The sequence below is a fragment of the Aquarana catesbeiana genome, linkage group LG08 (assembly GCF_042186555.1).
Source record: "Aquarana catesbeiana isolate 2022-GZ linkage group LG08, ASM4218655v1, whole genome shotgun sequence".
NCBI classification, from domain to species: domain Eukaryota; kingdom Metazoa; phylum Chordata; class Amphibia; order Anura; family Ranidae; genus Aquarana; species Aquarana catesbeiana.
The window spans coordinates 265,427,847-265,550,932 of NC_133331.1; the positions used below are offsets into that span (position 1 = coordinate 265,427,847).

Sequence of the window (123,086 nt, forward strand, 5' to 3'; positions counted from 1 at the left end):
CATGTGTATGCAAGACAAGTTTGAGCCAACATCCGTCGGAAAAAAAATCCACGGTTTTGTTGTCAGAATGTCCGATCATACACGGCATAACTGTACATATCACCTCACCACTGGGAGAGGGTTACAATCCTCTCTGCGGTGACAGAAGAAATACATTTTCCTTCCCAATTTACAAAATGTGGCATGTTTTTTTCCTGTCTGCTGTCATTCACCCAGGAGGGGTCTAAGGGAACCTCCTGAGGAGCACAGCCAGACATTCATGCTGATGGCAATGAAAACCTTTTCTTTCGCTCCTGGGTGGAGGGGCCCCTCCTGAAGGGTAGGTAGCAAAAAAAGTTTAAGTGGGACAGTACACCCTAGTGTCCATGATACTCTTCATCAGGCACCCTGGGTGGCAGGCAATCACTGTCCTCTGCATAAGTTTTGTCTTTGGAGAAGAACCACCCAAGCCCTGCCCTGGTCTTGCAGTCCTGGTGGCCGCTCCCACTTGTGGGCTACACAACTCAGCAGTTCCTCTTACAAATAGAAGCGCAGATCCGGCAACCTCCTCCGGCTATCCCCCTCTCCTCTGACAGACACGGTGTGGCTCCTAGTAGGCCGACCCGCCTTCACAACTAGGACCCTGTCTCGTAAAATTGCACTGCCAAGCTTCCACTCTTCCCGAATGTCCTTAAACCGGGCCCAGACCTCACTCTCTAGCACCTGCAGCGGCTTGGGCACGTGCAAGTAGTCCCAAACCAGGTCATCCTCCCACTCTCTCCGGGAGTCCTCAATGACGTCCATGGTTTGGGATGGGACATACAGGTAGTCTAAGCCCCACTCTAAGGCAACCCTCCGTTGTATCTCCCGCTGTAGACGGTAGAGAGCCTGGGCATTTCCTTGGGTTTCCCCCTGCCAGGCAGGACACATAGACAGTGGGTCATCAAGACCCAGGATGCCTATGTGGGTGCCCTGGCCTTGGTAGTGGATGGCTGACTGATAAAAAGTCTGCTGATCTGCACTGGGGTCCATACTGGCGACTGTGGTTCCTCCATCACCTCAGACGGGGGTCCCTGTGGATGGGGAATCTCCTGTCTCCCATTCCTCCTCACTGGAGCCTTCTTCCGTGGATGACCAGGAGAATAATTTCTCCACAGATCCAAATCTGTCCAGTTCCCTGGGCGAACCCCAGTAAATGACCCGGCCCTCGCCCACCTCATCCAGCTCACCTGATGGTTATCCCCCCTCCAGCAGCATGGGCTCCTTCCGGATGAGCACAGCAAGGGACTTATTTGAGGCCGGCTCTTCAGGGAGATGAACCGGGTCTTCCAAACAACCTTCTCTTCCTGTATGTCCAGGACCTCTGGGGTGGACACACCTGATGGCAGCTCTCCTCCATCTCTGGCGGGTGATACATGGCCCTCTCTGGCTCTCGAGCCACCTGCGGCCGTGGCATGCATAGTCCTGTGAGCAGGTTGGCAGAGTAATACCTTGATTCCCGCTGCACCGGCCCTAAGCAGGTTAGTGACTCTCCACAGTGGCTGCACTGGGCCCAGGCATTGTCTCCAACTGTCGGGATATGGCACCTGGGACACAGCATGCACAACCGCTCCACTCCTCCTATCACCCACAAGGCGAGTCCTCCCAAGAGGTCCAGCTGGATGCCGGTATCGACCAGCACCCGATCCTGCATATCAAGCAACCACTGCATAGCGGGCATCCTCCGCCATCTTCAGCAGCCTTGTGCAGCATGCGGTACACTGGTCCCCTTCACTGTCCTCCGCTGGGGCATAACTCCGCGCACACACTCATTGGTCCAGCGTGCGAGGAACTGTAAGCAGGCTTCAGGCAGTGTGCGCTGTAGTGACACCTGGTGGCAGGCGCTGATGAATTGCAGGCACTGTCCAGGCATGTAGTTTTAGAAACTGCATCACGGAAGCTGGAAACTAAAGGCAGGCAAACTATACAGCGATCATCATTGGCACAGTAAAATCTCTCCTGTAACATCCTACTGTATGGGACTGACCGTGCAACATCCCGTCATAGACACCCCCTCATTGCATACCGTTACTAGGGGCAACAGCATACATTCACAAACTCCTTTTACTATGTTAAGCAGGATTATTAAAGTCACTTGAGATTCCTGCAATGCAGTGTGTAATGTCCGCGCCATGCAGAGCGCTGGACATATTTGTAATCCAGAGTGTGATCGCTCGCCGTGGTTGCCATGGGTGATAGCACATGGTTACAGTCACTGGTTTCAGGGCTTATTACTGATGTGAGTGTCCATTGAGGCAACTGGGTGCAGGGGCGTGATGGCAGCACTGGTCCTGGACGGTTGCTATAGACAAAGGCACTTGGTAACAAGCTTGGATTTGGTTGCTATGGGCAACAGCATGTGGCAAAAGTCATTTTTTAAAAACAAACACACAGTCCTTTCCTTGTTATACCGCACACTTGGCAAAACAGGCAAAGTCTCCCCTGGCTTTTAACGGTTGCTAGGGGCGACGGCCAGCATGTTAACTGTGAAGGCGGATCTCGTGGGACCTCCAAATGTAGCGCTTGGTTGCTACTAATAACTAACATCCACCATGTCACCCTGCTGCCAGACCTCCATCACTTCTGAGACAGTGAACAGTCATTTGCATTGTTTTGTTTATTGGGGGATACAACTTGGTTGGGGAAAAGGGAATATTGGCAAAGCAATTGTTCTATGGGCATCCATCATATTTAGGAATTAGATTGAAAGGTTGAGCCGTGAAGTACTGATGTACACATAATATCTACAGGCGCTTCCCCTGCATAACACCATGCAGACTATTTCTCCTCCTCTGTGTATCTCCAGAAGACTGTGCAGGAGGGTGTAAGCCTGGGAGCAACAAACTTCCACTGTAGATCATTACTCTTCCTGTCACATCATCCTCTTTTGAAGAAAGAAACCACTCTGAACAGTCTCAGTTGCTGGCTAGAATTGGTTGCACTGTTACTAGGCCAGAGGTCTGCAGTACCTCTCCCCGGCGGCCTAGTAATTTAGAAGCATGTGCTGATTGGTGGACTACTGCTCCCAGCTAGTCTGGCCTGCATATCCTGCGCCCTTAGACCGCAGCGATTTGACACTCTCCCCACAGCCTCTCCTCCCCTGCCAATTCCAGTTGGGGATTGGCCAGAACTCCTCACATGAGCTGCCTGCCACTCCAGTCCTAGGCCCTGCCCCTATTCCAGATCATTCTTCCTGGAAGCAGGGGAGGCACCTCAGAACTAAAGCACAGGTGGTCACGCCCACTGCTGCACTGACCACGCCCTGCCCCACAGATCAAAACAAGCAAGCCTAGCCGGAAGCTTAGGCCTGCCCAAATTTACCTATGGTAGAGGGTGCTACACCTAGACAGCTGCCTAGTTTGTCTAGCAGTAGTGCTGGCCCTGCCTGCAATGTAATTTAATAGAAAAATATAACTTCCTTCCATTTACCTATACAATTACAATCATTACGTACAGAATGTAGGTGTCACACAGCTATCCTTGCTGCAACAGTCATCTCCCTCCTCTTCCCTGCCATGAATGTGCAGAGAGGCCATGCAGAAAAAAGGAAGACAGCAAGAAGGACCCTGGGGTTACGTGACTTTAGCCATGTCTGGAGGAGAGCCTCAGCCACTGTCCAGGACAGTCATGACTAAGGACTAACGTCCAAAACGCATTGGCTGTTTTACAGCTCTGTGCATGTATTTAATAAAGGAATACTATTTTGGATGTCATCCTGAGTGCCGACCATCTCTTTCCTTATTCAGAATACAGGGATTGGCTGCAGGAAAACTGGGAAAGCCGGCCAATTAACCCAATGAGATTTATGAGGAATGTAGTCTCCACCTAAAGGCTAAGCACTGAGAACTGTGTGAGATTACAAGTCCCAAAGGAAAAATGTACCAGGATAGAGGAAAAAAGACTAGAAACCTTTGCTACCAAGTCAGTCTTTTTACTTGGAGAGACAGGGTAAAACTGTTGGCATGTCAGTGCTGCCTGTAACTGAACTGTTGTACCTGCCAGAGACCACCATGCCGAAGTGACCAGAGGATCGTGTTCTAGAGACGGGGAACCCAGCAAGCTGTGGGAGAGAACATTTGCACCTGAAATGCCGATAGCTTTGTTTGGGATAGTTTCGACAGTATAACTCTGAGACCGTAGGGAGGCAGCCTGATCGTGCATCCAGTGTTCAAGATGCCAACAAGAGGGAGGAGACTCCATGGTAAACGTCTGAGTGGTGAGAAACTGTTAGAGAGCACTCCAACACAGTTTTGGGCCCCAACCCTGGCCACTGACAGGATAAGAAGGAACTGTGAAGTTTAGCCCCACAGAGTGTGTAATATATATATATATATATATATATATATATATATATATATATATATTTTGAATATTTAGGGCTTCCCCATGAGTCACGGCCTAGGTGGTGCGGACTTTGCCCCTTGAGCCAGGTTTTGGGTACCCTGTGAAATTAGGTTTGATAATATCTTGTTTGTGAATTGTTTATATTGTAATTGCTATTTGCTCTTATGTACAGTTATTGTCACTGTTATTTACTCTGCTGACCATGCCACCCAAATAAAAAAAAAATGTCCTCCAGCCTTGGTGTGTTAGATGGTACAGTTTTGTCTGAAGGCTTATGAAATAGGGAACCCAATAATCCAGCATCTCCTTTGGGGGTAGAACTATCAAGGTTTTCCCATACATTTTTCACACATTAGGTTAGTAAGATTATTTGTGCTAGGCTCGTCACTTTCAAATGTTTATCCAGAAGACAGTAACAAGACATTACAGTGCCTTGAAAAAGTATTTATACCCCTTGACATTTTTCAAATTTTTTCATGTTGCAACCAAAAATGTAAATGTATTTTATTGGGATTTTATGTGATAGTCCAACACAAAGTGGCACATAATTGTGAAGTGAAAGGAAGATGATAAATGGTTTTAACAATTTTTTACAAATAAATATGTGAAAAGTTTGGCTTGCATTTGTATTCAGCCCCCTTTACTCTGATACCCCTAACTAAAATCTAGTGGAACTAATTGCCTTCAGAAGTCACCTAATTAGCAAATAGAGTCCACCTGTGTGTAATTTAATCTCAGTATAAATACAGCTGTTCTGTGACACCCTCAGGTTTGTTAGAGAACCGTAGTAAACAAACAGCATAATGAATGGCCAAGGAACACACCAGACAGGTCAGGGATAAAGTACATTGAGAAGTTTAAAGCAGGGTTAGGTTATAAAAAAAAAATCAAAGTTACTTACCGGTAACATTTTTTCCAAGAGTCTTTCAGGACAGCACACTTGAGAGACCTCGGCTCCTCCCCTCTTAGGAAACACCGCCTCCACCAGACTTTTAAGTCGCCCCTTCCCTTCAGCCCGTCAGTTTTTGCACGGGAACCTCCGGCCAGTCTAGGGAGACATAAGAACACATCATAACAACCTTCATATTCCTGATGTTCTCACGTCCTAGTGGCAAGACAACATTTTTGGATGGGTATCGGTGCTGTCCTGAAAGACTCTTGGAAAAAACGTTATCGGTAAGTAACTTTGATTTTCCCTATTTCGTCTTTCAGGATAGCACACTTGAGAGGATAAGCGAGCACTTACCCTAGGGTGGGACTACTGCCTGCAGAACTTTACGCCCAAAAGCCTGGTCCTGGGCAGACAACAAGTCCAGTCTGTAGTGCTTAACGAAAGTCTTAAAAAACTTGACCATGTTGCTGCTCTGCAGATCTGATCGGGTGTAGCACCAGCCCACTCTGCTTGTGACATTGCCATAGCCCTAGTGGAATGAGCCCTAATACCTTCCGGAACTTCCACCCCTTTTGCTATATAGGCCTGACTGATAGCCAATCTTAGCCATCTGGCTATAGTGTGTCTAGAGGCTTTGGAACCCATCCTTGCCACTGAAAAAGAAACAAAAAAGGAGTCGGATTTCTTAAACTGCTCCGTAACCTCCAGGTACTTTAATGCACATCTTCTGACATCTAACTTGTGGAAGACCTGCTCCTGTTCCTTCACAGGATTTGAGCAAAAAGTGGGTAAACAAATTTCCTGGCTTCTATGAAATTCTGAAACCACCTTTGGAAAAAAGAGCTTGTAACTCACTAACCCTCCTTGCAGTAGTGATGGCTACTAAGAAAACCGTCTTGAGGGTTAAAAACTTTACCGAACAAGACTCAATAGGTTCGAAAGGACCCTCTGTAAGGGCCTGCAATACTAACGATAGATCCCATACCGGAAAGGGGCGAGAGCTGACTGGTCTCTGCCTTCTTAAAGCTCTAAAAAACCTGGATATCCAGGGATTTACTGCTAGCTGTTGTTCAAGGAATACACTTAAAGCCGACACCTGACTTTTAAGGGTGCTAAGTGCCAACCCCTTATCTACCCCACTCTGTAGGAACTCTAGCACTGCTACTGGACTGTGAACATTAAAGGAGCTCTCTGCGCACCAAGAATTTAATTTCTTCCAGACCTTCAAATAGATCTTGCGCGTTTATTCTTTCCTAGAATTTAGAAGAGTTGTTACCAATCCTTTGGAAAACCCCTTACTTCTCAGCATGTCCTCTTCAGTAGCCAGGCAGCCAGATTCCACCTCTCCACCTGAGGGCAGCAGATTGGGCCATGATAGAGTAGATCTTCCCTGACCGGCAATATCCAGGGTGGCTCTACAGCCAGCTTCTTTAGGACCGAGAACCATGGCCTCCTGGGCCAGTGTGGCGCTATCAAGATTAGGGTCGTGTCCTCTAACTGGAATTTTCTCAAGACTGCAGGTAACAGAACCGGAAGGGGGAAGGCATAGCACTTGGAAAAATGCCAGCTCTGAGACAGAGCGTCCACCCCTATCGCCCTGTCCCATCGGTTCAGGGAGAAAAAGAGGGGGGCCTTCGTGTTCTCTCCTGAAGTGAAAAGATCCACACATGGGATCCCCCATTTCTCGATAATCATCTTGTAGATGACTTGACTAAGGACCCAATCGCTTTCCCTCAACTTCCTTCGGCTGAGGAAGTCTGCTCTCTGGTTTTATTCCCCCTTTAGGTGAACAGCTGATAGTGAGAGTACCGTGCCCTCGGCCCAACTGAAAATTATTTCCGTCAGACCCCAAAGGGAACCGCTTCTGGTGCCCCCCTGTCAGTTTACATAAGCGACTGCTGAGGAATTGTCTAAGCGGATCTGTACATGATGTCCCCTGGGGTTCCTGTTGGAAAGCTCTGAGAGCCAGAAAAATGTCTCTCAGTTCTCTCCAGTTTGAGGACTGTACTGCGTCCTCGACTCCCCAGGAACCTTGCGCCAGACTCGCCCCCAGGTGTGCGCCCCAACCTGTGCCACTTGCGTCTGTTGTCACAATTTTGGACACAGGCAGAACCCACTCCAGACCCTGCGATAGGTTTGCTGCCTTTCTCCACCACCACAGGGATCTCTTCACCCGTACAGGAATGAAGACCACCGAGTCCAAGGACTACTGAGTGCGGTCCCAAACTTTCAGAATGAACCACTGTAAAGGGCGGAAGTGCAATCCTGCCCACCTTACTGCTGGGAGGGCAGCTGTCAGCAATCCCAAGGCTGACATGGCCCTTCTTATGGTGATTTGGTGATTGCCCTGCAGAACTGCCAAGGCTCTGTCTATTTTGCCAATTTTCTCTTCGGGAAGGAAAACTCTCCTTTGGGTTGAGCCCAGGATGTAACCTAGGAATGTAATCCTCTGGGATGGAACCAGGCTGGATTTCTCCAAATTTAGGAGCCATCCCAGATGTTCCAGTATACCCCTTGCTACCTGCAAATCCTGGACCAGCTGCTCCGGGGAGGGAGCAAAAAGGAGCAGGTCGTCCAGGTATGCGATTACCGAAATTCCCCGAAGGCACATAAAAGCCAGAACCTCCACCATAACTTTGGTGAATATCCTGGGCAAATAGGAGATCCCAAAGGGGAGGGCTTGGAACTGAAGATGCACTATTTCCTCCCCGGACCTTACTGCCAGCCTGAGGAATTTCTGACTGTCCTCTGCGATCGGATTGTGCAGATAGGCATCCCTTAGATCTATGGACGCCATGTAGCAATTCGGAGGAAGTAATGTTTTTACGGAACAAATGCAATACATCCGAAACTTCTTGTAGGAGATTGATAGGTTCAGGGGTTTCAAGTTCAGGATGAGCCTGAACTTCCCTGAAGGCTTCCGAACCACAAAGATGTGGGAATAGCAACCCCTGCCTATTTCTCCGGATGGGACACATGATATTACATCCTGCTGTTCTAGATCCTCCAATGAGGCTAGTAATGCCGCCACCTTCCCCGCACACTTTGGCAAGTCCGTAACCAGCAGCCTGTGTGGGGGGGGACTTGAGAATTCTAATCTGTTCCCCCTCCTTACGATCCCTAGAATAAACTGATTGGAGGTAACTGACTCCCACTGTGGGATGAAGGCCCCCAGTCTTCCTCCCACTGGGGTTAACCTGTCATTGGGGCTTTCGGGGCTGTTCAAGAGGGCGAAAAATCGCTCCCCCGCGTCCTCTGCCCTTGTTGGTCCAGACTTTTTTCTGAGACTCTGCTCTTGGAGAATTAAACTTCCTTTGTGAACGAGTCTTCTTTTTAGGCTGTTCCCCCAACTTTTTCTTCAAGGGGAAGGCCTTCTTTTTATCAGCCGTTCGATCAAGAAATGCCTCCAGATCCGGACCGAACAGCAAGTCCCCCGTAAAAGGGACTTCGCAAAGCTTGATTTTTGAAACATTGTCCCCCTGCCAGGTCTTTAACCAAAGAGCTCTCCTGGCTGAGTTGGCCAAGGCAGAAGATCTAGCAGACATGCGGACCGACTCCGCTGAGGAGCAATGTATGCGATCCCCTTCAAGAGCATTGGGAAGGTGGAGAGAATCGTCTCCTTAGCGGTCCCAGCTTCAATATGAACTTTTATATGTGTTAGCCAGTGCTCCATGTTACGTGCCACCACTGTGACGGCCATGGCAGGCTTAAGGTTGCCCAGAGAGGAATCCCAGGATTTTCTAAGTAGAGAATCCATCCATTTGTCAATGGGGTCTGTTAGCACCCCCATATCTTCAAACGCCAAGTCTGTTTTTCTGGATACCTAAGAGAAGGCTGCATCCAGTCTAGGTGACTTGTTCCATACAGCTGCTTCATCCTCTGAAAAAGGGAATCTGCGCTTTAATGCTCTAGAAAAGAAAGGTTTCCTTTCTGGGTCCCGCCATTCCTTTTTAATGGGGTCTACTAGGACCTCATGTACCGGAAAGACCTTTTTCTTCTGCTCTCCAAGACCCACGTACATTCGGTCATGAAGAGACAGAGATTTCTTCTCCTCTTGGATACCTAGGGTGGTGTGGATTGCTCCCAAGAGCTCTTCCACTTCCTCCAAGGATAGTTTATATCGGGAGGTTCTGGAGGACCCGCCGTCCACCTTCTCTCCGTCTGATTCCCCTGACGAATGTGAGGATGCACTATCTGGTTCATCCTCCAAAACCTCTCTGGAGCCCCCCGGTAACTCTTCACTGACTGAGGGACCTGAAGGACCCGGTGCGACATCTTGCTGTGCTGGCAGAGGACCGGCTGGGGGCTGTATAAGCTGAAAATTTTCAAACAATGCTTTGAAAAATTGAAAAGTGCTGGAAAGCTCCTTAACAGAAGCTGCCAGGTCAGAGCTCTGTTCCATAGAGTGTTCCTTAACTAAGCCTTCAATGCATTTACTGCACAAAACCTCCCCCCAGGACTCCCCTAAAGTACTCCTACATGATGGGCACTTTCTTTTGGACACATGTAAGGGCTTGGTTTTTTCCGCAGATTTGTTCTGAAATGACAAAACAAGCCCCGCCAGCATCAGCAACAGTCTTTCAAAAAATAAAAACCATGTGACCAACACCAGGAGTGCACCCCCCAGGACCAACCACCACCAGGGTCCCAAACGTGCCTCTCCTCCCCTCTGACCACTAAGAGGGGGGTTTACCCGTGGAGCTAAGTGGGAACATAGTAAGGGAACACGACCCCAGGGTTCCACTTACCTTAGTGTGGCTGGTGCTGGCATCACCCAGCACAGAACGGGAACCATCAGTCTCTGACATCCCTCTGGCCAGGGGAGTGGTCCGCCTCAGGATGCTCCTCTGGCTGAAACTACAGCCTTAATGGAGCCCGCACCAGCCCTCGCGCCGTTCGTTTTACGTCCTGCAGGCCGGAACCGGAAGCCTCGGGTCAAACGGAAGTGCCCTCCCTGCCGGAAATGACGTAGCCCGTCATCCGACTCAGCGCTGAGCTCCATGCTGACTCCCAGAGTCAGGGGGATCTGGACACTTCCGCATCGCCCTCCCCAGGCAGCGGATTCCCCAAGGCAGGACAGGGAGCGCAGGGACTCCCCATCCGTGCTGCTGTGTATGAGAGACCTCTGTCTCTCCCTTCCAGGATCATACTGGCCTCAGCCTCCCCAGATGAAATAGCCCATGTTCCTAGCGATGTCTCCTTGCTGGAGGAAACACCAAAACTGACGGGCTGAAGGGAAGGGGCTACTTAAAAGTCTGGTGGAGGCGGTGTTTCCTTAGAGGGGAGGAGCCGACGTCTCTCAAATGTGCTGTCCTGAAAGACGAAAGAGGGAAAATATCCCAAGCTTCGAACATCTCACGGAGCACTGTTCAATCCACAATCTGTAATGCAAAGATTATGGCACAACTGAAAACCTACCAAGACATGGCCGTCCACCTAAACTGACAGGAGAGCATTAATCATACAAGCAGCCAACAGGCTCTTTGTAACTCTGGAGGAGCTGCAGAGATCCACAGCTCAGGTGGGAGAATCTGTCTACAGGACAACTATTAGTTGTCCTGTAGACAGAAGGTCCGTAAAGTCATGAATGAGTGAGTTTTGGGGTGGAGGAACTTGACTAGCCTGCACAGAGTCCTGACCTCAACCGGACAGATCATCTTTGGGATGAATTAGAGCACAGACTACGGGCCAGGCCTTCTCTTCTACATCAGTGCCTAACCCCACAAATGCTCTTCTGGAAGAATGGTCAAACATGCAAATAGACACACTGCTAAACCTTTGTTGAAGCTGTTATAGCTGCAAAAGGGTGGGTCAACTCAATATTGAACCCTACGGACTAAGACTGGGATGCCATTAAAGTTCATGTGCGTGTAAAGGTAGGCGTCTCAATACATTTGGTAATATAATGTAAAAAGACTTGCAGCTGTAATTGCAGTCAAACGTGGTTTTAAAGGTGGTTCTACAAAGTATTGGCTCAGTGGGGCTGAATACAAATGCACGCCACACTTTTCAGATATTTATTTGTAAAAACTTTGAAAAACCATTTATCATTTTCCTTCCACTTCATAATTATGTGCCACTTTGTGTTGGTCTATCACATAAAGACACAAAAAAAGAGAGGAAAGTGCACCAAAAATGAGCCACGTCCATAAATCATTGAGGATACAAAATAAGGTAGTACTGAGTATTACCAGGGAGGCGGACTTTTTAGGCTAAGAAACAGTGGAGACGATATAGCAGTATAAAAAATATAAATTTATTGAAAAATACAAATATCTAAAAAACAATGACAATTGTAACATATAGCATCTATGATTATTGTGCAGTGAGCCCTTGTATGTCTACGCATTTTGCTGTTAGGCTTCCTCAGGACACGGCCAAGGTTCACAGATGAGACAGAGAAGGGAATATGTCTCTCTATCTTAAATTGGAATGCAAAATCATGCAAGTCACGGTAGAATAAGAAAGTTCAGTCAGCAGTAAGAAAGTATATTAGATATAGCTAAATATCTCAGCAGGGGCATGTAAACAATATTCCTAATTATGGGAGCAGCCATTAGAGGGAGGAGTGCCAACACCGGATGCACCACTTAGACCTGGATTTAGTATCAGCAATGCTGAAGGCTCAATACAATCCCATCGCTGCATATTCAGGATACAAATAATGCAGCGTGCCCCTGGGAGACAGCAATACACTGCACTATCACATAAAATCCCAATAAAATACATTTACGTTTTTGGTTGTAACATGAAAAAGCGTGGAAAATTTTAAGGAGTATGAATACTTTTTTAAGACAGTCGTTTTAAGCAAAGAGCAAAAGGCAGCCTGCCAACACAGGTAAGATTTGTATTAATGTTAAAACGACATAAGATTTCAAATGGCATGTTTTGACATGTACATTAGCTGCATTGCATACTTTACAAACTCTATACAAAGTTATGAATTCTTCCGGAAACCATTGTCACTAATATAGGAGACCTAAAGGTAATATGAGAAGCTGGTATAGCTGCATGCTCAGGACTCTGAAGAAAAAACACTTCCTGATACTTACATTTGGATCTAGACTTAGAACACACCAAGCAACAAAGGCGTGAGTATAAATGTTTATTTATATGACACTGTTGTCTATGGACAGCAATTGGCAACGTTTTTATACTTCCTCCAATGCACATGGACACTTAGAATTGATGAATACTACTGACCCACTCTAGTTATATGCTTGATTCAAAGGCGGGCACTATATGACTATCGCTCCTGACCCTACAGGCGGGCACTATATGACTATCGCTCCTGACCTTAAAGGCGGGCACTATATGACTATCGCTCCTGACCTTAAAGGCGGGCACTATATGACTATCGCTCCTGACCTTAAAGGCGGGCACTATATGACTATCGCTCCTGACCTTAAAGGCGGGCACTATATGACTATCGCTCCTGACCCTAAAGGAAATCATAAGAGAATCAGGGAGGCTATTATTGCTGATCATTACTTCTGAAAATTCTAGTTCTCTGGCTGTCATACTTGCACATTGTATGTGTGAACCTGTAGATTGGAGATGTTGGATTCAAGCACTGTGTTGTTTTTTTCTTAGATGAAGAGAACATGGGGTGTACTATACCCAAATTAATGAAGCACCACACTATGTGTTATGAATCGAATATAATTTGTTTCCTCATATCACATGTCACTACACATTTAATAGTAATAAAGACACACAAGGACTTGTATCTCAAAATAACTTAATAGAAGGAATTTTACTGAGATCTCTCTATAATACTGGACTAGTACAGGAATAAAAAAGCAGTGTGTGTCGGTGTTGGTGAGGGAAAAATTGTACATTGTAGCATTCTTGGTCAGTGTTCATAGTTGCATTGTGTGCGGTGTAAGGGAGTCGGTGACCATTGTCAATGCAAAATGGTTTGTCTCAACCCACTAACTGCCATAGAAAATAAAGGAAAAATGTTTAAAAGAAAACAAATGCAGCCATCACATCTAGGAATATGTAAAAGCAATATAATACATTTTTTTTTTTTTTGGATTTAATGCACTTTACCAGCTACTGGGTAATAATCTACTGGTCTATGTAAAAGCAACTACAGGGCGCTGCAATCTTACTACTGGACAATGTCATTAACAGCTGGGCTCTGTGAAAACCCTGTTAGGCACTATAATACCATTGCTGGCACAGGAATAACGACTACTGGGTACAGAGCTACTGGGCACTGTGATAACAATACTGGGCATTGTAATATCAAGTGCTGGGCACTGTGAGAACACTTGTGGGCACTGCAATAACACTGCTGGACACTGTGATAATCTACTGGGCACTGCGAAAACGGCTTGGTTCATCTTGTAACTGTTGGGTACTGTTGTAGCTGCTGGGCACTGAGAGAAGCCCTGTGTACTGTGAGAATAGCAGGGCGTGGCCAGAACCGATAGGCTCTGTAAAAAGGATGGTCTATGGTCTCATGTATAGAACAGCAAAAATAAAAAGGTTTGCAATATGACAGTATACCAACATTTTGAGTATCCTCATTAGGTTAGTGGTAAACATGCCCTCCATGAAGACATGCGACACATTGAACATCCCGCTCCATGTATATGTTCCTCGAGCAGCTATTTTAGGGTGAGCAAGTTGGTTATTTAGATCTAGAATGTGGGCTTCTAAATGAACAACTTGCAACATTGTGGAGCATTAACAACTTGGAGAGGAGTCTGGGCCTTACCCATCAGCTGCAGTTTGAGGACAGTATAGAGGAGGGTATATACAGTGGGGACGGAAAGTATTCAGACCCCCTTAAATTTTTCACTCTTTGTTATATTGCAGCCATTTGCTAAAATCATTTAAGTTCATTTTTTTTCCCTCATTAATGTACACACAGCACCCCATATTGACAGAAAAACACAGACTTGTTGAAATTTTTGCAGATTTATTAAAAAAGAAAAACTGAAATATCAAATACTATCGGATGAACTGTCCTGATTGTCTCTCGAAATCTCTGTGCTAACGATCAGATAATCGTGCGATCGCTCTGAAATCTTTATTTTTCGTACAATTTTCTGATCGTGTGTACCAGGCATAAGGCTCAACATTTCTTGAATGTATTCCAGCTAATTTTTTATGGGTCAAAAGGTAGAAGCCACAACTGGAAAACATGCTCTCTTGAACCTACTAATTTCAAATAACACATAGCTGCTTGCAGATGGGAAAATTAGGGACAACTTCCGGCAACAGTGATCATAGAGTAGTCTATAAGGTTAATTAGAGGAAAGACAGACATGTTGGTATAACAAGAACCTTGAATTTCAAAAAGGTTAACTTTAAACTTCACCTTTGTTGAGAAAAAAAACATTCCCCTCTGGCTGATCTATGTACATTGCAGGCGTTTTAACAAACTTTGTTGCAGATTCCTATCTTTTGTTATTCTGAAGAAATCACTGTCTGTTCCTCTGTGCCCCTGTGCTCACTGAGTCTAATGAGAGTGGTTTCATAATTATCAATCAGTTGCAGCAGCTGTAAGGCACTAATGAGGAAAGCTGCTAGGCCTTCATCCCTTTAGATGTGATTTTTCTTTGGGAGCATTGTACAAAAAATTACATTTTTGTTGCAGGGGATGCCTGAAATCAAACTTGTATCTTAGTGCGGACTTCTGGGAAAATCAGTGAGCCAATCGCACAAGCACTAAATGATGTTTCCAGCGGGGCGTTCTGTACACATTCTGTGTAGAGAACACCTCCAGGTAGCCATTATGTATTGCATTTTCAGAAAATTACAGAACTGTAGTTTGAAAGAAGGGTCATTTTTGTTAACATTCAATTACAATATGATTTGTGAAGTAATTGTATACACTATATTATTTTTTTTTTTTTTTTGCTAGTTTCTTCCTCACAAAAGTGCAGTTATGCCGTGTACACACGAGCGGACTTTCTGGCATACTTGGTCTGACGTTCTTCCCGCCGGACTGTCCGGCGGACTACCGCCGGACTTTCTGAACGGACGGACTTGCCTACACACGACCAGACTTTCCGGCAGGCTAGGTCCGCCCGTCTTTCCGACGGACTTTCGCCGGAGTTGCGGCAGACTTTCAGAATTAACGGACTTGCCCACACACGGACAAGTCTGTTCATTTTGAACGTGACTCAGGCACGACGGGACTAGAAAAGGAAGTCAATCTCGCCGCTTTTATTGGCGAGATTGACACCTTGCAAGCCCCGTCGTGGGGCATACCAGGCCCTTAGGTCTGGCATGGATTTTAAGGGGTACCCCCTACGCTGAAAAATCGGCGTGGGGTCTCCCCCAAAATCCATACCAGACCCCGATCCGAGCACGTAGCCCGGCCGGTCAGGAAAGGGGGTGGGGACGAGCGAGCGCCCCCCCTCCTGAAGCGTACCAGGCCGCATGCCCTCAACATGGGGGGGTGGGTGGTTTGGGGGAGGGGGGGCGCCCTGCGGGGCCCCCCAACCCCAAAGCACCTTGTCCCCATGTTGATGAGGACAAGGGCCTCTTCCTGACAACCCTGGCCGTTGGTTGTCAGGGTCTGTGGGCGGGGGGCTTATCGGAATCCGGGAGCCCCCTATACTAAGAGGGCCCCCAGTTCCCGGCCCCCCACCCTATGTGAATGAGTATGGGGTACATGGTACCCCTACCCATTCACCTAGGGAAAAAGTGTCAATTATAAAGCACACTACACAGGTTTTTGAAGTAATTTATTAGACAGCTCCGGGGGGGTCTTCTTCCGGGTTCGGGGGTCCCTCCGGTTCCTCTTCTCCCGGTGTTCCAGTTCCTCGGCACCGGGTGATGTTGACCACGCCCCCTAAAACATCACAGTCCCAGCATGCCCAGGGACTGTGACGGCATAATGGGGCAGGGTCTCCAGCTATATAAGTCACATCGGAGCGCTCAGAGACCAGTCCAGCTGGAGAGACCGTCGTGTCAACATCTGGAGAAGAGGGAAGAAGACAAGAGGCCAGAAGTCCGGACCTCCGCTGGCAAGAGAGCGGCATGAAGATAGCGGAGGAGCTGGCTGAAGAACTGGAACACCGGGAGAAGAGGAACCGGAGGGACCCCCGAAGCTGGAAGAAGACCCCCCGGAGCTGTCTAATAAATTACTTAAAAAACCTGTGTAGTGTGTTTTATTATTGACACTTTTTCCCTAGGTGAATGGGTAGGGGTACCATATACTCCATACTCATTCACATAGGATGGGGGGCCGGGAGCTGGGGGCCCTCTTACTATAGGGGGCTCCTGGATTCCGATAAGCCCCCCGCCTGCAGACCCCGACAACCAACGGCCAGGGTTGTCGGGAAGAAGCCTTTGTCCTCATCAACATGGGGACAAGGTCCTTTCCTGACCGGCCGGGCTGCGTGCTCGGATCAGGGTCTGGTATGGATTTTGGGGGGGACCCCACGCTGATTTTTCGGCGTAGGGGGGTTCCCCTTAAGATCCATACCAGACCTAAGGGCCTGGGATGCCCCGCACTCGCCGCAATAGGAAATTTTTTTTTTCCTATTGCAGCGAGCACGAGATGCAGTACTCTGCCCTTGCGTCGTATCTGGTCCGTCGGACCAGCATACAGACGCATGCAGACAAACGAGCTTTCCGTCAGGAACTGAGTCCAGCGGACTAAGATTTAAAGCATGCTTTAAATCTAGGTACGGCAGACTTTTGGGAAAAAAAAAGTCAGCCGGAGCCTACACACGGTCGGATTGTGTGGCGGACTCTGGTCCGCCGGACCAAGTATGCCGGAAAGTCCAACCCTGTGTACGCGCCATTACCCTTTAATAAGCTGTGTCACTGCGATTACTGGGAGACTGGGTTCACACTGCAGCACGGAGCGGCTCACAGCAGGAGTCCGATGCGTCCCCGTTCACAGTTTCAGGTCCAATTTTAGCCCATATTTTTGGCTGAATTCAGAACTGAAACGGACCAAAAAATGCACAGGACTCCTGAGCCATTCGCACCGAAGCCGCTCCTGACATTTGAATTGGATGTGGGGAAACCTGCATCCAATTCACAATAGTGTGAACCCAGCCTGATACTAAACAGGTAATAATGAAAAAAAGGGGAGGTGGTGGCGCTCCCTAGTTTGGGTTAGAGTGCCAGTTAGTGATTAACTTAAGTGTGATATACTGAAAATAAATATAATTAATCATATATTATAGAGATCCGTGAACTGCAAATCCGTGAATAGTGTGTATAGCTGTTAATCATTTAAGCAAGGTAATCCACCATATGACTTGGATATCCTCACTCAATTGACATTTTTCCACTAGTGAATTTCACCCAATATATATTCCAAGGTGAATATTGGGTACATAAAACTCCACATAATTATCGTGCTTAACAATCATAAATAATATGTGTTGATAACAGCTTTAGTGAGTACAATACAATTATACATACTTATTAGAAAACATTGTTATGAGATTATTCTTATTGTTTTATATAAGGTTTTAGGAATAAAAATAGTGTAGGTATACAGATGCAAACTAATAGTCCATATAATATATTAAGTCCCCACTTAGGGTTAATAGCACAAATTGGTGAATATACGTGTTTTCAAAAAATCTTGGTACACCTGTGCATGACTAATAGTCCATCTGATAGATTAGATCTTCATTCATAGTGATTTAACACAAAAACAGTGACTGTGGGTGTTTTCAGGGATTCCACTTGTGACTTTGTGCTCCCCCTCCAGAGTCCCCACTCACCAGATCCCCTCACCCCCACAGTGGTAATGAGCTTTTATTCGAACCCACTACGGTTGCTCCACCATCCTTATCCAAAGCCCTGGGATGTCCCACCTTCTTGCAAACGTTTTTCTGATGTACTCTATGGTAGACGCCTCATAGAGGAAAAAAGATATGGGCTCCCATAGTGTAGTAAAAACGCTGGGTTTATTGAGAATACAGCAACTTGGTACAAAAAATAGCAACTTAATAAAAATATATATTTAAAAATTTCTGGAAAGCCTGGTCATACCCCACAAGCCACACACAAAGCTATGGTTAATAGTAGGCAGCTATTGTTAGGATATACCGGCCTGCAGAAACAGCGAACGCTAGGTGTCACAGATTAATCAGCAGCAGCGTGCTGCGTTCCACCTGCGCTCCAGCTGTCTGTACCAGGAAGTGACGTAGCGTGCGTGGCACCGTCGCACGCGTTTTGTCATAGACGTCCTCAGCGACCGTCGCTTGCAGCCATGGAGGTTTTTAATTTTCTTACCAACAGACAAATGAATCCAGATAGTATTTTTTCAGCTAACCAAGAGATGGCTGAAAATGATGAGGATGTATCCGGCATGCTCAAAAGTTTAGAAAGTCTACTGAAAAAACAGATTAAGACTTGGTGGGATGTGTTTACGTTCACACACTATCAAAAAGAAAGGCTAATTTTTAGAAGCCTGAGGTGGGATGTTCCCCCTCAGGATGGTCTTGAGGACCAGTGTTTTATGCAAGAATGGTTGGAATTTTTTAACAGAGTGGGGAGGGAGTTACAAGACTTGGTGCTCACTAGAAAACAAGTAAAATTGGGGAAACTCAATGAACAAATTATTACCATTCATAGTAAATTGGAACCAATGAATGAGTCAAACCAGATGAAGGAATTTAACAACAACATGAAGAAAAAACTTGAAAAAGTTGACCGGGACACACAAATGAAAAAGGTCAGAAAGTATAATAGGGATGCAGCTGATTTTAAGAATAATAAGATCTACGCATGGCAGACCCCCATTCCAGGCACTAATGAGGCCCCAGCACAAACCAAAGGAAACAGTAAATCAATTAACACCCCTAAAATTGATCAAAATAAAAAAACTGGTAGTAAGAGAGGTGAAGATAGGAATGAACAGGGTGCATCGGGGCACACTAATTATTATCCCCCCACACAGTATAGAGGGAACCAACAGAGTGATTATTACTGTTCACCTAAACCGCCTCAGCCAGTGAGAGGTGGCCAGTATTCAAATTATAATCAGGATGAATGGAGTGGCCCCCATATGGAGAGGATTAATCATGGAGGAGATCAGTATAGACCACAGAACCATGGTATGTACCATCAGTATCCACCATTTAATAACGGTGATAGGAGAAGTCCTATACCGGTTCACAATAGGTATCTCCCCTTGGATGGGGACTATAATGTACCCCAATACCAACAACAGGGCCCCCCACCTTTTTTAAGCCAGCGAGGGAGGAGGGGGAGGGGAGGGGGGACACCGAGAGGAAAGAGCCATCTAGTGAACAACAGGGAAGGGATGAAAGAGCCACAACAATATGGAAACAAGGGAATGGGACCATTCCCAAGAGGTGAAGGGGCTGCCAGGCAGGACGACGGCAACAACCCAAAAAAGAGAATGAGGGACATGTAAATACTGGCATTTACAACCTGAGTGAAGTGACATTGAATGCTAAAGAGATGAATATATTAAACCTGGGTCTTAAATGTGCTCCCAGGAAAGTGCTGAATAAATTTGAAGTATTCATTGACACACACAAATTCATTAGGACCCTTAACATCAAAAAATACTTTTTAAGTCACCCAGTAGTCTCTGCCAACAATGCCACGTCATCTTTAAATAAAGTTGACAGTGGCTTGAGGAACAAATCGGTATTTAATCCCCAAAACTCTAATAATCATTATGTGGAGGTATTTAAAAATCTGGTTTTGAAAGATCTAGATGCCATTAGTTTGAAAGAGGAGGTGAATCCGAAGTACATTAATGAGGGAATTAGGTCATTAGAAAAACGGAATAATATCATTGTGCGCCCAGATGACAAGGGAGGAGGGGTGGTTATCTTGGATAAGTCCTTTTATCATGGGCAACTTTCAAATATGTTAAATGACCGCTCTACATATGTGAGGTTAACCACTGACCCTACAGAGAAATATAGGGAACAATTAAACTCACTGGTTGAGTGGGGTTATGCGATTAATGCCCTGAATCTCAAAGAAAAAAGGTACCTGGTTCCTAGTGCTTGTAGGATTCCAGTGATATATACACTCCCTAAAATCCACAAGGATGCCAAACTACCCCCAGCACGCCCGATTGTGAACGGGATAGGGTCTGTCACGGCAAGGTTGGGAGAGTACCTAGATAGGTTTCTCCAGCCAAGTGTGAAAACCACTAGGGCTTATTTGAGAGACACTACCGACCTGCTTCAAAGATTGGGGGAGGTTTGTTTGAATCCTACTGCTGATATTTTTTTTGGTGACAGCAGACGTGTCTTCATTATACACGATTATTCAACATGAGGATGCATCTCTGTCGCTGAATTGGGCCCTTAGCAAGAGGGAGGACATCCCTGACATGCAGAAGAGATTTGTGGGGCAGGCCCTAAACTTCTGCATGTCGCATAATTATTTTTGGTGGAATGGGCACTTCTTCTCCCAGCAGGTTGGCGTGGCTATGGGAGCCAAATATGCCCCTAGCCTCGCCAACCTGTTTATGGCAGAGTGGGAGGACAGGTATATTTTTAGTGGGCCTTTCCCCCAACTCAAATTTTACCGAAGGTTCATAGACGACCTCCTGCTCATTTGGGAGGGGTCGAGGGAGTCTGTTGATTAATTTTTAAAGTACCTCAACACTAACAACAACAATATTAAATTGGAGGCCCAGATTAGTGACACGTGCGTCAATTTTTTGGACGTGACCATTGAAAGGAGGGATCATTCTCTGGTAACTTGTGTGTACTTTAAACCGACGGACCGAAATAGTTTTTTGTCCATCAGGAGTGGTCACCACCCTGTATGGATAAAGAACATTCCAAAGGGACAACTGTTGAGGGTCCGTCGGAATTGTACTGAACAAGGAAAGTACTATGCACAGGCAAATGTGCTGAAGGAGAGATTCCTTCAGAAGGGGTATTCAGAAAAGTCTGTGGATGAGGTTATAGAGCAGGTGGCCAATATACCAAGGGAGGATTGTTTAAAAAACAAAGAAAGGACCAGATCTGACGAGAAACACCAGTGGGGATTTATATCGAACTACCATAGCCAATACAGAGAGATTGAGATGATTTTTAAAAAATATTGGTATATTCTCCGTAGGGATCGACATCTTGGAGAGATGTTACCTGAAACTCCCAAATTTATTTACAGAAGGGCCCCTAGTTTGGTGATAAAGTGGTGAAAAAAATCCTTGACCCACCAGGCCGACCAGCAATTAAAATAAATCTTAATGGCTTCTTCCCATGCAGAAAGTGTGTGTGTTGTAGGACAGTGAGAATAAGGAACAGGAGCATGAAGAGCATCACTAATCAAGTAAATGAAACTTTTGAAATAAAGGAGTTCATCACATGTAATTCATCATATGTGGTGTACTTGATGTGGTGCCCATGCAGCCTGTTCTATGTAGGACGCACAAAAAGGTTATCGAGGGTCCGTATTTCTGAGCATCTAACAAATATCAAAAATGGTTTCAAATATCACAGTGTGTCCCTCCATTTTAAGGAAAAACATAATCAGGACCCGAGTTTACTCCAGTTTTGTGGGATAGACATAGTATATCCATTGTGGAGGGGCTCAAATAGAATAAGAGATCTATCCCAACGAGAAACTCGATGGATATACCTCTTGAGATGTCTTTTTCCCGGGGGTTTGAATATAGAACTGGACCTCAACTGTTTTATTAATAACTATTGAGTGAACAGTTGAGGTCCTTTTCTCATGTCACCCTGACCCTGAAATGTTGATAGGTTGAGAATCTGTAACACCAACGCAAGTATGAGATCACCTATGGGTGGGGGAGACAAGTAGGGGAGACCGTCGGTATATGATAACCTATTGTCTCTGAGGAGTCAAGGAGGGGTCACCTGAGACAGGAAGTGCGTTTCATGTGGTATATCTTGGGTGCCCATGAGATGGATTATTCGGGTGTGGATCATAATGAGTTAAGCTTTTTTACATGTATTTCCAACCATTCAATTCTAATTTTAATCTTAATTTTAATTTTTGTTCCTTTTTTATTCATTTTATAAAATGTCATATATTTTATCTCTATAAGTGTCACTTCATATTTGCAACATAATAGCGTTAGCAAGTAGGATTGGTGGTGTGCGCTCTCTATGGGTGGATTGCGCGACTACTAATCAGCTATTGTCGCTCTATAGTGATATATTGTAGTATTTGCAGTATTAATGGATTTTAAATGTATGTTGACTTTTTTGCACAAAACAATGTACACGTATGGTGTGAGCGGAGACACAGGGAGCGCGCAAGCGCAGTGTCTTCAATACCCTCCCATCGTATGACGAGCGGCATATAAGAAAGATTGCCAGACCGTTTAGCCAATCCCATGAATAAGTCCTTCGTGACGAAACATGTCGGGGCGTGGCTATACGGCAATCTAACGAGCTTGATGTAGGACGCTGTGACAGGAAGCGCCATACGAGTAAGCGGGGAAGCGGCTCCAGGAGACTCCAGGGAACGGGTGAGAGTGTCACCGAATATTGAGCTACCTGGGTCCGCCGTGACCACCATACGTCCATATTTTTTTATTTGGAGAGTTCTTTTGGTGATGACCATGATTGCTGTGCCTCTTTGCCTGATTGAAGTTTGTGAAATGTAAGTTCAATGGTGGAGGAGAGTGTTGTTCTTATTAAAGGTTATTGCGTTACTGCACTATTGGATCGCTTTCCTTTCTTTCATGTGGAGAGAGCGTTTGCATATATACTCTGGATACTAAACGGGGATTGTTGGAGGTTTTCACTTTGCCCCTTACTGTGTGGGAAAAAGCCTGTGAGCCGAACACGAGAGTGTAAGGCAAAAGGAGCTGGTGAGTTTGCTCGCTGAAGGGGAGTGGAAGTCACAAATCACAGCGGTGTGGTGGAAGATTTTGTCACTGAAGATCTATACCATATTATGTTATAAAACATCACATTTATCACTATGTCTCACTGATTATTGGACTTTATATGTTTATTAGTTTTTTGATATAAGTTTATTAACATAGATGTTTCACACATTGTATGTTTAGCAACACAATGTGACCTTGTGTTTATAATAGAGAGTGGTGTCAATTAGGTTGTCACATTTAATTTTTCACACACATGTTTAGGTTAATTTGAGTTTAGCGCTGCTATTTGATTTCACTGTTTGTGAGGGCGGGTTTATAGTGAATCATTTATTATTTTGCACAGTTTTGAGTATCTAAGCGGCGGCTGAGAGTGAGGCTTTAGTTCCATGAGCGCAGCGTTTGGCACATAGGAAGGGGCGGATATCCTGTGTACCATATTGGTGATCCAAGACTGATTCATTTTTATGAAGGTCAGTCGATCGACCGAGTCGGTGGACAGAGGCACCTTGTGATCAGTTACAAAGCCTCCAGCAGCACTGAATGTGCGTTCCGAAAGAACGCTGGATGCAGGACAGGCCAGTAGCTCAATTGCATACTGTGCAAGCTCTGGCCAGTGATCCATCCTAACGACCAGGTAACCCAGAGGATTTTCGGTGGGAAAGGTGTCCAAGTCAGATCTTGCCCCTAGGTATTCCTGCACCATGTAAAACAGACGCTGGCGATGGTTGCTGGAACCGATCATATCTTGGGGCTGCTGACTAAAAAAGTGTCTGAACGCATCGGTCAGACGGCCACCTTCTCCGCCGCTAATTCTTTGACTGATCGAAGCCTCAGCAACACGTTGTCCAGAAACAGGAGTTTGTAACCTCCCAGTCTCTGGGAACGCATTGCACAGACCTTTCTGCAAGGCCTCCCGAAGATGTTTCATCTTCTGCTCCCTCTGCGACGGCAAGATAAGGTCCGCAACCTTCCCTGTAACGTGGATCAAGGAGGGTTGCCAGCCAGTATTGATCCTTCTCCTTGATACCACGAATACGAGAATCCTTCTGCAGGCTTTGCAGGATCAGGGAGGCCATGCAGCGCAGGTTTGCTGAGGCATTCGGTCCGGAGTCCTCTGGGTCACTAAGGACGACATGATCCGCAACCACCTCCTCCCAGCCACGTACAAGTCCATGTGTTTCTTGGGACTCTAAATGATCCCTTAAAGACTGCTGCTGATGCTGAGTGCCAGGCTCCACCTCCATACTGACACAATCCTCCTCCTCCTCCCCCTCCTCCTCCCCCTCCTCCTCGTCCTCTTCCTGTGTGATCGGCGGGCACGCAGGAACACTGTCTGGATAAAGGGGGCCTTGAGAGCTAAGGAAGTCCTCCTCTTCCTCCCTCTGTTCTGCCTCAAGTGCCCTGTCCATTATTCCACGCAGCGTGTGCTCCAACAGGTGGACAAGGGGGACAGTGTCACTGATGCATGCACTGTCACTGCTCACATCCTCGTGGCCTCCTCAAATGGTGACATGACAGTGCATGCATCCCTGATCATGGCCCACTGGCGTGGGGAAAAAAAAAACAAGCTCCCCTGACCCTGTCCTGGTGCCATAGTCACACAGGTACTCATTTGCCCTCTGCTGCGTGTGCAGCCGCTGCAGCATGGCCAACATTGAGTTCCACCTAGTGGGCATGTCACAGATTAGGCGGTTCTTGGGCAGGTTAAATTGCTTTTGGAGGTCTGCCAGCCAAGCACTGGCATTATATGACCAGCGGAAATGCACACAGACTTTCCTAGCCTTCCTCAGGACATCCTGTAAGCCCGGGTACCTGCCCAGGAACCGCTGTACCACCAAGTTAAGGACGTGAGCCAAACAGGGCACATGGGTCAGTTGTCCCTGTCGGAGGCGGAGAGGAGGTTGGTGCCATTGTCGCAAACCACCATTCCTGCCTTAAGTTGGCATGGTGTCAACCACCTCTGAACCTGCCCCTGCAGAGCTGACAGAACCTCTGCCCCAGTGTGGCTCCTGTCCCCCAAGCACACCAGCTCAAGCACTGCATGGCATCTTTTGGCCTGCGTACTTGCGTAGCCCCTTGAACGGCTACGGACCACCGCTGGTTCCGAGGACAAAGCACAGAAAGAGGCCATGGAGGAAGAGGAAGAGGAGGGGGTGGAGGAGAGAGGTGTGTCACAATCATTAGTGGTGGCATTTTGGAGGCGTGGTGGCAGAACAACCTCCAACACTACTGCACCTTGTCCTGCATCCTTCCCAGCTGCCAGCAGTGTGACCCAATGCGCCATGAAACTTAGGTATTGTCCCTGTCCATGCCTGCTGGACCACGAGTCAGCGGTAATATGCACCTTACCACTGACCGCCATGTCCAGCGAGGCCAAGACATTGCCTTCCACATGCCGGTAGAGAGCCGGAATCGCCTTCCGTGAGAAAAAGTGGCGTTTGGGTACCTGCCACTGAGGAAACGCACATTCCACAAACTCACGGTAGGGGGCAGAGTCTACCAACTGAAAAGGTAGCAGTTGAAGTGCTAGCAATTTTGCCAAGCTAGCATTCAACCGCTGGGCATGTGGATGGCTGGGAGCGAACTTCTTTCGGCGGTGCAGCAGCTGGGGCAGGGAAATTTGCCTGGTACAATCTGACGTCGGTGTACCCAAAGCAGATTGCCCACAAGTACTTGGCTGTGACACACCTAATTCTACACCTTTATTCCTCTCAGTGCAAGTCTCAGAGAGGACTGAAGGTATAGTGGGGTTGGAGATCTCAGCTGATGAGGATCAAGGAGAGGTCCTCTTTGTTCTTTGGTGTGGGTATTTTAGATACGCTTGCCAACGAACTGCATGGCAGGTCAACATATGTCTGGTCAAGCATGTGGTGCCCAAGCGGGAGATGTTTTGGCCACGCGAGATACGTTTGAGACATATGTTGCAAATAACAGCGGTGCAATCTGATGCACTCATCTTAAAAAAGGCCCACACTAAAAAACTTTTGGAATAACACGCAGAGACAGCAGTGCCCTGCACATGCGGAGCTTTGCGGTGTGATGCAGTCAGTGTGCTGCCCTTAGGCTGGCCCCTGGAGGGCATCCTGCCTCGTTGGTGATGCGCCTCCTCCTCCTCTCTCCTATCAGGCACCCACGTTGAGTCAGTGACCTCATCATCCCCTCCCTCCTCATCACTGGAGCAAACCTGGCAGTATGCTGCAGCAGGGGGAGCATGACTGCCAGATTGCTGTCCTTCTTGGGCACCCCCTCTGTCCGTGCTCACGTTACTGCCTTCATCTAGCTCAGTATCATCATCAGAGCCTTCTAAACGCTGGGCATTCTCCTGGAGCATGTACCCAACACTGTGGTCAAACAGTTCGAGGGACTCCTCAGGAGGACATGGTGGGGCTAGGGAAGGAGTCACTGATGCCATTGAGCCGAGGAAAGAGGCCGTGTTGGAAGCTGCTTTGCCAGACAAAGTACCCTGAGCATGGGTGAGGGAGGATGAGGAGGATGAGGACGGCTTGGTCATCCACTCAACCAAGTCTTCCGCATGTTGCGGCTCAACACGGCCAGCTGCCGAAATAAAGGCCAAGCGTGTCCCACGGCCACGTGCTGATGAGGATGCACCGTCTCCACGACCAGCACCGTTGCCTCTAGACACAGAGCCTGCTTGCCCTCTTTTATTGGCTTGTGACTGTCTGCCTCTCCTTGTTGGCCTTCCAGACATACTAATGGCCTGTAGCTGCACTAAGCTGGGATATATATATATATATACTGATACTGCAGCTAGCAAAATCTACTGCCTGCCTACAGTATGAGAACACCACCAACCTTCTACAGGTAGGTTTAGCTGAACAGTGCAGAGGTCGCACTACACTAACGTGTAAATACTTTAGCTGCCTGTGGTAGTGATAGGATCAGGAAAACACCACCAACCTTCTACAGGTAGCTTTAGCTGAACACTGTGCAGAGGTCGCACTAAACTAACTTGTAGCTTTAGCTGAACACTTTTCAGAGGACGCACTACACTAACTTGTAGCTTTAGCTGAACACTGTTCAGAGGTCGCACTACACTAACTTGTAGCTTTAGCTGAACACTGTGAAGAGGACGCACTACACTAACTTGTAGCTTTAGATGAACACTGTTCAGAGGACGCACTACACTAACTTGTAGCTTTAGATTAACACTGTTCAGAGGACGCACTACACTAATTTGTAGCTTTAGCTGAACACTGTGCAGTTGTTGCACTACACTAACTTGTAGTTTTAGCTGAACACTGTGAGGAGGATGCACTACACTAACTTGTAGCTTTAGCTGAACACTGTGTAGAGGTCACGCTAAACTAACCAGCAGCTTTAGCTGAACACTGTGAGGAGGGCGCACTACACTAACTTGTAGCTTTAGCTGAACACTGTGAGGAGCAAGCACTACACTAACTTGTAGCTTTAGCTGAACACTGTGCAGAGGTCGCACTACACTAACTTGTAGCTTTAGCTGAACACTGTGCAGAGGTCGCACTACACTAACTTGTAGCTTTAGCTGAACACTGTGCAGAGGTCACACTAAACTAACCTGTAGCTTTAGCTGAACACTGTGAGGAGGACGCACTACACTAACTTGTAGCTTTAGCTGAACACTGTGAGGAGCAAGCACTACACTAACTTGTAGCTTTAGCTGAACACTGTTCAGAGGACGCACTACACTAACTTGTAGCTTTAGCTGAACACTGTGCAGAGGTCGCACTACACTAACTTGTAGCTTTAGCTGAACACTTTTCAGAGGTCGCACTACACTAACTTGTAGCTTTAGCTGAACACTGTGCAGAGGTCACACTACACTAACTTGTAGTTTTAGCTGAACACTGTGAGCAGGACGCACTACACTAACTTGTAGCTTTAGCTGAACACTGTGCAGAGGTCACACTAAACTAACCTGCAGCTTTAGCTGAACACTGTGCAGAGGTCGCACTAAACTAACTTGCAGCTTTAGCTGAACACTGTGCAGAGGTCGCACTACACTAACATGTAAATAATGTAGCTGCCTGCGGTAGTGATAGGATCAGGAAAACACCACCAACCTTCTACAGGTAGCTTTAGCTGAACACTGTGCAGAGGTCGCACTACACTAACTTGTAGCTTTAGCTGAACACTGTGAGGAGGGTGCACTACACTAACTTGTAGCTTTAGATGAACACTGTTCAGAGGACGCACTACACTAACTTGTAGCTTTAGCTGAACACTGTGCAGAGGTCGCACTACACTAACTTGTAGCTTTAGCTGAACACTGTGCAGAGGTCACACTAAACTAACCTGTAGCTTTATCTGAACACTGTGAGGAGGACGCACTACACTAACTTGTAGCTTTAGCTAAACACTGTGAGGAGGATGCACTACACTAACTTGTAGCTTTAGCTGAACACTGTGTAGAGGTCACGCTAAACTAACCTGTAGCTTTAGCTGAACACTGTGAGGAGCAAGTACTACACTAACTTGTAGCTTTAGCTGAACACTGTTCACAGGACGCACTACACTAACTTGTAGCTTTAGCTGAACACTGTGCAGAGGTCGCACTACACTAACTTGTAGCTTTAGCTGAACACTGTGCAGAGGTCGCACTACACTAACTTGCAGTTTTTGCTGAACACTGTGAGGAGGACGCACTACACAAACTTGTAGCTTTAGCTGAACGCTGTGCAGAGGTCACACTAAACTAACCTGTAGCTTTAGCTGAACACTGTGAGGAGGACGCACTACACTAACTTTTAGCTTTAGCTGAACACTGTGCAGAGGTCACACTAAACTAAACTAACCTGTAGCTTTAGCTGAACACTGTGAGGAGGACGCACTACACTAACTTGTAGCTTTAGCTGAACACTGTGAGGTGGACGCACTACACTAACTGTAAATAGTCTAGCTGCCTGACTGTGGTACTAATAGGATCAAAAGAACACCAGCAATTTTCTTCAGGTAGTTGTAAATACTGTAACAAGACAAGCCTGCCTGTCAGTAGGAAGATAACAGGAACGGATCTAGCTAAACTGAATACAGGGTATATATATATATACACACACAACACCTGGGATGCATACAGTATGTATACACAATACACTGTAAGTGACTGCCATGCCTAATCTATCTAACTCAAATGAAATGACACTGTCTCTCTCTCTCTATCTCTCAGCACACCGGATCACACTACACAGGGCCGCTGTGCATGCGGCCTTATATAGTGTGGGGCGTGTTTTAAACCCCCTGAGCCATAATTGGCCAAAGTCACCCTGGCTTTGGCCAATTACAGCTCTCTCTACTGACGGCGCTGTGATTGGCCAAGCATGCGGGTCAGCAATGCACTGCGATGCCGCAGGAATTTCACGCGAACGGCCCATATCGTTCGCAATTCGACGAACGGTCTAACAGACGATGTTTGAGTCGAACATGGGTTCGACTCGAACACGAAGCTCATCCCTACTCCTCATATGCCACTCAGGAGTTTTCCCAGCCAGTCAGAACTTGCTTTACAAAGGAAGTTGATGCCATACTCTCAAGTCAAAAACAAATATAATGTCTTCTTCTTTAGCACACATGGGACTTTACTCCCTAATTTCTTAAAATCTAAAGGGTATTTAATGGATCCTTCTCAGGTCCTCCTGGACTTGCCCCAGCCTATAATTGGAAAATGAAAAGAGAAGGAGCACAGTGATCAGCTCATCGCATTCTCGCCTGTTGGCGAACTGCTCACTGATCTCAGCTTTGGCACTGCAAACGTGATTCAGTCATCAGCATATGACTCCACCCCCTTGTGTGTTAAGTCCAGCCAATCAGAACTTCCTCAGTAGAAACTACTACCTTCTATAAGAGCAGTTTGTCAATAGGCAAGTATGCTTTATGATAAGCGATATTGATTTATCTATCTTAGAATATGGAGGTGGAGTAAGAGAGACCAGCTTCTACCATTATTATCAGCCCAGTTGGGGTATAGCACTGTTTGGCCTCCCTATATTACTGAAATCACAACTTTGAGGTGGGCAGATTTGGTTTGTCACTGGGTGGAGTACACTTTTCTTTGCACAGTTGGAAATGCAAGAAGAAGATTTTTTAATATTCAAGCTACTTTTGGTTTGGTGTTCAGTGGCTTCACTTACACTTTGGTCTTTATTTCCATGCTTTTTTGGGAAACTTATTTGATCATTTGAATATTATTGTTACATGTATATGGGGGATTTATATTTCACATATATGTAGCACTCTGATGTTTAGGCAGGCGGGCTGCTATCAAATGTAGTTGCCAGGCGATAGTTGCCTTGGCCAATTGTTAGGAGATCAATTGATTTGAATTCTGTAATTGCTGCACTTCTCTCTTCTGTCACTAGGTGGCATTATATCTGGTGACATTGGATAAGAGAAGGGCATAGCAAGGACAGATTATGAATGAATGGGGTGTCTTAGCCAATGGGCAGGGATTTTCTTTGGTCCCTTGGCCTGCTGGGAGCGCCTATTTATTTGGGGTGGAGCCAGATGTTCGGGGTTCTGTGCCACCTGGATGGCTGTCTGGGTGGATGTGTGTTATGTTGCCCCAGGCTGCTAGGTCGGAAGCCTGAGGCCTATCCCAGGGACTAGTGGCTGCTAGGCTATCTGTGGGCCTATCCATAAGCAGGAGAAGCAGAGCAAGGTTGAGACTGCGGGCTTGTAGTCCAACCAGAAGTAGCAGTTCCGCCGGCAGGGGGAACTTGCTGTGGTTGGAGGTAGAGGGGAAGCTGTCGCCACTAAGGGACCATCACTTCCACTTTGAGTAAGCTAAGGACAGTACCAGAGCAGACTTCTCACCAGCCGGGGACGGTGAACTAGTGGGAAAACTTCAGCAAGTGCCAAGTCAGGGACCCAGTGGGACAGCAGAGGTGACGGTTGTGGAGCATCAGTGAGTGCCAACCCAGGGACCTAGAATGTCAGCGGGGGTGACGCTTGACGACTATCTGTGAGTGCCAAGCCAGGGACCCAGCAGGAAAGCAGGGGTGATGCTTGAGGAAGATACTGAAAAGAAATAGACGAGCATAAGTTCGGGCGGAACTTTGGTCGTTCGGATGTTCTGCGAACACCGAACAATATGCGTTGTTCGGGGCAAATTTGAAAGCCACCGAAACACCGTTAAAGTCTATGGGACAATAACATGAAAAATCAAAGTGTTCATTTTAAAGGCTTACAGTATATGCAAGTTATTGTCATAAAACATGTTTGGGGACCTGGGTCCTGCCCCAGGGAACATGTATCAATTAAATTTTTTTTTAACCACTTCACTACCCGGCCATAGTAAAATGACGTCCACAGATGGGATCTCCCATCCTGGGTGGACGTCATATGACGGCCTAGGCTTCCCGGCCGTCTAGGGGGCGCGCGAGCGCCGCGTTGCTCGGGACCCGGTGCGTGTACCCGGCGGGCATCTGCGATTGCCCAGTAACCGGGCCGGACCGTGGATCTGTGTGTGTAAACACACAGATCCACGTCCTGTTAGTTGAGAGGAGACCCATCTGTGTTCCCAGTACAGAGGAACACCGATCGGTCTCCTCCCCCTACAGTTATAATATATAATATAATCACTCCCCTAGGAAACATTTAAGCCCTCGTCTCCCCCTAGTGGTTAACCCCTTCCCTGCCTGTCACATTTATACAGTAATCAATGCAATTTTATAGCATTGATCGCTGTATAAATGTGAATGGTCCCAAAAATGTGTCAAAAGTGTCCGATGTGTCCGCTATAATGTTGCAGTCACGAAAAAAAATCGCGTTTGCCGCTATTACTAGTAAAAAAATAATAAAATAAATAATAATTTTTTTATAAAAAAATGCTATAAATCTATCCCGTATTTTGTAGACGCTATAACTTTTGCGCAAACCAATCAATATATGCTTATTGCGATTTTTTTTACCAAAAATATGTAGAAGAATACGTATCGGCCGAAACTGAGGAAAAATTTGTTTTTTTTTTTAAAAATTGGGATATTTATTATAGCCAAAAGTAAATAATATTGTGTTTTTTTCAAAATTGTTGCTCTTCTTTTGTTTATAGCGCAAAAAATAAAAACCGCAGAGGTGATCAAATACCACCAAAAGAAAGCTCTATTTGTGGGAAAAAAAGGACGTTAATTTTGTTTGGGTACAACTTTGCACGACTGCGCAATTCTCGTTTAAAGTGCGACAGTGCTGAAAACTAAAAATTGGTCTGGGAAAGAAGTGGTGAAAATGCCCTGTATTGTACAGAAAAAATAAATACATTTCTAAAGGAAAAATTTGCATTTAAAACTGATCTCGGCTGTAAGGAATTGTTGGGTCTCGGCAATATAGATAAAACTCATTGAAAAAAAAGAGCATGGGATCCCCCCAGTCCATTACCAGGCCCTTTTGGTCTGGTATGAATATTAAGGGGAACCCCGAACCAAAATTTAAAAAAAAATTGCGTGGGGGTCCCCCTAAAATCCATACCAGGCCCTTCGGTGTGATATGGAAATTAAGGGGAACCCTGCGCCAAATTTTTAAAAAATGGCGTAGGCGCCCCCCCAAAATCCATACCTGACCCTTTAGGTCTGGTATGTATTTTAAGGGGAACCCTGCGCCAAAATTTTCAAAAAATAGTGTAGGGGTCCCCCCCAAAATCCATACCAGACCCTTATCCAAGCAGGCAACCTGGCAGGCCACAGGAACCATACCAGGCCACATGCCCTCAACATGTGGAGGGTGCTTTGGGGTAGACCCCCAAAGCACCTTGTCCCCATGTTGATGGGGACAAGGGCCTCATCCCCACAACCCTTGCCCAGTGGTTGTGGGGGTCTGCGGGCGGGGGCTTATCAGAATCTGGAAGCCCCCTTTAACAAGGGGACCCTCAGATCCCGGCCTCCCCCCTGTGTGAAATGGTAAAGGCCTACCATTTCACAGAAAAAGTGTCAAAATGTTAAAAACGACAAGACACAGCTTGGGGAAAATTCCATTATTAAAAAAAAAAAAAATGTCCCACGATGTCCAGTCATCTTCTTCTTTACGCCGCGATGGACCAAAAAAGAAAAAGAAATCCGCAACCGATCCACCCCTATGGGAGGCTCCCGCCGTATGATGCTTCTTCGCTTATGACAGTTCTTATATAACTCAGGGCGGGGCCACCCGGTGACGTACCTGGCTGACCCCGCCCCCTCTTACACCACGGGGGTTTCCCTATGGCTTCCCCGTGGCGCCAGAGGGGGCAGGGTTACCCATTTACGTCACCAAATGGCCCCGCCCCCTCTGACACCACGGGGACTTCCCTATGGCTTCCCCGTGGGCTACTTGTACCCATTACCATTTCACACAGGGAGGAGGCCAGGATCTGGGGGTCTGGTATGGATTTTGGAGGGACCCCTACACCATTTTTTTTTTAAGTTTGGCTCAGGGTTCCCCTTAATTTCCATATCAGACCTGAAGGGCCTGGTATGGATTTTAGAGGGACCCCCACACAATTTTTTTTTTAATTTTGGTTTGCGGTTCCCCTTAATATTCATACCAGACCCAAAGGGCCTGGTAATAGACTGGGGGAACCCCATGCTCTTTTTTTCAATGAGTTTTATCTATATTGTCGAGACCTGACAATTCATTACAGCCGCGATCAGTTTTAAATGACAATTTTTCCTTTAGAAATCTAATTTTTCTGTGGTACTGTTCTAAACACGGGAAAAATGCGCCACTTTACAGGTATACTATAGACACCCCCAGGCATGATATTTAAAGGAATATTTCATTTTTATTGTTTCACTTTAAGCATTAAAAAAAATCACTGCTCCCAAAAATGTCAGTTTTTAAAAAAAATGTTTGCATTGATACTATCCCCTGGGGCAGGACCCGGGTCCCCAAAAACGTTTTATGACAATAACTTGCATATAATCCTTTAAAATGAGCACTTTTGACTATTCATGTTCCATAGACTTTAACAGTGTGCGTGTGTTCTGCCGAATTTTTTGCCTGTTCGGTATGTTCTAGTGCAAACTGAACCGGGGGATGTTCGGCTCATCCGTAATACTGAATACTAATGCCCCGTACACACGGTCGGACTTTGTTCGGACATTCCGACAACAAAATCCTAGGATTTTTTCCGACGGATGTTGGCTCAAACTTGTCTTGCATACACACGGTCACACAAAGTTGTCAGAAAATCCAATCGTTCTGAACGCGGTGACGTAAAACACGTACGTCGGTACTATAAACGGGGCAGTGGCCAATAGCTTTCATCTCTTTACTTTTTTTCTGAGCATGCGTGGCACTTTGTCCGTCGGATTTGTGTACACACGATCGGAATTTCCGACAACGGATTTTGTTGTTGGAAAATTTTATATCCTGCTCTCAAACTTTGTGTGTCGGAAAATCCGATGGAAAATGTGTGATGGAGCCCACACACGGTCGGAATTTCCGACAACAAGGTCCTATCACACATTTTCCGTCGGAAAATCCGACCGTGTGTACGGGGCATAAAAGTGGAAGAGCTCAAGGGATTCAGTGGCTATTGGGTCCAAGGTCTAGTGAAAGACTGGGAGTTCATTGAGTAAAGATCCATAGTGAGTGACTGTCGAGTTAGGAGAACTGTTTGTGTTGCCAATAGTTGAGTATAACTACGGTTAGTAACTGCTACAAGATTGTTCCCATAGGAGACAGCGGTCCTACCTATACAGAAACGGTGTCTGGCTGGAGGCCTTCACCTGTATAGCTGTCTGCCTATAGAAGTCTCGGAGTCTGACAATTACCGTTGCATGTTCCTAAGGGTGTCCTGGCACTAACCCTCTCTCCCGCATTTCTGTTCGAGAGACAATAAATCTCTTTGCATTGAAAAAGTAGAAAAAATGGCTGCACTTTGGTGTACAAACATACACCAGGCCATTCCTGGTGTATGTTTTCAAATACACTTTCAGGCAGGCGATTCAGTGATCTGCAGTGCATAAAATATATATACAGTCTCCTACATATATATCCACTGCATTCCAGTCTAGCCAAGTCTATATCTGACTGCAGGCAATTCCTGGTGTACATTTTCAAATACACTTTCCGGCAGACAGGCAGGTGATTCAGTGATCTGCAGTGCATTAAATATATATACAGTTTCCTACATATATATACCCACTGCATTCTAGTCTAGACAAGCCTATATCTGACTGCAGGTCATTCCTGGTGTACTTTTTCTAGTAAACTTCAGGCGGTGTTTTGCTAATAACATTTTACAGCATGTCTGGAAGGCAGGGCCGATCCTAGGGTCACCGGCGCCTGGGTGCAGAAATATTTCTGGCGCCCCCACATGGGCGTGGTCATCTTACCAACTCCTCCCCTTTACAAATGTTTCTATGGCAATGACTCAAACACAGAGATGCTCTCCTAATAACTCTTTGTTACCCTAGGATCCTCCCATGATCTTTTAACAATAAAAAAAAAATACAGGAAGAGCGTACACTAATGAGACCTGGAGGGGAGTCTCTCTGATGCACACAAAGAGGGCTTCTGTTAGAGAGTCTGTTAGAAAGAACCCCCAGACATAGTATAGGAGATGATCAGAGACTGCAGATATAGTACAGGAGATGATCAGAGACTGCAGACATAGTACAGGAGATGGTCAGAGACTGCAGACATAGTACAGGAGATGGTCAGAGACTGCAGACATTGTACAGGAGATGATCAGAGACTGCAGACATAGTACAGGAGATGGTCAGAGACTGCAGACATAGTACAGGAGATGATCAGAGACTGTAGACATGATACAGGAGATGATCAGGGACTGCAGACATGATACAGGAGATGATCAGAGACTGCAGACATGATACAAGAGATGGTCAGAGACTGCAGACATGATACAGGAGATGATCAGAGATTGCAGACATAGTACAGGAGATGGTCAGAGACTGCAGACATGATACAGGAGATGATCAGAGACTGCAGACATGATACAAGAGATGGTCAGAGACTGCAGACATGATACAGGAGATGATCAGAGACTGCAGACATGATACAAGAGATGGTCAGAGACTGCAGACATGATACAGGAGATGATCAGAGACTGCAGATATTGTACAGGAGATGATCAGAGACTGCAGACATAGTACAGGAGATGATCAGAGATTGCAGACATAATACAGGAGATGATCAGAGACTGCAGACATAGTACAGGAGATGATCAGAGACTGCAGACATGATACAGGAGATGATCAGAGATTGCAGACATAATACAGGAGATGATCAGAGACTGCAGACATAGTACAGGAGATGATCAGAGACTGCAGACATAGTACAGGAGATGATCAGAGATTGCAGACATAATACAGGAGATGGTCAGAGACTGCAGACATGATACAGGAGATGATCAGAGACTGCAGACATAGTACAGGAGATGGTCAGAGACTGCAGACATGATACAGGAGATGATCAGAGACTGCAGACATGATACAGGAGATGATCAGAGACTGCAGACATGATACAAGAGATGGTCAGAGACTGCAGACATGATACAGGAGATGATCAGAGACTGCAGACATAGTACAGGAGATGATCAGAGACTGCAGACATAGTACAGGAGATGGTCAGAGACTGCAGACATGATACAGGAGATGATCAGAGACTGCAGATATTGTACAGGAGATGATCAGAGACTGCAGACATAGTACAGGAGATGATCAGAGATTGCAGACATAATACAGGAGATGATCAGAGACTGCAGACATAGTACAGGAGATGATCAGAGACTGCAGACATAGTACAGAAGATGATCAGAGACTGCAGACATAGTACAAGAGATGATCAGAGATTGCAGACATAATACAGGAGATGGTCAGAGACTGCAGACATGATACAGGAGATGATCAGAGACTGCAGACATGATACAAGAGATGGTCAGAGACTGCAGACATGATACAGGAGATGATCAGAGACTGCAGACATGATACAAGAGATGGTCAGAGACTGCAGACATGATACAAGAGATGGTCAGAGACTGCAGACATGATACAGGAGATGATCAGAGACTGCAGACATGATACAGGAGATGATCAGAGTCTGCAGACATGATACAGGAGATGGTCAGAGACTGCAGACATGATAATGGTCAGAGACTGCAGACATGATACAGGAGATGGTCAGAGACTGCAGACATGATACAGGAGATGATCAGAGACTGCAGATATTGTACAGGAGATGATCAGAGACTGCAGACATAGTACAGGAGATGATCAGAGATTGCAGACATAATACAGGAGATGATCAGAGACTGCAGACATAGTACAGGAGATGATCAGAGACTGCAGACATAGTACAGGAGATGATCAGAGATTGCAGACATAATACAGGAGATGATCAGAGACTGCAGACATAGTACAGGAGATGATCAGAGACTGCAGACATAGTACAGGAGATGATCAGAGACTGCAGACATAGTACAGGAGATGGTCAGAGACTGCAGACATGATACAGGAGATGATCAGAGACTGCAGATATTGTACAGGAGATGATCAGAGACTGCAGACATAGTACAGGAGATGATCAGAGATTGCAGACATAATACAGGAGATGATCAGAGACTGCAGACATAGTACAGGAGATGATCAGAGACTGCAGACATAGTACAGAAGATGATCAGAGACTGTAGACATAGTACAAGAGATGATCAGAGATTGCAGACATAATACAGGAGATGGTCAGAGACTGCAGACATGATACAGGAGATGATCAGAGACTGCAGACATGATACAAGAGATGGTCAGAGACTGCAGACATGATACAGGAGATGATCAGAGACTGCAGACATGATACAAGAGATGGTCAGAGACTGCAGACATGATACAGGAGATGATCAGAGACTGCAGACATGATACAGGAGATGATCAGAGTCTGCAGACATGATACAGGAGATGGTCAGAGACTGCAGACATGATAATGGTCAGAGACTGCAGACATGATACAGGAGATGATCAGAGACTGCAGACATAGTACAGGAGATGGTCAGAGACTGCAGACATGATACAGGAGATGGTCAGAGACTGCAGACATGATACAGGAGATGATCAGAGACTGCAGATATTGTACAGGAGATGATCAGAGACTGCAGACATAGTACAGGAGATGATCAGAGATTGCAGACATAATACAGAAGATGATCAGAGACTGCAGACATAGTACAGGAGATGATCAGAGACTGCAGACATAGTACAGGAGATGATCAGAGATTGCAGACATAATACAGGAGATGATCAGAGACTGCAGACATAGTACAGGAGATGATCAGAGACTGCAGACATAGTACAGGAGATGATCAGAGATTGCAGACATAATACAGGAGATGGTCAGAGACTGCAGACATGATACAGGAGATGATCAGAGACTGCAGACATAGTACAGGAGATGGTCAGAGACTGCAGACATGATACAGGAGATGATCAGAGACTGCAGACATGATACAGGAGATGGTCAGAGACTGCAGACATGATACAGGAGATGATCAGAGACTGCAGACATAGCACAGGAGATGGTCAGAGATTGCAGACATGATACAGGAGATGGTCAGAGACTGTAGACATGATACAGGAGATGATCAGAGACTGCAGATATTGTACAGGAGATGATCAGAGACTGCAGACATAGTACAGGAGATGATCAGAGATTGCAGACATAATACAGGAGATGATCAGAGACTGCAGACATAGTACAGGAGATGATCAGAGACTGCAGACATAGTACAGGAGATGATCAGAGACTGCAGACATAGTACAGGAGATGATCAGAGATTGCAGACATAGTACAGGAGATGATCAGAGACTGCAGACATAGTACAGGAGATGATCAGAGACTGCAGACATAGTACAGGAGATGATCAGAGACTGCAGACATAGTACAGGAGATGGTCAGAGACTGCAGACATGATACAGGAGATGATCAGAGACTGCAGACATGATACAAGAGATGGTCAGAGACTGCAGACATGATACAGGAGATGATCAGAGACTGCAGATATGATACAGGAGATGATCAGAGACTGCAGACATAGTACAGGAGATGATCAGAGATTGCAGACATAGTACAGGACATGATCAGAGACTGCAGACATAGTACAGGACATGATCAGAGACTGCAGACATAGTACAGGACATGATCAGAGACTGCAGACATAGTACAGGAGATGATCAGAGATTGCAGACATAATACAGGAGATGGTCAGAGACTGCAGACATAATACAGGAGATGATCAGAGACTGCAGACATAGTATATATTGGCCGATCGGCCCTCTCACCTGACCCAGCGATACAGCAACGGTTCCTCTGATCAGGAGTCAGCTCACTCTGAATTGCCCATGGTGACTCCGCTGTATTCCTGCAATGACTCCATTCCTTTCAATGCCAGCGATGGCGCTAGGCTGTGTGGCTTTCCCTCTGGTGGTGCAGGGCAGCAGGGTTCTCTCTCTGATGGTGTTCTCTCAGCACTGTCCTCTCCCTCTGGAGTCCTGGGTGTACTTCCCTGAAAACTTTCCCAGGCTCCTGTCTCTCTCTCTCTCTCTCTTTCCCATTCAGCTGAGCATGTTGTGTGGGCTGCAGTTTCCATGTTACAGTGGGGCTGCCAGTTCTCGGGACTATATGTCCCACAATCCTCTTCTCTGCTCCTTTTTTCTTTTCCATTAGTACAGACCCCCCCATTAGTACAGACCCCCCTCCATTAGTACAGACCCCACCATTAGTACAGACCCCACCATTAGTACAGACCCCCCCTCCATTAGTACAGACCCCATTAGTACAGACCCCCCTCCATTAGTACAGACCCCACCTCCATTAGTACAGACCCCCTCATTAGTACAGACCCCCCCATTAGTACAGACCCCCCAGGACAGACCCCCCTCCATTAGTAAAGACCCCCATATTAGTAAAGACCCCCCCTCCATTAGTACAGACCCCATTAGTACAGACCCCCCTCCATTAGTACAGACCCCATTAGTACAGACCCCCCCTCCATTAGTACAGACCCCCCTCCATTAGTACAGACCCCCCCTCCATTAGTACAGACCCCATTAGTACAGACCCCCTCTCCATTAGTACAGACCCCCCAGGACAGACCCCCTCTCCATTAGTACAGACCCCCTCTCCATTAGTACAGACCCCCCTCCATTAGTACACACCCCCCAGGACAGACCCCCCTCCATTAGTACAGACCCCCCAGGACAGACCCCCCTCCATTAGTACAGACCCCCCAGGACAGACTCCCTCTCCATTAGTACAGACCCCCCAGGACAGACCCCCCTCCATTAGTAGAGACCCCCATATTAGTACAGACCCCTCCATTAGTACAGACCCCCCCTCCATTAGTACAGACCCCATTAGTAAAGACCCCCTCTCCATTAGTACAGACCCCATTAGTACAGACCCCCTCTCCATTAGTACAGACCCCATTAGTACAGACCCTCCCATTATTAGTACAGCCCCCTCCATTAGTACAGCGCCCCCTCCATTAGTAGAGACCCCCATATTAGTAAAGACCCCCCCTCCGTTAGTACAGACCCCATTAGTACAGACCCCCCCTCCATTAGTACAGACCCCATTAGTACAGACCCCCCCTCCATTAGTACAGATCCCCCTCCATTAGTACAGACCCCCCCTCCATTAGTACAGACCCCATTAGTACAGACCCCCTCTCCATTAGTACAGACCCCCCAGGACAGACCCCCTCTCCATTAGTACAGACCCCCTCTCCATTAGTACAGACCCCCTCTCCATTAGTACAGACCTCCCTCCATTAGTACAGACCCCCAGGACAGACCCCCCTCCATTAATACAGACCCCCCAGGACAGACCCCCTCTCCATTAGTACAGACCCCCAAGGACAGACCCCCCTCCATTAGTAGAGACCCCCATATTAGTACAGACCCCACCATTAGTACAGACCTGCCCCTACATTAGTACAGATCCCATTAGTACAGACCCCCTCTCCATTAGTACAGACCCCATTAGTACAGACCCCCCCATTATTAGTACAGCCCCCTCCATTAGTACAGCGCCCCCTCCATTAGTACAGCCCCCCTCCATTAGTACAGCCCCCCCTGCACTAGTACAGCCCCCCTCCATTAGTACAGCCCCCTCCACTGGTACAGCCCCCCCTCCATTAGTACAGCCCCCCCTGCACTAGTACAGCGCCCCCTCCATTAGTACAGCGCCCCCTCCATTAGTACAGCCCCCCCTCCATTAGTACAGCCCCCCCTCCATTAGTACAGCCCCCCCTCCATTAGTACAGCCCCCCCCCTCCATTAGTACAGCGTCCCCTCCATTAGTACAGCCCCCCCCCCCCCCTCCATTAGGGTACATATATACACCCGGGCGGCAGCTGAAGAGGAGAGAACAGTGTGCAGCCAGCCGCGCCGCCCGGGTGAAGAGCAGAGGAGTTTAAAGTAGGCAGGAGTGGGAGACACAGAGCAGAATGTGTCGGGCACATACCGCTCCTCCGCTCCTCCGCTCCTCCGCTCCCTCCCCCCCGCGCGACATCACTGTGCGGCTGGTCTCTCTCCACGCAGAGACCAGCCGCTCAGGAGGGAAGGGCTTGAGCAGCACACACAGCGGCGGCGGCGCCTTTCTTCTTTTAACACCGGCGGAGAGCGCCGCCGCCGGACGCAATCAAGAGGAGGAGGAGGAGGGAAGGGAGCACTCCGGCGCTTCAGCGCCCCCACCTCTCTGGCGCCTGGGTGCACTGCACCCCGTGCACCCCGTCTAGGACCGGCCCTGCTGGAAGGCCACCAAGGAGAGGCAGATGCTCACAGGACACTAAAAGAGGGCAAGCAGGCTCTGTGTCTACAGCCAACAGTGCTGGTCTTGGACACCGTGCATCCTCAGCACGTGGCCGTGGGGCATGCTTGTCCTTTTTCCGGCAGCTGGTCGTGTTGATCCACAACATGCAGAAGAGTTGGTAGAGTGGATAACTAAGCTGTCCTCATCCTCCTCATCCTCTGTCACCCAGGCTCAGAGTAGTTTGCCTGCCAATGCAGCTACCAAAGCGGCCTATTCTATCGGCTCAATGTCATCAATCTCTCTTTCCCTAGCCCCACCATCATGAATGGAGGAGTCCCCCGAACTGTTCGACCACAGTGTTGGGTACATGCTGCAGGTACCCAGGTTGAGGAAGGCAGTAACGTGAGCCCAGAGAGAGGGGGTGCCCAAGAAGGACAAGAAACTGGCAGTCATGTTCCCTCAGCTGCAGCATAGGTTTGCTCCAGTGACGAGCAGGGAGGGGATGATGAGGTCACTGACTCTACGTGGGTGCCTGATAGAAGAGAGGAAAAGGAGAAGGAGGCACATCTCCAATGAGGCAGGATGCCCTTCAGGGGCCAGCTTAAGGGCAGCCACCCGACTGCATCACACCACAGAGCTCCGCATGTGCAGGGCGCTGCTGACTCCCCACGTACTTTGAAAAGTTCTTTGATGTGGGCCTTTTTTGATATGTGTGCAGCAGATCGCACCGTTGCTGTTTGCAACATATGTCTGAAGCGTATCAAGCGTGGCCAAAAGAACAGCCGCTTGGGCACCACATGCTTGACCAGACATATGTCGACCTTACATGCAGTTCGTTGGCAACAGTACTTAAAAGACCCACACCAAAGAACAAGGCGGACCTCTCTTTGCTCCTCATCTGCTGGTATCTCCAACCCCACTATACCTTCATTCCTCTCAGTGCAGGTTTCTGAGAGGACTGAAGGTGTAGAATTAAGTGTGCCAAGTACTTGCGGACAATCTGCTATCGCTACACCAACATCCGATTGTAGCAGGCAAATTTCCCTACCCCAGTTGCTAAACCGTAGAAAGAAATTTGGGCCCAGCCATCCACATGTTCAGCGGCTGAATGCTAGCTTGGCTAAATTGCTAGCACTCCAACTGCTGCCTTTTCAGCTGGTAGACTCTGCCCCCTTTCGTGGAATGTGCGGTACCTCAGTGGCAGGTTCCCAAACACCATTTCTTTTCACGGAAGGCCATTCAGGCTCTCTACCGGCATGTGGAAGGCAATGTCTTGGCCTCGTTGGACAGGGCGGTCACCGGTAAGGTGAATATTACCGCTGACTCATGGTCCAGCAGGCATGGATAGATGCCATGCGGTGCTTGAGTTGGTCTGCTTAGGGGACAAAAGCCACATTGAGGCAGAGATTCTGTCAGCTCTACAGGGGCAGACTCAGAGGTGGTTGACGCCAAGCCAGCTTCAGCCAAGAATGGTGGTTTGTGACAATGGCACCAACCTCCTCTCCGCCCTCTGACAGGGACACTTGACTCATGTTCCCTGTTTGGCTCATGTCCTTAATTTGGTGGTGCAGCAGTTCTTGTGCAGGTACCCGGGCTTACAGGATCTCCTGAGGCAGGCCAGGAAAGTCTGTAGGCATTTCCGCCGGTCATATAATGCCGTTGCTCGGCTGACTGACCTTCAAAAGAAATGCAACCTGCCCAAGAACTGCTTTATTTGTGACATGCCCACAAGGTGTAACTCAATGTTGGCAATGCTGCAGCAGCTGCACACGCAGCAGAGGGCCATCAATGAGTACCTGTGTGAGTATGGCACCAGGACAGGGTCAGGGGAGCTTGGCTTTTTTCACCACGCCAGTGGCTACTGATCAAGGATCAAAAAATATTACTCTGCGCTTGCTCAATAATTAGCAGCTAACACAACAAACAGAAATTTTTCTCAAAACAAGTGTATCAAAGTGTAGCGCTGTGGTGCCAAATTAAACAACCATAATTAATAGTGAATTGTACATATAACACATGTAGTGAAAAAATTATATAACAAAGTAATATAAAATAAAGTCTCTAGTAATCTCCAAGTGTCAATCATGTGCGGTGATTAATCACAGTCCATATTGGAATGGGACGGTCCTGGTCCCCGTGTAGATAGCCAATAAGGTAGATGAAAGGTGAAAATACCAATGTGATAGTACCACCACCAGAATGAATGCAGGCTTACCAGAAAATTTGAACTCAAAAGAACATACGTTCTATGAGTCAAACGAGCTTGTATTGCCAACCGGCAATGGAGGAGGAACCTTAGAAATCAACGGTGATTGGAATCTGGAGTCCCCAAAGCCTTCATGGAAGGGTCTACACTGACACATAGGTTATTACATGGATCCCGCTTAACCCTTCTCTCTTCTCTCCTCCCGTCCCTGTAGCCCCTGCGGTAAAAATCTTTAGGGACCTTGTCCTTGAGGATCTTGCAAAATTACCAGAGAAACACATTCACCACCCACCGCTGTCAAAAGATGGACTGCAATCTTTGTGTGCACAGAAAAACTTGGTTGTCCGTGCAGCGGATAAGGGGGGTGGTATTGTGGTTCTAGATAAGAGTCAATACAAAGAGGAGATGTATCGTATTTTGAGCGAACCTGACACATACAGGAAACTCCCTAATAATCCCACTAATGTATATAAAAAACAGCTTCAGAAACTTATCTCTAAAGGTTATGATTCAAGGATTTTGAGGCGGGATCCATGTGATAACCTATGTGTCAGTGTAGACCCTTCCATGAAGGCTTTGGGGACTCCAGATTCCAATCACCGTTGATTTCTAAGGTTCCTCCTCCATTGCCGGTTGTCAATACAAGCTCGTTTGACTCATAGAACGTATGTTCTTTTGAGTTCAAACTTTCTGGTAAGCCTGCATTCATTCTGGTGGTGGTACTATCACATTGGTATTTTCACCTTTCATCTACCTTATTGGCTATCTACACGGGGATCAGGACCGTCCCATTCCAATATGGACTACGATTAATCACCGCACATGATTGACACTTGGAGATTACTAGAGACTTTATTTTATATTACTTTGTCATATAATTTTTTCACCATATGTGCTATATGTACAATTCACTATTACTTATAGCTATTTAATTTGGCACCACAGCGCTACACTTTGATACACTTACTGATCAAGGATGCATGCACTGTCCTGTCACCATTTGAGGAGGCCATGAGGATGGTGAGCAGTGACAGTGCATGCATCAGTGATACTGTCCCTCTTGTCTTCCTGTTGGAGCACACGCTTCATTGAATAATGGACAGGGCACTTGAGGCAGAACAGAGGGAGAAAGAGGAGGACATCCTTACCTCTCAAGGCCCCCTTTATCCAGACAGTATTCCTGTGGGCCCACCGATCACACAGTAAGAGGAGGAGGAGGAGGATGAGTATTGTGTCAGCATGGAGGTGGAGCCTGGCACTCAGCATCAGCAGCAGTCTTCAAGGGATCGTTTTCAGTCCCCAGAAACCCATGGACTTATACGTGACTGGGAGGGGTTGGCTGTGGATCATGTCATCCTTAGTGACCCAGAGGACTCCAGATCGAATGCCTCAGCAAACCTTTGCCGCATGGCCTCCCTGATCCTGCAAAGCCTGCGAAAGGACCCTCGGATTCGTGGTATCAAGGAGAGGGATCATTACTGGCTGGCAACCCTTCTTGATCCACGTTACAAGGGTAAGGTTGCGGAATTTATCCAGCCTTCGCAGAAGGTGCAGAGGATGAAACATCTTCAGGAGGCCTTGCAGAAAGGTTTGTGCAATGCGTTTCCAGAGCCTGGGAGGTTACAATTTCCTGGCCCTCCCGGACAACGTGTTGCTGAGGCTTCGGTCAGTCACTGAAGGAGCAGTGGAGAAGGTGGCCGTCTGACCGATGCGTTCAGACAATTCTTTAGTCTGCAGCCCCAAGGTCTGATCGGCTCCAGCAACCATTGTCAGTGTCTGATTTACATGGTGCAGGAATACCTAGGGGCAAGATCAGACTTGGAGACCTTTCCAACCGAAAACCCACTGGGTTACTAGGTCTTGAGGATGGATCACTGGCCAGAGCTTGCACAATATGCAATTGAGCTACTGGCCTGTCCTGCATCCAGCGTTCTTTCTGAACGCACATTCAGTGCTGCTGGAGGCTTTGTAACCGATCACAGAGTGCGCCTGTCCACAGACTCAGTTGATCAGCTCACCTTCATAAAAATGAATCAGTCTTGGATCACCAGCTACCAAGCACCTGATGCTGATGAAACCGAATAGTTTTTCTATGAATGTGAGAGCCCTTGAAGACTGCCTATGCTGAGTGACTATCCTGTTATGCTGAGTGACTATCCTATTCCTCCTCAATGTTCATGTTGATAGCTTCTAAGAACATTTTTGTTTCAGGGCACCACCACGAGTGCCTGTTTAACAGGGGCGTGTAAATACAATTTTTGCTGTAATATTTTGCAGCTGGGCTCTTTCCTGAGCTCAACTAGAGTATCAGTGAGGGGTTGCAGTGTTGTGCAACCACCACCAGTGCCTAAGGCCCAATTTTTCTGCCCCTGTTTAACAGGGGCATGTAATTACAATATTTGCTCTAATATTTCACAGCAGGGCCCGTTCCTGCGCTCAACATCAGAATCTGTGAGGGGTTACAGTGTTGTGGCACCACCACTGCCTAAGACCCAATTTTTCTGCCCCTGCTTAACAGGGGCGTGTAATTACCAATTTTTGATCTAATATTCCACAGCAGGGCCCATTCCTGCGCCCACCAAGAGTAACGGTGGTGCCACAACACTGTAAGCCCTCACAAACACCTAAGGCCCAAATTTCTGCAGAGTATATAGGGCAGGCCGTATAGTATATATCCCCTACTTTCAAACATCCAACTTACAAACGACTCCTACTTACAAACGGAGGGAGACAACAGGAAGTGAGAGGAAATCTACCCATAGGAAGGGAAATTCTCTCCTGTAAGAGTTAATATGGTAAAAAGGTGTCTCCACTGATGCTTTATCACCAGTCCTTGTTTCCCGAATAACCCCAAATTTTCAAAATCCAATTGTCATTGGGACAGAAAGTGAGGTGAAATCTTCTGAACAGGGGCGCAGACAGCAAAACAAATGTTACAGGGGTGATAACCCTTCCCTATGTTATCCAAAAAGCTGAAAAATTGTAATTTGGAACAGGTACATTTTGTAAGTGTAGCTCCAGCCAAAAATCAAACAGATTCAACTTAAGAATAAACCTACAATCCCTGTCTTGTTTGGACCACCTGTATACTGCTGTTCAGAGTATATAGGGCCTGGGGCCCCTACGCCTTTTCTTTTTTTAATTTGGGTGCGGGGTTCCCCTTAATATCTATACAACACCCAAAGGGCCTGGTAATGGGCTGGGGGGGGGTACCCATGCCATTTTTCTCAATAATTTTCATCCATATTACCGGGACCCGACATTACATTACAGGCCGCAAGCAGTTTTAAATGACTTTTATTCCTTTAGAAATGTCATTTTGTGCAGGGACTGTTCTAAGCGCGGGAAACACGCGCCACTTTACAGGCATACTAACAGACACCCCCCAGGTACGATATTTAAAGGAATATTTCACTTTTATTTTTTCACTTTAAGCATTATTAAAATCACTGCTAAAACTTTTTTTTGCATTGATACATGCCCCCTGGGGCAGGACCCGGGCCCCCAAACACTTTTTGGGTCAATAACTTGCATATTAGCCTTTAAAATTCACACTTTTGATTTTTCACGTTTGGGTCCCATAGACTTTAGCGCTGTCCGATTGTTAGCGCAAACTTTCGGTCCGTTCACACGTTCTGCCACAAACCGAACCGGGGGGTGTTCGGCTCATCCCTATACACAATCCTATACCCACAGTTGATCCAGAGGAAGGCGAAAAACCCCAGGAAAGCATGATCCAATTTGCTATAGCAGGGGAAGAAATTCCTTCCTGATCCCAGAGAGGCAATCGGGTTTTCCCTGGATCAACTTTACCTATAAATGTTGGTATCCAGTTATATTATGTACATTTAGGAAAGAATCCAGGCCTTTCTTAAAGCATTCTACTGAGCTGGCCAGAACCACCTCAAGAGGGAGCCTATTCCTCATTTTCACAGCACTTACTGTGAAGAAACCTTTCCATATTTGGAGATGAAATCTCTTTTCCTCTAGATGTACAGAATGCCCCCTTCTCCTCTGTGTTGACTGTAAAGTGAATAACTCAACACCAAGTTCACATATTTGTACATGTTGATCATATCCCCCTTAATCCCTTAATCTCCTCTTCTCAAGAGAGAATAAATTTAGTTCCTCTAATCTTTCCTCATAGCTGAGCTACTCCATGCCTCTTATCGGTTTGGTTGCCTTTCTCTGCACTTTCTCCAGTTCCCTTTTTTGAGAACTGGTGCCCAAAACTGAACTGCATATTCCAGAAGAGGTCTTACTAAAGATTTGTACAGGGGTAAAATAATATCTTTATCTCTGGAGTCCATATCTCTCTTAATACAAGAAAGGACTTTGCTTGCTGTGGAAACCGAAGCTTGCTTGCTGTGGAAACCGAAGCTTGGCATTGCATGTTATTATTGAGCTTATGATCTACCAAAACCCCCAGATCCTTCTCCACTATGGATTCCCCCAGTTGTATTCCCCCTAGAATGTATGATGCATGCATATTCTTACCCCCCAAGTGCATAACTTTACATTTATCAACATTAAACCTCATCTGCCACATAGTTGCCCAATTAGACAGTGCATTGAGGTCAGCTTGTAAATTGGAGACATCCTGTAGGGACGTTATTCCACTGCATAGCTTAGTGTCATCGGCAAAGACTGAAATTATACTTTTTTCTTTTTTTTTTTTTTTTGAAAATTGACAATTTTTATTAAATTTTTCATAATAGAACACAAATAGAGAATTAAAGTACAAGGTGATACATAATAAAGTGCAGTAGTCATTTCCAGAAAAAAGCCCAGCTCTAATAACAGTCGTAACATGAAGTTAGAGTCACTGTACATATCTGTCTGAATGTTAGAAAAAAGGGAAAAAATTATAACAGGTGGATAAACTTTAGATTTATACCACTGGTTGTATACCTTGTACAACATAACAGAAAAATAAATTAATAGAAAAAAGTGTAGGAATAGAAATTATAGAGAAGAATTGAGAAGAAGGGGGGTTAGTAGAAAGTCCAGGGTGGGATGAGTAGAATTGGGTAGGGAAAATAGGGAAAAAGAATGAAGGCAGTGGGATCGTACCCCACCCCAGGATCCCAGTACCCCCTCACCAAAGGGAAAGACCAACCCTCCCGAGGCCATCGCATGGCGAATTAGGTTATGGGGTTTTCAAAAAGGACCCATAGTTCCCATACTTGATTATGTTTTTCAAGTTTGTCAGTTAAGGAGGCCGTGAGATATTCCATCCTTTTGACCTCCCTGATCCTGGAGTGCAGTTCCGACATCGAAGGTGGTTCCCTCTGTTTCCATTTTAATGCCACCAAACAACGTGCGGCTGTTAGTATATGTGATAGAAGTTTTTTGGATCTTTTAGGGAGAGAGATTGGTGAGAGACCTAGCACAAAAATCTTCGTATCGAAAGGCACCCCCGGACCAAGGATGGCCCTCAGGAGGGAGTGAGCCAACTCCCAATATGGCACAATCAGGGGGCATGTCCAATAAATGTGGTATAGCGTTCCCCTATCCTTATGGCACCGCCAGCAGCGAGAGTCAGTCAGTGGATACATGGAGTGGAGCAAGTCAGGGGTCTGATACCAATGGAACAAAATCTTGTATTGGTTCTCTTTATATAGCGTACACATAGAGCTTTTAGTGGCTTGAGACCAGATGAGCTGCCATATGTGGAGAGGAAGGTCTGCACCCAAGGCTCGCTCCCACTTACCCATGTATACATGCCGGGGACCCTCTGATGAGAAATCATGCGTTAGGAGCTGATAGGTTTGTGAGATCATGCCTTTAGGGGATGAGCTCTCCAAGCACAGCTTTTCAAAATCAGTTAGCGGGGAGAAATGGAGGTCAGGGACTAAGGATTGTGCATAGTGTCGTATTTGTAAGTAGCTGAAGAAGGCCTGTTTGGGAATGTCAAATTCTCTTTGCAGATCTTGAAATGTCCTTAAAATGCGGGTCCTAGGGTCTATCAGTTGGCCATAGCGGAATAGGTTCCTTTCCATCCAGAAATGGGACATCTGAGAGGTCAGACTGTCCGGGATGTTGGGGGTAAATAAGAAGGACGTGACCGGTGAGGAAGAGGTGGTAAGGGGATGTGCCGATTTTGCACGCCTCCACAGCTGGCGTAGGAGGGACATTGGTCCCAACAACTGCAAGTTTTCGGAAGCCACATCAGAACTCCACAATAGTGAGTTCGGATGTATAGGGGCTAACCATAGCTTTTCATTTTGTGTCCAACGATTGAAGGCGTGCAGGGTACACCAAGAGGCTACAGGGCGTAGTTGAGCTGCCAAGTAATATTTGGTTATGTTAGGAAACGCTAGGCCTCCTTGGTTGCGGGGAGCGTAGAGAACCGATTTAGCAATCTGGTGTCTCTTGTAGTTCCAGAAAAAATTAATCAGGTCGCCCTGCAGTCTCTTTAGGTGTGTGGCTGGGATAGGTATCGGAAGTGTCTCAAATAGGTATAGCAGTTGGGGTAGGATCATCATTTTAAGGGTAGCTAATCGTCCAAAAAGGGACAATTTTAGGGGTTTCCATTTAGTCAGTGAGGCTCTAATAGTGGTATATATGTGGGGGAAGTTAGCTTTATATAAGGAATCGTATGTGGTCGTGAGATGGACTCCTAGGTATTTTAGGGAGGAAGTTTTCTAGGAGTAAGTAAATGCTTGCGCAAGGGCCGCTTGTGTTTGAGGAGGCATATTAATAGGGAGAGCCTCTGTTTTAGAGTTGTTTATCTTATAACCCGATAGGTCATTGTATCTATCCAGTTCTATATGTAGATTCGGCAAGGAGATGTGGGGTTGCGTGATTGTAAGGAGAACGTCATCGGCATATAGGGAGATCTTAAAGTCTCTGGTTCAAACTGGGATGCCATGTATATTTGAGTTTTCCCTAATATGGGCAGCTAAGGGTTCTATGCAAAGGGCATAAAGGAGTGGTGAGAGCGGGCATCCCTGTCGCGTCCCATTTGAAATCGAGAAGGTGTTAGAAGTTGCGTGCTGGGTACGCACCATGGCTGATGGGGATGAATATAAATGATAAATGGCTCGCAAAAAGGGGCCCGCAATTCCGGCTCGCCGTAGGGTAGCAAACAGGAAAGGCCAACTTAGCCTGTCAAAAGCTTTTTCTGCATCAAGGCTGAGCAGTAGTGCCTCTACTTTGGTCCTATTTGCTACCTCTACCAGGTCAATAACCTTACGGGTATTGTCCCCTGCTTGCCTCATGGGTATAAAGCCTACCTGGTCTTTATGGATCAGTGATGGCATGAAATTGTTTAATCTGTTAGCTAGTAATTTCGTAAAGATTTTAAGATCAGCATTAAGTAGCGCAATAGGTCTATAATTTGAAGGCAAGCTATGATCTTTGCCAAGCTTGGGAATCAGCGTAAGGTAGGAGTTTTGCATATCTCGTGGTATGGGTGTCTCAGACAGAAATGAATTAAACAGTGTTGTCATATGGGGGAGTAGATGCAGTAAGAAAGTTTTGTAGTACTGATATGGAAGCCCATCAGGGCCTGGGGCTTTGTTGTTTGGGAGCGATTTAATTGTGTCCGTGATCTCTTCATCTGTAATGGGGGAGTTTAGGGTGGTCAAGGCGGAGGGGGTGAGTCTCGGTGTGTCGCACTCTTCTAAATAGGAATGGATTCTTTGGGATAGGTCTTGTGGGGGAGGGTTGTGTGGAACGTCCGGATTATTATACAGGGTCGAATAGTAGTCATGAAAAATCTGAGCAATCTTAGTGGGATGTGTTTGGGGAGTGCCCGTTCGATCATTAAGATGGGCAATGGAGGCAGTCGCGAACTTGTCCCGCAGTTGTTTAGCTAATAGTGTATGTGGTTTGTTTGCTTTGTCATAGTAGGTTTGCCGTAATCGTATTAGCGCCTTCTCGATTTTACCCACGTCTATATCACTAAGACCAGCCCGCACCTGTACAATCTCTCTAAGGGTTTTTAAGGACGGAGAGGAGAGCAACCTTGCTTCCAGTTGTTTAAGCTTAGCCAATAGGGCTATGCGAGCCGTATTAGCTTTCCTCTTGAGCGCCGTGGATAACGAGATACATTGGCCCCTGAGGACAGCTTTATGACCCTCCCAGAGAGTAGCAATGGAAATCTCTGGTGAGCTGTTTTCTGCAAAATATAATTTTTTTCCAGGTCCTCCCTGGAGGGGTCATGCTTAAGCAGAAAATCATTCAATCGCCAATGACACGTACGAAGGGTTCCCGGGGACAATGCCAGGGACAGGGTTATTGGGGCATGATCCGACCATGAGATAGCTTGAATGTCTGAACTCTCATGAGCTCTCAGGGTTGGGGCATTCACAAAAAAAAATCTATGCGCGAGTGGGACTTATGCGGGTGGGAGTAAAAAGTGAATTGTTTAGCTGAGGGGTTTGCAGTTCTCCAACAGTCGAACAGGGCGTATTTCCTGGTCAATTGGCGGAAGTGAGAGCACCTTCTCTCGAGGGCTTTGGGGACCTGCCTCTGTCCGAGAGAGTGTCTGTCTAGGCAGGAGGAGAAGGTCAGGTTAAAGTCTCCGCCAATAACCAGGTACTGATGGGGAAATGCAAATAGTCGTTTATACACTTTAGATAGGAAGGTGGTTTGGTTAGTGTTAGGGGCGTATATATTACAGAGTGTAAGGTCAGCATTTTTCCACGTGCCTCTCAGGATGATATAGTGCCCTAGGGGATCCGAAATTAGTGATTGTAACTTGAAAGGGGAGTCTTTTTTGAACAAAATAGCCACGCCTGCTCGTTTACGAGGATTAGAAGCTAGGTATATCTGGGAATAATACTTAGTGGCGAATGCCATATTATCAGTCTTAGTAAGATGCGTTTCCTGGGTGAAAATAATGTCAGCTTTAGATCTTCTAAATTCCCTTAGGGCTAAGCTTCATTTAGTATTGGAATTGAGACCTTTCACATTTAATGATAATATGTCAATCATTGGGTGGTAAAGATATAAGAAGTATTAGCTTACCAAGATGAGTGGAACATGCTTGGATACAGGGGATGATAATCGACTGGACTTTCAAATAAGGTACATACCCAACCAGGAACATGCTCCTACGGGCTAGGTCTGGGCTCCAGAGGCGGGGGGCACCCACAGTACACCAAATTACAAAAAAACAGAGAAGAGAGAAGCCAGGGGCGAGAGAATAGAAGGAGAAGTGGACGACAAAGAAAAAGAAAACAAAGGTTAGTACAAAATCAAGTAGTAACCAAATGAAGTTTAACCCACTTGAACAGAGTGGTGGGTTGGAAACCCTCGGAGGGCCCCCCCCACGTGGGGAATGAAAACATTACTCTCCACAGGGGTTATAGGGGAAGCCATTCGAAGGTCTCCCGGGGAAGGATAGGACAGTCCCAAAACGGCCGCTATCCCCTCCCAGATCCGCCTGCAGTTAAGTGATTATGCAGCACACCGTGATGGAGCAGCAAAATAAAGAAGAACTTTCCTTTAACAGCTAGTAACCAGATAACCATGTGATTTAGACCAAGGCAGCAGATAAACTCAACTAATGCTGATTATGCTCAGTGATGGACCAACCGCCCCAATATTGGAAGTGTTGGCAGGGTACAGACCCATCAACTCTGCCCAGTAGTTCTTTAGAAACCCGGGATGGGCGAGGGCCATTAGGTACCTATGTTAGCACATTCTACTGGGGTAGAGGATGGGAGGACAGGGAAGGGAAGGAGGGGGTGGGGAACGGTAAGTGTGGGGTGGGGGGGGGGAGGGCCAGGATAGCGGGATGGAGGGGAAGGGGGAATAAGGGAGGGGGGGACCCCATTGATAGTTTGTGAGAGGTAGAACATAACCGTAGTATATCAGCAATAATATTGTACCTTAAAGTTTCATAAGTGCTAAATCTTTAACCCGTATTCCCACCTAGTGGAATTGAAAAAGTAAAACTTAGGGTCTAACCCTCTGTGGAAGAAACAAGAAAAACAGATTATTTCCTGAGCTCTCAGCATGCTAAGCAATATTCGTGACATCTCTGCTAATAACTTATCCTGATCTGGAGCCTTTTGGTCAGCAAAAAGAAAAAGCAAAAAAAAGAAAAAAAGGAAAGTCATCTCTGGTGGGTGTTTGCCGAGGGACTATTGGGATGTGGCCTCTGTCGCTTTCTCCCGTTCACCTGAACCCAGGGCTCCGGACGAGGTGGTGGAGTGGGTAGGGGGTCCCACCCGGGTGTGGGGGGAACCGGAATGTCCAAGTCCTTACAGAACGAGTGGAGGTCTTCCGGGTATCGCAGTGTGGTGGATCTCCCATCTTTCTTTGCTGTGAGGCTAAAGGGGAAACCCCAGTGGTAGCGGAAGTCATGTTCCTTTAGTGTTGTGAGGAGTGGCTGTAGGGAGCGCCTTTGCTGGAGGGTGATCCAGGACAAGTCCGGGTACAGCTGTATAGGAGCTCCATCAAAATCAATGGTACGCATGTTGCGAGCTTTTCTCATTATATCTTCCTTCAGGGCGTAGTTATGGACCCTGCAGATTACATCTCTTGGTCTTGGGCCTGGCCCTCGGGGGCGAAGAGCGCGATGGGCTCTGTCCAGCTTGACTCTTTGATTTTCCGGGCGACCCAAAACGTTGTTGAAGATGGCTTGCAGTGTGACTTGTAAGTCCTCGTCATGGGTCGCTTCTGGGAGGCCACGGACTCTAATGTTGTTACGTCTGCCTCTATTGTCAAGATCCTCGAGATGGCGTTGAAACTCTCTAAGGGCCGAAGCTTGCGCGGATAATCGATCGTGTATATGAGAGACTTCCATCCTTGTATCGTATGCTGCTTCTTCTATAGAATGGACCTTAGCAGACAGGTGGTGTAAATCAGTGCGGAGCATGTTAATTTCAGATCTACATGTGTCACGTACCTCTTGGATGAGCATACGAAAGTCCTGTTTCGTGGGCATGCAACGGACATAATCCCTCCAGGAAGTACATGCATCAGGTTCAGGGTCAGGGTCCATTGTGATATGGGCATGTCGATCCCTCATAGTAATGGAGGAAGTGTCCAGTGGGGAAGGCCCCCTCTGTAGTGCATGTGGAGGGGTCTTGAGATTAGACTGTCTTGCCAGATCACTGGCGTGTACTTGTGCTGCGTGAGCTACATGTGAATAAGCCCCCTGCAGCTCTTCAGGCCGCTGCGGTGAGGAAGGCCTTGCCGCTATATTAGACTCCTTGTGCTGCAGGGATGAGGATGGTGACTTGTCCCTTGTAGCCTGGGGTCTCTGTGGCAGGGAATTTGGGTCCCATTCCTGGGCTGAGGATTCCCACAAAGGAGAGGCTTGGCCTGCACTCGGTGTTGGTGTAGGCCCCAGTAGGCAGGGAGGAAACGGCTGAGACAGGCTGCCAAGTGTGTCACCCATGTGGGATAGCATAGGGCTGGCCTGGGTGCTAATAGGTGGGATCGGTGGGCGATCGGGTAGCAAATCCCCCTCAGAGGCATACCTGTCCGTTCGCTTTCCCGGGGAGAGCCGCGGAGGAGAGGAGGAGAGGGCCGCTACATATGACAGTGGAGCCGGCGCCATCTTGGCCTCGTGGTGTCTCACCGGAGCTCCGAGGCCAAAGTACTCCATAATGAGGGGCGGGGGAGCCGAAGAGGATCTTGTGGCATGTCCCCTGGGTTCCGGGTCTTTAGCCTTGCGAGGTTTGCCCATGTTATTGGTGCTTTTTAGCTGCTTTTAGCTGTTTGCAGGCGGATCTGGTCAGGAGCTCTAAGGAGACACGTCCGCTCCGGAAGCCACGCCCCCAAAATTATACTTTTAATCCCAGACCCTATATCATTTATAAAGATATTAAAAAGTAGGGGGCCCAGCACTGAACCTTGGGGTACACTACTGATAACCTTAGACCATTCAGAGTAAGAATCATTAACCACTACTCTCTGAATTTGGTCTTTTAGCTAGTTTTCTATCCATTTACAAACTGATATTTCCAAGCCTGTAGACTTTACCTTACACATTAGTCGTGTGTGTGGGGAACTGTATCGAACGCTTTTGCAAAATCCAAGTATACCACGTCCACAGCCACCCCTCTGTCCAAGGTTTTACTTACCTCCTCATAAAAAGAAATCAGATTTATTTGACAACTTCTGTCTTTCATGAATCTATATTGTCTGTTGCTTAAAATATTATTTTCCAGCAAGAACTCTTCTATGTGGTCTTTTATTAAACTCTCCAGTAACTTCCCGACTATAGAAGTTAAACTAACAGGTCTATAGTTACTTGGTAAAGACTTTGTTCACTTTTTAAATATAGGCACCACATTGGCCCTACGCCAATCCAGTGGTACTATTCCTGTCATTAATGAGTCCCTAAAAATTAGATACAAGGCTTTGAAATGACAGAGCTCAATTCTTTTACGAGCCGTGGGTGGATGCCATCTGTTCCAGGTGGTTTATCAACCTTTAATCTGTCTAAATATTTCTGGACCATATCACTTTTGAGCCATTGTGAATCATTTGGGGCTGTGTCACTACCACCCCCATTATGAACATGAGCCCCCCCATGCTCCTTTTGTATACACAGAGCTGAAGAAAGTATTTAATAAATTAGCCTTCTCTTTGTCCCCAGTCACCCACTCCAGAATATTTTGTAAAGGGCCTACATGCTGAGACTTGACCTTTTTACTAATTATATATTTGAAGAATTTTTGGGGGTTTGTCCTACTATCTTTTGCAATCTGTCGTTCGTTTTGAGCTTTGCATCCTTGATTTCCTTTTTACATATTCTGTTATATCCTTTGTAACATTTAAATGACACTAGTGTTCCTTCATTTTTATATTTTTTAAAAGCTCTTTTCTTATAGTTTATAGCTTTTTTAACTTTGCCCGTGAGCCACATTAGCCTTTTAAACTTATTGCCCATGGGAATAAACTTTGCAGTGAGTTCACAAACAGTCTTTTTGAAGAATTCCTATTTCTGTTCTGTGTCTATTGATGCCAATATTCCCTCCCAGTCTAAGACCTGGAGAGCAGCCCTCATCCTTGGAAAATTTGCTCTCTTAACGTTAAGTGTTTTTATCTTTCCCGTATGTGTTTTTTGCTTACAACTAACATCAAATGAAATCATGTTATGGTTACTGCTACCCAGATGTTCCTTTATATGAACATTAGTAATAAGCTCTGCATGGTTTGAGATTACCAGGTCCAACAGAGCATCATTCCTAGTTGGGGCCTCAATAAACTGGACCATAAAGTTGTCCTGTAATAGGTTTAAATGTTTGCCTTTTAACAGTTTCAGCAGTGCCATTACTCCAGTCAATTTCCAGGTAGTTAAAATCCCTCAATTATTATCACTGTCCCAGCCCTTGCAGCCCTTCCATCTGTGCAAGGAGTCTCCATCTCCTCATTAAAATTGGGTGGTCTATAACAATCTCCAATGATTAACTTTGAACTACGCACATCTATATGCAGTTCCACCCATAATGCTTCAGCCACATCACATTCTCCATCAATTAGGTCCTCATTCACACTTGTTATTGGAGACCTGAAGACAGCCTTTGTCCAACCAGCCTGGAACATAGCTTCTCACGTGCAGAAATTGTGGCGTGGCACTGGGAATCAGAATCAGCCTATCAACTCTTTACTTTTGTCCCTAGTAGTTTCAAATCTGTAATGCAACCCAACGTTTAACAACCAGAAGTGGCCTTCAGATGCCCAACCTGGCTCTAGCCTATACTGGTTATTGAGCCCTGAAAAAAAATAGCTATAAAATCCAAGGACAAAGTGGACAGGGTTAATTAGACCAACGTGAGCTGTTTATAAACTCTAACTCCATAATAAACAGGTTCAACTTCTAATACATTGGAAGGTGACCGCTACACACATACAGTAGCACAGACCTAACTATCTGGCACTGTGCATGTGAGATAATAACAATAAGACAAAGATTAGGCACCCAAAAAGCTATGGGCAGCTTTGGTTAAACTATTAGAACATAGCAATACTTGCCTAATAGTCACTACTTCCAGTCTGGGTAAAAATACAGCAGCAGTAGCAGCCCATCGTGACTCAATTCTCGCTCTGTTTCTCTCTCCACTTCCTCCATATGGGGTTTTTAAAGTCAGCCCCCAGAGACAGGAACTGTACGTAAATAATCTCTGTGAACATTAGGCAGCAGAGCCACTTACAGACAGTACAGGGCAGCACATCCCTGGAAAATTTTTACAGAACTGCATTAATTTGTGTATTTAATATCAGCTTGGAGTTCAACTTTAAAACATATCTAAACTCGTAAATTGCAACATATCAGTTTTTATTTTTAAATCCTTAGATGTGGTGGTGCATTAGGTTCCCTTTTTAAAGGCTTTTTTAACTTTTTGTTTAGCTGGTGATCCCATAGCTTGGAAATCTGATAACACTGTTTGAGATTTAACTTACAGAGGTTCTAAACATTCTTAAACATGTATTTTTTATTTTAGGAATCTTCTCCTAATACAGTGGTTAAGTAAAATATTGTCTCAATGTTGTTTTTTTTTGTTTGTTTTTTTTTGGAAAAGCATACAAAATCCTGGTTTTAACTTTTTAAACATTTTTTTTCTTTCTATTTTAGATTTCATGATGTCAGATCTTGCGAGTGAATGTGAGACTCTAATAAACGGCACTCCATCTGCAGTCCCATCTGCGGTCCCAGCGTCAAATGTGCCTGTGGCATCTTTCTTTCAGAATATCAGTCCTCCGCCCCCCACATTCTACATCCCTCCTTCAACCCAGGCCTTGAGTGTCCCCACTGTGGCACCACAATGGTGGCTGTCCGCCATCATACCACAAAAGATTGACCCATCTTTACCATTTTTCCAAACATTTCTTAAGGGTAAACCAAAGGCTTTGGGAGTAAGTATTAAAGGTTACTATACAGCACACAGTTTATACAGGGAGCCCAGGAAATTATGGGAACCACATCTAAAGTGTACCTGTCTTTTTGCAATAGACAATATGATGCATGAGGGGGAGTAGAGATGGAGATACAGGTATGTAGCGTAGACCCCTAATAGGTCCCGCAGATTTGTCTCAGGATCCATGCTCAATCAGGTGCTACGCAGCCAGGCACACAGCACCTCCCACAGTCTCACATTGCAATGACCAGGCAGTGTGTATCTTTTTAGGGTTTTAAGCTGGTTGAACTTGGTTCAACCAGACAGACCGGCTAAAGCACTACATGGCATCTTTTAGTCTGACTCGTTGAATGGCCCCTTGAGTGCCTAGGGGCTACTGGTGGTTCATACAACAATCCAGCAGAGGAGGGCATAGAGGAGGAGGAGGGGGTGGTGCTGACAGATCTCACATCATCACCACCAGCTGTATGGAGATGTGGTGGAAAAACAAGCTCCAGCACTGAGCCCTTTTCTGCATCCTTTTCTATTTGCAAGCACAGTTACCCAGTGTGCTGTGAACAAAATATATTGTCCCTGACCATACTTGCTGGACCATATGTCAGCAGTAATGTGGACAACGTGGCTGACTGCCTTGCCCAACAATGCCAAAACATTGCCTTCTACGTGATGATACAGAGATAGAACGGGCTTACGTGCAAATAGATTGCAGAAAGTGCTGTACCACAATGGCAGGTTCCCAGTAGCTAATTCGCGGAAGGGGGCAGAATCCACCAGATAGAAAGACAGGAGTTGTAAAGCCAGCAATTTGAACAAGCTGGAATTTAGATGCTGGGCATGTGGGTGTCAGGGAGTGTATTTTTTTTTCTTTCGATGCAGCAGCTGGGGCAGAGAAATTTGCCTGCTATACTCTACAGATGGTGGTATGCTGTGACACCCTTTGCTACACCATCATCCCTGTCAGTGGAGGCTGCTGAGAAGTCATGAGATATAGCGGGTGTAATGTAGCGGGGGTAGGCATGAAAGGTGAGGAGAAGAATTGTGTCCCTTTTGTGTGGCTTTCGGGTGCTCTTGCCAAGGGGTTGAGTGGTGGGGTTAATTAGCTTTTGAAGCATGTGGTACCCAAATGGCTGGTGTTTTTGCTGAGCTTGATCTGCTTGCGGCAGAGATTGCAAATTGCAACAGTGCGATCGGCTGCACATATGTTAAAAAAGGCCCACACAGCTGAGCTGCGGGAAGTGGGCCGGGAGATAACAGTTCCACAATCTTATGGAATGGGGTGGCTGCTGTTTACTCTTCCATGATGGCTACCTCTGGAGGACATCCTGCTTCATCGGGTGTTTCTCCCCCTCACTTACCTCCTTTGCTCTATCTGGCACTCAAGTCGTGTCATTGACCTCATCATCATCATTCCCTCTATCCTCATCATCACTAGAGCCAACTTAATGGCATAAGGCTTTTTTACCTTCATCCATTCAAGTACTTCCCTTTTGTTCTGTCTTCTAAAGGGGAAGTCAGGCCTGGCACCAGTGGATTGGGGGGTGTCATCCTGAGGGATCCTGTGTCTGATTGGACACAGAGTTCTGTTGAGATTGGGGTGGATTTTGGTATCTTCCTCTGTCCTCCCCTCCTGTTAAGTACTGGTTGGTTTAGTTCTACCTAGAGCCTCCCCACTTCTTCTATGTTCTTCTATCTTCTGTATTGCAATTAGAATTCTGTACTGCAAAAGAATGAGAAAATGTTCTTTGGGGAACTTGAATTTGCCTTGAAAGAATCCCCATCTGGGTTCAATCATTAGTTGGGCAAATATATTCATTTATTTCTAGCGGACCATTAGGTATCAATTGCACTTAGCAGAGTATTGTTTAAAGCTGCATCAAACTAATTACACCTTGTTCTTTCTCTGCTCAGACTCTGGTCATTTTGGCAGCCATATTGGAGATTGGCCTCGGCATTGCATCGGTCTTCACCAGTTTTACTATCACGTTTCTAAGTGGCATTCCTTTTTGGGGCCCAGTGCTTGTAAGTACCTTTACAATTTGCTGTTTGTGATTGTAATAACTGGGTGCAGAAAAGCATCGGCCTGCAGTACCACCTATTGGCTAATCATAGATTAACTTTCACCAATGTAAAAGGGGAGGGTTTGAATCAATGTGAGATGTTATTGCCTGTGTCAGCATTGGAGAGTTTCCCCACACTTCCTGTCCTGGTGACCACTCTCATTTGATCACTGGGACAGGAAATGGGGTTTAATCTTCCCCATTAAGAACAAAGACAAAAAGAGTAACTGGAAAAAGTTCTATCTCTTTCTTATGACCATCCAATCATATTTCTCTTTGGATAGCATAAGTGAAAAATTGCCATTTAAATATGCACAAGTGTTTCAACAGGTTAAGCCCCTGTTGTGTGATTAAGGCCGATAGAGAGGCTAAGCCATCTAACATGGATTGGTAGCTTTTTGTCACTTACAGCTGGATATCGCTGTGTTTCAGGACAGAGCTGTTGAAAAAATGTTGAGCAGGTGGTGAATCATCTGCTGGTACAAAATGACTGCAGTATAGAGGAAAGTATAGTGCAGCATTTCTCAACATTTTAACCCCTGAGGTATCCTTTAAATAATTTTCAGGTCTTGTGGAGCCCTTACTAAAACCATTGGGGCACGATGCAAATACCCCTTACATTGGTGGCCAATGAGAAGAATGCCTCCCTTACAGATACAGATAGCTAAAAAAAAATATTGGTGTCATACCACTGATTCTGCTCGGAACTAAGCACACATCATCGGATGGGAGGTCAATCAGCTTAAGGGACCTCAAGCAATCTCTGAAAGGAACCCTAGGGTTCCAAGGAACTCTGATTGAGAATGGCTGGTCTAGTGAGTTTATGTCAAGGGTTAGTTTAGGTTAGTTTCCATTTAAAAGGGTTTAAATTCAGTTACAGGGTTACAGTAAGTCTACAGTTTCACTAATTGAGGGAAAAGTGATGAATCCTTTTAAATGCCCATCTCTTCTACTACCAATGCTTACCTTTCCTGCTAAATCCCTAGGTACAGTTGTGCTCAAAAGTTTGCATACCCTTGGAGAATTGATAATATGCACAATGTAACATTTTTAAAGTAAACATGAGGGAGCAGGCAAACACATTTCTTTTATTTCCCATGGGATTATTATTCTGGTACAGTAATTTTTATTGAAAAAATATAACATCTTGACAAACGTTCACCCACGCAGGGGCGTAGTTCAATGAACATAACGATCTTATAACATGAATAGGAAATAACTATTATAACATGAATAGGAATTTACTAACTATCAACTGGGGGACATATGGGGCACCCCATAGGTCCCTATACATCACCAGGGCATAAGGGCCAACCAATTAGGGTCCAAGTGCACTAGATCACAGCGGAGGGACATGCGTATATTAGTCCAATGAAAATCCCTGTCACAGACCGGGATGAACATTTGGCAGAAAGATACAAAACTAAAAAAGATTGAAAATATAGCGATGGTGGCCGCTAACCATCATGAGGTGGGCCTCAGCTTTGAGGATCCAGGGTGACCCAAGGGCACAAAAGACCAAGAGCGGCCCTAGGAATAGTCTTGATTTCAAAAAGAAAAAGGAGGGAGAGGAGTGCAAAAACCAGGAAAGGCAGACCAGAATATAGAGAAAAGAAGGGGAGAAGGAGAGGAGGGGAGGAGTCCTGCAGGAGGTGAGAGTGACAAGACCATTCTCAGGAGAGGCCCAGACTGCTCAGGTGTAAAGTGGGACGAGCATAGGTCCACCAAGGAGACCATACTTTAAGAAATTTATAGTGAAAGTCATTTAAAATACTCAACATTTTCTCATTGATCATGAGATCAGTTAGAGTGCTCTTCACCATAGCAAATGGAACAGAGGGCCTCTTCCAAGCTCTGGCTATAACCCGTTTGGCCGCAATAAACAAATACGTTGCCAGTTTCTGTTGGTAAGAATACAAGCCCTGGATCGGGCAGTGCAACAAAGAAAATTTAGCATCTCTGTGAATGGGTATATGAAATAAGGAATGCAGGTGGCCAAACACCCTGGGCCAAAACCCTATGAGGCGAGAACAGGACCACCAAGTGTGTATTGCATCACCCCGCTGACCACATCCTCTAAAGCACCAGTCTTTATAGGATGGGTTCGCACTCACTATCTGGGCTGGGACCTAGTACCACCGTAAGAGGACTTTGTATGCAGCTAAAGTAGCCATGTTGAAGGAGCATTTGGCCACAGAGAACCAAGCCTTGTTCCAGTCATCCGGTTCGATAGAGGTCTCCAAGCCCTGTTCCCAACGCAACTTATAAGACACGGCCCCAGGCAAGTCCATAGCGTTTAAAGAAGAGTAGATTTTGGCAATAGCTCCTGGGGCCCCATGGAAATGAAAGCAAAGGAGTTTAAAAAACATTTTTTGGAAAGGATAAACGGAATTGTGTCTCAACGAAGAGACCCAGTGGCTTGGTTTAGTATGGTGATAGAATTGCAAAGAGGGTGCCTCATGGGTGTCCTGGAAGCAAGACCAGGAGGGAAGAAAATGCGTTGAGATAAAATGTCGGACCTCCCTGAAGTCATGGAAGGACCACCAAGAGAAAAAGCTTAGTTGATCAAGGCCCCGCGGGAACAGGGGGTTACTAAAGAGAGGGAGGAGTGGTAGAAAGGGGAACATGAGGTTACCCGAGTAGCGAACAGAGTCCCAGAGTTTAGGGCTATAACCCATAAGCGGGCTGAGCGAGGGGAGGGGGGGGCGAAGCTTGTAAGGAAGCCAAAGTAGGGCCAAAAGCCATGGGATTCATATTCAGTTGTAGGCTATAACAGAACGGTACAATGATAAAACAAATTATGGCAACAAGTAAACAAATTAAATTACCCCTTTTTTTAAAGTGTGCATCTATGAGGCCCCAAATTCTTGAAGGCGGTTCCCATTCATCTTTGGCAAAATACCTCCAGGTCAGGCTGCAAGTTTGAGATCTCCACAGATCTCGGTGACATTAGGGTTATGAGACTGTGATGGCCACTCCAGAACCTTCACCTTTTTCTGCTGTAAACTCTGGAGGGTCAACTTGGCCTTGTGCTTAGGGTCATTGTCGTGCTGGATATTCCAAGTGTCCCATGCTCAGCTTTCATGCAGGAGAATTGTCTGCCAGTAATTTCTGATAACATGCTGCATTCATCTTGCCATCAATTTTCACAACAATCCCCATGCCTTTAGAGCTCACACACCCCCAAAACATCAGTGAGCCACCACCATGTTTCACAGTTCGGATTGTATTCTTGTCGCTATAGGCCTTGTTGACCCCTTTCCACACATAGTGCTTATGGTTGAGACAATAAAGCTCTATTTTGGTCTCGGCACTCCAGATTACAATGTGCCAGAAGCTGTGAGGCATGTCAAGGTGTTGTTGGGCATATTGTACCCAGGCTTTTTTGGGGCATTGGTACAGTAAAGGCTTTTTCCTGTCAACTCGACCACGCAGCTCATTTTTGTTCAAGTAATGTCATATTGTGCACCTTGAAACAACCACACTATCGTTTTCCAGAGCAGCCTGTATTTCTCCTGAGGTTACCTGTCGGATTTTCTTTGTATCCCGAACAATTTTTCTGGTAATTGTGGCTGCAATCTTTCTTGGTCTGCCTAATCTTGGCTTGGTATCAAGAGATCCCCAAGTTTTCCACTTCTTAAAAAGTGATTGAACAGTACTGACTGGTATATTCAAAGCTTTGGATATCTTTTTATATATTTTTCCATCTTTATAAAGTTATATTACCTTGTTAGGCAGATCTTTTCACAGTTCTTTCCTGCTCCCCATGGCTCTGTGCATCAATGTGAGTGCTAACAAACTGAATGACTATTTATACACTATTTGCAATTTAAAAAGCCACAAGATGTGAGAAATTCACCTTTAATTGTCATTTTAACCTGTGTGTGTCACCTTGTGTGTCTGTACCAAGGCCAAACATTCCAGGGTATGGAAACAATTTGATCAGGACCATTTGGGGGCTTTTTGTTATCATTATGATTTAAAAAAACTATGTGATTAATGGCTTCATATGATCACCATCCTTAAATAAAATAATTTTTTTGCATGATCAGTCATGTCGATATCAATGCCAAAATGTCATGATTTCTGCCAGGGTATGCAAACTTTTGAGCACAACTGTAGGTAGTACTATGTAAGCTCATTGTCAGCCTGTGTTGGAATTGGCATCAGGTTTGGACATTCTCCCATTACCATGTAACAAAGGAGACTGGCATTTGGCAGGTGAGGTGCCAGGAACTATATCACAGTAGGAATGAGAGAGGTTTGCATGCTAACCTATATTTCTGGAGACTGAGGCAATGGAGGACTGACTGTATGGAAGACACACATCTACAAAGGCCTAAATGTGCAAAGTGTCAGGGTTACTTTAAGGTTGGGGTCTGCTTTACCAGGGTTAGTTCAATATGAAAGTTTTTTGTTTTTTTTCCTTGTCAAAAGAAGTTTATTGAGTATACAATGTTATAAAGATACATAAAGTTAGTTTACAAGGATCTATAAAGTAAGCTCATTGTTTTACAGTAGGGTTTATATAGGTAAATATCATGAAATTTCAAATATTAAACATTGGGTTCACGTAAACCTAAATTAAAGATATATATCATTTCCTTAGTTACTTTTGTAGGTATTTAAATGATTTATACCTACTATACATATTGTTTACAAGTAGAGTGTATATAGGTCAAATAAATTCTGATAATGAGCTTTAATCGTAAGCTGGAGAAAAGGAAAGAGAAAGAAGAAAAAGGGTTGAAAGGTAGAGGTATGGTCCACAAGGTTGTCCCGCTCGTCAGTTTATTATTCTTTTTAGTTCTCTTTGAAGCCTTAGAATGGGTGTCTCTGTAAGTCATTTAATCTGTTACCATGGCAACAGGACAGAGTCATTGAAGTTTGACAGGAACTGTTGTTTTATCCAAGGATGCCAAAGTTTTTAAAATTTTGGAATTTGATTTTGATCGATGGCTACCATCTTAGCATGGGACATTGTATTATTCATTCTGTGAATTGTTTCTGCTAGTACCAATGTAGGAGATTTCCATGCCTTGGCCACTGTTTGTTTTGCAGCCGTTATTAGTTGGATCATAAGTTTGAATTGAGAGAGTGTTAACCATTCCGGTTTTAGATTAAGTAAAGTTAAATATGGATCTGGTTGTATTATTTTTTTAAATATTTTAGATGCAATCACGAAGACTTCCTTCCAGAAGGTTTGGATTACTGGGCACGTCCACCATATGTGTAAATATGTGCCTATTTCTGGGCATCCTCGAAAACAAAGAATTGAGGTATTAGGTGAATATTTTGCCACTCTAGCGGGTACAAGGTACCAGCGAGTTAGGACTTTATAATTTGTCTCCAGTGCTAACATGTTGGGTGAAGATGACTTAGATGTGAGCCATATGTTAGACCAGTCCGTGTCTTCTAAAGTTCGTCCCAGGTCCTCCTCCCACCTCTGAACATAAGAGGGTCTATTAAGATTTGCTACTCCATATAATTGATTATAAAGTGATGAAATTGTACCTTTAGCAAATGGATCTTTTGTACAGATTGATTCAAAAATGGATAATTGGGATAATGGTGTATCCCCCTTTAGGAATGGTGTATAGAAATTTTTGATTTGGAGATATCTAAATATCTCAGAGTTTGGTAGATCATATTTTTCTCTAAGCGATGGGAATGAAAGGAATGATTTAGATGCTATGAAGTCATTTAGTGTCTGAATGCCTGATGTTGTCCAAGCTTTAAAAGAATTTGGGTAGATCCATGCCGGATAAAAGGCCGGATTTCTGATAAAAGAAAGGAGAGGATTGTGTGGAGATTGTAACTGATATTTGGTTTTAAGTTTATCCCAGAGAGATAAGAAGTGTTTAGTTATGGGATTATGAATTTTAAAGCGGTCTTTAGGATCAAGCCATAATAAATTTGATATTAATAGAGGGTCATTTTCTGAAGCCTCTATAAATACCCATAATGGGATTTCCTGTTTTGCATGGTATTTGGACAGACTGGCCAAATGTGCTGCTCTGTAGTAGTTAGTAAAATTAGGGTATCCCAGGCCTCCTTTATTTTTGGGAAGATGTAGTGTGTGTATAGGTATACGTGGTTTAGAAGAGCCCCATATAAACGAAGTTGCTCTTTTTTGTACTATTCTCAAAAAATAGGAAGGAATTGGAATAGGGAGGACTCTGAATAGATAAAGCAATTTGGGCAGAATAGTCATTTTGATTGCATTAATCTTCCCTATCCAGGATAAAGGAAGTTGCGACCATTGTTTTATTAGATTTGTGATCTGTCTTAATACAGGAGGATAATTGGTTGAGAATAAGTCAGAATGAGATGCTGTTAAATGAATTCCAAGATATGGGATTGATTTTTCTGCCCATGTGAATGGGTGTGCAGCCCTAGCCGGGATCAATTCCATGTTTGTGAGTGAAATATTAAGCACTAGGCATTTCTTAGGATTAATCATAAGGCCGGATAGGGCTGCAAATCCATCAAGAGCTGGTATTAAGTTAGGACCAGAGACCTGTGGTGATGATAGAAAAAGTAATATATCGTCTGCAAATATACATAATTTGTGTGTAATACCTCCTACTTCAATGCCAGTTATAGTTTGGTTTGTTCTGATGTATTGGGCCATGGGTTCGAGTATAAGGGCAAATAATAAGGGAGATAATGGGCAACCCTGTCGGGTACCTCTTTCGATATTAAAGGCTTCAGATTTGTATCCAGCATATTTTATATAGGCTTTGGGTTTATTATATAATGCTTTGATCCATGTTAAAAAGTGGGGTCCAAAACCCCATTTTTGTAATGAATATTGCATATGTTGCCAGGATACTGTGTCAAATGCCCTCTTAATATCGAGAGATAGAAAACATAAAAGGGATTTTCCGTTTTTTAGCAATATGTGCCAATAACACTGCCCTGCGTATATTATCGCCTGCCTGTCTATTTGGCATGAAGCCTACTTGATCTCTATGTATTAATTTTCCTATAATGCTATTGAGGCGTTTTGCTATTATTTTTGCTAATAATTTAATATCGAGGTTTAACAGAGAGATAGGCCGATAATTCACACAGGAAGTATCATCAGAAAGGGGTTTTGAGATCATACAAACAATTGCCATTAGTGTTTCTTGCCGAAAAGAATGTCCATCTAGAAGTTTGTTAAAAGTTTCAGTGAGAATGGGAGAGAGTATTTCTGAGAATGTTTTATAGTATAAAGCCGAGTAGCCGTCTGGGCCTGGTCTTTTGTTAAGTTTTAGGTCTTTTATGGCGTTAGCAACTTCATCTATAGTTATAGACTCATCCAAACTGCTTTTTTGATTCTGAGATTATTCAGGTAAGGTTATTTTTGAGAAGAAGGATTCAGCTTCTGTAGGATTAAATTCATTGTTTGTCTTGTATAAAGTTGCGAGATGTGAGTGAAATTTATGGACTATTTTAACTGGATTACAAGTGTAAACATTTTTTGATAATTTCAAACGTATTGGTTTGAAAGATTTGTTAGTTGAATTTAATGCCCGAGCCAAATATGTACCTGGTTTGTTTGTATTCATGTAGAAATTGTGTTTGGAGCGTTTGAGGGATTTATCAACTGACTCAGTGAGAAATAGATCGTATTCCAATCTAGATTTTTCCAGATGAGATTTTGTACTCTGAGATGGATTATCTTGAAATGATATGTAGGCTGCATTAAAATTGAGTTCTAGTTTTTTTGCTAGATTTTTGCGTTCCCGTTTAAATAGTGCCATTTGTCTTTGTATTGTACCACGCAAGACAGGCTTATGAGCTTCCCACAGTGTTATTGGGGAGATGTCTGTTGTATTATTAATTGATATGTATTCCTTTAAAGCTTGTTCAATGGCCATCTGATGTAGTGGGTGTTTGAGCATTATGTCCGGTAAGTACCACGTTGGGTCATGCGCTTTTGGTATGGCTGAGGCTATAGTAGTGTATACTGCATTATGGTCAGACCACGGAATCGGAATTATATCTGATGCAATAATTTCTGGTATCATTCCTATTGTTAGAAAAATATGATCTATTCTGGTGAAGGTTTGATGAGGGTGCGAGAAATAAGTGAATTTCTTTTTCATTGGGTTACTTTCTCTCCGTGAATCTACCAGATTGTATTTGGAAAGAAGTTGAGAAAAAGGTAATCTAGAGGTTATTTTGGATGGTGTAAAAGGTGATTTATCTAGAAATGGGAGGAGGACCTGGTTCGAATCCGTACACATTATCACTGTTTCTATTTTGTGTGTATTAATCACTTGTAATATATGTGAGAGGAATGGTGTAGGTTGTTTGTTAGGAGCGTAGTAGGAAATCACCGTGATTGCTGTATCCATTATATAACCCATGAGTATCAGATATCTACCTTCTGGGTCTTTAATTTCTGATGATAAGGTGAATGGTGTGGATCGGTGAAATGCAATTAGAGTTCCCCTTTGCTTGGTACAGGCAGAAGCCGTGTAAATTTGTTGATAAAAAGGAGAAATATATTTTGGAGTAGAATCTTTGGTGAAGTGTGTTTCTTGGAGGCATACTATGTGAGCCTTCTTGTTATGGAAAGTACGGAAGGCTTTGGTCCTTTTTTGAGGGACATTTATTCCCTGAACATTCAGGGAAAGTATATTCAGTGGTGCCATGGCAATAGATCAAATAGTTTTGACTTACTTTTTGTTATGCAGAGCTGACTGCGCAGATCAACCTGTGTGGACTGAAGAGATGAATAGATAGAAAAGAAACCAGTGAATTCTGGAGTAAAGAGTAAACAAAAAACATATGAGATTAGATGATACATTGTATAAATTATTTTTTGCAAGTAATCACAATTTACCCGTGAAAAAGAATAAATATCTCTCTCAGGGGAATAAGTGCCTTCGTCACACTCCCACATAATATGGTTGGGAGAATGAGGAGGGTTAATGGGGGTACACGGATCTTCCGCTTACAGGAGAGAAGTGCTATGTCAAAAGACATCAAAATGATGTTTCATTAATTGGAGTGCAGAATATAGTTTTTGTTGAAATTATTTATTCCAGGGTGGTTGTATATGGTTAGTCTTGCCCTAGGCTAAATAATTCAGTTAGAAAGGTACTGTTAATCACTTTGGTATTGATGAAGATAGTTTGAATTATTTTGGGATTTTAACCCTTTTAGAGTAAACAATTACATATTTTATTCATATGTAACTGTTTAGATATGTTAACTCATAAAATTGAGGTTGTATTGCTTCAGATTAGAATAAACAAAAACATAATTCTAGGAACTAGTTAGGTAATAATATATTTGTTTTAAGAAAAGAAAGAAAAAGCTTCCATTACTTCTGGATTATTGAACATATTTGTCCTAAAAAGTAATAAATCTATTGTTATTACCTGATAATATATAACTGAACAAGAATTTCCTTATTTCACTTATATATTCTAAGGCTATATGAATCAGAAGTAAGAAATATAACTGGAATGTAACATGATCCCACACAGTGTGTGACTATCAGAATGCAGTTACATTCAGTTATAAATATAGGTTTTTTTTAGAGAACCGTCTCTTAGTATAATAAATGAAGAGATATCAGGAATTAGGATGTCAGTCCGTTGAATCTTCTTGGTCCATGGATGATGTGGCATAATGGCCTCTTTTGTGAGAATGATGATTCCCATTTTGTTCTGAAATTTTCTGGGTGCTGCCTGAAGGTGAAGATGATGCCATTCTTCTGCGTGTGGGAGTGTTGCTGCTTGTGGGTTCTGTCAGATTTAATTTTAAAAGGGTTTGTTGTAGTTCATCTGCTGATCTGCTTCTGTAAATTGTACCTTGGTAGTTAAATCTGACTGAAAAGGGGAAGCCCCATTGATACATAATGTTGTGGCGTTGCAGTTCCATTAGTTGGGGTTTCATGGATCGTCTTTTAGTAATAGTAAGTTGGGATAGGTCAGCAAAAATGTGATAATTGTGTCCTTGAAAATTAAGTTCCTTTTTTTCTCTTGCAGCAATTAGTATTTGTTCTTTCGTTCTGTAATAATGAAATTTTGTGATTATATCACGTGGGGGTCCATCTTTCTTTTTGGCTGTGAGGGCTCTGTGTACTCTGTCCAGTTCTAAACGTTCAATAGGGATATCTGGCTTTAGTTCTTGTAATAGAGTAGTAATAGTAGATTGCAGGTCTGTCATAGTTTCAGGTATTCCCCTTATGCGCAAGTTTGAACGTCTGGCTCTATTTTCGTAATCTTCGAGCTTAGTTTGAAGTATTAAATTCTCTTTTTTTAATTGTTCCAATTCTGTTATATTTTCTTGGGTTGTAATTTCAATTTCATCCATTTTTATTTCTAAGGCTGCGGTGCGGTTTCCCAGCTCTCTTATTTCTTTAATTAGGCTTTTTGTTATTTGGTCTGAGGTTTGTTTTAAAGCCTTATGAAGCATCTTTTCAAATTGTAATAATATCACTGGGGATACTGAGGAGGCTTGTGGAGAAGTTTGTGAGAGGATTTGTTCTGTATCTGACTCAAATGGAGAGTCTTGCTGTGACATTTTCTGTATGTGAGAGCGCCCTGATGCTGTATCTTGTGAGGTGACTGCAGCTGCTTTAGTTGCAGTGAGTGCCTGTGAGCTCTTTGTGAGGTGATTTTTATTTCTGCCACGGTTTCCTCCCAGTACCATATTTCCTGCCCAAACTTTCACAGTTTGTTCCCTGGGGCAAAAAGGTTCAAATGGATACCTTTTGAGCCTGCAGGCTCCGCTTTGTCCTTCTCTTCTCTCAGCGGTGTGGAGCTCTAACAATGCATGTCTGCTCCACTAGGCTCCGCCTCCTGCCCCCGTTTCGTTTTTTGTTTTTTTTTAAGCTTTTGATAGAGTGGAGAGGTATTAGAACACCTGTCAGATCCAACATGTTATATAATGCTAAATAGTATACAAATGACTTTCATAGTCAACTATATTGCAAATGTGCACATCTGACTTAGATATTAGGCTGGTAAGCAGGAGATGGTGACTCTGGCCTAAAATTAGGCACTAGACATGACGGCTATGTACCATGATGGACTGTGGATTGTGAGGTTTTTTTTTGTTTTTTTTTTCAAGAACTTTATTGGAAATTAATAATAAAGTAACAGCAAATAAATCGCCATGACAAAGATATAATAGAATTTTCTGGGGAGACAAGTCCCTAGGTAAAGGAAGATGAGGAAAACATACATTGTATATAAACATAAGAGCATTTTATCTAAGGCCTCTTTCACACGGCCGATCCCTCCTGGTCCGCCTGTCAGTTTTTTAGGCGGACCTGAACGGACACTCCATGGAGGTCTATGGAGCATCGGATGTCAGCGGTGACATGTCCGCTGACATCCGACCCGCTCCGATCCGAAAAAGTGTAACGGAGGAAAAACCTACTTTTCCATCCGTTTTCGGATCGGATCGGGTGACGACGGACTCTACGGTCCGTCATCACCCGATCCCCCATAGGGGAGAGCGGCGCTCTGACAGGTCCATCGCTGCACAGTGTGCAGCGACGGACCTGTCAACTTCCTGCTCAGCGGGGATCGGCGGAGCGATCCCAGCTGAGAAAGCGAATGTTCGCGGGGCGGATCATCATGGATCCGGCCCATGTGAAAGAGCCCTTAGGTAGTAAACATAAATAATCACCATGCAGAATCTGTTAGTATCAAAGCAGAGTGGTGCTGCTGATACGTATAAAGTAATCTGTGCCACGTCCTATGATTAAGTAGATTAGGAGAAATATGTGTAGGCTTGGACTTTTTAGGCACAATGACAGGTATTATTCAGTAAAAACTAAAATCTATTGAACATAGATAACATATATTTAAAAGAGGAAAACAGATCCAAAAATCTGTAAAACATCAGTCCATGAGAATGGTTACATCAAAACAAACCATACACAGCTCAATGAAATATCATAAACATTTCAAGGATAGGATAACCATCATTCCATCATAGAAGTATTGAATTCAGAGGAGAGCTGTAAATCTTAAGATTTACAGCTCAACATGTTGCGCGCCTAGCGCTTCTTCAGGAGCATGGAAATGAAATATAGGACATTGAATAAATATGATATAACAGATAATACGTCAATGTAAAACATAAAACATAAACCAAAGATATTAGTGAAAAAAAATAATAAATAAACACTGCAAATTGGATAGGCTAAGATGGAAACCTATACAGGCCAGTCCTAGTCAGGAAAGACCCAGGAAGTATTCGTACACTATGGGAACGTATGCAACATAATAACAAAGGTATATTTATATATGCTAGTAGTATGGTTAGCAAAATCAGTATGTAAAGATAACCAAAAAACGGATAAATCCGGAAATAGATATATGGCAGCTGGCAACAAGGGAAGGGAGGGGGGGGGGAAGGGTGGGGGAGGGAGGGAAGAAAGAAGGGAGGGGCAGGAGGGAAAGGGGAGGGGGAAGAGGGAAGAGAAAAAAGGGGGGGGAGAAGGGAGGAAAGGGGGGGGGAGGAGGGAGAGGGAGGGGAAGGGAGAGGATAAGAAAGGAGGGAAGGGGAGGGAAGGTAGGGGGAGGAAGGAAAAGGGAGGAAAAAGTAAGGGGAGGGGGAAAAAAAGGGGGGAGGGAGGGGAGGGGAGAAAGGAAGGGGGGAAGGGGAAAGAGGGGAAGGGCTACCCAGAATAACAATTGAAGTGTGTTGTAATAAAAAGGTGTACAGCGATTGATTTTGATAGAAAAAATAGATATTAAATAGTGGACCTGAAAACTCGTAGATAGGAATAACCTCTAGTTACAGGAACCTCATAATTATAATAATTTTACCAATATCAAAAATTAAGGTACTTACCAAATAGTAGTAATGTAGTAGTTAGATGTGAAGGGGGGAGGGGGAGAAAAAGAGGGGGAGGGCGGGGGAGTGCCACGCCAGGAAAATGACCTAGAAACTATCACTGTGATAAATAGTGCTAGAAGCATCCAGCAACATATAGTAGCCGCAGAGCAGTTGTATAGGTAACTATATAAGGGTTACTTAAATGTGTGTAAAACACAGCAGTCACAAATATTTATAGGTAGTCACACAGGGTAATTGGACATCCCATATAGAGATTGGTGGTGTGAGACCTAATAGGATGCAAACAGATAACAAGGCAAAATTACTAAAGATGTTATATGAGTACTCAGATTATAATTAAATGAATTGAAATAGACAAAACAAGGTCTAGCAAGAAGGAAGAAGGTATGGAGGGAGAAAAGGAAAGGCAGAAATAGATGTGCCAGTAACATAGTCTAAACTCCAGGAACATACCTGCTGCTGGCATAAAATAATAAGCTTGGAGGGACAAAAAAAGCAGCCGCTTGGGTAGAGAGCGACTGTACCCAGGAAGTCAATAGAGGGACGCTGAACAGCGTGCCTTTTGTGCACACGCCCCGCTTGTAGTCATCCAATCGGCGCACGCCGAGGTGACGTCATCCAACCCGGCCGCTTGGTACAGACTGCGCATGCTCCGAGCGGCCGGCTTGGATGACGTCACCTCGGCGTGCGCTGATTGGATGACTACAAGCGGGGCGTGTGCACAAAAGGCACGTTTCCATCTTAGCCTATCCAATTTGCAGTGTTTATTAATTTTTGTCACTAATATCTTTGGCTTATGTTTTATGTTTTACATTGACGTATTATCTGTTATATTTATTCAATGTCTTATATTTCAGTTACATGCTCCTGAAGAAGCGCTAGGCGCGCAACATGTTGAGCTGTAAATCTTAACATCTACCAACGACATAGCTCTCCTCTGAATTCAATACTTCTATGATGGAATGATGGTTATCCTATCCTTGAAATGTTTATGATATTTCATTGAGCTGTGTATGGTCTGTATTGATGTAACCATTCTCATGGACTGATGTTGTACAGATTTTTGGATCTATTTTCACTTTTAAATATATGTTATCTATGTTCAATAAATTTTAGTTTTTAACTGAATAATACCTGTCATCGTGCCTAAAAAGTCCAAGCCCACACATTTTTCTCCTAATGAATAATCACCAATCATCCTACAATCATAAAAACTAAAGATAAGAAGTAGGCTACAAAGTCAATAACCTTTTATTCTCCCCAATCACGGGACTATCCATCCATCACATGAGACTGATCCACAAAATATGTGTGTCAATACACTGGCTGATCGCATACCATTGGAAATCCCTATCAGTACCTCTAGCCCAATTGAAAGTACGAATAAACAATATTAACCTCATGGAAAAAATATTTCACACCCTACACAAATCACTTATGATAAGAAATGAGATCCTTGGTTCACTCACTCTAAACACTTCTTAAACCCAGAATAATAATAAGTTTTTCATTGATCTGTGATAAAATGTAAGTTGTTTATTGAATTCAAGGATACTACTGTTAGCATATTAGTTAACCATAGCAATGTACATCTATCACATATTGTATAGACTAACAACATTTTCCTTACCTGTAAACCATGTGTAATGCATTTTTCTTCTCATATGCCACCACTTTTTGCACCATTCTTTTTTGTACTAAAAAAAAATTGTTTTTTTGTTTACAAACAAAGTCAATAACCAGTTAAAAAAAAAAGAGACATTGCCTAATAAGTGGGTGCAACTGACATATCTATAACCATTTAAACATGGCCAGAGATGAAGAAAAAAACATATGTTATAGAAAACGTATATACATAGGACAGTACATGTAAAACCATAGGTACTAGCAAAAATTGTTGAAATAGTAATCCAAACAGGTTGGCTTATGCCTATTCACTAATAGGTCCTAGGCGGTCCAGTTAGGGGAATATAGGGTCAGGGAAGTAGAATAGTAGGGAGGGTAGAATACAAGGAGTAAGGGGAAGGGGGGCAAAGAAGAAGAAGAGGAGGGGAGGTCAAGGTAAGAAGGTAAGAAGGGGAGGTGGGAGGGGGTAAAGGGACAAAACTATTCCTCCACCACCTTCGTACTGCGTGATCATGGTGGGTGCGTCATCAGACATTTGTATTCCTTAGACTCCACCAAATGGTTCCAGCAGGCCCAAGTGGTCATATATTTCGAAGGTGTCTCTCGTGCTTCATGGATAAGTTACTCCAACTCTGGCTCTGTTGAGTGTGCAGAGTTGTAATCTGTAATTTTTGGAAGATTTGCTGATCGCCAACACAATGGTATAGAGCTTCTTTTTTGCCACCCAGTATTATTCTGTGCATCACAGAATGTATGCATATACCTAGGGGTGATGTTTATCTTATTATGCGTGCCAGTACTAGTTATACATATCTGGAGACAACTCACAGCACCTTCCTGGGTACTTGGCACTTACATTTATCAGGGGGTCCCAGAATGTGGTCTACAAAATTCATGTACAGAACATCTGCCTTGACAAAGGAGCTGCACTTTAAAATGCCTAGCAAACTCCCACACCACTCTGCAACCTGGAAGGACCTCTGTCTTGACTCCAGCACAGCATGTACACTGAGAACCAGCAGCTTCAGTGATACCCCTTCCAGCACTCTCACTTCCATCAAACCAGCTTTTTGACAGCTCCCCCCCCACCGGCTTATCTGGCTGTGCCGCAGGCCGTGGCAAACGGATGCCCTGTGCACGGATCTTGTAGCCTTCATTCTGGGACCCCTGTTATGTGTAAGTGCCAAGTAATATCAGTTTTGATATCTACATTTAAATTTACTAGTGTTCTATCTTCCGTTAGGTGCATTAATGTCAGAAGCATTTGTGCAAGCTGAACAAAATGTCACCGTATTTTTTCTAAGAGATAAATTCCTGTATCATCAGCTCCATCTAGGGGCCAAATGCAGCATTGTTTACTGTTTGAGGTATTTCATTTTTTTGGCCACTAGATGGAGCTACAGTACAGAAATGTCTCTATTTAAATACAGTACAATTAAATTTTGTTCAGTTTGCACAAATGCTTCTGACATTTGTGTGTAGAATGTTTTAGAATGTGAAGATGTGTTGTTTTTTTTATAATTATTTTTGTTTTACAGTACATCATTGCAGCATCTCTGATACTTGCCGCTCAGAAAAAACCCAATATCTGCTTGGTGAGTTTTTTTTTCTTTTCATTTTCTAAGCAGTCGGAAAGTAACATTGCTATAAGGTGAGTATAAACTTTCAGCGAACAGCGAACCATATTAAAGTCTATGGAACCCGAACTTGAAAAATCTAAAGTCTCCATTTTGAAGGCTTATATGCAAGTTATTGATACCCATAAAAAGAGTGTGAGAGCTGGGGTACTGCCCTGGTGATTAATGCAAAAATGTTTTTTAAAAAATATAATTTTTAAATGAGCAGTGATTTTAATGATGCTTAAAGTGAAACAATAAAAATGAAAAATTCTTTTAAATATAGTGCTGGGGGGATCCCCTTAGTCTGCTGGTAAAGTGACACATATGTATAGAACCTACTGTAGCAAAACTGACATATATAAAGGAAAAAATTATGTTTAAATAGATTTTCCCGGATGCAAGCTTTCTTGAAAAAAAAAACACTGCAGATAATAACAAAGTGAAAAAAAAACGGCCCTTTGGGTCTGACATGGTTTTAAGGCAAATCCTACACCAAAAAAAAAAAAAAATGGCGTGGGCGTCCCCCCAAAATTTATACCAGACGCTTAGGTCTCGTATGGAGATTGATGGGAACCCCCACACCATTTTTTTATTAAATGACGTGCCCCCCCCCCTATAATCCATACCAGACCCTTATCTGAGCATGCAGCACCCCCCCACCCTCCTGAACCATAGCAGGCCACATGTGCTCAATATAGAAGGGGTTGCTTTGTGGTGGGTGCCCTGTTCGATCGAGTCTCCTTTGTGTAAACACAGAAGCAACGTCAGGATGTCACTTCCGGTTTAGTTGGCTGCCAATGGCGGCAATTAAAAAAAAAAAAGACAGTATTCAGAATCGCCGTTTTTGGCGATCTAAATACTTTAAAGTGCTAGGGAGGGATCGGGGTTTAAAAGACCCCTGATCCCTTCATAAAGAGTACCGGCCACCACCTATTACTATCACAAGGGATGTTTACATTCCTTGTGACAGCAATAAAAGTGATCAACATTTTTTGAGTTTGTGCAGCAAAGAAAAAGCACGCATAAGTCATGCCCACATATGTAAACAGTGTTCAAATCACACATGTGAGGTATTGCCGCGATCGTCAGAGTGAGATCAATAATTCTAGCACTAGATCTTCTCTGTAACTCTAACCTGGTAACCATAAAAATGTTTTAAAATGTCGCATATGGGGATATTTAGGTACTGTAGTTTGTCTCCATTCCTCAAGTGTGCTCAATGTCAAAGCATGACGTGTTAGGTATCTTTTTACTTGCTGTAACATCATCTTTCACATTATATGGAAAAAATTGGGCTAACTTTACTGTTTTCATTTTTTTTTATACATGAAAGTGTCTTTTTTCCCAAAAATTGCGTTTGAAATGACATAAAATATTGCAACAATAGGCATTTTATTCTCTAGGGTCTCTGCTAATATATATATATATAATGTTTGGAGGTTCTAACTATTTTCTAGCAAAAAATATGGATTTTAACTTGTAAGCAACAAATGTCAGAAATAGGCTTAGACATGAAATGGATAAGCATCAAATAGACCATCAAGGTCAAATGTCAAAAATGTCATATAATTGAAAAGAAAAAGGAAGGTAGATTGTTGACTGCCTGTCTGATTAAAAACAAGGTAATTAACAAATCAGTAAAACAAAAGTACAATTCAATGGGTCTGGAGAACAACACTGTAAGTACCACATAAGAACTGATAAAAGGGAAAGGGTCATGAAAAAGGAGTAAGAGAATAGAAGAAGTAAAGAAAAGGGAAGAAATACAGCGGTAGTAAGTGGTAAATTTGATAGAGGTAGTGCAGCTTCAACAGAATGAAGGGTGATGAAAGGGTAAATGAAGTATTATTACCATGGCAATAGTAAAGTGTCATCAAAGTTTGGAGGTAAACAATGTTTAACCCAAGGTAAGCAAAGTTTTTCAAATTTGCAGATCCGATTATTGGTTCTGTGAATGGTTTTGGCTACAATCAGATTTTGAGTTTTCCATGCCTTAGCTATGGTTTGTTTTGCAGCTGTTAAGAGCTGTAAAAAAAGGAAAAATTGATTCCGTGTAATTCCATCTGGTTTTAGATTCAAAAGAGCTAAAACAGGATTAGGTTGTATGGAAGTTTCAAACACTTTAGAAGCTAAATCAAAAACTACCTTCCAAAATTTTTGGGCTATTGGACAATCCCACCATATATGGAGTTGGGTGCCAGGATCTGAACAAAACAAGCCACAGGGTAATCAGGAGCATATTTTGTTATCCTAGCAGTTACTAAATACCCCCGAGAAAGCACCTTATCATTTGTTTCTACAGCAACAACATTTGAGGAAACAGATTTAGTGGCTAACCATATACTGGACAATTCAGTATCATCGAATGAGTGGTTTAGATCTTGTTCCCATTTAGAAACATAGGGAGTGGACTAGTATCAAAACTAGCTAGAATTTGTTTATAAAGAATTGAAACAGAGCCCTCTGATATGTAGAACATAATTACAGGGGGGAGGGTGAACTAGAATTACATCAAGAAGACAGGTCAGTTAGGGGTCAGACATTAATGGAGGGTGGAATGGGGACAGATGGGGGGAGGGTTATGGCAGGTGTCAAGAAATTTCCCATGTTGCAAACAGCCATTGGAAACTGTAGTGCCATTTGTACTACTAAAAAATATATGAAAAACACCAGACCAAAATGTAATAATGCATTAAAGTGTTTGTTCACCAATGCCAGAAGTCTGCCAAGCAAAATAGGTGAGTTGGAAGCTCTGGTGCATGAAGTGAACTATGATGTAATCGGTATTGCTGAAACTTGGCTTCAATCCTCACATGACTGGGCTATTAATATTCCTGGCTATGCACTCTTTCGGAGAGACAGGGTAAAAAGGAAAGGTGGCGGGGTCTGTCTCTATGTGAGAAGTGATCTCAAAGCAAGTGTGAAAGAGGACCTGATTGATGGAGAGTGTGATGAGTCTGAAGCATTATGGGTGGAACTGCATATAGATGGGCGTAGTTCAAAGTTAATCATTGGAGTTTGTTATAGACCACCCAATGTTAACGAGGAGGTGGAGACTCAGCTCCTTGCACAGATGGAAAGGGCTGCAAGGGCTGGGACAGTGATAATAATGGGAGATTTTAACTACCCAGAAATTGACTGGAGTAATGGCACTGCTGGGACAGTTAAAGGGCAAAAATTTATAAACCTAGTACAGGACAATTTTATGGTCCAGTTTATTGAGGCCCCAACTAGGAATGAAGCTCTGTTGGACCTGGTAATCTCAAACCATGCAGAGCTTATTACTAATGTGCAGATAAAGGAACACCTGGGTAGCAGTGACCATAACATGATTTCATTTGATGTTAGCTGTAAACAAGAAATACATAAGGGAAAGATAAAAACACTTAACTTCAAGAGAGCAAATTTTCCAAGGATGAGGGCTGCTCTCGAGGACTTATGCCGCGTACACACGGTCGGACTTTCCGGCATACTTGGTCCGGCGGACCAGAGTGTGCCGGACAATCCGCCCGTGTGTGGGCGGCGGCGGACTTTTCCGGCGGACTTCTTCCCAAAAGCCCGCCGGACCTAGATTTTAAACATGTTTTAAATCTTTCCGTCGGACTCAGTTTCGGGCGGAAAGTCCGCTCGTGTGTGTGCTGGTCCGACGGAAAGCCCGCTCGTGTGTAGGCTGGTCCGACAGACCAAATACGACACGAGGGGATGGTATTGCATCTCGCGCTCGCTGCAATAGGAAAAACAAATCTTCCTATTGCGGCGAGCGCGGGGCATACCAGGCCCTTAGGTCTGGTATGGATTATAAAGGGGAACCCCGCTACGCCGAAAAAACGGCGTGGGGTCCCCCTAAAATCCATACCAGACCCCGATCCGAGCACGCAGCCTGGCCGGTCAGGAAAGGGGGTGGGGACGAGCGAGCGCCCCCCCCCCTCCTGAACCGTACCAGGCCGCATGCCCTCAACATGGGGGGTGGGTGCTTTGGGGGAGGGGGGCGCCCTGCGCCCCCCCCAAAGCACCTTGTCCCCATGTTGATGAGGACAAGGGCCTCTTCCCGACAACCCTGGCCGTTGGTTGTCGGGGTCTGCGGGCGGGGGCTTATCGGAATCTGGGAGCCCCCTTTAATAAGGGGGCCCCCAGATCCCGGCCCCCCACCCTATGTAAATGAGTATGGGGTACATGGTACCCCTACCCATTTACCTAGGAAAAAAGTGTAAGTAATAAAACACACTACACAGGTTTTTAAAATATTTTATTAAACAGCTCCGGGGGGGGGGGATCTTCCTCCGGCTTCGGGGGTCTTCTTCCGGCTTCGGGGGTCCCTCCGCTTCATCTTCTCCCGGCGTCCGGTTGGTTCTTCTCCGCTCTCCGGCCTCTTCTCCCGGTGTCGCAGGTCTTCGGCCGGCCCCTCCGCTCTCTTCATGTAGCTCTATTGCGAGCGGAGGTCCGGACTTCTGGGCTTCTTGGCTTCTTGGCTTCTTGGCTTCTTGGCTTCTCTTCTCTTCTCTTCCCCCAGATGTTGACACGACGCTCTCTCCGGCTGGACTGGTCTCTGAGGGCTGCGTGTGACTTATATAGGCGGAGACCCCGCCCCCATATGATGTCACAGTCCCTGGGCATGCTGGGACTGTGACGTTTTAGGGGGCGTGGTCGACCACGCCCCCTAAAACGTCACAGTCCCAGCATGCCCAGGGACTGTGACATCATATGGGGGCGGGGTCTCCGCCTATATAAGTCACAACGCAGCCCTCAGAGACCAGTCCAGCCGGAGAGAGCGTCGTGTCAACATCTGGGGGAAGAGAAGAGAAGCCAAGAAGCCAAGAAGCCAAGAAGCCAAGAAGCCCAGAAGTCCGGACCTCCGCTCGCAATAGAGCTACATGAAGAGAGCGGAGGGGCCGGCCGAAGACCTGCGACACCGGGAGAAGAGGCCGGAGAGCGGAGAAGAACCAACCGGACGCCGGGAGAAGATGAAGCGGAGGGACCCCCGAAGCCGGAAGAAGACCCCCGAAGCCGGAGGAAGATCCCCCCCCCGGAGCTGTTTAATAAAATATTTTAAAAACCTGTGTAGTGTGTTTTATTACTTACACTTTTTTCCTAGGTAAATGGGTAGGGGTACCATGTACCCCATACTCATTTACATAGGGTGGGGGGCCGGGATCTGGGGGCCCCCTTATTAAAGGGGGCTCCCAGATTCCGATAAGCCCCCGCCCGCAGACCCCGACAACCAACGGCCAGGGTTGTCGGGAAGAGGCCCTTGTCCTCATCAACATGGGGACAAGGTGCTTTGGGGGGGGGGCGCAGGGCGCCCCCTCCCCCAAAGCACCCACCCCCCATGTTGAGGGCATGCGGCCTGGTACGGTTCAGGAGGGGGGGGGGCGCTCGCTCGTCCCCACCCCCTTTCCTGACCGGCCAGGCTGCGTGCTCGGATCGGGGTCTGGTATGGATTTTAGGGGGACCCCACGCCGTTTTTTCGGCGTAGCGGGGTTCCCCTTTATAATCCATACCAGACCTAAGGGCCTGGTATGCCCCGCGACGGGGCTAGCAAGGTGTCAATCTCGCCGATAAAAGCGGCAAGATTGACATCCTTTTCTAGTCCCGTCGCACCTGAGTCACGTTCAAAATGAACGGACTTGTCCGTGTGTGGGCAAGTCCGTTCATTCTGAAAGTCCGCCGGAACTCCGGCGAAAGTCCGTCGGAAAGACGGGCGGACTTAGCCCGCCGGAAAGTCCCGGCGTGTGTGGGCAAGTCCGTCCGTTTTAAAGTCCGGCGCACCTGGCGGACAAAGTCCGTCGGAAAGTGTGCCGGACCAAGTAGGATAGAAAGTCCGCTCGTGTGTACGCGGCATTAGACTGGGAGGGAATATTGGCAGCGATAAACATAGAACAGAAATGGGAATTCTTCAAAAAGACTGTTTGGGACCTCACTGCAAAGTATATTCCCATGGGCAATAAGTTTAAAAGGCTAAAAAGAAAACCTATGTGGCTCACGGTCAAAGTTAGAAAAGCTATAAACAATAAGAAAAGAGCTTTTAAAAAATATAAAAATGAAGGAACACTAGTGTCATTTAAATGCTACAAAGAATTTAACAGAATATGTAAAAAGGAAATCAAGGGTGCAAAAATTCAAAATGAACGAGAGATCGCAAAAAATAGTAGGACAAACCCCAAAAAATTCTTCAAATATATTAATAGTAAAAAGGTCAGGTCTGAGCATGTAGGCCCTTTACAAAATAATCTAGAGTGGGTGACTGGGGACAAGGAGAAGGCTAATTTATTAAATACTTTCTTCAGCTCTGTATATACAAAAGAGCATGGGGAAGCTCATGTCCATAAGGGGGGTGGTATTGACACAGCCCCCAATGATCCACAATGGCTCAAAAGGGATATGGTCCAGAAATATTTAGACAGAATAAAGGTGGATAAAGCACCTGGACCTGATGGCATCCACCCACGGATCCTAAAAGAATTGAGCTCTGTAATTTCAAAGCCATTGTATCTAATTTTTAGGGACTCATTAATGACGGGAATAGTACCGCTGGATTGGCGCAGGGCGAACGTGGTGCCTATATTTAAAAAGGGATCAAAGTCTTTACCAAGTAACTATAGACCTGTTAGTTTAACTTCTATAGTCGGGAAGATACTGGAGCGTTTAATAAAAGACCACATAGACGAGTTCTTGCTGGAAAAAAACATTTTAAGCAACAGACAGCATGGGTTCATGAAAGACAGAAGTTGTCAGACAAACCTGATTTCTTTTTATGAAGAGGTAAGTAAAACCTTGGACAGAGGGGTGGCTGTGGACGTGGTTTATTTGGATTTTGCAAAAGCGTTTGATACAGTTCCGCACACACGGCTCATGTGTAAGTTAAAGTCTACAGGCTTGGAAATATCAGTTTGTAAATGGATAGAAAACTGGCTAAAAGACAGAATTCAGAGAGTAGTGGTTAATGATTCTTACTCTGAATGGTCTAAGGTTATCAGTGGTGTACCCCAAGGTTCAGTGCTGGGACCCTTACTCTTTAATATCTTTATAAATGATATTGGATCTGGGATCAAAAGTAACATTTCTGTCTTTGCAGATGACACCAAGCTATGCAGTGGAATAACGTCCTTACAGGATGTCTCCAATTTACAAGCTGACCTCAATTCTCTGTCTAATTGGGCGACTATGTGGCAGATGAGGTTTAATGTTGAGAAATGTAAAGTTATGCACTTGGGGGCTAAGAATATGCATGCATCATACATGCTAGGGGGAGTACAACTGGGGGAATCTGTAGTGGAGAAGGATCTGGGGGTTTTGGTAGATCATAAGCTCAATAATAGCATGCAATGCCAAGCTGCGGTTTCCAAAGCGAGCAAAGTTCTTTCTTGTATTAAGAGAGGTATGGACTCCAGAGAGAGAGATATCATTTTGCCCCTGTTCAAATCATTAGTAAGACCTCATCTGGAATATGCAGTTCAGTTTTGGACACCAGTTCTCAAAAAGGATATCGGGGAACTGGAGAAAGTGCAGAGAAGGGCAACCAAACTGATAAGAGGCATGGGGGAGCTCAGCTATGAGGAAAGATTAGAGGAACTGAATTTGTTCACTCTTGAGAAGAGGAGAATAAGGGGGGATATGATCAACATGTTTAAATATATAAGGGGTCCATATAGTGAACTTGGTGTTGAGTTATTCACTTTACGGTCAACACAGAGGACAAGGGGGCACTCTTTACGACTGGAGGAAAAGAGATTTCATCTCCAAATACGGAAAGGTTTCTTCACAGTAAGAGCTGTGAAAATGTGGAATAGACTCCCTCCAGAGGTGGTTCTGGCCAGCTCAGTAGATTGCTTTAAGAAAGGCCTGGATACTTTCCTAAATGTACATAATATAACTGGGTACTGACATTTATAGGTAAAGTTGATCCAGGTAAAATCCGATTGCCTCTCTGGGATCAGGAAGGAATTTTTTCCCCTGCTGTAGCAAATTGGAGCATGCTCTGCTGGGGTTTTTTGCCTTCCTCTGGATCAACTGTGGGTATAGTATTGGGTATATTGGATTGTACGTTTTTTTTTTTTTTTATGGTTGGACTGGATGGACTTGTGTCTTTTTTCAACCTGACTAACTATGTAACTATGTAACTATGTACATAAAGTATCTCACAAAAGTGAGTACACCCCTCACATTTTTGTAAATACTTTATTATACCTTTTCATGTGACAACACTGAATAAATGACACTTTGCTACAATGTAAAGTAGTGAGTGTACAGCTTGTATAACAGTGTAAATTTGCTGTCCCCTCAAAATAACTCAACACACAGCCATTAATGTCTAAACCGCTGGCAACAAAAGTGAGTACACCCCTAAGTGAAAATTTCCAAATTGGGCCCAATTAGCTATTTTCCTTCCCTAGTGTCGTGTGACTCGTTAGTGTTACAAGGTTTCAGGTGTGAATGGGGAGTAGGTGTGTTAAATTTGGTGTTATCGCTCTCACGCTCTCATACTGGTCACTGGAAGTTCAACATGGCACCTCATGGCAAAGAACTCTCTGAGGATCTGAAAAAAAGAATTGTTGCTTTACATGAAGATGGCCTAGGCTATAAGAAGATTGCCAAGACCCTGAAACTGAGTTGCAGCACGGTGGCCAAGACCATACAGCGGTTTAACAGGACAGGTTCCACTCAGAACAGGTCTCGCCATGGTCGACCAAAGAAGTTGAGTGCACATATCCAGAGGTTGTCTTTGGGATATAGATGTATGAGTGCTGCCAGCATTGCTGCAGAGGTTGAAGGGGTGGGGTGGGTCAGCCTGTCAGTGCTCTGACCATACGTCACATGCTGCATCAAATTGGTCTGCATGGCTGTCGTCCCAGAAAGAAGCCTCTTCTAAAGATGATGCACAAGAAAGCCCGCAAACAGTTTGCTGAAGACAAGCAGACTAAGGACATGGATTACTGGAACCATGTCCTGTGGTCTGATGAGACCAAGATAAACTTATTTGGTTCAGATGGTGTCAAGCATGTGTGGCTGCAACCAGGTGAGGAGTACAAAGACAAATGTGTCTTACCTACAGTCAAGCATAATGGTGGGAGTGTCATGGTCTGGAGCTGCATGAGTGCTGCCGGCACTGGGGAGCTACAGTTCATTGAGGGAACCATGAATGCCAACATGTACTGTGACATACTGAAGCAGAGCATGATCCCCTCCCTTTGTTGACTGGGCCGCAGAGCAGTATTCCAACATGATAACGACCCCAAACACACCTCCAAGACGACCACTGCCTTGCTAAAGAAGCTAAGGGTAAAGGTGATGAACTGGCCAAGCATGTCTCCAGACCTAAACCCTATTGAGCATCTGTAGGGCACCATTAACCCAAAGGTGGAGGAGCGCAAGGTCTCTAAGGAGTGGAAGCGGACTCCAGTGGAAACCTGTGAACTCCATTTCAAGAGGGTTAAGGCAGTGCTGGAAAATAATGGTGGCCACACAAAATATTGACACTTTGGACATTTTCATTTAGGGGTGTACTTACTTGTGTTGCCAGTAGTTTAGACATTAATGGCTGTGTGTTGATTTATTTTAAGGGGACAGAAAATTCACATTGTTATACAAGCTGTACACTCACTACTTTACATTGTAGCAAAGTGTCATTTCTTCAGTGTTGTCACATGAAAAGATATAATAAAATATTTACAAAAATGTGAGGAGTGTACTCACTTTAGTGAGATACTGTATATGCTCAGAATGTGACACCTGGGAAAACAGAGTGCCTGATTGTAGGTATGGTTGGAAACAATTTTTAATCTGTAAATAACGGAATGATTCTGATTGGGGAAGTCCATAAGTTTCACATAGAGCAGGAAAGGAGTGTATATAGATTTGTATCCGCATCTTCTTTAATCTAAATAGATAAGCTGCACTCCATGCATTAAAGGAATTAGGGGAAATCAAGGCAGGGTAAAGGGCTGGGTTTTTAATAAAAAGTGGTATATGGGGTGATTGAAGGCCAAGAGTGGTTTTGAATCTATCCCAGATGGATAAAGAGTGTTTCATGATAGGATTGTAGATAGAGGTTCGATCAACTGGACGTAACCATAACATATTAGCTACTGAGATAGGGTCACAGTCAACAGACTCAATTGCTACCCATACTAGAACTTCATTTACTGCATAGTATATAGGTAAATGTGCAAGATGAACTTCATGATAATAGGCAGAAATATCAGGGAGACCTAAGCCTTCACGTTGTTGTGGAAGACAAAGAGTGGATTTAGAGGTACAGGGTTTAGCTGTGCCCCAGATAAATTACATAATTCTACGCTGAATAAGTCATAAGAAATGGGATGGCACTGAATTGGGCAGGACTCTAAAAAGGTATAAGAATTTGGGTAAAATAGCCTTCTTGATTACATTAATTTTTCCTATTAAGGATAAGAAGATAGAGGACCATTGTGTTAACAATTCGGTAACCTATTTCAGTAACGGAGGGAAGTTAGCTGAATATAAATTGGTTATTTTAGCAGTAAGTTGGATTCCTAGGTATGGGAGTCAATGTGGTATCCATGCAAAGGGGAGTGAGTTTTTAGCAAGTTGAAGTTCAGCAGGAGATAGGGAGATGTTGAGTGCAGTGGATTTTTGGTAATTAACTGTCAGACCTGAAATGTGTGAAAAACAGTCTAAGAAAAACAGGAGATTAGGTGCTGTGATATGGGGAGAATTCATTAAGAGTAAGATATCATCAGCAAAAAGGCAGACTTTATGATAATATCCGTCTAATTTAATACCTTTAATGTTTTGGTCTGATCTAATCAATTGGGCAAGAGGCTCCATGATGAGAGCAAAAAAAAAGTGTGGAAAGGGCATCCTTGACAGGGTCCACTTCCAATAGGGAATAGGTCAGATTTAAAACCGGCATATTTGATATATGCTTTCAGTTTATCATATAGTGATGAAATTCACTTCAAAAATGGGGGTTTGGACCACATTTCTTAAAGAGTGTACTGAAGATAGGACCATGAAACTGTGTCAAAAGCTTTTCTAATATTGAGGGTAAGAAAACATTCTGATAAACATCTAGATTTGGTTGCATGAGCAAGTAGCGAAGCTCTGCGAACATTGTCACCTGCTTGGCATAGGCGGATAAATCCAATTTGACCACTGTGAATAAGTTCATCTATCACCTGATTTAAATGAGTTGCTAGTATTTTGGCTAAACGTTTTATGTCAAGATTAAGGAGCAAAATAGGATGATAATTTGTCCAGGAGGTTGTACTAGATTTAGGTTTAGATAACATAGAGATTATAGCCATTAAAGATTCTGAATTAAAAGAGTGTCCATTCAGCAGCTAATTAAAGGCTTCAGTCAGAATATGAGTTAAAATATCAGAAAACTTCTTGTAATAAGAATCTGAAAACCCATCTGGGCCAGGACACTTTTTAGGTTTTAAAGCTTTGATAGCCATACTAACTTCCGCTACAGAAATTGGGCACTCAAGTCTTTCACGATGAGTTTGGGAAAGTGTTGGAAGTGTGATAGGGGAAAAAAGGGCACCAGCAACTGTGTGATCAAATATATAGTTTAAAGAGTATAATTTAGCAAGATTTGAGCGAAAGGTGTGTAAAATTTTGACAGGACTACTTGTATAATTATCTTGATTTAGCTTAAGTCGCACAGATGTTGTGGGTTTATACAGTGAACGCAAGGTTCGAGCTAAAAGGGTATCAGGTTTGTTTGACTTGTTTCCTACCGACCCTGCAGATAATCTTTTACGCAAATCACAACACCTCTATTATCTCAAGGCAAACTCTAAATGGGCCCTATTAAGTTTAGCTTTAGCGGAGGGGGAGGGAGAGTTTTAAAATGCGTTATGACAAGAATTAAAATAAGTTTCTAATTTTTATTGGAGGAGTTTGTGCTCACGTTTGAGAAATGATGCCTGTCGGATAAGGGCACCCCGGATTACAGGTTTATGGGCTTCCCAAAGAGTGAGTAGAGAAATATCTGGAGAAGTGTTATTAGTGAGATAGTCAGTGAGAGCGAGCTTGATATCTAAAGAGTGGGATGGGTGAGTTAAAATCTAATTGTTTATACACCAGGATGTATCTCATGCTTTTGGGACAGGGGAGGAGATGCTAGTACAAACTGCACTATGATCAGACCAGGTAAAGGGTATAATGATTGAGGAAAGGACTTCTGGTGCCATACCTATATTTAGGAAAATATGATCAATCCTAGAGAATGATTTATGTGGATGAGAGTAGTAGGTAAAGCGTCTGCGAGCTGGGTTAAGCTCACGCCAGGAGTCAAACAAGTTATATTTAGAAAGAAGTTGTTGAAATGAAAGTTTAGAAGGACTGGAAGAGGGACAGGGTGGGGATTTATCTAAAAAGGGAGAGGACTTGATTTGAATCTCCACATAGTATCACAATAACTAATTTATGGGTATCAACTACATGGAAAAGATGGGAAAGAAAAAAGTTTGGTTGTTTATTAGGAGCACAATATGATACTATGGTTACCGTTACATCAGAAATGTGTCCAGTATGTATGAGATAACGACCCTCTGGGTCTTTAATTTCAGACGTGGGTACAAATGGGGTTGTACGGTGGGAAGCTATAAGAACCCCTCGTTGTTTAATAGCTGCTGAGGCTGTAAATACTTGTGGATAAAAAGGTACTAAAAAATAGGGGGGTGGCTCGAGCCGTAAAATTAGTCTCTTGTAGACAAACAATATGGCTTTTGGATGCAGCAAAACAGCGAAATGCCTTGGTACGTTTATGTGGTTTATTAAGACCTTGGACATTTAAAGGTTAAAACATTTAGGGGGGCCATAATAATGATGTTATGAACTGAATTACAGATGATTTAACAATATATAATGTGACTGCGACTACCGCAGGAAACAAAGTAGGAAAGAAGGAAGGAGGACTATCTCTCGTAGAGCAAATGTATTTAAAATTTGCAATATGGTAAATAGAGCAAAGGACAAAACACAAGGGCGTACACCAGAGGCCAAAGTGCTACCGTCCGATATCCACATAATATTAATGGTGATCTGAGGGTAGCTAACTAGGGGCACAAAGACTCCTCTAAAGGGAGCACTGCCAACAATAAAAATATAATACATATAGAAAGTTGATAACTACGTCCCTAAAAATGTGCTATAAAAGCCCAAGAGGGGGAGCATAAATATAAGTGTAAGGAGCAACCACGTAACATAAAGCATCAATCATAACAATAAAAAAATAGCACAAGGCTACGTAATAAAGTAAAGCTGGTCGCTGTGCCGGGACAAGGCCATCTAGAGCCCAAAACGACCATGCTTTGATTGCCCCTGGCGACTTCTATCACTTCCATTAGCCGCTGGTGTTTGCAGAGAGTGGGGGGCTAATCGACTTTGCATGCTATTTTGGTTGAGAGGGTGTTCTAAAAGCTGCATGTCTTGTAAGAAAGACTAGAATTCTTCAGCAGAACGGCAGACATATTTAGACCCTTGGTGCGTGAAACAAATTGAAAACAGGAAACACCATTGATATGCGATTTGATGTCGCTGTAGAATTTGGTGAAGAGGCTTTAAAGCCTGTCTTTTAGAAATAGTGAGCAGGGAGAGGTCAGAAAATAGCTGATAAGTATGTACCTGGAAAGTCAGCGTATCGTTCACTCTAGCTGCAGCCAGGAGTGGTTCTTTGGTGCGAAAATAGTGAAATTTGGCTATTATATCGCGTGGCGGTCCATCAGGAAACGGGAAGTTTGGGACTTTAAATGAGGTCATAGACATGGTGGAGATAGATTGAAAAAAAGTACACATTTATTGTCATAAAAATCATAAAACATGTCAATGACAGAAACCCCATAGGTGAGAAAACATTGTAATAAATGTAATTTCATGTTTGTTCACACACACTATTGAAAGTGTGCGTGCAATACAGGCAACTAGGGTACATCCAGGTATGGTAGCCACGTGCCCCGCAGTGGTCTGGATTGATCAGTAAATACATTCTAATGAGTTCATAATGATACAAAAAGTATGTAAACAGCACTTGCAAATGAGACAGTGAGACCATAGTAAATTGCAATATCAGATTTGAAGATAAGAAGTAGAGTAATCGGGGTGTGGGGAAACAACCCAGAATGCCCAAGGTGGATGGTTGAATGGGGGCTTGTATCTGCATCCCAAACAATGCCGACGCGTTTCGTGTGTATCACACTCATCAGGGGTGGGTGCTAATAGTATATAGGGACTCACTATAATGAGGTATAATAAGTATGGAGCTGGAGCCAACCAATCTTTGCCGGGAGCTGAGGTGATGGAACAGCGTGCTGGCAGGGCGTACATCCGAAACTTCCCCAAAACACAGAACACAAGTTGGGGGTATCTGTAGTAAGACTGGATATTGCACCAATGGTGGCTGCCAGAGGGAGTTAATGTCTCTGCTGCAGTCCACCTTACTATTCCTTTCCAGCGCAAACGTTCAATGACAACAGGGAGCTGCGCCTGGGGAAGCCAGATATAGCAGCCCTGCACATGTGCAAGCTGACTCCCACCAGCGTCACGCAAGCACGGCAAGAACGGGGAGGGGCTCCGACGCCGGCGGTGAACACCGCCCACCACAGACGCTCGTTTCCCCAGCTGTGCCGGCTCGGATGGTAAAGCCGCATGCTCGACGTGATGGTGCCAAGTGATGACGGCACCCGAGAAACAGGTTGCGTGGCGCCGATGCGCTGTGAAATAGCCCTCCCCCCACACACACCCATCCCCCACCACCTGAAGGGGGCGGGAAGGAGGGTGAGGGGATGGCGGCACGCAGAGTGCATCGCAGCTCCCGGCAATAGACAGAAAAAGCCCAGGTCATACAAACCTCAATATGGAGACTCTAAACTAAAATGTCTGTGCTGAATCATCTCACAGACATAGAAAGAACATCTATTTCTCTAGAAAACAAACCCAGACATAGTAGATAAATGTCAAGGGTTTGATTATCTCACACCTGCAGTCTATAAGCCTCCATCCCTAATACGAGGAAACAATGGGGAAAGTGGTGGGACTTTATATGAGGCACATATTGAATGTGCCTCCATCCCTAATTTGAAGGAAACTGGAAGTTTGGGACTTTAAATGAGGTCATAGACATGGTGGAGATAGATTGAAAAAAAGTACACATTTATTGTCATAAAAATCATAAAACATGTCAATGACAGAAGCCACATAGGTGAGAAAACATTGTAATAAATGCTTGCGTGACGCTGGTGGGAGTCAGCGTGCACGTGTGCAGGGCTGCTATATCTGGCTTCCCCAGGCGCAGCTCCCTGTTGTCATTTAATGTTTGATGCTGCAGTCCACCTTACTATTCCTTTCCAGCGCAGAGACACTAACTCCCTCCCTTACTACAGATACCCCCAACTTGTGTTCTGTGTTTTGGGGAAGTTTCGGATGTATGCCCTGCCAGCACGCTGTTCCATCACCTCAGCTCCCGGCAAAGATTGGTTGGCTCCAGCTCCATACTTATTATACCTCATTATAGTGAGTCCCTATATACTATTAGCACCCACCCCTGATGAGTGTGATACACACGAAACGCGTCGGCATTGTTTGGGATGCAGATACAAGCCCCCATTCAACCATCCACCTTGGGCATTCTGGGTTGTTTCCCCACACCCCGATTACTCTACTTCTTATCTTCAAATCTGATTTTGCAATTTACTATGGTCTCACTGTCTCATTTGCAAGTGCTGTTTACATACTTTTTGTACCATTATGAACTCATTAGAATGTATTTACTGATCAATCCAGACCACTGCGGGGCACGTGGCTACCATACCTGGATGTACCCTAGTTGCCTGTATTGCACACACACTTTCAATAGTGTGTGTGAATAAACATGAAATTACATTTATTACAATGTTTTCTCACCTATGTGGTTTCTGTCATTGACATGATTTTTATGACAATAAATGTGTACTTTTTTCAATCTATCTCCACCATGTCTATGACATCATTTAAAGTCCCAAACTTCCCGTTTCCTTCAAATTAGGGATGGAGGCACATTCTATATGTGCCTCATATAAAGTCCCACCACTTTTCCCATTGTTTCTATGTTAGAACGCCGGGCCCTATTTTCATAATCCTCTAAATGGGATTGGAGGACTAAATTTTCCTCTTTGAGATTTTCATTTTCAGTCATATAGGCTAGTGTGCTATTTTCCAGTTCATCAACCCTCAACTCAAGGTTAGCAGTGCGTTGGCCCAATTCTCTGATTTCCCTGGTCAGACTGATCTGAAGTCTGTTTAAAGTGGTTGTAAACCCACGATCAAAAAAAAAAAAAAACCTGCAAGACAAAGGCATAATGAGCTAGTATGCATAGCACACTAGCTCATTATGAATTACTTACCTTAGATTGAAGCCCCCGCAGCTGTCCTCGTACGCCGCTCGGGCCGGCGACATCGCTCCCGGAGTTACCTCCGGGCATCGCGGGCTCCGGCGCTGTGGTTGGCCGGAGCCGCAACTATGTCACTCCCGCGCATGCGTGCGGGAGCCGCCGGTAACAGCACACTCACTGAAGCACCGGCACATACATACCATTGCTTCAGTGCGCATGTGCCAATGATGTCAGCACATGCAGATACAGCGGATATCTCCTAAACCATGCAGGCTTAGAAGATATCCGGGGTAGCTACAGGTAAACCTTATTATAGGGTTAACTGTAGCAAAAAGTGGTTGTAAAGGGTTTACAATCACTTTAAGGGCTCTGTGAAGCATTTTCTCTAATTGCCTCAGTCCAGTAGAAGGGTCTGTAGGTAGAAGACGTCAATTATGGTGCTTATTTTGATGAATCAGAGTCAGATTCCTCCTGTGTTACAGCTTTTACTTTAGAGCGCTGAGAGGGTTTTACAGAGTGTGAGGTAACAGGAGGAGAGCATTGAGCTGGAGCCATTTTGACGGAAGCCTGGGCCAGCGCATATTTGACATTTTTGGAGACCATTGGAGTACAGTGACCTCATTGTCATGTTTAAGAAACCAGCATTATCCTGCTGGAAGCTATCAGAAGATGGGTACACTGTAGTCATAAAGGGATGGACATGGTCAGCAACAATACTCAGGTAGGTTGTGGTGTAAGCCTCTTTTTGAGATTTGTTGTTAAAAACATTTTTTTTTTTTTTGCTAGAAAATGGCGGTCGTTGCAATACTTTCTGTCACACCGTATTTTTGGAAAAAATACACTTTTTTTGAATTAAAAATAAAGACAACAGTAAAGTTAGCCCAATTGTTTTTATATTGTGAAAGATAATGTTATGCCGAGTAAATTGATACCCAACATGTCACGCTTCAAAATTGCGCCCGCTCGTGGAATGGTGACAAACCTTTACCCTTAAAAATCTCCATAGGTGACGTTTAAAAAATTCTACAGGTTGTATGTTTTGAGTTACAGAGGAGGTCTAGAATTATTGCTCTCGCTCTTCCAATCACAGTGATACCTCACATGTGTGGTTTGAACACCGTTTTCATATGCGGGCGCTACTCACGTATGCGATCACTTTTGCATGCAAGCTCGGCAGGATGGGGCGCGTTTAAAAAAAAAAAAAAATTCTTATTTATTTTACCTTTTATTTTATTTTTTTACACTGTTTTTTTTTTTTAAAAAAGTGTCATTTTTATTACTATTACAAGGGATGTAAACATCCCTTGTAATAGAAAAAAAGCATGACAGGACCTCTTAAATATGAGATCTGGGGTCAAAAGGAGGGCACCGGATCATGGCGGGAGGGGGGGCCCTCTCCCACCACCGATAAAAGTGATCTTGCGGTGAATCCACTGCAGAGACCACTCTTATCGGAAAGTGGACCGCCGGACGAAGAAGAGGATACCGGGGTTATGGCAGTTAGCTGCTGCCATAACAATGATATTCCTCTTCAAAGTTAGAACGTATATCGGCGTGCGGCGGTCTGTAAGTGGTTAAATGATGTACAAATGGTTCAGACTGGTGGTGATGTAATGGTGTGGGGGATATTTTCCTGGCACACCTATGGCCCCTTAGTACCAATTGAGCAAGGCAGCATGGATTCATGCTTTTATGTTGTTTATGCCAAATTCTGACCCTACCATCTGAATGTCGCAGCTGAATTTGAGCCTGTGCGAATTGTAGCCTCAGTTTCCTGTTCTTAGCCGATAGGAGTGGCACCCGGTGTGGTCTTCTGCTGCTGTAGCCCATCTGCTTCAAGGTTCGATGTGTTGCGTATTCAGAGATGGTATTCTGCATACCTTGGTTGTAACGAGTGGTTATTTAAGTTACTGTTGCCTTTCTATCATTATTATTATTATTATTATACGAGATTTATATAGCGCCAACAGTTTACTCAGCGCTTTACAATGTATAAGGGGGACAACACAATTACAGTACAGTTCAATACAAAAGGTACAGGAGGGCCCTGCTTGTAGAGCTTACATTCTAAAGGGAGGGGGGGGGGGGGTGGTACAAAAGGTAATAGCTGCAAAGAATGATTTGATGGGGTGGCTCAGGGACAGTTATGTGGGTGTGGGATAGGCATCTGGAACCAGTCTGCCCATTCTCCTCTAAGCTCTGACATCAAAAAGACATTCTTGTCCACACAACTGCCGCTCACTGGACATTTTCTCTTTTTCAGACCATTCTCTGTAAACCCCAGAGATGGTTGTGTGTGTGAAAATCTCAGTAGATCAGCAGTTTTTGAAATACTAAGACCAGCCCGTCTGGCACCAACAACCATACCACCTTCAAAGTTACAGTACTTAAATCCCTTTTATTCCCCATTCTGATCCTCAGTTTGAACTTCACCATGTCTAGTTACCAAAATGCATTGAGTTGCTTCCATGTGATTGGCTGATTAGCAATTTGTGTTACCAAGCAATTGAACAGGTGTACCTAATAAAGTGGTCCGGGAGTGTATATGTAAATATAACCAAATATCATTTATAATAGGGCTGTTACTGATTCAAATTTTCATGTTCGATTATTTGATTTTTTAAAATCGATTAATCGACTAAATTTGGTTAATTATAACGCACATACAGATCCAACTACTTTTAGGTGACGTCATGCGTAGCTCCTCCCCCGTACGCGCTACGTTCAATCAGAACTTCCTCAGCGAGGCGAGGCGGGGCTACGGCGTCACCCTACAGTCTATTTAAATAGCACCATTGTGCATCAATGGAGAGCCAGAGACATCCATCACCTGCTGAGACAGCAAAGTGTCAGCTCTTTGGAAAAAAAGTGCCCTCATCATAAATGTTTCTTGATTGCTGTATAACCAATCAATGTCAGTTCATCGTCAAACTGACTTGCAGCCAGGAAAGCCCTCAGATTTGTTGATTTTCATGGCCAAGTCCAGGATTTACATAGATGTTTATCTGAATACTTTGACCAGTGAGATCAATCAAATCGTTAGGATCTGTCTTCCTCAATTTATGATTTCACGGACATCGACGTCACAGGACTCCTCCCCCCTCCCCTTCGTTAGCAGACGGAGGCACTTGGGGAAGGGGGGAGGAGTCCGGTGACATCACCGGATCTCCGACGAAACTCCCTGAAGACCCGGAAGCCGGCGGAGAGGTGAGTACCTATCAAAAGAATTTTGATCGATCAAAAAAATTAACGATTAATAGAGGAATTAATCTTTAATTTTCCCAGCCCTAATTTATAAATAAGTATAATAAATAAGTCCACTATAATGAATAGTGATGGAAATAAACAATTGTTCCATTAGTATGTGAACTTCCTTCACCAAACATCCAAAGGTTTACACCAACAATTGTGCACTTTCTTCCACCAGAAGTGAGACTACCCACTCATCGCATGAACGTGCTGCCAAAGAATGATGCAGCAATACGAGCTCTATCTGAGATCCCCGGTTCAATCCACTCAGTGGGTCTGGCAACTTTTAAATCCTCTTCTCTCACTGGGGGCAGTATATGCACTAAGCACTCACAAGACCCATCAAACGCTGCCACTAACCCGACCGGCGTGGCGGCGTGATGTCACACGCTATTCTCCGCCCAATGCCTTTCCCGCACCTGCTCATCCTCAGGGACCTCCCACACTGACAATGCTGCTGTCCTAAGGTGTCTCTGTTACTTGACTGCTGAGGCGCAATGGGCTTAGGTCCCACTTAACTTAACACCAAGGGATAAAATCCCCCACCACCCTTGCCCTTCACTCCATTAAATAAGACACTTACAACCATTAGGTTGGAAAGGGCAAGGCCACAGCTTTATTAAATTCCAACACATAACATGTGAACATATTTAACCAGTACCAGTCACAGTCGTACTGTGAGCACTTAACCAAAAGAGAGAAGTGGTGAACATATTTAACCAGTACCAGTCACAGTCGTACTGTGAGCACTTAACCAAAAGAGAGAAGTGGTGAACATATTTAACCAGTACCAGTCACAGTCGTACTGTGAGCACTTAACCAAATTAGGGAAGTGGGGCCTGTCCTTACCATAAGTGCTGGACAGACAGCCTATTTCCAATTTTCCATCAAGGGCATAGCCCATTACAGCAACTTTAACTGCTGGCAAGGTCAAGAAAACCGCAGCAAGCTGTGACATACCAAACATAGGAAAAAAGGGGGCGGGAGGGTGGGCAGCTCTTCCAACGACTCTTCTGAAAGACCCAGAATTCCCTGGGGCACACGATTTCCTGACCTCAGGCCCATCCCATCCCAATGTCCCAACCAATCGTTCCCCTTGTTACACACCTAGCCATGCCCCCATCAGTCAAGGCTCTCTTTCCCTAGGGGGCTCAAGAGGCCTTCATGACTGCTGAGGCGCAATGGGCTTAGGTCCCACTTAACTTAACACCAAGGGATAAAATCCCCCACCACCCTTGCCCTTCACTCCATTAAGTAAGACACTTACAACCATTAGGTTGGAAAGGGCAAGGCCACAGCTTTATTAAATTCCAACACAAAACATGTTTACATATTTAACCAGTACCAGTCACAGTCGTACTGTGAGCACTTAACCAAATTAGGGAAGTGGGGCCTGTCCTTACCATAAGTGCTGGACAGACAGTCTATTTCCAATTTTCCATCAAGGGCATAGCCCATTACAGCAACTTTAACTGCTGGCAAGGTCAAGAAAACCGCCAAACGCCCGTCAGTTAATAACTGACGAGTGCCCCACCGCAGCCAGCACCTGTTCCACACCAACTTAGCGACCTGAGCGTTCACTTTCGGACGGAAGAGTTCTGGCCGGGCGGGGGACCAGGTAATTCCCTTGCCCACAGCAGGCGAGGCACAATTTCTGACCAGATGGGCACCAAATTGGTGTAAACTGCATAGCATTAAGCAATGTCCCGTTTGATGGCAGAGATCAAGACATCGAACGTGTATAACCCACCTAATTCCCCCAGCGTGAAGAATCAAGATGATGGGGCCAGTCACGTGGGACCGAATGCATAAACACTCTGGAAGGACCCGAGGCCAGCGTAAACCATGAAGCCCAAGCCAGCGGATCCGGTCGAGATCATAGGTAAAAACCCCACTTCTTCCCGTAGCTCCGAACCGACGCGCGGCCCAATAAATAAAGGAATCTCCCATGATCCAGAAGAGAAGCGTCTCAAACGGGGAAACAAAAAGACGGCAACAGGGAAAGGATACCGGAGAGAATAGGGAGGGAAACTGGACCCTGGGAATCGGGGGAGTAAGTCCCACACCTCCAACCCCGCAGGACCCGACGGGTCAGAAACGCTTTTGTGATGTCTTCCCACCCAAGGAGCTGAAAACCAAGAGGACAAAGAAGGCATGGCCAAAAAAAACGTGGTAACCTGAAGAACCTCTTGTAGTAAATAAACAAGATAAGAAATAAAACCACGCATATTACCTGTGAAGACGAGATGGAAAACTGACCACCCGACGCCTGAACCCATATTGTCCCACACCCGGCAGTACGACGCCCACGTCCAAAGAGAAGGCGACAACCAGAGGACTGGCAAACCTCAAAAACGAGGTTCCGCAAGTAGGCCGGACAGGTGAGGCCCTCCGGGGAAGCCGACGGGGCGAGGGCGCGGAAATGATGGAGCTGTGAAAGAGAGGGAGCATCGGCAATATCATTAGCAGTTCCACGGACATGCCTAGCTCTAAGAAAACGTTAAACTGCAGGCACTTTAAAAGACAAAAAACGCAGCAAGGACATGACCAGAGGGGATCTGGCAGACTGTTGATTGACCACTTGCACCACGCTCATATTATCGGACCAGAAAAAACCCACCTATCGATTGTGCAACCGCTCACCCCACAGCTCAATGGCAACAATAATCAGAAAACGCTCCAGCCGTGTAAGGTTGCGCAAAAGATCCATGCGGGCCCATGAGGCCGGCCAACAATTAGCAGACCACTCCCCTTGGAAAAAACACCAAAACCACAGAAACCTGCTGCATATGTGTATAGCTCCAGCTGTGAGTTCATTAACTCCTCCAGCAACCGACATGACTGGCGTTGTAGGACTGGAGGAAGGACAGCCATGTCCCCAAGTCATGGGCTTGGTGATACGGATATAATGGTGGGGGACAGCCACCCCCTTTGTGGCCCATGCCAGATGTCTACAGAAAGCCAGTACCATGCGGGTGACGCGGAAGTTAAAGACCAATTGACCCAGCAAAGATTGAAGTTGTTCCAACTGCAGATATTTTTTTTATTTTTTTGTTTTTTGTTTGTTTTTATTTCTCCCCTATTGCCAAACTTTTTTTATTTGGTACAAAGAAATAGTACAAAAAGCTTATTGACATATGCCATAAAATGTACAAAGTAATTTCTACAAAAAGGAATAACAATATATATTAAGCGGTTCTTGAATAGAGTATAAATTTATATATAAATATAGCAATTCCTATTATACATTAAACTGTATATTCATATAATACTCTTCAGTGTACTTCAGTATTTGGTAGAATTATTCAGGGTTAAAGAAGAGATTAGCAAGCAAACCAGGGAGAGTAGCCTGGCCAGCTGGAAAACCATCTCCACGGTGTCGATTTCAATACCCACGAAGGCCATAACCATCACAGGGCCCTCGATCTTGTCGGCTGACAGTGGGATGGCACTCAGAGCTGACAGCTGGGCCTGCGAAGAGGAAGTTATCCAAATAGTATAACACGGACTGAAAACCAGCCGCCTGGACAACTACCCGTTCAAGAAAACTACTGGAGAGTCCAAAGAAATACCAAGAAATTGCACAGCCCATGGGGGAGGGGGGACATGTCAAAAAATATCTTCCCTGAAAGTAGCATCCCAACAGATGGAAGTAACAAGAAATAGCTCAGCCCATGGAATTAGGTGCCATGGTCGGCACATTCGAAGGAGTAAAAGGGGATCCAAATGCTACGGTCTAAACCGTCCCTCAAGATCAAGGCTTCACTATGAGGGGGGGTACCGGTCTAGCCAGGGAAGCATCTCTGAGATGATCACTGGGGTCCTCTGGTTTAAAAATGTAAGGCTTGGCCCCCGGCCGGGAAAGAGGTTGTTATCCCCTGTGGAAACACCGGCTGAACGCCCCGGCAAAATGAGCACTCGTGCTTAAAACAACACGCAGTGTACCACTTGCAGTGGGTCTCAGTGAACACCCAGCAGAGGCCTTTTTGGAGGCATCCGGCGCTCCAGAGGGAACACCGGCTGGAGGCTGAACGGACGAAGGCCTGTGGGGGCAAATAAGCCATAACCACAGGCTACCATCCTGGAAATCAAAGCGGAACTCCTTCCTTGATGCCATTTTTTTTTTTTTTGCTAAACTGGGTGTCGTAATGGAACCAACACTGGCCCCCCGTACACTTTGTAGGTACCCCAAATGAGATCGAGATAGCAAGAAAGTGATGCAGCGAACTCCGGAAAACGCTCGTAAAGCACTCCGGCATAAGCACAGAACCCTTGCAGCCAGTTCCCGGATGTCCGGGGAAGCTGCTTGAATTGTTCGCACTGGGCCGCCGCGTCAACCTGACGGGATTTGTCGATCGTCTCACGGAGAAATCCATAAATTCACAACGCCAGATTTGATCCTTGACGTCTTCCGAAAGGAAGAACGAGGAAATCTGGAAGCCGCACACCGGTCTGATAAGTGCTTTTATTAATAAAAAGCTGAATCACAGAAGTATACAAAGCACTACCGCAGAGGTGTAGAGATCAGCTGACGCCTTTTGCACTCATGACGAGTGCTTACTCATAGCTGGCATACATGGAAATAAAAAACATATATAAAGCTAATGTTGGAGACCACCAGGCTATCACTCAAGTGCTCCCCATGTAAACATATAATTGTGTGAGTGATTAATGTCAGCTGGAAGCAGGTTATACCAATTCACGGCACCCGCTGTTAAACAAATGAGCTTTATGAAAGGTGCATGCCAGTAGGCGAAACCACCCACAAAGCACCACTCGTGGAAGAGCCGATCTACAGGACGGACCCGACACACCCAATGCGAGGCAGGACTGATTTTATGACCGTGACAATGTGTTCGTCCGGCGAACCCGATACGGCAGCGTCACCCGACCTACTCCAAATCAAATCACGATCATACTCACTGAGTCAATACAAATAAACAATAAATACCGCGCTGTGATAAAATATAAAGTGAAAAATAACAAATTTGGAAAAAACTATATCCAAAAAGCAGCCGCTACAAGTGAGATACACACCCAACAAAACAACTAGCAATAAGTAGCAGCGCTAGCATACTCACTGAGTCGCGGGTATGCAGCTGAAGAAGAAGGGCGACCAACTGCAGGTCCAGGAGGAACACCCGGTACAGGGTCGTCCGTGGGAGGAGCAGGACGTCATCGCCTTGAAGGAGGCCGACGACTCGTGAAGTTAAAGGATGCTGGCGGAAGGATAGGTCCAGAGGGGGGCGGTCTGGCCCCCGACCCTGAGAGCCAAGGATGGCAGCCAAGCAACATCTGGAGCAGCCGGAGACCCCAGATGGAGGGCTTGCAGCAGGCACAGCCCACATCCCCGGCATGGCGTGCGCGCATCTCCCGCCCTGCCGGGCGCAGGAAGATGGTGCCGAGCAGCGGGCGGGTGCAAGGTCGTTTTGGCCGGCCCCCAATGGGAATCTCCCGCCCTGCCGGGCGCGGGGAGATGTTGGGGCGAGGCTGTGGCAGCGGGCGTCCGGAAGGAAGCTCCAGCCCAGCCGGGCGCAGGAAGCTGCTGACAGTCAGATAACAGTGATGAGGGGATGTGAGCAGGCAACCGTCAGTCATTTCCTGCCCGGCCGGGCGCAGGGAGATGTGAGGACCCAAGGGGTGAGAGGCATGTCCAGCAGTGCCATCCCCCACCCTGCCGGGTGCAGGGGGATGTGGGAAGGCGGGGGTCAGTGGCAGTGGGTGAGCGGCATGCGCAGCTCTAACATCCCCCCACCCGGCCGGGTGCAGGGGGATGCGGTAAGGTGGGGGCCAGCTGCGGGGGGTGAGTGGCATGCATATCTCTACCATCCCCCACCCGGCCGGGTGCAGGGGGACGCGGTAAGGCGGGGGTTAACTGCAGGGGGTGAGGGGTATGTGCATCCCCGACATACCACATCCCCCTGCACCCAGCCGGGTCAGGGAAGGCGGGGGTCAACTGCAGGGGATGAGGGGTATGTTCCTCCCTACCATCCCCCACCCAGCCGAGTGCAGGGGGACGCGGCAAGGTGGGGGTTAACTTCAGGGGGTGAGGGGTATGTCCATCCCAGACATCCCCCACCCAGCTGGGTGCAGGGGGACATGGTAAGGCGGGGGTTAACTTCAGGGGGTGAGGGGTATGTCCATCCCAGACATCCCCCACCCAGCCAGGTGCAGGGGGATGTGGATGGTTAGTGGACCTGGCAGAAGAAGAGTGTAGCATATCTACACTTGAATCTCCCGCCCTGCAGAGCGCAGGGAGAGACGCTGGCAGTGACACGCCAGCAGATCCAAGCAGTGTGGAGGAAGGAGGATGTGCGGCCCGTGCAGCAACCCCGAGCTGGCGTGCCCGGCATCTGGTGCTGCGGGACGATCTCCGGGTGACCCCCACACCCCCGCTCCGCCGAGCGCCGGCGGAGCGGGGAGGGGACGGGACCAGGGACAGCTGTAAAATGCCCCGCAGGTGGCGATCAGCGGTGGGAAGCGCCGCTGTTCCCGCCCGCGCAGCCGAGCGGGCGCCCGCAGGGGGGGTGGACAGTCTGAGGAGCCCGATCGTACTGCCGGGGGGCTCTGGGGTTCCGGGAGCGGGCCGGGCGAGATGAGACCCGGCTCGATCAGTTTAAGATGGCGGGAGAACCCGCCGGGGAAGGCTCCAGCGGCGGGCGGGAGGGAGGTGGGGAGAGCCGGCATACATTAGCCACAGCAGCTCCCAGGAGTCGAGGGGGGGTGGAAGGGGGATAAGAAAGCTTTGAAGGACTGGGGCACAGGCGGGAAGGAGGACGAGTGCGTCTCCTGGCCCTAGCAGCCAGGGCCCCAGCTTGTGGAGGGGGGGGACATTTCCAGGGTAAGGAGGGAGAGCCAGCTCATGGACCCTGGCCAGCAGAATGTCAGTGTCCATGGCAGAGGTGCAGGGTCCACAGCAGCTCTTCCAACGACTCTTCTGAAAGACCCAGAATTCCCTGGGGCACACGATTTCCTGACCTCAGGCCCATCCCATCCCAATGTCCCAACCAATCGTTCCCCTTGTTACACACCTAGCCATGCCCCCATCAGTCAAGGCTCTCTTTCCCTAGGGGGCTCAAGAGGCCTTCATCATCCAGAGTGTAGGCACTCTAAAATAAAAAGTGTGTTCCTGGCTAGATCATCAGGTGAAAACACAGGGGGGAAAATGACAAAAAAAAAAGAAAACAAATGCAGCCACCACATCTAATAATTGGTAAACTGCGATATATTACATGTTTGGTTTCGGGTTTAATACCGCTTTAACACTTTGCAAATGTTATAAATAAGACTGTTTGTGGTATTGTTGTATCATTGATTTATTCTTCCTGATTTCACTTTACAGATCAAAGGCTCTCTGTCTCTGAACATCATTAGCTCCATTTCCAGCATGGTAGCTGTGATCTTAAATATTGCCGATTTGGCAACCCTGGGGTGCTACATTTACGGTTGCGGTTACGGTTACTATAGCAATGGGTACAATAATAATTACTATGAAACTCAGAGGCTATGCCAACAGGAACTTGTAAGTCTTATTCTGGTCATTATATAACTAGAATATCAAGTGTTTTATATATGTTTAATTTCTTTAATACATTAATCACTAAACATATGTATACTGATTCAAATAATATCATATATACTATAAAAAGGGGCAAGGTTGGATATCATACGAATAATATAAAATCTTAATGCAGTTTTTCTTTGTTTCTCTTATGACATTTTTACAAGCTGTATTCTGCTACATTTCTTTGGTGAAAATAACCCAAATCAGTGTATATTATTTAGCCTGTAGGAAAGTTATCCAGTACAATAGCTTATAGACTCTATATCTGAAAATCGATCAATCCTGATGTACCGACTCATTTCTTGAGGCCCGAAAATGCCAGGAAAGTACAAATATCCCCCAAACGACCCCTTTTTGGAATGTAGACAACCCAAGGTATTTAATAAGATGCATGGGGAGTTTTTTTGAAGTTGTATTTTTTTTGTCACAATTTTTTGGATAATGAAGAAATTTATTTATTTTTTACATTTTTATTACTGTCAGCAGTGCAGTACAGCATCATCATAAAACTGGTGTGGCCGTGATCAGGGACACTGACTGGGGACAGTATAAGTAAAAAAAGAAAATATTATTTTTTTAAAATTTTTTAAAATATTTTCTTCTTTTTTATTACATTCTTTTTCTTTACTATTTATAAATACAGTGACTAGAGCAATTTAGTGTTACCATAGTAACACTGTACTACTCTGGGGAGGTGATCAGGATTTTTTTTACAACTATGATTGCTTATAACTGTGAATTTTACAGTTATAAATCAACCATTTTTTCTGACTAAAAACTATTCATTCAGTGTTTACTATTGTGATTAGCCGTGATTGGCCACAGCTAATCCCATGGTACAGATGGGCTGTGACTAGCCCTGCTTGTACCATTTGATCACTGTGACCAATCACGGAGCTCATCACAATAGTACACATGAATCAAAGCCTTTCATTGTGTACAATGTGATCTGCTGTGATTGGCCACAGCGATCCCATGGTACTGGCAGCAGGCCAATAAACTGATCTGTCATCCGGACACAGCGGGTGACAGATCGTGCCAGAGCGTGGCCTGTGGGGCACACACGAGGTGTGATCATGGGAGGACATCATATGATGTCCTCCCAGGATAATAGGGATCCCTAAAAAATATAAAAAAGTAAAAAGAAAGAACTCTGAGGGGAGCAGCTTTTTGTTATATTTTTTAAGTTTCACTCATAACGCAAAGTGCTTGGTGAGCAGACTTTGAGCTTGTGGGGGGTGTAAAAAATAAGGGGGCGCTAATAGTTGAGTGTGACAGTAAAATACCAGTGATCAATATTTCATGGTCATTATAAACAATACTGTACAAAATAAATCATATTAAATAGCTACATATAGTGAATATAATAAACTGTGCATCAGTAAACAGCCAGTATTGTGATCATAGCAGATATATTAAACACCTTCCTGCAAATAAGTCAAACCACGTTAGATAATAGTGTGAGACTATCTGATCTGCTACACTCACACTATTATCTAACGTGTGGTTTGACTTATTTACAGGAAGGTGTTTAATATATCTGCTATGAGCACAATACTGGCTGTTTACTGATGCACAGTTTATTATATTCACTATATGTTGCTATTTAATATGATTTATTTTATACAGTATTGTTTATAATGACCATGAAATATTGATCACTGGTATTTTACTGTCACACTCAGAAACTACTAGCGCCCCCTTATTTTTATACACCCCCCACAATAGGGATCCGGCCTGGCCATTATATAATGCCCTGTAAACACGATCGGACATTGATCGGACATTCCGACAACAAAATCCATGGATTTTTTCCGACGGATGTTGGCTCAAACTTGTCTTGCATACACACGGTCGCACAAAGTTGTCGGAAAATCCAATCGTTCTGAATGTGGTGACGTAAAACACGTACGTCGGGACTATAAACGGGACAGTAGCCAATAGCTTTCGTCATGCGTGGCACTTTGTGCGTCGGATTTGTGTACACACGATCGGAATTTAACCGATCGGATTTTGTTGTCGGAAAATTTTATAGCCTGCTCTCAAACTTTGTGTGTCGGAAATTCCGACAGAAAAAGTCCGATGGAGCCCACACACGATCGGAACTTCCGACAACACAATCCGTTCGCACTTTTTCCATGTGTACAGGGCATTACAGTAGGCCAGATGGGAAGGGATTAAATGTTAGGCATCATCTCCATACAGAATTTAAAGGAAAGAGAGGAAGCCTCCAATATTAAACATGCCAACCACAAAAGGAAACACACTCACTTGTATTATCTGAGTCACAGACTCATTTCCAGCATTTTTAGCTGAAGAATTCCGGCATCAGGCTCCGGACATCTCTTGGCTTCAAAGTAAAATAGTGTGGCGCTAATGGGTAGTGAGACTCCTGTTGCTATACAGGTAGAAATAGTGGTTAGGAGAGAGTGAGAACACCTTCAGTGTGAATACGTGAAAAAATATTGTGTTTGTAAAACATACAAAAAATTATATATATATAGTGGGTAATATATACAATACGGGTGAAAACACAGTGTGTGTTTAAGAATATAAAAAACTCAGTGAAAAACTAAAATTAATTGGGAGACAATCATACATAAAAGATAAGACAAATAATTGTCAATGCAAAATATCTAAATGAGCTGAGTATGTTATTCCACAAAACCAAAATTCAATGGAGGTGGCAGACAAGAAAAGGGACATCGGCATCCCCAGGGGAAAAAACAAACATAAATAGGAACTCAAAAGTCTCTTAAATGGCCAGATGGAGTAGTCTCATTCAGTCCCACAAGCAACTGGGTGTGGGCCGTCTTCTCAAAAGGTAATTTAGAGGTTATTGGGAAAGGTCTTGATCAATACGCTGGATCTTGGCTCATATGGATAATTCCCACCAGGAGAAAGAAAAAAGCAAAAGAGTGCCCTTACCAGATCCGGTGGACTCACAGGCCGTAGCGGTGAGTCAAACGAGCCTATACCGTTAGACGGTGTGAGGTAGAGGTTTGTGGGAAAACTTGTAAACCATCTTGTCAGCAGTCCTCAACTGAAGCACCAATTTGGAGTCCGGGGTCCCCAGGGTATGGTTCCGATCGCCGGATGACCGTTTCCTCAGAAGTCCACCATGTGTGCAAATAAGCAAGAGAGAGGAAAAAAACTCCACATAGTGTAAATCCTTGGTTTGCAAAGAGCATAAAAGCACTTTATTTGAGGAGTGTACTCCGAAAAAAGATTTTTTTACAGACGGAGGGCGGTAAAAACTAGGCCCAATATAAAAACCGGCATAAAAATTATAAAAACAGGCGCAGTAGGTAGTATGACTATACCCCACCACTACCTACTGCGCCTGTTTTTATAATTTTTATGCCGGTTTTTATATTGGGCCTAGTTTTTACCGCCCTCCGTCTGTAAAAAAATCTTTTTTCGGAGTACACTCCTCAAATAAAGTGCTTTTATGCTCTTTGCAAACCAAGGATTTACACTATGTGGAGTTTTTTTTCCTCTCTCTTGCTTATTTGCACACATGGTGGACTTCTGAGGAAACGGTCATCCGGCGATCGGAACCATACCCTGGGGACCCCGGACTCCAAATTGGTGCTTCAGTTGAGGACTGCTGACAAGATGGTTTACAAGTTTTCCCACAAACCTCTACCTCACACCGTCTAACGGTATAGGCTCGTTTGACTCACCGCTACGGCTTGTGAGTCCACCGGATCTGGTAAGGGCACTCTTTTGCTTTTTTCTTTCTCCTGGTGGGAATTATCCATATGAGCCAAGATCCAGCGTATTGATCAAGACCTTTCCCAATAACCTCTAAATTACCTTTTGAGAAGACGGCCCACACCCAGTTGCTTGTGGGACTGAATGAGACTACTCCATCTGGCCATTTAAGAGACTTTTGAGTTCCTATTTATGTTTGTTTTTTCCCCTGGGGATGCCGATGTCCCTTTTCTTGTCTGCCACCTCCATTGAATTTTGGTTTTGTGGAATAACATACTCAGCTCATTTAGATATTTTGCATTGACAATTATTTGTCTTATCTTTTATGTATGATTGTCTCCCAATTAATTTTAGTTTTTCACTGAGTTTTTTATATTCTTAAACACACACTGTGTTTTCACCCGTATTGTATATATTACCCACTATATATATATAATTTTTTGTATGTTTTACAAACACAATATTTTTTCACGTATTTACACTGAAGGTGTTCTCACTCTCTCCTAACCACTATTTCTACCTGTATAGCAACAGGAGTCTCACTACCCATTAGCGCCACACTTTTTTACTTTTAATTTACACTTGCAACGGTCATATTGCTGTGTTGGCTGCTTTATCCCCATTTAGGAGTTGGCGCATTTTCTACATTTTTCTTTTATACATCTCTTGGCTTCACCCTACGCGTTACGCCACTAGCCGACGTGTCTTTGTTGGGGAAAGAAAACAGTAGTCACATTCAATGTCTATACACCCAAAACACACCATAAAAGATTCCATAAGTTCCTTATGGATAAACTTCAACCTTACCCCGGAGAATGCCTAATCTTATACAGGCATTACAATGAAGTTATTAATACCACATTTGCAGAAAAGGGACTACCACTCTCTCTTCCTTCCTTCACTCTGCAGATCTTTCTGATCCTTGGCGGTGCCTACATGTTACAGAAACAGACTATATAGTCTATTTGAGGACAGGTGAGATATTAGGGGTCTAATAGACTCCTGATTTCTCATTAAAGAGAACAAACCTAATCTTCAGGCCTAAAATTTTTTATACATGTAAACAAAAAAACATAAAAACAGCTGTGGCTGTAAAAGGGCTAAAGGGACCAAAACCCAAATAACAGGGAAAGTGAACCTAACATCCAGGACACATCCCGGCATCCTGTATAATAGACATATACTGCATATATTAAACTATAAGATTCCCCATAAGAATCATTAGCTGACTTACTATTTTTAATTTTTTTTACAGAATGATACTTATGCTGTTATTTCTCTACTACTTGTGATAAATTTGCTGCTCTTCTGTGTCACCGTTTCCACCTCTGTTTTTGAAGGCCGGACTCTCTCAAAAGTACAAAGTGTCACCCAGGTAAGAGACGTATGGGATTACTGTAAAAAGAATGTCAAGTCAAGGGACCAGCAAAGTCTATCACCCACCAGCTTTGGGAAACCCTTTGCTTTGAGATCATTGTCCCAGCTCTCCCCTGTGGCCTTAACTAGGATTGTGTTTAGGCATCACCCTACTTGAGGCAGAGGTCTGTTTGCATTGTGGCAAAAAGGATCCCCCATCACAGTACTGCTAACAAAAATGACATATTTACCTGACTGGGGCCATACCATAACCACAAGCCAAACACTAGGCATTCAGGTGTCAGGAAAAGAAAACGGAATTCAGGAGGTTACAGTGTTCCCTACTGAATGCCTGTCAGTTGCACCTGCATCGCTCTGAAAGGGACCCACTACGGATCTCTCTTTAAAGACTGACACAGGTGTAATTGAGCCCTAAGAATGGATTTCTTCTCACTTTGGAAAGATTTCCTCCTACTTCCTATCAGTGGCGGCCCATAATGCAGGGGCACCGCCCTCCCCCCATCCATGCGTCCGGCCCCCTAATCTACATGCGGGGCGAATGCATGGATTCCAATGTTTTTTTTTTTTAAGCTCGTGATTAGAGCCAGAGGCTCTAATAGGTTTCAAAAAAGAGTGGGCTCGGGGCACAGAGAACTGCGCTCCGAGCCCACCCAGTTGTGTGACCATAGGGAATGAATATTTGCTAATGTCATACTGATTCTCCTCCCGGCCAATCAGAAAGCGTGTCCTGAGGCTTCAGGACCCGAACTGAGAGGTGATACGATTGGCCGCCTAGGAGGAGGAGGAAGGAGATGCATGGCACACAGAGAAAAGGAGGGAGGAGATGCATGGCGTGATGCAGGGAAGGAGGAGATGCAGAGGAAGCTGCCACCCGCTGCCTGGAGCAGTGCTGCCTGTGACCTAAAAGGGGTAAGTGCTAGGCGTGGGTGACCCGACAGAATGGGGGGGTGTGGCGCCCCCCCTAAAAAATACACCACCAGCCGCCACTGCTTCCTATTGCATCTGCAGGAAGTGGAGCAAAATTTCCCCACTAGGCCATGCAATAAGAGAAAAATAACCTGACAAGGGTTTTAAGGCTTCTCTACTCAAAACATTTAAGAGTTTGGGCTATGCTTACACTGTAAGGGTGGACCTGTATTTAAAGTGTAACCAGAGGTTAAGCTTTTTTTTTAAATCTAAATGTGCTGAGGGATTACAACCAATACCAGATTTTTATAGCAAAATTTTGAGTTGCTACCAGAACAGGAATAGAGGAGAAATTTTCCAATGATAACATTTGCTCCCATGACAGCTCTCTAAGAGAGGATTTCCCTGACATTGGAATGATATTCTTTCACTTTCTACTGAGTCTACAGGAAGTGAAGGAAAATCTCTTGAGACACAGATGGTTAAAAAAAAAAAAAAACTGGCAGTGATTTTACCCCTTACTCTACATACTCTTTCGAATATGATTTTTTTTTAAACTTCTGAATATTTATGGGAGTTGGACCAATCCACAGGCTGTAGGCTTGGCAGGTAGGTCACACAGGCTCATAATTATTGAGGTCAAACAAATGGCCACTGTCCCCCACCTATAACTGGACTTCACAGCAAGGAGCACATGGAAAACCAAAGAAAATTCCCAGCTTACCAACCAGTCTGCAACCAACTGAATTCTCCTGTTTACCAGTTTGCGTTAAAAACAGGGGTTTAGTTTGCACACATTTGCAAATACATGCCTAAGCTGCAGAGCCACTTCACGGTACCCCAGTATTATCCGCAGTCTTAATTCTATAAATTTGTGAGAGCCTCCATAGTGGAAGCACATGTATAATAATGGATAGATAGAGGGCAGGTAAGCCTGGAGGGGCCTGGCCCTCCTTAACAACTTCAATACCTGGCACTTTTACCCCCTTCCTGTCCAGGCCAATTTTCAGCTTTCAGTGCTGTCACACTTTGAATGACAATTGCGTGATCATGCAACACTGTACCCATAAGGAATTGTTATCATTTTTATCACACAGAACTTTCTTTTGGTGATATTTAATCATCACTGGGTTTTTATTTTTTTGCTAAATAAACAAAAAAAGAAAAGAAACTTAGAAACAAAGAAAAACACATTTTTTTTCAGTTATAACATTTTGCAAATAAATAACCTTTCTTCATAAATGTACGTCAAAATGTATTCTACTACAATTCCTTGGTGAAAATAACCCAAATCAGTGTTTAATATTTATTCTGTAGGAAAGTCCAGAAACGACAGAAATCTAATTCCTTGAGGCCTGAAAATGCCAGAAAAGTACAATTGTCCCCTCAAATGCCCCCTTTTTGGAAAATGGACAGTCCAAGGTCTTTAGTAAGAGGCATGGCAATTTTTTTTTTTTTTTTTTACATACTGTTACCAGCGCCTTCTGACAGGACATCATACGATGTCCACTCAGAAGGACGAAAGGTCCGGCCAGCCATCAATCTGCTATAGGCCAGATGGGAAGGTGTTAAAGGTACAGGAGCGAACTGGACACCCAGCATATAGCACAATGGCAGCAATGGTGTCCAGTGCATCACCTCACCTGTATTTTAACAGTACAACCAGCCTGTGCTATATGCTGACTGTCCAATGTGCCCCTGTGCCTTTAAGTAGGGGTGGGTTCCCTCCAGGCTTACCTGCCCTTTATCTATCAATTTTTATACATGTGCTTCTACTATGTAGGCTCTCACAAATTGGGACTGCAGATAATACTGAGGTGCCATGAAGTGGCAAATGTGTGCAAACTAAATCCCTGTTTTAAATGCAAACTGTTAGACAGGATAATTTGGTTGTTTTCAGGCTGGTTGGTAAGTTGAGCTGGGAATTCTTTTGATCTTGTTTGCCATAAATATTAAGGAGCCTGCCCAGTAAGGGGAGTCAGGTGGAAGATGGAGTGAGGAAGCTGTGCCGTTTAGCCTGGGAGGAGACCCCGGGGTGGAGGGGCTCTGCCTCCAGGCTGGGAGCTGAGAAGGACAGAGGGAACAGCAATACCCTGCTCATTTTCTTGTTCTTTGAGTCAAGTCGGGCATCCCATATTCCCTTATCCCTATCCAAGTTTACTATCCCTAATAAATACTAAAAACCAAGTCCATGAACGGTTTCTTGTCTCTGCCTGAAAGTAAGAAAATACATGTTGCCTGGCTGTGTGGGCTATAGAGGGACCCAATACGTAGTGGCTCCTAAGGGGGTAATGCTACATCTACATGCAATTACTGTTGGCGACTATAGCCTTCCGTTAGTGTTTGGAACGCATGCTGAAAACCAAAGTTGAGCTCCAAAAGCTGTAATGGGCAAATACAGCCCCAGCTGTTTAAATTGTATATGCACCAATGTCCAGGCTGTGCTACACCGCATAATGATGAAGAGGTTGAGGAACTGAGGAAGTCGCTGTGGACTGTGTATATTGTGAATTCATCAATTCAACCAAAAATCTCATTAATACAATCCTTCCATAGCCCATACAACATGGATTATGTGAATAAACTTGTTTATGTGCATTAATCTTGTGCATAAACGTCACCAAGTAATCCACTACAAATATGTGAAAGATCAAAAACATTCAGATAATGTATGCCATGATGACATTCATATTTCACCCCAACAAAAAGTCTCCTTTGAGTTGATCCACTCTCTGCAAAAAAAGGTCTTCCATATTTCTTGTCCCATGGAGGACAATGGTGAAATATAAGCCTTGCATATGCAAGTAGATGTGGCGGAGAACAATACTGCTAGTTGCTGGCATGGCTGGCTTCAACGCTTGTATGGCGAATTTCTCAAACGGATTCAAAAGCATGTGTACATGTGGATTAAAATAAAGCCATACAAGGGGTGTTTTCATGAACATAGCGTTGCGCCACATGTGAAGGCACAATGCACATAACACTGCAACGCACATTGACGTCAAGACATATGCACTACATGTGGCCCCATAATATATACAAGACAAAAGGAAGAAAACCAAATAGAAGGCCAAAACTAAGTTGTCATGGTACAGTCATTGGAATTGTACTAATAGACAAAAAACAATATAGAAATGACTGAAAACAATTGGCAATGTTTTCACCAAAAAGGAAAACCACAAATAACCCCTCTCCCTCCTTATTTCAAAATTTCAGGGGCAAATCTAAGAATCCAAAATACAGGCAAAATTATTTGAATTATTTAGGCCCAGAAAATTATGGGCCCTTAATTTATAGATCCACCTGCTCTCCAAACTCAAAAGATATTTAACAAATTCACACCTTTTGCTCCTATGGTTCCATCCAGAACCCAGAAAAAGGGGATTCCATGTTATCAATATGATTGTATAAAGCATGGCGGGCTAAAGGTGATTGGATATTTTCTTAACATATGTCTGGGACATGGTCTGAAATTCTCACTTAAAATGGACATTTTGTTTTCTGACAAAATGGCCTTCGCAAACCATGAAGGAGGAGATAAATAACTCCCTGTGTGTTGCAATTAGCAAAATGTCTAGCAGTCAAAGTTTTTCCATTAAATACATCAATTCATTTGTCAGCTTATACCTATTTGCAAGTTACATAGTTACATAGTTAGTAAGGTTGAATAAAGACACCAGTCCATCCAGTTCAACCTGAGTGAGTGTGTGTCTACAACCCTGACCCTTGTCCCTAACCCTGTACATCGCACACTCACATCAGTCCCTACCCTCAATCCAAGGTCCCCATTCATATACTAGGGCCAATTTTGGACAGAAGCCAATTAACCTACCAGCATGTCTTTGGAGTGTGGGAGGAAACCGGAGTACCCGGAGGAAACCCACGCAGGCACAGGGAGAACATGCAAACTCCAGGCAGGTAGTGTCGTGGTTGGGATTCGAACCAGCGACCCTTTTTTACTGCTAGGCGAGAGTGCTAACCACTGCACCACTGTGCCGCCCAAAGTTGAACAAGCCCCATGCTTATAGGTGCCCTTAGTTCGGCAGCATAATTGGTGATTGCTACAAAAGTGACTTTAGACAAATTGATCCCCTATTAAGTGTGGATATATATGTAATAGATGGTAAGATAAAGGCGTCACAAGTTCAGATATGTACTAAATGGATCAGAAGATTGGCACAAAATGTTGAAATCCATAAAAGAGGTTTATTCCAAGCATGTAGTAAACTTAATAGCCAACACATTTTAGGGGCCTCGTTGTGCTCCCTTCATCAGGACTTAAAAGAATGACTGCAGATAAAATCTAAAAATGTTGTTTATTAAAGAGTCTCAGTCCTCTTCAGCAGCTGGTACATGTTGCAGCTCATGATCCAACTATTACATTACATCCCAAAGTGGAAGGGTCTTCAGTGTACAAAAGCAGCCCACATATCTCCTAGATGCCCTGTTATGACAGTAACAGTATAATTTTGATAAAACCAATCATTTGTAGCAACTAACATCCAACTAAGGTTCCAGCACCAAAAAATTGTTTAGATAAACAGTAACTGGATCTTCAGTGGCGTAGCTAGGGGGGTTGCAGGGGTTGCAATGGCGACCCTGCCCTTGCTTTGGGAGGCCCGTGTGGCTCATAGAGAGAGGCTCTCAGATCTCCTCACCAAGTCACTGACCAAGGGCATCAGCTTCTTCTCATCAGCTGCCTTATGGTCTCCTCTGGTCACCCCATGGTCCAGCCCCCCCCTGCATGCTGGGGGCTGCAGTCCACTGTCCATTCAGTGTTGTAGGGCTGTGCTTCTTTAGGACTACATATCCCACGGTGATCCTCTCCAGCTCCTCTGTAATTGGTTCATTCTCCCTGCCAATGAGGAAACAGGGGAAAGGAGCAGAACAGTCGGCTGTCCTTGCTGCGCCACCCACACCGACATGGCAGCACAGAGAAGAGAGGAAGGGGGGAAATCCCCGGCAGCTGCTGTAGTTCTGTGTGTGTCAGTGCCGCTGCCTGTGTGACCGGTGGCAGCAGTGGCTGGCTGGATGAGCAGGGGAATAGGCATGTGTTTGTGTGATTGTGTTTGAGTGTGATTGTGTAATGGGGCGTACACACGGTCGGACTTTTCAGCTACAAAAGTCCAACGGACGCTGACGGACTAAAGCTGGCTGGAAATCCGACCGTGTGTGGGCTTCTCCGGACTTTCAACTGACTTTTTCAGCCTCAAATCCGACGGACTTTAGATTTGAAACATGCTTCAAATCTTTCCGACGGACTCGAGTCCGGTCGAAAAATCCGCTCGTCTGTATGCTAGTCCGACGGACAAAAACCCACGCTAGGGCAGCTATTGGCTACTGGCTATGAACTTCCTTATTTTAGTCCGGTGTACGTCATCACGTAAGAATTCGACGGACTTTTGTGTGATCATGTGTAGGCAAGTCTGTTCGTTAGAAAGTCCGCCGCAAGTCCGTCGAAAGTCCGCCAAAAGTCCGTCGAAAGTCTGTCGGACAGGCTGTCGGACTTTTGTAGACGAAAAGTCCGACCGTGTGTACGCGGCATAAGTGTGTGAGTGATTGTTTTTTTTGTGATTGTGATTTTTAGGAACAAAGAACACGGAGGAAAAATGGGTATGCTTTAAGAGCATATTAAATAAGGACATTAACCAGTGCATCCCAATGGGAAATAAATTTAAAAGAGCTAATAAAAGTCCTGGATGTCTTAACTCCAACGTAAAAATGCATATAAAAGCAAAGGAGAAGGCCTTAAAAAAATAAAAGACTGAGAGATCAACATTCCAGCATTTCAAAGAATGCAACAAGAAATGTAAGGGTGCATTCAGGGCGGCTAAGATAGAACACGAAAGGCACATAGTGGAGGAGGGTATAAAAAATCCCAAGAAATTCTTTAAGTACATAAATAGGAAAAAAAGGGAGGTCACATCATATTGGTCCCATAAAGAATGATGAAGGGAATCTGGTTACTAAGGATGGAGAGATGGCGAAGGTATTGAATTTATTCTTCTCCTCAGTCTTCATGAGGGAAACGGGGGGGCTTCAGTAACCAAAACTGCAATGTTTATCCTCCTGACATGTCACAGGAAGCACCCTCATGGCTAACAGAGGACACAATTAGAAATAGATTTGAAAAACTTAACATTAATATGTCACCAGGACCAGATGGCTTGCACCTCGAGGGTCCTTAAGGAACTCAGTCAAGTAATTGCCAGACCATTGTTCTTAATTTTTACTGACAGTCTACTGACTGGAATGGTACCAGGTGATTGGAGAAAAGCCAATGTAGTGCCAATATTTAAAAAAGGGCCAAGATAGACTAACTGGTCTGTAATTCCCAGTGATGTAACATCAATTGTATGCAAGCTCTTGGAGGGGATGATAAGGGACTATATACAAAATTTTAGTAATGACAACGGTATCATTAGCAGTAATCAGCATGGATTCATGAAGAATCGTTCTTGCCAAACCAATCCATTAACCTTCTATGAGGAGGTGAGTTGCCATCTAGATAAAAGAAGGCCCGTAGACGTGGTGTATCTGGATTTTTCAAAAGCATTTGATACAGTTCCCCATAAACCTTTACTGTACAAAGTAAAGGTCCGTTGGCATGGACCATAGAGTGAGTACATGGATTGAAAAGTGGTTACAGGGGCGAGTTCAGAGGGTAGTGATAAAAGAGTACTCAGAATGGTGAGGGGTGGGTAGTGGGGTTCCCCAGGGTTCTGTCCTGGAACCAGTCCTATTTAATTTATTCATAAACGACCTGGCGGAAGGGATAAACAGCTCAATCTCTATATTTGCGGACGATACCAAGCTAAGTAGGGCAATAACTTCTCCACAGGATGTGGAAACCTTGCAAGAAGATTTCAACAAATTAATGGGGTGGGCGACTACATGGCAAATGAGGTTTAATGTAAAAAAATGTAAAATAATGAATTTGGGTGGCAAAAATATAAATGCAATCTACTCACTAGGGGGAGAACCTCTGGGGGAATCTAGGATGGAAAAGGACCTGGGGGTCCTAGTAGATGACAGGCTCAGCAATGGCATGCAATGCCAAGCTGCTGCAAGAAAAGCAAACAGAATATTGGCATGCATTAAAAAGGGGATTAACTCCAGAGATAAAACGATAATTCTCCCACTCTACAAGACTCTGGTCCGGCCCCACCTGGAGTATGCCGCCCAGTTCTGGGCACCAGTCCTCAGGAAGGATGTGCTGGAACTGGAGAGAGTCCAGAGAAGGGCAACAAAGCTAATAAAGGGACTGGAGGACCTCAGTTGTGAAGAAAGGTTGCGAGCACTGAACTTGTTCTCGCTGGAGAAGAGATGCTTGAGAGGGGATATGATTTCAATGTACAAATACCGTACTGGTGACCCCACAATAGGGATAAAACTTTTCTACGAAAGGGAATTTAATAGGACACGTGGCCATTCACTAAAATTAGAAGAAAAGCAGTTTAACCTTAAACTACGTAGAGGGTTCTTTACTGTAATGCCCCGTAGACACGGTCGGACTTTGTTCGGACATTCCGACAACAAAATCCTAGGATTTTTTTCCGACGGATGTTTGCTCAAACTTGTCTTGCATACACACGGTCACACAAAGTTGTCGGAAAATCCGATCATTCTGAACGCGGTGACGTAAAATACGTACGTCGGGACTATAAACGGGGCAGTGGCCAATAGCTTTCATCTCTTTATTTATTCTGAACATGCATGGCACTTTGTCCGTCGGATTTGTGTACACACGATCGGAATTTCCGACAACGGATTTTGTTGTCGGAAAATTTTATAGCCTGCTCTCAAACTTTGTGTGTCGGAAAATCCGATGCAAAATGTGTGATGGAGCCTACACACGGTCAGAATTTCCGACAACAAGGTCCTATCACACATTTTCCGTCGGAAAATCCGACCGTGTGTACGGGGCATAAGAGTGGTAAGGATGTGGAATTCCCTTCCACAGGCAGTGGTTTCAGCGGGGAGCATCGATAATTTAAAAAAACTATTAGATAAGCACCTGAACTACCATAACATGCAGGGATATACAATGTAATACTGACATATAATCACACACATAGATTGGACTTGATGAACGTGTCTTTTTTCAACCTCGCCTGCTATGTAACTATTGTGTGATTGTGTGAGTGTGTGTTTTTATATCTGTTTGTATGTGTGTGTATATGTGTACAGAGCATTCCACCTATCACATAACACACTGCAGAGCATTTCACCTATCCCATGACACACTGCAAAGCATTCTACCAATCACATTGCACTCTGCAGAGCATTCCACCCAACCCCTGACACTGCAGAGCATTCCACCCATATCCTAATACACTGCAGAGCATTCCACCCATCCCATAATACACTGCAGAGCATTACAACTATCCCACGATACACTGCAGAGCATTTCACCCCTCTCCTGACACTGCAGAGCATGCCACCCATCCCATGATACACCGCACAGCATTACAACTATCACATAATATACTGCAGAGCATTGCACCCATTCCATGACACTGCAGAGTATTTCACCCCATGGCAGAACTACCAGGGTCTCAAAGGTCGACTGGGCCCTGGCGCTTCGCCACCATTCCAAGGTGGCAGTAAGGGGGCGGCTGAAGAAAATGTGAAAGGGTACCACTGCGGGGTCATAATAAAGGGCCCGACGATGGGAGTAAAGGGGCCCGGGCTCTGAGGGAAGTGTCTCAGGACTAGTGGGTTTAGGGGTGCCCTTCATGTTTTTTTGCACCGGAGCCCTGAAGGTTCTAGTTACGCCGCTGCAGATCTTCCTGGAACCAATGCCAGAGATCTCTTTTTACCTAGAAGATTGTTCTAAATACCTAGTAATATAACAAACAGACATGAACATAATCCACAATAAAGATTTACAAACACGATGAAGCTTCTAAGAGCTTTCCTTCTATGATTTGCATTTCTCAGAAATTTGTCCTCATACCCTCTATCCTTGAACCTTGGTCATAATATTTTGTCTTCCTCCTCAAAAATATTATCCTTTATCTTATTGTACTTTTATCTTTTGAAGGTGTTCGTGTTACAGAATGATGGCGTCCTTGCCATGAATCCTGGTGCCGTTCCCGTTCCCTATCCTGTAACCACCACATATGCTCAACCACCACCGCCATATACAGTCAATGTAGTTAAAGCTTGACCAGACCATTAATAAAGAGCACCTGTCATATACATATTTTATGGCTATGATCAGCTTTCTAATGGATTGTTTCCTAATTATTGCAAATCAGTAATTTAGCAATATTACTAAATTCTTGGGTTGTTTTTCTAAAAGTGATTACTTGTGCCAAAAAAGGTTCCTTAATGTGTTGGACTGACCAGGAGGTGGGACTTGACTTGAGAAAGGGGATTGTCTGTTTCACCTCTACTAGTACCATTTGTCTGCTCTATATGGTTAGTCCTTCATTTCATTATATTGAATCTTTCCCCCCTTCCTTATATATGACTATTGTTTGCTCATAGCTATAGGCTGCACTTTTTGTAAAGCATGGCTAGGCTAATTTGGGGGCACATCCAAAAATATACATATGCTGTCTGTATTTTCTATGTACTACATTGTTGCTATCAGTATACTATAATATATTCATCTAACTTTGAATTTTAGTGTGCTGACTTATTTACGGTGCTATCGTTTTGTTTATAGTTCTATGACACCTTTTAGCATTTACTTTGGGCAGACCAGTAAACCTTTGTTCAAATTCCACTGAAGAGATTTAAAAAAAGTACAATAAAAAGTAAAATGTTGCTTTTCTAAAAAATGACAATCAAACTAATCAGTGGGTTTTAGGTTGGTTTTGCCAGGCCCAAACTTGTTAAGTGTCCAAAACCCTACCAGTAATATACTCTTAGGCCTGGTTTACACACCTTGTCCCGTGGAAGAAACAATAACAACTTTTTTTTTTTTTTTTTTTTTTTTACAAAATCTGTTTTTAAAATTCTACTTTTCTTTTTTTTTAAAATAACAAACATGCCTATACTTACCTGTTCTGTGAAATCGCTTTGCACAGATCAGCCCTGATCCTCTTCTTCTGGAGTGCCCCGCTGGCACTCCAGGGCCCTCCTCTTCATCGGGTGCCCATACGGAAATCTGCTTTCCCTGTGGGCAACCGTGTGGGCTCGCTCTGCTGCATCCATTGACATGTCAGTCTGTGTCAATGGATGCTGCATCTATTGACACAGACAGCGGGACACGGCCCCACCCCTGCTCCCGTGTCACTTGATTTGATTAAATGGATGACGGTAATTCCGCGCTTAGGAGGATAGGGACAAGAAAGGACTGCTGCCCCCCTAAAAATGAAAATCACCTAGGTGAAATCCAATATACAAAATGCTTTAAACAGGGGAATTGGTGCTGTCCGGCTATATGTGCATTAATGGTGATTCATACAAGTGCAAAAAACATACGTGTAAAAAGAAAATGAAATAGAATAAAGCTATTAATATTATACGTGTAACCAATGTGTTGCGGGGGCTGAGGTATATCAAAGTGCAAACAACACACCCAGCAAATGTAATATATTTTAGGAGCATTATTATATGTATATGTGCCAATATCTCAATTTATACCAAATACCTATATGTATATAGGAATGTGCCCAAAGGTTGAAAAAATGAAAAAAGTCAAAAAAACAGGAAATCCAAAATACAAACAGTTATGGCAATAAAAACAGTTATAGCAATAAAAAACAAACAGTTTTAGCAATAAAAAATCCCCAGCATGTGTGCATAAAAAGTCCAAAAAACAAATTATGAAAAGTGAAAAAAATGTGTGTAGAAAAAAAACAAAAAATCTATAAAAAATCAGTAAGTGTCCAAAATCAAAGTCAAAGTGCTAAAGAGTATCCTTCTGGTGAAGAAAACGTGGTCTCAGCATTAACTGGTGTCTTCCCCCGTCCTTCACTGCACCCCCACTCGTACTTACACTCACCGGACTGCCTAACCCCTGCAGAGGTAAAAGGCATATGTAGAAAATCCTGCGATGGTGAATCCAGGAAGCGATCCTCCGTCCGGGGGTGTTTTATCCTTCTCTAATATTGTAGTATCCCCAATAATAAACATCCATATGAAGTAAGGAAAGAAAAAACTTCATAGCGTGAATCCGAAAAAATGGAGTTTATTAATAAAAATCAATAAGAGTATGGTAAAAATAGTTAAAAACAGTTATAAAAACAGGAGCTAACAGCACTCCAATAGCCGGCTCACAGCTGGTGGGCAGCGTGGTGTGGCGTGCGTTCCACCGCCCGCCTGCTAGAAACCAGAACTAACTCAAGCAGAGAGATGCTGACGTTTGCGTATCCCGAGGCCATGCCTCCCGAGGCATGGCCTCGGGATACGCACATGTCAGCATCTCTCTGCTTGAGTTAGTTCCTGTTTCTAGCAGGCGGGCGGTGGAACGCACGCCACACCACGCTGCCCACCAGCTGTGAGCCGGCTATTGGAGCGCTGTTAGCTCCTGTGTTTATAACTCTTTTTAACTATTTTTACCATACTCTTATTGATTTTATTTTAATAAACTCCATTTTTTCGGATTCACGCTATGAAGTTTTTTCTTTCCTTACTTCATATGGATGTTTATTATTGGGGATACTACAATATCAGAGAAGGATAAAACACCCCCGTATGGAGGATCGCTTTCTGGATTCACCATCGCAGGATTTTCTACATATGCCTTTTACCCCTGCAGGGGTTAGGCAGTCCGGTGAGTGTAAGCACAAATGGGGGTGCAGTGAAGGACGGGGGAAGACACCAGTTAATGCTGAGACCACGTTTTCTTCACCAGAAGGATACACTTTAGCACTTTAACTTTGATTTTGGACACTTACTGATTTTTTATAGATTTTTTGTTTTTTTCTACACACATTTTTTTCACTTTTCATAATTTGTTTTTTGGACTTTTTATGCACACATGCTGGGGATTTTTTATTGCTAAAACTGTTTTTATTGCCATAACTGTTTGTATTTTGGATTTCCTGTTTTTTTGTCTTTTTTCATTTTTTCAACCTTTGGGCACATTCCTATATACATATAGGTATTTGGTATATATTGAGATATTGGCACATATACATATATTTTAGGAGCACGTTGCACTGTATTATATTACATTTGCTGGGTGTGTTGTTTGCACTTTGATATACCTCAGCCCCCGCAATACATTGGTTACACGTATAATATTAATAGCTTTATTCTATTTCATTTTCTATTTACACGTATGTTTTTTGCACTTGTATGAATCACCATTAATGCACATATAGCCGGACAGCGCCAATTCCCCTGTTTCAAGCACTTGATTTGATTGACAGCAGCGGGAGCCAATGGCTCCTGCTGCTTTCAGTCTGTCCAATGCATTAAGGTGAAAAACATTGAAGCTTTACAACCACTTGAAGTCATATTTTAAAGCGAAGCTGTCACCTTCCCCTAACTATTCCTAAAAACTTAATGTAGCTCTACCCCCTGAGGACCGCTCAAAGAATCTGTACACCACTGGTTGCCCTGACATTGCAAATCCTCCGGCACCTCTGGCACTCTGGGTTCTGACATTCTTGTGGTAACAAAAAGTGCTTAGGAACACACATAGCCAATCCAAGCAGTTGAATCTTATTTACTGAAAGATTAATGGCAAAGACATTCAATAATACAAACTCGTTACCTGCAGGGAATTCACTTTGACTGTTTCTGCTTTCAGGGTTATTTGTCAAACAGCGATAACTGGTTATAGTGGAACATGAACACTTACACAGAATCAGCAAACTCTGCCTAGATTGAGCTCTATGGATACAGGCAGAAGAAAGGCAGAGGAATGACCAGATTCATGTCAGACCATTCCCTTCTGCTCCCAGACACTACAGTCCCAGAGAACTTTAAAAACCCTGTATTTAGTTCAATTCAAATAATATGACCCTTAAATCATTAGACCTGCTCCTTTAGTGCATAAAGTTCTCTGCGGAAGTATG

At 44.6% G+C, this 123,086-nt stretch overlaps 1 protein-coding gene across 3 annotated transcripts; it reads left to right on the top strand.

The window, feature by feature from the left end:
• The first annotated feature begins 11,819 nt into the window (after positions 1-11,819).
• Positions 11,820-119,734, top strand: LOC141106406 (membrane-spanning 4-domains subfamily A member 4A-like). 3 transcript variants are annotated; one of them, XM_073597170.1, is made up of 8 exons: positions 11,822-12,092; positions 12,229-12,345; positions 58,532-58,812; positions 60,723-60,833; positions 76,858-76,914; positions 103,882-104,061; positions 109,076-109,195; positions 119,150-119,734. In XM_073597170.1, exons 3-8 carry the CDS (start codon positions 58,537-58,539, stop codon positions 119,273-119,275), a joined length of 870 nt encoding a protein of 289 aa, XP_073453271.1. In that variant the 5' UTR covers positions 11,822-12,092; positions 12,229-12,345; positions 58,532-58,536; the 3' UTR covers positions 119,276-119,734. The 3 variants fall into 3 exon arrangements, with proteins under 3 accessions (XP_073453272.1, XP_073453271.1, XP_073453270.1); XM_073597171.1 differs by lacking the exon at positions 12,229-12,345 and having other exon boundaries at positions 11,820-12,092; XM_073597169.1 differs by lacking the exon at positions 11,822-12,092 and having other exon boundaries at positions 12,168-12,345.
• Positions 119,735-123,086: the final 3,352 nt, after the last annotated feature.

Excerpts from the sequence above, each read along its gene's own strand:
- LOC141106406 (XM_073597171.1), top strand. The coding sequence starts at position 58,537 with ATGATGTCAGATCTTGCGAGTGAATGTGAGACTCTAATAAACGGCACT. Across the intron at positions 76,915-103,881 it reads AAAAACCCAATATCTGCTTG|ATCAAAGGCTCTCTGTCTCT; the intron begins GTGAGTTTTTTT and ends TTCACTTTACAG. Across the intron at positions 104,062-109,075 it reads GGCTATGCCAACAGGAACTT|AATGATACTTATGCTGTTAT; the intron begins GTAAGTCTTATT and ends TTTTTTTTACAG.